We start from the raw sequence: 144179 nt of genomic DNA, 5'->3' as shown, positions 1-144179 counted from the left end.
GAGCACAGAGAGTTTATCAATTAGAGAAATTTCTTACCTTTGTTGTGGTGAAAAGAAAAAAAATGTTATATATATAAGAGAGAGTTTTCTCTTGTACCATGGTGTCCAACTTTCACAGAATTGAAAAAAAAAAAAAAGTCAAAATTATCCCAGACAGCTTGAGTTCATTTCTGGTAATTCATACCCTTAAACATCTAATGTCATATCTGTAGCAGGAACCAGAGAATGACAGTTGCATGTAGAACTAGAATGCTCTCCAGGCCCTTGTGTGTAACTGCAGAGGAGGCAGCTTTGCAAGGGAGCTCTCAGATTCCAGAGCGAGACTATAATTAGCTGTAATAGGACCCAGAGAAACTTCATGGCCATAATTCTCAGCAGGGAAACAATTATACCACTGCCATATAACTAGATAGACATGCTGTAAATACAAAACATTCTCTGGAAATGTATGCTCTGTATTTCTAAATCCATGGAAAATTGAGTCAGACACTTCTTTGCTAATTGTATTTCAATGCAGTATTTATTACTCCCTTTCTTTTCCTTAACATTTTTTTCTTTCTTGCCCAGCTTTAGATATTCCATTTTATCATATATGTGGTTAAGAAAGGCATATCTCACTTAGGATGTATAGTGAAGTAAACAGTGATGAATTGAAAATACGGTATGTTCCAGGGAGGCAACCTGGGGCCAAGGGAGCCCTGGCCGGGAACCTGGGAAATCGGGGTTTGTTTTTCTAATTGAGATATAATTGATATATATCGTTGTAACATTTTGTTTTTTTCTTTTTCAATTTTCATACTTTTATATACCTTCTATAATTTCTTATCACCTTAATACAAATTATCTCCTCTTATAGGTGAGATGATATGGTATTTATTTTTCACTGACTGGCATATTGCACTTAGCATCATATTCTCCAGTTCCATCCATGCTGTTGCAAAAGGTAGGAGTTCCTTCTTTCTTTCTGCTGTGTAGCATTCTATTGTGTAAATGTACCAGCAGGGTATAAGGCTTCTCTTTTCTCCACATTCAGCATTTGTTGTTTCTTATATTTTTGCCAGTAGCCATTCTGACAGGTGTAAGGTGGTATCTCACTGTGGTTTTGATTTGCATTTCCCTGATGATGAGTGAGGTTGAGCATCTTCTCATGTGTCTGCTGGCCACTGGAGAGGCTGGGTTCTTTACCTAATCCTACTCCTAGTTAGGAAACTAGGCCCGTCATTTTATCCCAAAGCCATAATATTGCAGGTTATATCCCAGGTCTAACAAATGAATGACAGAGATCCTTGTTAAAGCCTGTGCAGTAGTTTGTGGGAAAAATCCAATCACTATTTACAAATGAAGGTATTTCCTATAAAAATCAGGATTTGTGGCATCTCATGAAAGGATCAGAAGAAACAGCCCCACTGAGCTCCTTCCTGCAACCGTCAGCAGTTGCTGGGCGGCCGCTGCGTCCCCCGCGAGGGGCAGGAGCTCTCCTGGTCGCCGCAGAGTCCGCCTGTCCATTCGCTCCTTTAGGTTGTCCACTGTGGGACCAGCTTCCTCACCTGTAGAAGGGAGAGCTTGGGATGAGTGTTGCAAGTATGATGACTCAAGTATTTGTTCATCTTTTAAGATCTATGATTCTGTAGCATTATTGACTAAAAGACTGACTTAGAATTATATTAAATGATGTGAGGACCAACAAAAAAATGCCTGTGTTATGTATTTTTTCTCCTTTTAGTTTGTTTTCTTATGTTGCTGATAGTCTGTTCTTACCCCTGGGAGAAAATGATAAATCACAGGTGCCTGCAAACACTGTAGCCTCTCTTTGCATGAGAATTTGCACCATATTAAATGGATAGTTATTTACACATAAAGCTGTTTAAGCATTTGGAAATCTCTGGGTTTAGTGGGGTTATAGCAGAAGCTTGACATAATTTTAACACAGTTTTATTTTCCTGTGACTTCCATGGCTCCAATATAATCCTAAAATCATCGCTATTCCAAAGGAATCATTTCCTCCTGGTTCTGCTCGAAAAAGAATATGCCACAGAGAGCTCCTCAGGCGCCGGCGAGGGAAAGAACGCGTCCCTGAGTCCAGAGGCCCCTGATTCTGTGCCACTCGCAAGGGCCCGGCTCTCACAGTCCCTCCCTGGCCCCCCTCGCGACTCCATGCAGAGAACAGGGACGATGAGGGATGGCACGAGATTTCACTGTCATGAAAGTTACAGTTCCAGGCCTCTGAGAATAGCACTCACTACCCTGGCAGAGCTTGCCTTTAGGGTGGGTAAGGTGCGGGGCTTTCAGGAACCATCAGCAGGTGGGCATCTTTGTTTGAACTATTGAAATGGGATTCCTGGTGTCCAGGCCCCTTTTTCCAGCTGCTTGACTGAAGAGCTGGCCTTCCAGGGTAAGATTCGGATGAAATACATGACTCTTGAATTAATTAAAACAGTTCACCTGTAGATTATTTGGGGTTTTCTCTCTAGGCAGTAATGTTGTTTTCAAGTAACATTTTGTTTTTTTGTCAATTTTCATAGTTTTATATACCTTCTATAATTTTTTATCACCTTGATACAAATGGTAGGATCTCTAGTGCATTTTGAATAGAAATGGTGATGTCTAAAGTATGATCTTAAATGAAACACTTTAATGTTTCACCATTATCTTAAATCTTGGTTGTGAGTTTTTTTGCTTGTTTATTCTTTGATATGTATTATTTCTTAGTATGGAGTAGTATCTCTAATATACTTTTTATATCTTTTATCACCTTAGTAGGGGCAAAATCTCTATTACATTTTGAATGGAATTGATGATGGCTAAGATTCATTATTAAATGAAATACTTTAATATTTTGCCATTACCATAAATCTTTGTTGGTGAGGTTTTATGTTTGCATGTGTGTTTGTGTATGTGTGTGCGTGCGCACATGTATTTTGATACATATTATCAGGCTAAGAAAGTTCCTTTTACGCCTGTATGCTAACAGTGTTTAATGTGGATGAATGTTAAATTTCATTTAATGTTTTTCTCTTGTGTCTATTAAGATTAGTCACATGATTTTTCTCTTTTAATTGGTTAATATAATCAAGTACATTAGTCAAAGTGCTAATGTTAAGTTAACCTTGAGATCCTGACTTAGTCGTGGTTTCTTAATTAAACTAGGTGCCTGATTCCTGTATTTTTAGCCTTTATTTCTAAAATATTCATTTATGGCTAGTTATATATTTTTCTATATATGTCGCTCTCACTATACCCCATAAATTTTGAACTGTAACATTTTAATTAATATTCAGTTTTAAATGTTTTCTTTTTTTGCTGTATAAGTTAGGCTATAGGCCTCTTATTTATATTTTAAATTTTTTCTTGTTATTCCATGACAGCTGTCTCAGTTTTCCCCCCTTTGCCCTCCTCTGCCCAGCCACCCCCCATCCCAGAGTCAACTCCCACGCTGCTGTCCACGCCCACTGGTCATTCACACCTGCTCTTTGGCTAGTCCCTTCTCCTCCTCCCACCATGTCCCCTCCCCGCTCCCCTCTCGCTGCTGTCAGTCTGTTCCATGTTTCCATGCCTGTGGTTCTATTTGTTAGTTTATTTTGTTCATTAGATTCCTCTTCTAGGTGAGATAATATGGTATTTATTTTTCACTGACTGGCATTTTGCACTTAGCATCATATTCTCCAGTTCCATCCATGCTGTTGCAAAAGGTAGGAGTTCCTTCTTTCTTTCTGCTGTGTAGCATTCTATTGTGTAAATGTACCACAGGTTTTCAATCCACACATCTAGTGATGGGCACTTAGGCTGCTTCCAGCTCTTGGCTATTGTAAATAGCTCTGCTATGAACACAGGGGTGTGTAAGTTCTTTTGAATGGGTGATTGGGGATTCTTAGGGTATATTCCCAGCAGCAGAATCGCTGGGTCAAAAGGCAGTTCCATTTTTAGCTTTTGAGAAACTCCATACTGTTTTCCACAGTGGCTGCACCAGTCTGCATTCCCACCAACGGTGCACTAGGGTTCCTTTTTCTCCACAACCTCTCCAGCACTTGTTGTTTGTTGATGTATTAATGATGATCATTCTGACTGGTGTGAGGTGATATCACATTGTGGTTTTAATTTGGATCTCTCTGGTGACTAGTGATGCTGAGCATCTTTTCATATGTCTGTGGGCCATCTGTATGTCCTCCTTGGAGAAATGTCTCTTCAGGTCCTTTGCCCATTTTTTAATTGAATTGTTTGTCTTCCTGGTGTTGAGTCATATGAGTCCTTTATATATTTTGGAGATCAAACCCTTGTCCTATGTATCATTGACAAATATATTCTCCCATATGGTTAGTTCCCTTTTCATTTTGATGATGGTTTCTTTAGCTATACAGAAACTTTTTAATTTGATGTAGTCCCATTTCTTTATTTTTTCCTCTATTTGCCTTGCCCTAGGATATATATTGGCAAAAATATTGCTATGTGATATATCTGAAATTTTACTGCGTATGTTTTCCTCTGGGATTTTTATGATGTTATAACTTATATTTCAGTCTTTTATCCATTTTGAGTTTATTCTGGTGTATGGTATAAGTTCATGGTCTGGTTTCATTTTTTTTGCATGTACCATGCCAGTTCTCCTAACACCATTTATTGAAGAAGCTATTTTTTTACTCCATTGTATGCTCATGCCCCCTTTGTCAAATATTAATTGACCATAGAGACATGGGTTTATTTCTGGGATTTCTATTCTGTTTCATTGGTCTATGTGTCTGTTCTTATGTCAAAACCGGAGTGTTTTGATTACAGTGGCATCGTAGTATAATTTGATATCAGGCATTGTGATCCCTCCTACTTTGTTCTTCTCAAGATTGCTGAGACTATTTGGCAGCCTTTAGGTTCTATGTAAATTTTTGAAATATTTGTTCTAAGTCTGTGAACTATGCCATTGGTATTTTAATAGAAATTGGGTTGAATATATAGATTCCTTTGGGTTGCATGGACATTTTAATACTTCCAATCCATGAACATGGTATATACTCCTATTTATTTGTATCTTCCTTAATTTCTTTCTCCATTGTTCTATAGTTATCCAAGTACATGTCTTTTACCTCCTTGGTTAAATTTATTCCTAGCTACTTTATTTTTCTTGTTGCTATAGTAAGTGGGATTTTTTCCCGTCTAGTTTCTCTTTTTTCTAATTTTGATTATGATTTTGTAAGTGCCATTAATTCTTTAATTTGCTTGTGAATTTTTAAATGTCTAGAAATTTTTTATTTTTCTGTTTTTTGAGATATTTGGAATTCTAACTCAGTTGCATTATGGTGAGAGAATTTTTTGGTAGCTAACCAATACTTTCAATCTGTTGAGACTTGCTTGTTACCTGTGGTTTTTAAATCTAAATTTTTTTTTTTTTTTTTTGGTATGCTTGATTTACCAGTTACAGAGAATGTCCCTTACTGTCATCATAGATTTATCAAAATCTTTTTTTTTTTCTTTCTACATTTTGAAGTTATTAGTTAGGGTCATATCAATTTACAATTGTTATCTGTTTCTGGTAAGTTGAACCATTTATTCTCAGCAACCCTCTTTCTCTTTATTAACCCTTTTGCCTAAAGTCTAATTTGTCTATTATTAATGTAGGTATCATGGTTTCCTTTCATTATTCCTTAATGTATACCTTTTTTATACCCTTTTTATATTTAATTTCTTTTGTGTCATTAGGAATAACTTACTAGAAAGAGATCTGCTACATAGTTGCAAAGAGATCATACAGCAGGGATAACCCTTCAGAGATATTCCAAATTGGGATAAACCCACGATCTTGCATCTCCCAGGCTGTGCCCAAGTGGGGAGTCACATACTTGAGCCAAGGGGGATTCCTGGAAAGGGATGCAGCTCTGAGCTGTCAGAAGGATGCTGATGGATGCTCATGTAGCTGCTGGCCTGGTATTAAGGAGTGACCGTGGCTGTTGCACCACAGCATCTGCTACAGTTAATTGCATGCCCTGTTCAGATGTGCTTTGCCTCAGAAACTTTGGCACCAGTTTCTGCAGGACTCTTTGCTCTTTTTCCTGGAGAAACTTACAAGAGCAAGATTAGTAGTGTGGGCTACAGTTCCTGACCCTTTATCTGGTTTCCAGTCCATAACTGATTCCCTCCCTCCCTTCACTCTCAGCGCCATTCTATTATTCTATCAGGCCAGCATCTTCTAAGAGTAAGGAATATGACAGTACCAGGGTTATTGGCCCACTGCCTTTCTCTCTTGGTCCAGGGAGGTGTTCCATGGGACCCCCTGCTGAGGCATCACACACTCTGTGAGTCCTCACATAGTGGTGCTGGTCGGGGCCCTATAGGAAGGAAAGGCCAATCCACATGGAGTAATTTTCAGTTAACATCAAGGTGAATTGCCGCCCCTTCCAGGAAAGAAAGACTCTACTATAATCAACCTGTCACCAAACAGTTGCCTGGTCTCCTTCAGTGGTAGCTGGATTCAGGGCTCAGCATGGTCTCATGTGCTGGGAGGTGGTACACTTGTTACTGAAAGTAGCTGTCTGCCTTCCTGAGTGGCTCTCCTTACCACTGGGATCATGCCTCCCCTTCTTCAAGCCACCATGGCTATTCCACTTGTGGGCACATTGTGCCAGCACTGGGTGGCCAGTGACAGAGGTTATGTGATGTCAGCTTGCCAAGCCATCCAGTCCATTTGGTTGATAGTGCCTTTTCTGTTGTTGATGATGCTCTCTAGTAGTTATTAACATGTCAGTCAAAGATCTTCACTGTTTGTTCTTACTCCCATAGGTCATCCACATACCTCTTCCTCAGACCTCCTTGCTCCTGACCATCCAGTGTTTTGCTTTCCCGCCACGCTCTTCTCACACAAAGTGATGACTGGCTAAGCGTCACCTTAAGCTCTGCCCGCTGAGGCCATGTCCTCTCATCACTGCTGTTCTGGGACATTCCTGAGTGAGGCGGTAGTACGTTTTCAGTCCACTTTCAGCTGCTATTCACGTGGTGAGCGGTTGTCTGGCTTGCCAACCAAGCTTGACGTTTTTCTCCTCTGCTAGGTCATCACAAGGGGCTTCCGTGCAATGTAGCCATCCATGTGAGCAGATGAAGAAGAAGCGGGGCAATGCATGTGGATGTCATGGGAATCTAAGTCACCAGCTTGTGCTTCTTACTTATGTCCTCTGACCTTCTTACGCTGATCCAACATGTAGTGTTTTCAGCTTAGGATGGCATGTTTCAGGGTCTTCCTGAACTTGGTGGGTCCAAAAGAACCCAGCTCACGATGGAGAGTTCAGTCCCCATGGTCGCTTGATGTCCCATGGTTGGGTGCCCTGTCTCTACCAGGTTCAGTTGCATGTCAGGAGAAGCTTATCTAATGGTATGTAGTTCTCTGCTACAAATGGCCTTGCTCCCTAACCCTGTGTTCATAATGTGATTCTTTTCTAGGACTTATTATAATTCCATGCAGTGTCTTTACCCACTCAAGTCTTTTAACCCTAACACTGCTAGGATATGTGGACTGTAGGTCGGGGCCATTTGCCCCATACCCTGAGCTGGCTGGAGTCCTCACCTTCTCTGAGCCCCACTCAGTGACGGCAGCTTTCCATGTTAACTGATAAATGGTTCAAAGCCGCATTCCTGAATATGACAGTTACCATTTTGCTGCTTCTCAGCTCCAAATCTACCCTCACTAGCCTGCTTATGATACTGGGGCTGTGTCTTATGGAGTTTCTTTTGCCAGCATTGCAGTGGTGATACTTTGCCAGTAGAGGGCACTGGAAGGAATTTTTTCTTATACTTGTGGAGGGCTTTCCTTGTTTCTTGCTCCTGTGGCTGTCAGCGACCGGTGGGCTATCCAAGGCACTCATTGATTTCAGCGGGAATGATGGTATTGAGTACTAGCAGAGGCCAAGTGGCAGCACTTCTAAAAACAAGGTGGCCACACCTGGCTGCCGTAAAGAGCAACAGGAACATATTGGTAATTAGAATGTCTTGGCCTGCAAAGCCCTGTGGCAGTGGTTAACTGATTGTGTTTTCCGAGTAATAAAGTTAATGGACAACCTACTATACTAGTTTATGGCTTAATCCAAATACAGGGGTCCAGCACAAATAACGCCCCCTTTTTATTACAAAATTTTTTATTGCAAAATCATAAGCATGTAATTCTGTAACATAACAATATCACACTCAAGCACACCATATGACACTTCAGGTGAAATGTTCAAATTAAAACTCTTAAATGACTACACTCAAATTATTACTCTACCAACCACACTCAAGCAGGCGTTACTTCTGCCAGACCCTGAATGTAACCCAAGAGCCTTCTAGCTCTGGTGACAGCACATCTGACTCGCGTCACCATGGTGGTCAGGTAGAGCCTCACTTTTGGACCTATGACAATTCACAGGCCTCTACTCCTTTTAAGGGAATTTTGGGTCCCCTTCAAGGAGGACCCTCTAACATCTCCACAAACACATGCTGTGAATCTTCTTCCAGGCCTTCTGCAAGGGATCAGTGGCAACACTAGAGTCACTAAGCATTGGAAGAAAAGGAAATGCGCAGACCTCCCAGAGACTGCCGGACAGGGGGTTTGAATTAATGCAAATTCCTGGGGACACACTCAAAGTAAGAGGCTTACTGCAGTCAAGGAATAGATGAAGTCTTAATTATAGTAGGTTCTGTTCATCCCCAGACTAATTCTGTGGTTATTCGCGCCAGTCCGTCAATGAATAAATTGAAAAGATACACTGGAAAATAGGTGGAATGTCCACACGTCCCTCTGACACGTTGAATAACAGCTGCTATGGTAGGAAGGGCCAAGTGGAAGGCCTGGGAACTTATCTTCACTGCCAAGCTAGTTAGGCAGAAGCAATAGTGCAATAGAAGGAGTTTCATGCATTAGTGACACCATCCAGCATTTGAAGGGCATGGGTATGTGATACATATCACACCTCTGTTTAACCCATAGGTAGACCTATATAAAAGTTGAGTGGGCCTTAGAGGAATACTATGGACTGTCATAAATCTAATCCAGGCGTTAACTCCAACTGCAGCTGCTGCCCCAGATATAGTTTTTTTTACTAAGCAAATTGACAGGGCCCTTGTTATTTGGTATGCAGCTTTCCCCCTGGGAAATGTGTTTTCTGCATACCGATCTTTAAGGACCACGGGCAGCGGCATGTTTCCCTCTGGCAGAACCAGCAGCACACCTTCACATCTTGCCTCCGTGCCAGGTCAGTTCTGGTCTCTACCATGATATAGTCTGCAGTGATCTTCATCGGCGTGACCTTCTACAGAATATCACACTGGTCTACATTGATAATGTTATGCTATTTTTATCGAATGAGCAGAAAGTAGCAAGTATTTGATGCCTTGGAGGAAAAAAAAAACATATGACCTAGAGGGTGGGGAAATATAGCACATAAAATTGCAGGGGCCCACCCCTTCAGCATATCAAGATATCCCCTCCAAGGTGAAATGCAAGTTGCTGAACCTTGTACTACGCACCATGAAGAAAGTGGCACTATGCTCAGTAAAGCTTTCTGGGCTCAGGAGTCAATATATACCACATTTGAGTGTACTTCTTTGACCTATCTACAAAGTCATCTTGTAAGGTTGCCAATTTCAATTGGGGAACAGAGAGAAAAAGGCTCTGGAACAATTCCAGGCTGCATTACAAGCTGCTCCATCTCTTGGGCCTTATGATCGTGCAGGTTCAATGATACTTGAAGTCTCTGTGGCTACTAGGAATGCTGTATAGAGCCTCTGAGAAGCACCAGTAGCTCACAGCATAGACCTGTAGGATGCTGAAGCAAACCTCTTTTGCTGATAACTATTACCATCTTGAGAAACAGCTTCTCTTCTGATTTGCCACTGGGCCTTGATGGAGACTGAATGACTAATCGTGCTACATTACATGACCAGGTGACCCGAGCTTCTCATCATAAACTCGGTGTATCTGACTCACTCAGCCATAAGGTTGGGTGTGCATACCACCAATCTATTATTAGTGGAATGGCATATAAGAAACTGAGCTCAGGCAGGTGTGGAAGGTACTAGTTATGATCAGAAGGCTCTTGCTCCTGCAATAATGATTCCTAGTGTATTGCTTCCTCTCCCACAGCCCATGTCTGTGGCCTTTAGGGGAGTCCTTTATGATCAGCTGACTGAGGAATAAAAAAATATATTGAGCCTGGTTTGCAGATGGATATCGTGATATGCTGGTACCGTCTGAAGTTGGGCAGTTATAGTAATATAGACCCACAAAAGGTGGCCCTGACGGACAGTCGTCAAGGAAAATTCCCCTGTTGGGTGAAACTTCAAGTGGTACATTCAGTTATCTACTTGTCTGGAGTGAGTGGTAGATGAGAAGTATGGATCGACAGTGATTTGTGGGCAGCTCTGCACAGTTTGGCGGAGTGGTCAGGTCTTGAGAGGAACAGCGGTAGAAGGTTGGTAACAAGGTAGACTGGGGGAGGGGTGTGTGGATAAAGCTTTGAGAATGATCAAAGACTTTGAAGATATTTGTGTCTCCTGTGAGTGCCCCACAAAATGTAGTCACTGAAGAGAAGGCTCATGATAACCAGGTGAGCAAAATGACATGCTCTGTGGGTGCCAGTCAGTCTTCTCCAGCTGCTCAAGTGATTGCTCACTGAGCCCGTGAACAGAGTGGCAGGGATGAAGCTACCTGTAGACCCCGCAGCGTGGACTGACCCGGCTAACACCCCTGCTGAGTGCTTGACATGATTGGGCCTTTTCCATATGGAAAGGGCAAAGATTTCTCCTCAGTGGAACATAGACATGTTCTGGATATGGATTTGCCTTCCTCATCCATGTTTCTACCATAACCATCACCTATGGACATACTGAATGCCCTATCCACCCTTATGGCTTCCCACATAGCATTTCTTCTGATAAAGGAACTCATTTTACAGCAAAGAGATTGGATAAAGCTCCTGACCATGGAATTAATCAGTCTCACCACATGGTTCATAACCTGGACGTGACTGGCCTACATGAGAGGCAAGCTCACTGAAGGCTTAGTTACAGCAGTAGTTAGGAGGCACTACCAGGAAAGGTGAGGTTCTGTTTTACAGGGTGCAGTGTATGCTTTGAATCGGGTTCCATCGTGTGGTGTGTTCTGCCCCATAGCCAGAATACGTGGGTTTCCGAAGCAAGTGGGAGTGGCTCCTATCATTACAACACCCAATAACCCACCTGCAGAATATCTTTCATTTTTTATTGTAGTGAAACGCACATAACATAAAATTTGCCATATGAATCATTTTAAGTGTCCTGTTCCGTGGTATTAAAGACATTCACAGCATTGTGCAGCCATCCTCACCGTCCAGCTCTAGAACTCTTTTCATCTTGTAAAACTGAAACTCCATACCCATTAAACACCAGCTCCCCATTCCCTCTCCCGCTCCGCCCCTGGACACCACCATTCTACCTTCTGTCTCTACGACTTTGACTTCTCTAAGTACTTCATAGACGTGGAATCATACGATATCAGTCTTTGTGACTGGCTTTTTTCATTTAACGCAATGTCCCCAAGGATTCCTCTGTGCTGTGGTGTATTGCAAAACCTCCTTCCTTTTTGAAGCTGAATTGAATTGCAAGATGAGATTGCCACCTGGCCTTTGGGGCCCCTGACACTGTTGGACCAATGTGGCTTGAGTGGTTGATTCTGGTCCCCAAGGAGTAATGGGGCTGCTATGTAATGGGGGCAAAGAAGTCTATGAGTATGGATTTTCGAGGGGTGCCTCTTAATGCTTCCCTGCCCAGTTGCAAAGATTAGTGGAAGACTAGAGAACCAAAGAAAGGCAGGATTATTTAGTATTCAAATCCTTCAGAAATAAAGATTTGTTTATTTCATCAGGTAAAAACTCAGACCAGCTGAAGTTTTAGCTGAGGGCCAGCAAATTATTAAATGGGTAGCAGGAGAAGGAAGTCACAGATATGAAATCCAGCCTTGTGACCGCTTCCAGAAACAAAGATTATTTTGCTTTTCTTTTTACATGTTTGTGTTTTTTTGTATATGTGAACCATTTTTCTTTCTCTCTTCTTTCCCTATTACTATTGTCCATCCAAGTTTTTGAGGTCAACTTTACAGTTTAGGTAACAGGATATTCATCAGGACTCAGAATTTGAGGAGTAATTAATATAGTCTGATATATTAATTATATTGATGCACAGATTATGGGACTATGTGTTTGTCCCTCAAGGAAGAGTGAGAACTTCTTCACTTGTACCAAGGATAGCGATATTTTGGAAGGTAAAACATATTTTGTTCAGTGTGTGACAGTTGAAATGTGTTCAGGAAAGTGCATAGAGATGCAGAATATTCAAAGGGGTGGACTGTGCCTGATACCAAGTTACTGCCTCTCAGCTCCAAACCTACTCATCATCACCCTGCTTGTTTGGATGTTGCCAGTGAAGAACATGATGTTCAACTTTGCCAGTAGAGGGCACTGGAGGGTCACTGCAAGGGAAAAAGGCCTCCTTTCCTGATTCTGGTGCACTTGCCTTGTTACTGGCTTCTAGGTCACAGGTTGTGGTGTTGTGGGCACCTAGTGGAGCTCACAGCCAGCACATTCTAGCCAAATCTGAAGGAGCTGCTGGTGAATTCCCCAGGCTCCAGCTGACTTCCCTGTGAGTTCACTAGCAGCCCCTACTGGCAGCTTCTCAGAAGTTTCCTTGGCAGCCCAGGAGACGGTCTTGGTCAGTCTCAGCACACAGCTTCTCAGAGGCGATCTCTGCCACCCAGTGGGTGACAGCCACACCCTCTCCAGGGAGGTCAGAAATGCAGCCTCTTCCCAGTCCTCAGGTACTTGCTTCAGTTCTAGCTGAGCAGTGGCTGCTTCTGTATCTGGGATTCCTGTATTCTTCCAAGTTCTCTTTAGTCAATTCCCCGTTACTAATTCTTTATATTAAACTTAACCTGAATGTTCCCTGATGTCTCAGGTTTAGAATTGATGCCTCCAGAACCTATGTTTTTTCTTCAGTAGTAGAAGGTTCAAGATGAAGGATTTTGTCCCTTACTTTGGAGGGGATATCCTAGAATGCCCCAGGCCACTGGGCCTCTAAAATTTCATCCATACAGTCAGGGACTAGGAAATGTCCAGTTAGGTCTGTGGACCAACTGGATCCCCTGGGAGCCAGACCTGGGCCACTACTCCTTTTAGTACCTGGCCCTCCCCGTGTGCCTCCACTTTGAAAGGCGGGGCATGATGACACTTTCAGTCCCTGGATATCAATGCCAACGCAGTCCCTGAGCAGCCACAGACAATATCTAAATGAGAAAGCATGGCTGTGTTCCAGTAAAGCCTCGTTTATGGACATTGGTTTTGCATCATGTAATGTTCACATGTTATGAAATATTCTTTTTTTTTCCCCCAGCCATTAAAAGTTGTAAAAACCATTCTTAGCTCGTGAATTGACAAAAACAGGTGGTAGGCTGGAATTGACTTGGAGGTCATTGTTTGCTGACCTCTGGTTCAAGTGATGCCCTCATTGGCTGCTCATCTGTCTTGTTACTAGGCAGGCGCTGTTCTTTTAATTGTGTCTGTAACTCTCTGCAGGTCAGGCTTCCCTGGCTGCCATGATAACTGTAATCACAATAAGATGATTGTGCCTTGATTCTTAAGAGTTATACACTGCTGCTTGGGTTTACTCCCAATATTCTATCATCCTCACTGCTGTTAGGGGGCCCAATTTGAAACAGCATTTCCTGTTAATTTGGGTCTAAAAAAGGATAATCACCACAGAGCTTCTCAATGTTTGGTGCCCTGCTCACTGGTGTATTCCCCATTGCATTGCAAAAATATCTTAGCCTCCTTGTTCTCTGTGTCCTCCCATAGAGTATAGCTGGCTGCTGATTTTCAGCCTTACGTACTATATATGCCTCAAGCAGTTCCACTCTTTTGACTTCTCCTTTGGTCATCTGCCATGACAGTTCTTGCTTTTCTGTTTTGCCTAGTTTTGGGGCTGTTGCTTTCTCCAAGCTTTTCATGTTCTCATCATTTCCTTGGGTCTTTGCCGGGATATTCAGTCGTCTATCATGGAAGAGGGCTTCTGTGACAATAAACTCCTCTTTATCCAACTTTATATTCCACCTCCCTTATCAACAACCACAGGATTCATCTCCACATATACTCATTCTCCCAACCCCTGCTGGTACATGTGGGTACACCGTGTTGAAACGATTTCACCACGCTAATATTACTAGTATAGACTGTATCCAGAATCCACATCTTCTCTCAGACTACTGCAATTTTTTTCTACATTTTTCTGGAATAAATTGTTTGTTTCATGTAACTGAGCAAAGATGCAACCTTTTTCTTCCAGGCTTTGTTCCATAGTTGGATTCATCCTCAACAAATTCACATTTATTTACCTTTTTGTTTATTTATGAGTAGACTTGACTTTTTTATTTTAAGTGAATAACAGTTATAGACTGAGGTCTTCAAGGCTGGGATCTTTGTCTTGGTCCTCTGTGCTCACCTTTGGTGTCTAGTAGAGTGCTGTGCACAGCAGGTGATCAACAAATATGGCTTAATTTAACAGCCTGTGATTGTGTGCCTGGCCTAGCCTGGACTCCCAGTGCCTAGTCCAGAGCCTGCCACATAGTAGTTCTCGATATATTTGCGTTAAGTGAAAAGACAGAATTGAATAGTTACTGTGTGCTACACACACTTTTTTCTCACTTAGAACTTACAACAATCCTTTGATGGAGGTATAGTTATTATTTCTACTTTTAGGATGTGGTTTGAAGAGGTTCTATTACTTAAAAGTATCACACAGCTAATAAGTGATGGAGCTAAACTATAAACTCAAGCTGTATGAATTAACAACTGTTTTTATACTGCAGAGCATCTTCAGTTAGTCAAATGGCTATACCAGCGCAAAGACATTTCTTTTCAAAACTTTGAAATGATTCCTTGGCCTGTATTTTCTAGTCATACAAAGTGACTCATTAACAACAAGAGGCCTGTTGTTATGAGGGGGATGAGTTATTGTGATGTAAGGCATTCTTGAAAAACTGAAAATAGTTCTTAAAGCCTTTCAATGAAGAAGAACTTTGGGACAGAATTTAGAGAAATCAAAGTTAACCTTTAATTCTTTCTTTGGTTCTTTGGCCAGGTACCATTTGATTTGGCAGCTGGTGGGAAATTGAAACTACAGCCAGATTGCAGGTCTTCCACTGTGAGTTACCTTGGGCATTGTGGGATGCGACTCTGCCGCAGCTGGAAGTGAGAGAGGGAACTTTTTCATTCCAAATATTGTTTTGAGGATCTAGCTGTGAACAGATACAGTTTGGGGGTGAGCAAAGATTACAGAATGGGATCACATGTAGTCACTGCCTTCCTAGAGTTTGAGATCTTATGGAAAATGCTGGCAGGAACATTCAACGTGAGATGCCGGCTGGCCTTTTCTGAGCACCCTCTGTGTGCAGACACCGTGCGGAGCAGGGACAGGACCAGGGTGAGGCAAGCTAGGGACTCACCAAGGGTGCAGAGTGTGCAGGGGTGCAAAAAACTCAGCATTAAAAAGACACAATATTTTATGTAGTGTTTTAAAAAAATCAAGATAAATGCAAGCAAATCCACAACATAATAATACCAAATGTTAAATAAAGACAGAACCAGTATTACGGGTTTTTCCTTTTGCCTCAGGCTCAGCGTGGCACTGGAGCTGAGCACTTGACGTGCCCATCACATGCATATGTTTCTGCCTTCCCACCCAGTGGCCTCCAGTCAATCTCCCAGGCTGACAACTGGACATTTGGAGCCTTTTTGAATGCAGTGGTTAGTTAAGAGCCCAGGTTTCCAGCTCAGGCACACCTGAGTTCAAAACTCATCTCTGATGCTTATCCCCTATGCTCTTGGGTGAGGGATTTTATCATCCTGGTGCTAATTAGCTTATAGCATTGTTATATTAAATGACCTAATACATGCAAAATGCATAACCAATGTGTTTGACAAATGCTGCCTGTATTATATCGTAAAAGAGAGCATGTAGGAAGCTATAGAGATACGAATACTACGTGTTGAGATTTCAATGTTATGAGCCATTTATACTGTGGTGCTGGGTATTATTAAAGGAATAATAGCGGCAGTTCTCTTTTGCCTCCAGTTTTATTAAAAAATAATTGACATACATCACTGTGTAAGTCTATGCTATACAGCATGATTTACATATATTGTGAAATGATTACCATAATAGGTTTAGTTAACAGCCAACATCTCATATAGATACAATAAAAGGAAAAGAGCAAAAAAAGTCCTCCTTGTGATGAGACCTCTTAGGGTCTACTCTCTATCAACATTTTTATGTATCATTCAGTAGTGTTAACGCTGGTCATCAGGGTGTATGTTACACCCCTATTTGTCTTATAAATCGAGGTTTGTACCTTCTGACCACTTTCCACCAACTTTCCCTCCCTTTGGTAACCACAAATTTGTTCTCCTTTTCTATGACTTAGTGTTTTTTTTTAAAAAAAATGGATTCCACATGTAAGTGAGATCATGCAGTTTTTGTCTTTCTCTGACTTTTTTCACTTAGTAGCATAATGCCTTCAAGGTCCATCCATATTGTTGCAAATGGTCAGGTTTCCTTTTTTCTTTTTTTTTTTTAATGGCTGGCTTTTGTGTTACCTTCACTGGTTAGCCGTTGGGCCTTTCAAAGTCGTGACTGGTTAGCCGTTGGGCCTTTCAAAGTCGTTTTGCGTGTATCAGTGGAGTCAGACTACTACTGTCGGTCAAGGGCCCATTGGCCCTGCCCCCAAAACCTCCTGCTAGTGTAGCTGTGGTTGAAGATAGGTCCGAGATTACAAGCGCAGGCTCTGCAGCAAGGCTTCTGGCTTTCAAACACCAGTCGGGCAACCAGCTAGATGGGAGACTTCGAGAGAGTTCTCTGACCTTGCCAAGCCTCAGTTTCCTCAGGTCCTCGAAGACTGGGGATAATGACTGCCTTGGGGCCTAATTGTGTTATTAAATGGGATCACCCTTGTGAGGCTCTTAGCTCAAATCTGTCACATAGTTAGGATTAAGCAAGTGGAAACTTTTTATAATCAGTATTGATGTGGTAACTCCATGAATTACCATGGGCTTCACCTCCTTTGTTCATTTCTCTGACTCATGAAATGCTAGTGCCTTGAGATATAATTAGGAAGGTTCTCCATACCCCCGCTCCCCACCAAAAAAAAAAAAAAAAGAAAAGAAACCTGAGACTAAATGTGTTTGGCAAATGCCGCTTTAACTTGACTTTTTTCTGATTTCCTGTTTATGCCCTTTGTCCTTTCACATGTTTATGTCTCTTTGGTGTTGATCCACCTGTCCACCACCCTTCCACTAAAGCTTTCGTATGCAGGGGCCTGCTAAGCAGCCTCATCCAGTGTCTGGCCAGGTCTGGCCTTGGCTTGGCAGACTGCACTGGGTGCTCTGGATTTGCTTCGCAGATGCCACACGGCCCGTGACTAGTGTTCTACCCACCATGGCATCTTTCCTGGCCTGACAGACCATGTCGGTTTCACCTGTTCCTCTGCACAGTGAGAGCTTGTTGTAAAATTTCTACTTCTGTTGTTTTAGTAGAAAAGAATAGTTGGACAGAGTCCAAGCAGGGAATTGATACCCCTGGGGGAAAAAAAAGCAGCTCCCCCCCCACTGTTCTTGGCCTGCGAAGTGTCTGCTGCCCACCCTGTTTGCTTATTTCCCCTGCTTTCCACATGGACACTCTTGTGTCGTTGCAATTTTCCAAGGCTAGTGAGTGGTTCATTGAACAGGTGCTTCCCATCACATGTCCTCCTGGCATACATACATACATACATACTTATATACATATTTTATGTTGTTGTAAAATTCATAATGCAAAGCCCCTCTCTCAACCATTTTGTAGTATACAATTAATGGCTTTAGTTTATTCACAGTACTGTGCAACCATCAGCACTATCTAGTTCCCCAGCATTTTCATCAAACCCCAGGAAGACATCGCTTCCCATTCCTCACATCCGCCAGTTTCTCAAAACCTCCAGCATGCCTTTTGTCTCTATGAATTTACCTATTCTGGATATTTTGTGTAAATGCAATTATACACTATGTGACCTTTTGTGTCTGACTTCTTTCACATAGAGTTATGTTTTCAAGGTTCATCCGTGCTGTAGCATCGATAGAACCTGTTTTGGCTGAAAAATATTCCACATTTTGTTTATGTAGTCACCAATAGGTAGACATCTGGGTGGTTTCCACATTTGGGATATTGTGAATAGTGCTGCTATGAATGCTCATGTAAGTGGTTTTGTTCAGTTCGGGGTATATACCTAGGAATGGAATTTCTGGGCCATAGCTCATGATATCTTAATTCAGTATTTTCTAACCACTAATTTTGTGAAATTCACAAAATTCAAATCTTACGGAAGTAATTTAATCCTATGAGATTCCAAAGAGCTAAAAAATGTTTGGTCCCATTGGTATGTTGGCTGTCAAATTTTTGTTCTGGACAAATTTTCTGGGATAAATATTTCACATTGAAGTAATATTTGTGCTGCTTAAAACTACAACAACAACAACAACAAAAGGAATTCCCATAAAGCATGCTTTCCAAAGAAAATAGTGTACTGAGAAAGTATTGGTAGAAAAATCATGCAGCTTTTGAAGTCCAAAAGAAGAGTTCAGTTCTGCCCAGTTTGCCATAGTGTGTGTGTGTGTGTGTGAATATAGGATGCTGAATCCTTTTTGTAATTCTGAACTGGCTGGCACGTCTTCATTTTGTTGTTCTCTCCACCAACAAGCCAGTGAACAGATGAGGAAAGTGGATGGAAATTCGAATTTGACTCACCTAATTGTTTACTCAGATCAAATGGCCACAGTGAGCATACACACATTTTTCTGCAGTAAGTAATCTCCAGAGGATAAAACCCGGTCACCTTTTTCAAGAATTCCCTCGTTTTTCTCCCCAGAAATAAACTGGCACACGGTCATGTACCTCCACCCTTGCATTTTGCTCTTGGTTTCTAAACCCAAGTCGAGCTCTCTCCGTGAAGTTTGACTTCATCTGCTTTGTTGGGATTGAATCTAACAGTCACTGAACACTTGCTGTTGATGAGACTGCATGTAAAGCGCATGGAGGCAAATGCCCGTGCAGAAGGGATGTTTGAGTAGCGGCATGCTGAGTCGTCAGTTCCACTTTAAGACACCGATCGATGTTATCTGTACGATATCTAAACAGCCATTACATATGAACAGAACAGGTCCAGCAAGCGGAAAAATGAGGAGGAAGGTTGTCCTTGACCATGACGTGAAGCTGCTAATGATTTCACATTGGAACATTAACCTATCTGGAAAATTAACTTATTTATTTATTTTTGTCATTGATGAGTCTAAATTAGTTTTGTTTTCATTTTTAGTTTCATTGTTTGCTTTATGTATTTTGTTATTTGAGGAAAACATAAGATGTGTTCCCTGTAGCATTTTTCCTGGGGCTTTATGGGTAATTGCTATTGTTTATATTTTTAAAAATAAGGTTTTTATTTTCAAGTGGTTTTAGGTTTACAGAAAATTTACCAAGCTATTAAAGAGGGTCCCTGAATACATCACACTCAGTTTTTCCTATTAGTAACATCTTAAATTACTGTGGTACAATTGTCAAAATTAATGAATCCATATGGGTACATTATTATTAACTAAAACCCATTTTATTCAGATGTCTTAGTTTTAATCAAGTTTCCTTTTTCTGTTCCACGATTCCATGAGGACACCATATTACATTTAGTCATCATGTCTCCTTAGGTGCCTCTTGGCTGTGATAGCCCCTCAAAAGTTCTGTTTTCATGATTTTGACGGTTTTCTGTAGCGCTGCTCAGGTATTTTGTAGGAAATCTCTCAACTGGGTTTTGTGTGATGTTTCCCTCATCACTGACTGTAGTTACGAGTCCCTGTAGGCTATGGGAAGGCAGGCCACAGAGGCAAAATGCTGTTCTCATCACACGCATGATATCAAGACTACATGCTACTAACATGACATCACTGTGGACGTTAACCTTGATCACCAGTCCAAGGACGGGTTTTTAGCTTTCTCCATGGTGAAGTTCCTCTTTCTTCCCTCTTTACGTACTGTGCTCTTTGGAAGGAAGCACCACGCCCAGCTCACATTTAGGGGATGGAGAGCTATGCCTCGTTTCCTTGAGGGAGGAGTATCTATGTAAGTTATTTGCAGTTCTTCTGTTTGGGAGATTTGTCTCTTATTCCCCCATTTATTTATTTATTCAATCATTTATTTATATCAGTGTGGACACATGAATATTTATTTTATACTTTGGATTGTAGTCAAATTCTACTTCAATTTGTTTTTTAACTTGCTCCTGTTTTGGGCACTGGGAGCTCTTTAGTTGGCTCCTTTGTCCACTTGACATGCATGACAAATTTTTTTTTTTGTATTTTTGTGTGTATTGTATTTTGAGCACTTGCTTACTCTTTAGAACTACAAGATGCTCCAGAATCATTTTGTATATTTCCTGCTGCAGTTCTAGAATCAGCCATTTCTCCCAAGGGGGTGTAGTTTTTTTTGGGGGGAAATGGTATTAGAAATGAAGCTCTGGATGCTAGGTGTACCCATTGTCACTGGTCTGTCATTGCTTTCAGGCCTCTTTAGATAACATAGCAGGGAGGGATCTGTGTGTATGAACCTGTGCATGTTCACATATTTATAATTATTTTGACATGTTTCTTCATCTTTGAAACAGGGAGGGTGATGGCAGCCCGAGGAGAAGGTTCTGTGAATTCAGTGAGCAGCCACATGGAACGTGACATCTGTATTGGTATTAAACTAAACATGGGTTCATACTGATATATCCAACTCTAATCCATTACCACACGGATCATTCTGGTTTTTCTCCTTCTTCTTATTTGAAACTTCCCACTCCAAGTGTGAGAAACCTGGCTCCCACCACCTACCAGTCATTTTGGTTTCATAATTGTTAACTTGTATCCCCCATGAGAAACAACTTCATCAACTAGAGTACAGTTCCTCTTGCCTTTAGACCTACAGACTTCACTCCTACTTATCGTACTTATGTCAGCAGCTTTTTACTCCACTTCCTTCAGTGAGGATGTTTCATACATTTGTAATATAGTTAGATTCTCTTGTCATAGTCTTCCTTCCCGGGAGTGCCCAACCTTTTGAATGATTTTTTGTTTGCATACATCACTCTCTGTGTTGTAATGGTCTATGCGTTTTGACAAACATATAGTGTTATTTATCTACCAATAAAGTATCCTAAAGAATAGTTCCACTACCCTAAAAGTTCCCCTACCAAAGCCCCTGGCGACTGCTGATCTGTTTACGATCTCCATGGTTTTGCCTTTTCCTGAATGTTACTTATATGGACTCACATAGCATGTAGTCCTCTTAAATTCATTTTTTTCCAATTATCAATATGCATCTAAGGTTGTTCTGTGTCTTTGCATGGCTTGATAGTTCATTTCTTCAGATTGTTGAAAACTTCTGTGTTCTACATATTGTATGAGTATGCTACAGTTTGTTTATCCACTTCCCTATCGAGGGGCATCTTGGTTGTTTCCAGTTTTTGGCAATGAATAAAGCTGTGGTAAACATTTGCTTGCAGGTTTTTGTGTGGATATCTCTTCAAATAAATGGGATAATAAATACCTAAAAGAGTACAGTTTCTCACTTCCATGGTAAAACTATGTTTGGATTTTAAAAAACTACCAAACCATCTTCTAAGTGGCTGTACCATTTTGTCTTTCCATTAGCAATGAATGAGCATTCTTGTTATGCAGCATCTTCACCAGTAATTGGTATTATCATTCTTTAAGCTATTTTAGTAGGTGTGTAGTGATTAAATTAGTTTTTAATTTAGTGATCATATTTAATGAAAAAACATCATGCATCAAAAACATATGCAGATTTATATCTGAATTGTTTTTATTGTAAAATTTTTTACATAATACATTTTTTTTTTACCACCAAAACTTGGCATCTGTCACATATTTATTCTAAGGATTATAAATACGGAGTAGTTAATTGGTTGTTTACTTTAACTTTGGGTTGAAGTAAACTGAGGTTTAATCCAGACTCTCCCACTTGTCATCTGGAGCCTGTGGGTCCATTATTAACTTGCCTTGCTGCAGTTTCTTCATCTTTAAAACAGGGAGGGTGATGGCAGCCAGAGGAGAAGGTTCTGTGAATTCAGTGAGCAGCCACATGGAACGTGACAACCACACAATATTACTGTTGTTGCTCTATTGTTGCTGCCACTACTCCTGCTAGGATTACTACTGCTATGGAAGACTCGAGTTATTTCTTGAACACTGTATACTTTCAGCCCTTCACTTTTGAGCTGCACTGATCTTCTTCACCCAAGCTTGCCTCATAAAAATAGAATAAACACATTTCACATTCATTACATTTCTCGCAGCATGATTTTTTTCCTACTCCGAAGAGCATGGTGGAATAGATATTTGCAAAGGTAACCTATGTGTTACAACTCATTGGCTTCTTGTTATTTCTTGTATTGCTAATAAGCTCTCACATTTGCTCAGTGCTTTAGCTTTTACAAGGTGCCAGCTTTACAGATGTTATCTCATTCGCTTCTGAAAACATCTTTCTGAGATAGGCAGGGCATACTTACTAGTCCTCAATTTTGGGAAGGTGAGGAAACTCGCCTGTAGTTGTGTGGTAGGTAAAGGCAGAGCCCGGGGTTGTGCCCAGGTTTTCTGAACCCCAAGTCAGTGTTCTTTCCAGGAAACAGGGCACAAAATGAATCTTCAGGTAAGTGTGCCTCCGACAGTCATCAGCTCTCCTTACTTCTGGCCCGTCTGTGCCGGTGCATGGGTAGCAGGGACCTTTAAAAGGGCCTCAGTCACATTTTACAGTTTAAAACAGCTGCGGTGTCACAAATCCTCATAGTTCCCTGGTGATCTCGGTCCCTTCCACGCAACCTAGGGTATGTATACTGAGGGCATCGATGCCACTCCTTACGGTGATTCACGTTCCGGAGCACAGCAGCTCTTTCTGGGACTTGCCTCGAGCATCCTCTCCCCTTCATATCTCACTCACAGGGCTAAACTCCTGGCAGCTTTGTTGGTGCTGCAGCTACACTGTCCTGGTTGTGTCTGAGTCTGATGGTCGAGGGGCAGACATTTAACCAATGGGATACCCTCTCCTGGTAAAAAGACATGAAGCTTAGGGACAGCAAATTAAGGAGTGCATGTGAAGTGCATGGGATGGGTGTTATCTGCCATAGGAGCAGAGAAGTCTTTTATACCAAGATACGAAGGAAGTAGAAGCATCACAAGGCAGTGGCATGAAAAAATACAAAAAGAGAGACAGAGGGAAAAAAAAGGAATGACGTGTAGCAGGATTCCATTTCCACCTTGTAGCCACTTCCAGAGGCCTTGCTTCGTTACTTTCCAAGCGGTTGAGTCCTTGGATTATTTAATAGCCATTTCTTGTCCTGCCCCCCAAACTAGCTTAGGCTCGTGTCAGTTACTCTGACAAACAGAAGAACTCTATGTAGGGAGTGAAATTCTTCTGATGCAAAATTTACTTGTGAGCTTCAGCCAATGCAGCTTTCAACAGCAGCATTAGCGTTCAAGTTCAAGTGTAATGGGCCACCCCTGAGTCCGTTTGTGGATTCTGCACAGCGAGGGGTACTCAGAATGCTTACTATTTCTACCTTGATGTGAACAACCCTTCACAGCCTCCCAGGATCTCAGCACAAGGGCGTACTTATCAAATCAGCTATTTCAATCTTCCACTCCAATCAGGATCCTGTCCTTCCATCTTCCACCCAGTTTTTGCTTGAAATCTTCCATGGCTGGAAGCAAAGCATAAGAAGTAGACTGTGGAATTAGGAGTAAAACCTGCTTTGGAACGTTCTAGCCTTAAAATCTTGGACAAATTATTAACCCCTGTGTGGGTCTTCCTTTCTTCATTTGCAAAATGGAGATGATTATTTATTTTTTTTACTTCATGGATTTTTAAAATGGAGATTTTATGAAACAAAGAATATAAAACACCTGCTCCAGGGCCTAGTCCATAGTAGATACTCAACAATTTTATCCACTCTCAGCCTTTTCAGGCAATTCATCGATCATTCTTCACACTGAGTAAGGATTCCTAACCGAGGCGGCAGCCTTCCTAATGGAAAGGGAACAGGCAGTCCCGGGGACCGAGTCCAAAAGCCTGAGACCCCGTCCCGGACCTGCAGCGCCCTTGTCCGCCCTGTGATGAGGGAATCTGTGATGACATCCACGGACTCCTTTAAAGTGAGGATTTGCGCAAGTGGACATTTGGGTTCTCTTAGCGGTGTGTAATACTGTGACTCCAATATTCGCGCTTTAGGTTTTGACTTTATACTAAATAAACCATAATACTCTCGACTTTAAAGTTTTGTTGGTTGGTGAACAATAGCACTTCTGCCGTCTTCGTGTTACACTTCTTGTGGCAGAGAAATGACTGCCTCCAAAGGAGTCATTCTGAGGTTTGGAGAGATGTATGTAATTGCCAAGCATCTGCCTCAGTTTAAGTTAGTAATCCTAGTTCTCCCCTCCCCTCGTTCAGCGGCCCTGGGGCTAGGAGGACAGGGGTAAAAGAAGCTGTCTTTTTTTTCATGGCAGGTTTAAACTAACTTGTCTTAGTCATTTCTTCATTTCTTGTCCTCCTGCAACGATCCATGGTAACTATTCAGCTGCTTTCCTTCATACCCAAGTCCCCAAAGTTTGGAATGCTGTGAAATAATAAAGGTGAACTCTATTGGAAAGTAAGATTCTGGCTGATGGTGGAACATTTAGGATGCTTGGTTGTTTTAGAAATGATGTTTTCTGCTCATAGTCCCTTGATTTTACATCAGGGAATTTGAGTTTTGGCTACATGCTTCTTTTTGGCTTAGAATTTTCCTACACTCCGGTTTCTTTTACTTCTTTCCCAGTCTGCTCCCAAGCCCTGGCTTCCATCCATTTATGCATTTTTTGATTGGTTTGTCCCTGGAATACTTACTGAGTTAGTACTACATACAAAACCCTCTGTTAACTTCTGACCTATATGTCAATGATAAGACCAACCTTGACCTCAAGGAATTCACAGTCTAGGAGAAGAGGTAAGATACATATAAGCAACCAAACCCCCACACTGAAAGACTTAATAGCACCACTCAATAGTTTTCAAAGTACAAACTCAGCCCATTAGCAGGTCATGGAATCAGTGAGTCATGACCAGTACTTTTTTTTTTTTAATATAGTAAACTGAATAGGAAATATTGAAGTCAATCACAGATAAGGCTATGTGTTGTTTTGTGGAACTTTTATTGAAGTTATAATTTAGTGTGTGTGTGTGTGTGTGTAGCAATGATGTAATACATACATTTTTATTTTTTACTGTGTATGAGGACACTAGAAAGTTTGATGAACACTAGTTTAGGACAGAAACAGAGAGAAAGGCTCCTGAATCTTGTTCTGATGAGGGGTGCGGTTCGGGCGGTGGGTGAGGCCCCGCAGACTCCGTCTCTGGCAAGCCCCCCTGCGATTCTGCTGCTGCAGGGCCACATCAGGAGACGGCGTGTTTCCCGCGGAAGACCTGAGGAGTCCCCTGAAGCCATTTGTCAGTGACTTCAAGAGTCTCCAAGAACTGAGAACATTTTTCTTTTCCTTTCTGGTTTTTGCTTTTGGTTGATGGATAAAAAAATCCTAACGTGCCCCAGCTTTCTCCAAAGGCTGCTGCTGTCCAACTCCCAGGTGCTGAATATTGAAACCAAGGGACCAGATATGCTTCAGATGAGTGACTGGGAAAAGCACCACCGTTGTCAAGTCCCCATTGTATCTCAGACACACAGAGAGCCCCCTGCAATTAACAGCAGAGTGCTTCCTATAAAGCAGACTTTTAAGAGCAGGGACAGAAGAGTTTCATTTATTTCAGCTTCACCTGCCAACACACTTCATCAGGCTTCCAGCATGGGCATCCGGGTACCTGCCTTCACCTGATGGTTGGCTCTGCCTGCAATTCCTGTCCTCTCCCTCCCCGCTCCTCTCCTGGTTCTAACCCATCCTGTACTGGGACACAGTGATCGCCCTAAAATGAACATTTCATTACTTTTCTTTTACAGCTTAAAACCCTTCCGTGGCTCCCCGTTGTCCAGGCAGGTGCTCTGCCACTGCCAGGTGTTCGCAGCCCCCGCGCCACGTCCTTCTGCATCTTCCATTTTGACCCCTCCCCTCGGTTGATCTCGCTTTTCCAGATACCCGAATCCTGCCTACTTTTTAAGATTTAGCTTAAATTCTGCTTATTTCATGAAGCCTTTGGTGGAAATCCCAGAGGGCATGAGCTTCTCTCCCCCTTTGCCAATGGCTCACCATGATAATGCTGAGCACAATTTGTGTACTGGCCTGTGGCAGAAAAAGCACACCATTGGCAGTAGGAGATCGGAGGGCCCCAAACTGGGTGTGTCTAACCAAACTGGATGTGTGACCTTGGGCGAGCCATTTGTCTTCTTTGGGCTTCGGTTTCCCAATGAAGATAATAAGATTAGAGACGGAATCTCTAAGTGACTGCACAGGGGGCCCAGAGTGAGTTTTGCTAGCTGATAACTTTCCTTAGGAATCGCATTTCCTGTTTTTGAGGTTGAAAAAAAAAATCACATTTCTTGTTAGTCTTGATCTATTACCCATCTTTTGAAGTGCTTCCTAATTTTAAAATTCTCACATGTATTTATTTTGTCTTTCTTACTCCCTTCAGGAAGGAGCCCTATTTGACGGTGGAAGCCAGGAGGCCCAGGGAGGGCCGCCCGAGCGCACGCAGAGCAGAGACGACACCACCACCCTTCTGCAGGGAGGGCCGGGTGATCCAGGACGTTGCCTGGCATCACTCAAAGTGAGTGCTCACTAATTATTTGTCTATCGATTGGAGGTTGTCAGGCCTATCCTGCAAGACAACTCATTTTTCCCTGGAAGGAGGAGCCCCTTGGAGTCCGCTGGTTAACGGGAAAAGTGCTTACTCGGGGAGGAAGGCGGGGCAAGCCGGAACAGGCTCTCGCTGAGAATCTGCATATTCCTTCACCGGGTGTTTCTGAACCCCACTGTACCCTGGGGAGAGGCGAGGGGGTTCAAGGATACTTGGAAGCTGTCCCTTTGGTGGAGACACGTAGCTGCCACAGCCACTGCTCGGGACTGATCCTGCGGAGTGGAGCGCCCCCAACCCCCACCCCGCCTCTCTCAGACTCCCTCCGTTCTGCAAAGGGAGGGGAAGCTGGGGGAGCCTTGCACTCGAGTCCTCCCGGAGCTGCAGACAGCCGCCCTGCGCCCTCCGGAGCGTCTCCGTGGCTTCCCCTCGGCAGCCCGGGGGTGCGGGCTGTCCCCGCCACCCCCTTCCGCGGCTCGCCCTAGCTCCCTCCCTCCGGCCCCGCCGGCCAGAGCGCGCACACGGGGGCTCCGGCACGTGGGCGCGTGGGCGCGCGGGAGGCGGCGGCCGCTCCTGCCGCTGCCGGAGCCCAAGCCCCAGCCAGCGAGATCGCCCTCCATGCTGCGGGCTCTGCGGCCGCCTTCAGCTCAGCGTGTAGCCCAAGCCCAGCCCGGCAAGCCGGTGGAGCAGCGGAGGGGAGGAGGACACTGCCAGGAGGAGGGGCGCGGCAGACGGGGGCCAGCCGGACTCTGAGCAAGGGGCGTCCGCAGTCGGGAGGAGGCAGCCCTGGTCTCTCGCTCGGTCTCTGCTCCAGCCGCTGCCCGAGGTTCCAGGCAGCGCGATGCCCCTGCGCTTCTAGGCGGCAGCCAGCGGAGGCTTCCCGCAGCCGCTTGGCCCACACCGGCTTCAGTTTCGTGGGCAAGTCCCATGTCTATCCCGACGCGCCCGGCCACTCGAGCCTGAGCGAGCGCGAAGTCCAAAGTCCGCCCCCAGCGCCTCCAACTTCCCTGGGAGCCCCTCTCCCCGCAGCAGTCTGCGCCAGCCCTGGGAGCAATGCGCCCCCAGCCGGGCGGTGCGCCCTCTGCCAACTCGCCACCCATGGGATTGACTGCCCTCGGCTGCCCTGCTTGGAGCGCGTAGCCTTCGCCGCGTGGCCAGGGAGAGGAGCAAGACACCCAAGGCGGTTTGAGGATCCCTCGCGGGTCAGTCTGCTGGGGTCCCCTGCAGGGGCAGCATCAATACCCAGGGGTGAGTAGCCCGGTTGTAAAGGGTCCTTTACCCCGCCCTCTCCCAAGCTAGGAGCTTGCAGAGGTGGCTGGGGGACAGGAGAAAGTTGAGTCTCCTTGCACCTATCCTGGGATTTAGCAGCTGCACGTAGCATTTGTTCCCCTAAGCCAGTTGCTTTTGGGGCTTTCCCGAGTGCTTTAATTCCAAACCAAGGACGGCGATCCCTTCCGCTACAGCAGACCACTGACAGTTCCCCACCGACATTGCCATTTGGGGCTTGTCAGCCACCCCCACGTTAAGCAGGCACCCAGCATAAGCGCTTGGAGATCTGCAGCCACCTGGGCGCGCTCGGAGACCGTGGGCAGCCTGGGACCCCAGGGGAGGCTAAGTGCGCTTCATTAAAGAGAAGTGACTGGTGAAATATTAAGGAAGTGTGCATCTGTGTCATTGCGAGCAGGAAAGGGAGCCATAGGAGGCGGCGCGAGTGAAATTTATCTGTTGCTGATGGATCAGGTGCCCTGGGTGCCCAGCTCCAAGGTGCAGGTTTGGGGCGCACGATCTAGGGCTGCAGGACAGAGTCCAACAGGTGGCCTGCTCTGGCTTCCTGTAGCCGGCTTGGGGAGGGGAACCGCGCTCTCTCCGTGGCCCAGGCTGCCGCTGCCTTCTAGGGTCGTATCTGAACACGGGTAAGGAAATGCGCTCTCTGCTCTCAGGCCTGATGTGGGGTGAGTGTGTGAGGCATCCAAATGCCTCCTGTCGCAAAACAGTGGCCTCATTGTGTATCTGACTGAGGTTTCAACTTGCAGGCAACTGAGGGGCCATTCAGCTGCAGCGACGCGGACTTGGCTGGTCCTCAGATGCAAGCTCCAGCCTTCTTCATGGTCCCTGGTGGCGGGTATTCCGGCTCCCTGGGCTAGGCCCCTAGCCAGACCTCAGCATTTTGCCGCTCCGCGTTCCACCAAGGGGAGGGGGAGTGGCTAAAGCGCCAGGCGCTGTGGCCTGAGTTCATGCATCTCTATGTGACTCCTGCACTTTTATCCTGAGACTCAGATGAAGGGCGGTGTGTGGGAAGTGTGTGTCCACGTGGTGTGTGCACTTGAGAGTGGGGACTGGTCGAGTTTGAGAGCCGGATGGAAAGAGACCAGAGAGAGACCAAGTTCTGCACCTGCCTGCAGGGATTCAGATTGGGAGAGGAAGTGGCTGCACTTTGAAAAAGTCTTCTCTGAACTCTCCATCCCGAGGTAGTTTTGAATGTGCAAAATACCCGGGGCCCTCGATGTGGTGGCACTCCCAAGTAGCACCTTCCCAGGTCTGCTGCATAATTTCCCCATCCCTGAGTTTGCCCACCTGTGAACTGGGAACGGTTATCCCTGCTCAGGGCAGAAGCTCCCGTATCTCTGTTAAGAAGTGCTTAGAACTGGGTGTCAGGCTGGAAGATGGAGCAGCCGCTGGGGATGTGTGTGGGGGGAGGGTGTGAGGGGGAGTTATCTGGAGGCTGCATGCATAGAAGACAGTCCGTTTTTACTTAGATGTTGTGTCTCAAGGAAATTTATTGGCTTTGACAAGATTGATGGAGATTTTGAGATGCTGAATCTTCCCCAACACCCCCTTGGCACTGCCACACTGCTGCCTCCCCTTGGTGCAGCGAGCAGTTTGTACTATGGAAACAAAGTGATGGACACTCCAAAATGCAATAGAAGCCTCTACTTGTGGGGCTTGGCCCAGCTGCTTCACCCCTAGGGGAGGCTCTGGGCACTAGAGCTGTTTGGCGTTGCTGTTTCCAATGTGTAATTTGCTGCTGTGTCTTTTCAGCCCGGATTTAGTTTCCTCCCCGCCAGGGACCTGTGTCACTAGGGTCCTCTGGCAGCAGATCGCCAGGAACGTGTGAGCAGAGTGAGCCTCTTGACTTGTAGAGGGCGCTGGCTGATTTAGCACAGGGCACGCACATGCCTGGCCAGAAGCATGCCCCCTGGAGGCTCCTTGTTGGGAGGGAGCCAGGAGCGGGGGCGTCCAGAGGAGAGATGGGCAGCAAGGTCTTGTGGACGAGAGAGACAAAAAGGCAGGGACAGATGGACAAATGCACAGAGTCAGACAGAGAAGAAAATCAGGGAGGGTGGGGTGAGTCATGGAAAGACAGAGAGACACACAGAGTCAGAGCAAGGGGGGAATCAGAGGGACACGTATACACAGAAGCCAAAGGAGGGAGGGAGAGAGTCAAATGAGAGAAGGAAAGCTATAGAGTGGAGGGGAAAAGAATAAGAGGAAGAGGCATGGGAGAGAGAAGTGGAAGGGAGGGAAAAGAAATCTGAAGAAGAGTGAGAGAAGAAAATACAGGGAAAGGAATGGGAACGGGGCAGAGAAGTTGGGGGGGGAGTGGGGGAGGAGGGAAAAGGTGGGAGAACAGAGGAGGCAGAGGAAGTGGAGTGTATTTAATCTTTATAAATTGCATTGCCATTCTGAGGAAGTTGATAGAATCCATATCCTTAGGTAGCCAGCTCCTGGATAGTGTTTGTTTTTCTGGGAAGTCGTGAATTATGCAGAAATTGGATACCCGCTTGGAGCCCAGCTGCATTGGAGATGACAAGAATGTAAGAAGTTTAGATTCTTGGTAAATGCACAGATGTGCAAGTTTATTGCCTTCTCTGTTTCTTTCTGGGTAAACACAAGACCAGAGAATTGTGAGGGAGGGTTGCTTTATTAACCGTATTTGTCAGCAATTCTCTAACCCCTGTTTAGGGACGTATCTGCGGGGTAGCTTCTGAGAAAAGCAAATTACCACACCCACTCCCCAGGGAGTCTCCAATAGGGACAGGAATGTGTCACTTTGAGACTCCCCGTAGATTCTATAGCAGATGCCTCTGAACGGCACTTTGGTACAACCGAATAGACAGTATAACACCCTTCTCTAATTTGTTCCTGTATTTCCCCCTAAGAGATGTAGTTTAACACCTCCTCTGGTATTCTATCCTCCCCAGAAAAGCTCATTTCTTGTGAATTTCTCTTGATAAAAGGGCAAGCCCAACGATTGCTCCGCCAGGGTTACCTTTCTGTGAACCTCATTAATCACAGTAGCTCCAGGGGACCGTGGACAGCTCTTCTGGTTGACCTTGTCGGGGGTGTCCATGACCAACAGGTACTGAGCACTTGGCAGGGCGCTGTCCTGGGCATCCTTTCTTCCTGCGCCTATTTAACACACAAAAACTATGCTGCAGGCACTATTATTCTCATCCGCATTTTATAACTTAGGAAACAGAGACTTAGAGAAACGATGATACTTGTCCCAGAGAAATCGTATTAGTGTTCCATGGCCCAGCAAGCAGGGGAGCTGAAATTCGAACCCAGATTTGGTTGACTCCAACGTCTAAGGTCCTAATTACATGCTATGCTAGCTTCTAGTCCTACCAGTCCACTCTGGACTGACGGAGGCAAAGATCCTTGGAGAGTCTTCCCAGGCACGCTCTCTCCCCACGTTATCAGTTGAGGAGAGCGCGGAGCGTCCGAAGAAACTGAGGAGTGGCTTGCCAGAGGTCCTTCAACCAGTAGGTGCTAGAACTGGGACAAGTGCCCTATTAGCTTAAGTCTCAGTCTTGCCTTGTCCCCACCACACCAGCGATTAGCATGCCTGAGTGACCATCAAGGTCACATGAGCATCTTAGTCAGGTTCCTGGACCCCACTGGAGGCTTACGGAACCTTGGGGCAAAGAGCCCAGAAACCTGTATTTTTAGTCCCTGCCCCGAGTCTACATCTGCACATTATCATTTGCCCCAGTTTTCTGTAGCTCCTGGCATCTGATGCCATGGATCCCTTCCCAACTGCCTCCGGAGAACAACTCCAAGCCCCTCCTGCTTCCAGGAAAATAAACGCACAAAAAGTAGTACACTCTTTATGCTCAGCCCACGCTGATGTAACACAGGTAAGGGAACAAGCTGGTCAACCCAGAGGCAACTCTGGAAGCTCTTTGAGAGGTGTAGTAATCACACTGATGCCTGTTAGACTTGGTTTTTCCTGGGCTGAGTCGGAGAGCATTTGAGGCAACATCAAATGCTCTTTCAGTGCATCCACATCAGTATTTGTACTAATACTTGACACAAAGTGACACCGTGAGCCAGGCCGATGTGCTGGTGTGTCGGAAGTGTCAAGCTCCGTCTCCCAATTTAGTGGATCTAGCTGTGGCGTAAGGAAGACCCCGCTCCTCCCCTCCATTACCACGCTCTGACTCCCTCAGAATACGCCCGCGCCTCCATGCGCAGGTGAGAAGGAGCCATCACTCACACGCTGTCTCTTTCTGGCCCACTTAAATTGTTTTCCCGGTGACTTCAACATCTTTTCCCTTCTATTTCGTTGAATAGTGGCCAAAGGTGCCAGACATCTTGTCCAGCAGACTGTTTTGTCATCTTTGCCTTTTCAGATCCAAATTTATTTTCTGAATCTGTTGCTTTTAACCCTGACCTCTTCATCAAAGATGGTAATTGAGCCTTAGGGTGGCTTTGGTAAGCAACTGTGACAACATGTTTTAAATAATGGCAGTTGTTTAAATTGTGTTTTAAATAATGACAGTCATTTGTGAATAGGTTGCAAACCAAGAATAACTTGCATTTACAATGTCTGCCTCTTTGCTAGGCTGGGAACTTTCTGCCATTTCAGCTGGTTTCCTGGCACGGGGGGCGGTGGTGAAGTGGTTACACTTAGGCTCTGAGTGCAGACAAGTAGGGGTCAATGCCAGCTTCCCCTTTTTAGTCAGTATAACCTGGGTCTGGTTATTGCATGTCCCCGAGTCTCCATTTCTTCCTCCGACGCTGAAGAGAAGAGCAGGGTGCCCCTTCTGTGCGCGCCGACTGAAGTGCAGAGCGCAGTGCGTGCGACGTGGTCAGGACTCTCCGATTCGCTAGTGCAGTGTGTTTGTGAAACATCTCCCCTGTGTTGGGCTCCATCTGACCCAGGATGAAACTGACGTCACGGGAGATAGGGGATTAAGCAGTTTGTTCACCCTGATCGTAAGTAACAGACGGAGCCTTGAGACCCAGATCCGTCCTTTCCATCCCCCCTGACTTACTGTGGTGTTGGTATGAGTCCCTGTTCCTTCGTTATGCTTTAAGACAGACTGTTGAGTATGAAACCTATTCTGGTTTGCATTTTAATTGGACCCATTACTAGTGTGTCAAATAGAATTCTTCTACCTGAGGGGCTTTTGAATTTGGAGGGATAGTTTTTAGTTGGTTAAATCTCCTCCAAATATTTGCTTTTGCTTTTCCAGCAATTGGGAAGTGTTCCTGATCCAGCCCCTGCTGCGTTTGCTTGGTTAGCTGTCCCCTGGTTTTAGGTCTCAGCATAGACATTGCTTCCTGGAAAATCTCCATTGACTCTTCAGGGGCTGAGTTAGGTGTGTTTTTGTGTGTTTCTCCACGTACGCTGTAGTACATAGGTCCATTTACTTCTCTGTATTGGCTGCCCAGTCTGTATATAAAAGCTCTCTGAGTTCAGGGACCTGGTCTTAATGGAAGTTGTCTTTGCAGCACCCAGGATGATGTATGCCAGATGGAAACCCCACAAAACACTTTCGAAGGACTAAGTGAAACTTGGAGCTTGTTCTAGGAGGCCAAGAAAAAGTGGTCATCCGAACCCTGGGACTGAAAACCCTGTGGTCCCCAGAGGTGCTAGTTCTTCATGGGAGAGGAGCCTAGTGGTATCGGCAGTGGTTGATTAACAGCATGGGTAGCTTTGGGCTAGTCCCATTGTGATGCTGCTTAAGCTATAATTAGAAGGGATGTTCTGATGTATAAGTTAATGTGATTTTATCTGTATACTTAATTAGTTGCTCAGAAGGACACTTTTTGTTTCTCAGCCCACAAGTTTTCACAATTAATAGGATTCTGGAGTTAGAACCAAGGTTAGAGATAATGTAGTTCTGCCAGCGTGTTTGAGAGATGAGCAAACTGAGGCTCAGAGCAGGAAAGGGACTTGCCTGAGGTCACCCAGCCGGTTAGTGCCAGAGCCAGTGTGCGAGCCAGAGGTGCCTGGCTGCTAGCCCAGGACTCTTAATGCACAGCTAAGAGTGATTAACACATCCAAGGTGAGCTACTTGTTGCTTTGAAGGCATGTTTACAAGCCTTCTGCATGTGCACAGCCTGGACTCTGCAAAATTCCAAGATAAAGTTCATGGTGAAAAGTAGGGAAGCGAGACTGAAATGATTTGCTGGTAGGGCAGGCGCAAGTGTTAGAGAAGTTGGTGAGAGCATTGGTTGGCAAGGTCTAGTGGGCTCCTGAGGTTCCCAGTCTACTTTTCAAACAAGGAAACATGGCCAGGTAGGTGTCTCCCTTTGATGTTCTTGAGTGTGATATTTCAAGAAGATTTAGAGGTACATAGAAGTTCATTGCCAAGCCCTTGGCACAGGGTTGTTGGCAGAGTAGTGGTTCTGATCACACTTCCCTTCTTTTAAAAAAGATTTATTTATTTATTTTTTGAGAAGGGGAAAGGGAGGGAGAAAAACATCAATGTTAGACACATCGGTCAGTTGCCTCTCGTATGTACCCTGAATGGGGACAGAACCCACAACCCAGACGTGTGCCCTGATTGGGAATTGAACCAGTGAGCTTTTTCTTTGCAGGATGATGCGAAGCCTACTGAGCCACACCGGTCAGGGCAACTCCCCTTTCTCCTTAACACTTTTTCAGATGGGAAGCAGTCTACCTTGGGACCCCTTTCTCTACCTCTGGTGTGCCTTGGAGTCTGACTGAATGGTCCAGCTTAAATACACCTCAGACACTGAAATGTGTGCAGAATACTCTAACATTGTTAACACATAGATTTTTATCACATGGTGTCAATATTATGGAGACAGTAAGATACTAGTGATTGGTACGATATATTGTGGATGATCCTTTGGAAGCATTATAATCAGTGCTGACAAGGCAGCAGAAATATCTCAACACAGCACCTTCCCTGCATCCCAAGAGTGTTGCCAAACCAACCCAGAGGAACAAGACTGCGATTTTTCAAGGAAAGAAGGCACAGATATGAATGCTCTTTGCCTGTCAGCCATAATCAGTCTGAGATTGTTGGTGCTTGCTATTTTTGATTTGGCATGTAAGAGCTGGATGCAAGAGAGAGGCATCTCTCTTTTTGCCCCTACCACCAGGACACGTGGCTCCCTTGCGTAGTTTGTCTGTGTGCCCCAAATCCCTCCATTGAAGAGTAACTCCTTTGGGCTTCATATGATTGGGGCTTTTCTGTAGTCCTCTATGTGAGATGCAAAACTTCCCAAGTAGGATATTGTTTAGCTACTGTAGCTGTCTAGATCTAACATCTCATCCCATACTTTTCATGTTATGGTGACATTTTGGTGCACATCAGGAATGAATACTACCAGCATGACCACCACCATTCCACCTACTACTACTTCTACTGCTAATACTGCCATTTATGGCAGACTTACTATGTGCCAACATGGTTCTCAGTTCTTTATGTGTATTTTCTCACCTCATATGCCCAGTAACCCAATGTTGTAATTAGGGGTTGGGAAATTATGCTGAAAAGTGGGGGCAGGAAAAAGCAGAACAGTAGTAAAAAAAAGAAAAAGTAAGAGCTTGTGCGGGGAAATCATGAGAAGCAATGCAGGAGGTCAGGAGGAAAGATGGCGTCTCCTCCTTTTCCCTTTTCCCGGACAGCCAGGTGTCCAAATAGCATCTTCCGAGAAAGCTAAGGAAACTGAGAAGTGATGGTCCATGGCACTACATCCTCACTGCTGTGCGTGGCAGAGCAGGGCTTGGAATGAAGACTTTTCTTATTTGCCAGCTTCACTAGGTAATACTGTCTCCATTTGACTTGTAAAACCCCACGCTGGGAAGGCCCTTGGAGAACGTCCTGTCCTGTGGCTTTCACGTCACTGAGTGTACATTAAGGAACATCTTTTACCTCCTTATCTCATGCATAGCCACATCCACAATGGACACACAGTTTTCTCCAAAACAACACTTTTGCTCCGGGTTATTTATAAATGTCTCCTATTCTGCTATATTCTGTTACCCACTGTACACAGGTCCCCATATGGATAGAACATATTCACACGTGTAATTGAAAGAAAACTTTTGAAAATAACATTTAACCCTTAATGCAGGTGATGTTGTCTGATATTTTCTCATGGGGCCACTTCCCTTTCCCCAGCCCAGGGGCTTACTCTTAGGTTTAAAGGGCCCTGTTTCCCCACACGGGGTGGATTAGGGACCCTTTCTGGAAGCACAGATGACTGCTGGGACTGGGGGCGGGTGCAGAATTTTCAAAACATGGTAAATTTTAACTTATTTAACACCTCATACGAAGGGTGAGAAGCTAAACAGTACCAGCGGGCAAAAAGCCAGCGCTCTCCCATCCCTGGTCCCAAGTCCCCGGTTTGCCCTTTAGTCGGAGAGCGCTGTTGCCAGGGTCTCCTGCAGTTTTCATGCCATACAGGGGGACAGGAAGCAGATTTCCATACCAGCGACAGCATACGGTATGCCTTGTTTTTTTAAAAATTTAAATGGCATATCTTAGGGATAGTTAATGTAAATTTATATTTAATTGCCTCTTTTCGGAGCTGTGTTAATGGCCCTTATATGGGTATGCTGGGATTGAGGTAGCTGTGGACAAGCGTAGTAAGATTCTGAACTCTGGAACTAACCTGCTTCCAAGTGTGCGCGCACGCCAGGGGGAGAGAGAGAGAGAGAGAGAGAGAGAAACACCTCCCCCCTCCGCCGGCGCTCCCCCCAGGTAAGGTCTCACTGAATTGAGCTGAAATGGTGCAAGCTTTCAATAATTCAGTGTTTACCATTGCATGAACTTTCTTCATGCCATGAAACTATGCACAATTATTTGTTGAGGATCTTTTGTCTTTGTAATCTGGGGAAGATAAAGGGCACACAAAGACAGTGTTTCTTGTTCTTGAGGAACCTGGAGGACACGATTTACCCAGGTTGAGAATGATAAACAATCACATGTTTTTGAGACTTACTGCTGTCATCTCATGCAGAAGAGAGAGCAGGTAGGAAGGCCCTCAAGTGGGACTCTTCGTTTCACATTTGAGAACCAGCAAGGAAGTTAGTGGCGCTTGAAATACAGAAACACAGTAACACATGCTTCCCAGGAAAGAGCTGCTTGTAATAAAAATAAAATATCCCATGTAAGCTGCCTCAGCTAGGGTTCTGTAGAATATTTAAAGAAGGCTATATGGCTGTTTCTAAATTACAAGAAAATAAATTTCGCTTTGCCGAGTTCAGGATTTTTCAGTGACCCTGTCTTGCATGTAATCCTGGTAAAATGAAAGGAAGCATAGATACGTGCCCAGTGTGCAATTGCTCACTTATTTTAGCTGAGCAGTCTTGGCTGCAGTCTTAATTGTTGCAGTAGCTTTAGTTCAATTGTTCAAGAGCACGCACTTGAACAAACGAATGGAGTGGGAAGTGAACTCACTAGTTTGGCTAGTGTGAAACTGATGGAAGAGAAGGAGGCAGCTCCATCCTGAAGGTGGGCAGAAAACTATGGAAAATTTCATAAAGGAGCAAGTTTTAAGTTATCAGCTGGGAAATTCCAAACCAGCCAAAGGAAGAGGATGTTTTACATTGAACTCAAAGATACAGGTTGTTGTTGTTGTTGTTTGCTTGCTTGTTTGTTTGAAAAAGTCAGTTGTTTTGTTGGAAGTAGAATGAAATTAAGCAGTGCGCAGAATTAAAGGTAGTCAATTCTGCCTCCCCACCCTACTTTAAAAAAAGCTGTTGTGTGGTTAGTGTTCTGTCCACAGGCTCAAAGAGAGAAAGGGAGACTGGATCCAAATGCTTGAAATGTATTAATGCATTTTTATTGAATGACACATATTTTTAACAACAAAAGTATCTCTGAATGCATAGCAAGATTTTTATTTTTATGCATCATAGTGGAGAGAGACGTACATCTAGGATTACTTGATTTTGAGAAAATATTTACATTTCCTGCTTTCTGTGCATTCATTTCTGTTAAGAAAAATATATGGCCATGAAAATCATTTTCAGTCTGGGCAGTTGTTTTTCAGATGCAGAATCACTCCAACTGAAATCCTTTTTGTACTCAAATTGGGCCTGCCAGGTTTAAAAGAGGGCGGTTGGGATAATACGATAAACTGGCCCGTGTGTTCAATCTTAGCTCATCAAGGCTGCACCAGGATTGACATTTTCGTACAATATGGCTTGATGCTCTGATTACAAATTGGTTGTGAGTAGCTAGACTCTTCATAATTTTATTCACCAAGGGATAGTGCTTATATTATCAGGTCTGTTTGGTTTCAAAACCTGGAGGAGGAAATATATTTCTGGTTCCCATTTCTTGCTAAAGAATGCGATACAGAGGGAGATTGCTACAGAAACAAATACATTTGATTATATGCAAAATGAAGAGTTTCATCTTCCTTCATCAGTGACGATAGCATTTCCCTCCCACTTCACCTAGAAGTTCTGCGAAAAAGCTTCAATTGTAGTTTTAAGAAGGGTGTTACGTATTTATATTTCTCATTGTTGATTTTACTTGTGATAAATGGATGAATTATTTTGGAAAAGACATGATCTATAATTATATCTCTTTTGGGCTTGTTTTCAAGAATTCTATTTTTAATTCAATTGTATGGACATTTTTACACAGTGAAATTACCAACAATTATATTTTGGTCAAGGACCTTTTATCCTTGGGGTCTTGGGAGAATAGAAGACAAGACAATGCTTCTGTCCTTGGAAAACCTAGGGATAGCATGTTCTTACCCAGAGCAGACTGAGAGGGATAAGCTGTTGCATATAATTGAGACTTAAATCGGATGCTGTAGACAATGAATCCACTAGGACTCAGAGAGAGAAGTAATCAGCTAGAAGCAACATAATTGGGTAATATTTCCAACGTGTCATAGGTTAGAGAACAGTTTTATATGATCCCGATTATATCAACTGAACACTTATTATAATAAATTAAAAATAATTGTTTTATACTTTTACTTGGTGGACTTCCTCAGAAGGCCCGCATGCTAGAAAGCACCGGGGTCACGGATAGACCTGGGTTTCAGCGCATTGCTAGGATTGGAATGAGTAAGGGAAATCTTTAGTTCTCCACGTAGCCATCCACTGCTCCCAAAATAAAACAAAAACAAACCTTACACTGAAACCCAAGTGAGAAGTCGTGAGCGAGGCTCAAGTGGAAAGATCAGAATTGTTCTGGTGCAAGTACACCCAAGGCTCTGTGCCTGAGGGCCAGCCTGGGGTAAGCCGGTTGTAAGCCGGAAGGTGAGGAAGCCGAGCCTGGCTCCTTCATGGTGTCAGGACCCCGGAGGGGGTCCAAGTGGTCCTAGCTTGTAGCCTCCGGTGGCTTCCAGCAAGAGCAACCACAGTTCCCCGTTAGCGGAAAGCATACCCTCGTTGGGACTACAGCAATTCCATAGGTGAAGGTTAAAGAAAAAGATCCCACAGTCAAAAATGATAAAAATACACACAAAAACCAACCATTATCAGTCAGAGATACCAGGAGGAAAATGAAACAGAAAACGGACTTTAGCGCCTGAGATTTTCAAGTATTGGAATGATCACATATAGCATATAAAATTATTTGGTATGAATCTTAAAAGGAATAAAAGGGCAGTTATTTAAAATATGAGCATGCCTCAGAAGACTATAAGAAGTGAGGAAATTTTTACCAGGAACTCAATAGAACTTAAAAAAAAAGAGTTGATAGACTAAACAACTCAATGGGTGGATAAAATGGCATTGCAGGCACAGCTGACAATTGAGGAAGATAGATTTCAAAAGTTGTACCCCAGATGCAGTACCGAGAGACAAGGAGAGGAGAAGCCTGAGAAAGAAGTTAAGAGCTATAAAGGATAAATTGAAAAGCTGAGTTTAATCAGAGCCCCTGAAAGGGAGCAAATGGAGGAGTACAACATTTGAGGCGATAAATAATGTCTGAGGATTTCCTAAAACCGACGGATTAGGTAAATCCATAGGCATAGGAAGCATGAAGATGGCTGCCCCCAGACGTGTTGTGGTGAAACCGCAAATACAGAACCTAGAGAGAAAGAGAAGGTCTCAAAAGCATCTGGAGAGCAGGGACAGATCGCAGTTAATATTGACAGGCTAAGAAGACGAGTGAGTTACCACTACATACACTAACATGGAGGTGAGTATCAAAATGTAGAATAACTAGATTATTTATGGTATGCTACTGTATCGTTTTTGCATTTTGCTTAAAAAAAAAGCAAAGCTAAACTTTTTGTTTACACTCAGGCATATTATTGTTTTTGAAAGGGACAGAAGGTAAACAGAGTATTAAGGTAGTGGGCGACACAGAGTGTCTTCTTGAGAGGGAGGCCGGGGGCAAGGGGGTGGAAAAGGAAAGACGCAGTTAATGGATTTCTGGGACCACCTGATTTTCCAAAGCAGAGGCTTTAGGGACCTAGCTGCCCTTGACCTCGGGGGGGTGGGGGGGACTCAAACTGAGTGGCCGACTTTCAGAAGGAGGGGCTCTCGGTGATTGATTACCTGGCTTCTGGGAGTTCGGGTGCTGGTACAAAACCTCCACCAATCCATTCCTATGGGTTTAAAACCAGTTCCTCCTCACAGTGGCTGCAGAGCAGTCTGTCTTTCCCTTGGGAGGTAAGGGGTCGGGGTCTGTTATTCTCCCTTATGAAGTAAAAGTCTTATCATTTCCATGATAAAGATGAGACAGTTAACTACTTGAGCAAGCACCGACAGCTACAAAATTGTAGAGCTGGGATTTGAACCTTAGCACCCTGGCTTCGCAGTCTACCATTAACATGAGGTCCCTATAGCTGAATTATAGCACGTGTCACATTTCATGGTACAGGGTTATAAGACTGTAACAAGATAATTCTCACCAGAAGTCTCAGTTTCCCCCTAGTTTGCCAACGCCACTCTCTCCACCTCTCGATCTTGGTGATGGCACCAGGTGTGCACGTCAGACACTTGGAGTGACTGGCGACATGTCTAAATATTTCAGCCTTTCTCTAATCAATCAGAGTCTTACATTCCTGAAAATTTTACGGTCTGGCAGTTAGTCTCTGTCTCCACATGGTTGCCAGAAGAACCTTTGAAAAAGGTAAATCCGAACCTGTCACTTTTGACCACCGTAAAATTATCCTGTCATTTTCATTTGGTTTTGGGTTAGAATCCTATCCTTTCCTCACCTCCCTACCTTACCTCACACCATGCTCTACCCGCCCCCCGGTCATGCTGACCTTTGTTTTTTTTCAGACTCTTGTTTCTTCCAGCCACAGGGCCTTTCCACAAGCTGGTTGAGCTGAAGTTCAAACCACACAATTACATTACAAGCCATACTTCCTTGTCACGGTCACCCACAAACTCCCAGCTCATGCCTCCAAAATTCTTGAAGATGTTAGCTCCTGGTTGGTTCTCTCCCTTTCTTCAAAGGTGCTCTAGTCAAAATTTTTGATTAATACACTCTCTCTGCAGATAACTTCTCCAATACCCTGGGCAGTTCCTTGAACTCTCTCCTTCAGTCACCACTACCCTAGATACCTACCTTAAGCTTACGGTTCTCGAATTTTGACATGCATCAGAATTACCTCAAGGACTTTTTAAAATATGGACTGCTGGGTCCCACCCCCAAATTCTAGTCTCAGTAAGTCTGGGGTGGGGCCAGGGAATTTGCATTTCCAACAAGTGCAGAGTGATGCTGATGCTGGTGATCCGAGGACCGCACTTTGGGAATCATGGTGCTGCTCCCTCTTGTCCCCTGCACCATGTCCACGATCTGAGCTGCAAGCGTCTAACTATCTTCTGTGTTCTCACTCTGTAGCTCACTCCCTTACTTCCTGTAGTATCCTCACGCCAGGGATTCTTCGACGACCCTTGTCTCTAATCAGGTGTATGAAAATGGAGAGTCTTGCCGTTATCCTCCTGGTATTATCTAGAATGATCCTTCTGGATAATGCCAGGAAGCCAGAGAGTTAATCACATGCACCATGGTTTATTAGACTCCTACTATGTGCCAGGCACTATAATAGAGTACAAATGGACGTGATAATGAATGTAGAATACTTAGCGTAGTATTAACAGTTAATGATTCAAGTAACTAATAAAGGTTACTCTCATTTTTATTAATACTATGATTATGTTTAATGTGTTACTTAGGCTTGTTACTCCTTAAGAGGTAATTATTATTGTCATTTTTAGAGGAGGTATCTGAAACTTCAGTTGGGTTCTGAGCTTACACAGCTCGCAAACACAGGGTCTCCAGACTTCCGGGCAGTAAGGCCTTCGCTACTCCTTTTCCCATGTGCTGCTTTCTCCCGTGCAGTTTGAGATGAATGTTGAATCAGAGTGTAACCCTTTATTCCCTCTGAAGATTTGTCTGATTTTCTCTCTGTCTTATGATGATGCAGTGGATTTAATTTTAAACTCAGATGCGGACTTACACATTTATCCTTGTCAAGCATTATTTGTGGTATCAGCACTGTATTCTAGCCTACTTAGATCATTTTGAAACTCAGGAATTTCAATCAGTTTATCAAACTTGCGACATGACACATTTGAAAAGCAAGAATGGCTTCTAGGACTTTGTCCTGGTTTTTGATTATAAGATATGTAAAGGGGACACAGAAGAGGGGGAGGTAGCAAAACAGAAAGAGCCTTGGGCACACCTCAGGAGATGCTTTCATTCATTTAACCCCCCCAGTCTTACAGTGACCCTGAATTGGAGTTCTTTGTACACTATATGGTGACCTGGACTGGTATGCATGTACTATCCTAAGTTTATTGTAATCTATCTCATATAATTTCCATCCTGAACATAAGTTTATCAGGAGATATATTGGCAAATTTATTTTTGCCCAAACCAATACATTCTGCAATTATGAAATTCTATCTTTCTGCAAGACTAGTGAGCTTATTTAAAATTCAGATGAGCATGACATGAATTATTTTTGTTGAACGTATAATGACTTGAGTTATCACTGCTTTCTGATATTTTTTCATTCTTGTTGATGTGCGCAACCTAACATTTATTTCACTTAAAGGTTCTGAAGTGATTTGAACTTTTATTAAAGTAGTTTTGGGGAGGAGCAAAGTCCTAAGAATCTAAAAAGCAACTTATGAAAACAAACCATGATTTTTACAATTAGAATCTGGACACTCATAATAATTTTGTTTCATCAAATGCCTTCGAAATGAATGTATAGATGTATCACAAAGAGAAAAGATACTTTACATGATTTAGATACATAACAGTTTTGGTGTGGAAGGGTTTTTCTAAGAATGTACAGAAAATTCATGCATTACTCACTCCTTTGCCTGTTGTCTCTCACAGGACGGGTTTATTTAAACAGAGACCAGAGCTGGCAGATTCTACATATAATTTTCCTATATCTTACAGAGAGTAAAAGGAAGCCACCCTGGAGAGATGCACAAAAAGCCGCATTTAATTGGGAGGAAAAAAATAACCTGTATTTGTCTTTTTAAGTTAGTGTATGAAGAGCCATATTCTCTCAAGAGTCCCTTTCTAGTCTATAATTATAGAAAAGCATCTTAAAAAATGGCGCTTTTCTTAAAGAATCAGAAATTTTAAAAAGCCTTTACATTATAAAATGGATTTTTTAAAAGATACTGCATTTAATAATTTGAGAATAGTGGGGGATCTTTCTCCACAGAAGGACAAACACTGGAGGGATCGAGGGCTAGCTTTGGCCCTTGGCCCATTCCAGGTGAGTCCCTGTGGCCCTTGGCCATAGTTGCGCGTTGCGTAGCCTTTTGAGCGCAAGTGTGTTTGAGTGACACTTGCTTTCCTTGATGTGGGGCTGTGCTTATCAGCTGTTACTCCTCGATGCTGCTGTGTACACTTGCTCTCCAAGCCTGGCATCTGCAAGCATTTGAGGCGAGAGGAAGGAGGGTGGTCTTGTGGACAACGGAAGAAATTTAGGTGAGATGATTATACCTCTTTGAAGTAACTACAAACCCCCTTAGGTTCTGTGTTTATAATTTACTGTTTTTTTTTGTTTTTTTTTCTTACAAAATGTGATTCTTTGATAATTTTAGATCTGCTTAGCACCTATGTATGTAACTAGAAATACAAAGTGTTTTTGATTAAATGTATATAAAATTAAATGATACATGTATTTGCAATGATAATGGTGTTAAGAGAGTGTCATAGAGCATAGCCTTAGGCAAGCGGATGATAAGAATGTTTGCCAACAGGAGTTCTACATTTTTGAGTTTGACAGATTATCAACAGATATGAGGGCACAGGTTTTTTATACTCTTTGATCTGTGCATTTGAGCTCCCTGACAACCTCTTCCTCGAAGTTACCATGCCACTTTGCAATGACTGTATTTGTTTGCGGTAGAGATTTGATGTCAAGTCTCCAAATTTTTTTAAAAAGGAAAACATCCTTTTGCTCAAACAAGAGCCAAGGTTTGACCCTTTTACGTGTAATTTTTTTTTTTTTTAGCTCAATTGGTGCCATCTTTTAAAGAATTCCTACCTTTATTTTGTAGCCTGATTGCCCAAAAGGAGTCTGGCATGATGCTAAGTACTTTAAAGTCAGACCTGTGGCGAGACGTGTCACCTTGGGCAAATCACATGATGCCTCCAAGACTTTGTTTTCTGTAGGCAGAAGAAGACTAGTGGCCTGCCCTACTGAGATTTTATGAGGATTAAATGAGGTAAAGATGCAGTACCTGTAACAGTAATAATAACAATGGTTATTTATCTAACATCTACTGAGTGCCATTCTCCTACTTTCCTCCACCTCACTGCCAAATCCTTGGCTTCAGTGACCATTTGGATCTTATCTGGTGGAACATAATATCCATTTAACTGCCCCCGGGCATCGTCTTGTTTCTCCATATGGCATCCAGCTGGAGTGATACGTTTAAAAAGCAAATAGGATCCGATCAGTCCATGCTAAAGCTCCTCAAAAGGCTTCCACCGCTCTTCGAGCGTGGTAGACGAATTTCTTCACTGTGCGCAGATTTCTTCATGGTGTGGCCCCGGTCGCCTCGGCCCCGTCACAGCCATGCTCCCCACAGCTCTCCTCACTCGAGGCATCCTGCCTTTCTTACCATTTCTTGCCCGTGTCCTGCTGTACCTCACTGTCCCCTTTCCTGCGGGACACTTACTCAAGCCCGTCTTCCCACTCAAGGTTTTTTTCCCCCTGTTACTTGCATTTCTTTTGCATTGCGCACATACCTCTTTCTCATTGCAACACGTGCGGGGGAGCACGAGGAGCTGCCAGGAAGACTCCTTCCTCTGCGCGGAGCAGGAGTTGATGAGAGGCTTCGCCGTAGACTGAGAGGCTCTCAAGACTGAGGACCACATTTCCCTTTGTGAACTTGCTTCTGAGTCACAGAGGGATATGGTTCCCAGGTGTTGTCCTTGGGGGTAGGGGTTCTGTTGGTCCTTGGACACACATTGACAAATATGTATACTGCAGGGGTTGCCACTGCCAGCCCAGTATCCACATTTACGGCCTCCCCGTCCTGTCCTCAAATGTTTGTTTGTTTTTTTGCCCATATCACATTTAAAATTGTTGTGAATCGACATGGTTTTAGGCAGAGTTCCCCCTAAAAGCCTAGCACTTTGCCGCCATTCCCATCATCCCCTGTTGTCTTGCCCTGACTTGACTCACTCAAGGATCGTACTTATTGACCTGTTTTGAGTTTGCAAACTGGGATGGATTACCAGGGGAAAATCCTTCTTGAACTGGGAAGCCAGCAACATACTCTGCAAAAAGGACTGAACTAGCCCTTGAAGTCCTGAGTTGGCTCTTGACCTGATGGGACCCATGACCTTGAGTGCTTCTTTGACCCTCTGTTTCCTCATCTGTGCACTAAGAATAGTAATCCCTGCCCTGTCCCTTTCTTAGAGGTACTGTGAAAATCAAATGAGGTAATGGGTGTGAGAATTTTTAGAAAATGGAGAGCTGTTGAAGTAGAAGGGACTATAATTAAGAGTGAGCTTGGCTTCGGAGAGCAAGCTGGCCATGAACAGCCTGCCGTATAATTTCTGACACCTGCCACCACAGAAAGAGAAGACTAATTAAAAGGGCAAGAGTTACAGAGTCAGGACACAGAGGCACGGGGGGAGAAGGTCCCTGCTCACCATCAGGAACAGGAGCGAGTAGGAGAATAGAGACAGCATTAGTTTGAATGGAGTCCCCGAGAGCCGTACAACAGTTATGCAAGAGACTACACATTACATTATTGTACAGCACGGGGCTGCAGCCATGTTAGGCATCAATTACAAAGTGGAACATTACACATCCTATTTTTAAACCACTTCATAGTGTTAAAAACTTCATTCATCAGGAGGGAGGAAATATAGTTTTTCCAGCCTTATATATAATTGAAAGTTTATCGATAATACATTTTATTTCATAAGGCTTAATTTCATGCTTAGTAGTTGCTGAGTTGTCTGGTGATGACTTATTCATTTGTAATTGTTTCTAACCACTACTTGTAATTCCTCCTCAACTTTCTGTATATGATGTATTCCCAGATACAATTTTCAGCTTAGAGTCAACGCAGTGGTACAGCCACGAAAGCTGGGTAGAATCCAGAGAAGTGGGTGACATACAGCTGCGACCTGTGACCTGTGATGAGAACACACATTAACCTGTGTCTCATTCTCGTCAAGAGACCGCCGGGGTACACGAGGCCCCTGTGGCTGCATCTCCATGCAATGTGGTGCCTTTTCTTTGTGATTCACCGTAAGATGTTATCATAGCTCATGGAGAAATGTTACAACTTTAATTGAACAAAATTGAGTGCTCTATGAGATCCCGAATCAAGCTGCTTTCTCTGAGTTGGTAAACACGTTTATTAAAAGGAGCAGGTTACTGACTTACTGTGTCCTACCTGGGCTGATTCACATAAACCATGACAATAACATTCTTATTACGCAGGTCTTGATGATGTTTTACTTTGTTTCGGTTGTTTTGTACTGTTCTGAGACCTGTGCTATGAGACTAACAGAACTATCAGACCTCCCACGTCTAACATCACGAAATGATGTATCGTGGAATCATTTACTTTGCGGGGAAAACCTGCTCGGCCCTTCAGTGTGAATCGGGGTCGTGCAGCACGTTGTCACAGCTGAGGGTTCCAGCGTATGCACAGCGAAGGGCGAATTCAAAAGCCCTGTTTCTCAGGATTCCCCCTTTCACGGTGAGAATTGCACTGTACTCTTTTACCTCCAAGGCTTCTGGGCGCGCCCATGGGTAGGCCAGGCCCTTCTGTGGCCTCGTATCCCTGACACTATCTCTGAGAACACGCCTGTTCCATTTCACACTTCTCCATTTGTTCACAGAGATTTGTCTCTAAGCCGGGAGTTACTCAGGAGCCAACACACTCTGTTTGTTGGTGTGTACGGCCCTCACGTGAGCGGCATGATGGGCGTGTGGTAGCTGTGCAATTGCTGGTGGTTAAACACATGGATGATTTTTGGTTTTTCCCTCTTCAAAGTCACAGGGGAGAAAACAGAACTACAGTTTGGTGACTTACATTTAGGAATGAATACCTTTCATCCCCTGGCAGGTATCGGTTTGTTGAAGTACCAAGTGTGTACATCATGGCTAAGAGCTTGGGCTCCGGACTCTACCACTCCTGGGTTCAGGGGCTGCTTCTGGCGCGTAGCTGCTGAGCGACCTTGTGAACGTAACTGCCTCAGTCTTCTTATCTACAAAGTTGGGTAGCAATAATAGAGGAAGCTGATCTCATTTATGTAAAACAGCCTTGATCAATCTGAGATCAACAGGCAGATGTGTAAGTGGATTGAGAAACGTAGGGCACTGTTTCAGACATGCACGGAAGTTACTCGGAGGTCCAGGACTGGGGCCCGGGAGGAATGTAGGTTTTGCTTGTAATGAGATATATTTTCATTATAAAAAGCTGTCTGCCTTGCTGCTGAATGAGTCTTTTCTTGCACAGGTTGATCTTTTCCTCCTCTTCTCATGTTCTCCTCTGTCCCCCTACTCTCTAAAATGATGGCCAATAAATGAGATACACTCTGACTGTCCCACGACTGTGTCAGTCTGACTGTATGGACTGAGTGCAGCTTTGCTTGAGTGTGTTCAGCACGGCTACTGGCATACAGCTGACCTTTCAGTAAGTGTTAGCTAACGCTCATGTCGCGGTTGCCCAGCCACAATTGCAATTGTATGTCACTACAGTTGGTATAAAAACATTGCTGCTTTATGAGAAATGCAGAGCATTTCTTAGCTGTGGTGCATTAGCATGAAACACATTCTTGAGCAGCTGTCCAAGGAATGGCATTCACCTTCACCGCACATGGCAACTGGAAGGTTAGCTGAGGTGGGCAGGAATTGTACACGCCCGTGTGGAGGAGATGTCAACTGCAGATGACACGGGTTTAGTATCACACTGACCCTTTCTCAGCGCATCTCAGACCTGAGTTATGTCTCAGGCTCCTGGGGTAAAAGCCAGAGCTGGAAGTGTGTCTTTGTCAGTTGTCTGCCCGGTAAGTGGCGCTTGATCGCAGAGCTGTCAGCTGTGGACCACAGGCTGGGATGGAAGGCTGTCTGTCTGTGGGGAGAGGCAGGGAGCTGCTGCTTTGCTCTTCGCCGGAGCTCCTGCCTAGGGCTGGGTATTCTGGGCCCATTACTGAGCAGGGTGGTAGCAGACATGTGGGCTGGAAGACAGGACACCTACGTTTTAGTTTGTTAGAAGAGAAAGCAGTTATAGAATCATGGCTTAGAGCTGGAGGGGACCGCAGGCCTTATCTTGTCTATAATAACAATGAGCTAGTGTTTATTGAGTACATACTATATGGCAGGTGCTGCACTAGGTGATTTTCATATATTATAACTTACTTAATTCTTGCAACAGTCCTGCCAGTTAAGCAATATTTTACCCATCTGCATATGCACCAGATGCATGCCAAGGGTTTTGCATATATCACTTCATTTAATCTTTATTAACTGTCAATGGTACTGGTGATAATTATGCCTGGAAATAGAAAGAATGAACCTTGGAGAGCTTAAGTGACTTGTTCAGCCACAAATAGTGACTAAGTGGCAGCGTCAGGTGGCAGACCCAAGTGTTTCTGAGAACAAAACACAAACAGCCCAGTACTGCCCTCTCTTGCCCCATCTTCTGCTTACCGTGGTCGGCCTGAGAGCCATAAGGGATGTGCCCCAGAATGGTTAGCACGTTGGGGGGCGGGGGCCTCCTTCAGTATCAGAGCTCTTTGCAGGCTCTTAAACTCACTGCGTGGGCTTGCATGACCTCGAGTCCCTCCAGCTCTGGTCTGGTGCTGCGTGTCTGCTCTCGATCCAGCCTGTTCAGTCTCCTAAGTGAACACTTTGAATTGAAGTTCTTCATAATGTTTAATTTTGTCTGAGTTAGGAGCTGAGCCACGATATAAGACCTGTGACACAACGACTTCCCTGATGGCTGGCTACCTCCACGGGTGGGCGTTCAGCTCTGCTGCCACTGTTTCCTTAAGGTATTGCAAGGGAAGGACATTTCCTTTATTCAAGTTGTTGATAATTGAAGTCACTGAGAGTTTTATCATTACATGAGAGAAAGAAATTTGCCAACAGATAACTTGCAAGTGTAGTTTCTCATTTCATGAGGCTTAGGTGGATTGTGGTTTTCTCTCCCTTTTGTTATGGATATGATCAGTTCTGGAAGGTTAACAGCCATCGAGTTTATGCCTTCATTGTCTTCAGGGCGCTTGGCGGTCCATTTACTGTGGTATTTGATCATGGAACTGGTTTATTTTCCTTTTGTTGAAAACTTTTTCAAGACCTGATGAAATCTTCAATTTGTCCAAAACTTTCTTGTACTGAATTTGCCTTGTACTCTTTAGATGTTAGCCTTGGTTGAGAAAATATTTTCAGGATCATAACGAAGGGACTGTTCGTTATGCAATTAATATTTTAGTTACCTGTAATGTAGAACATTATTGTGCTACAAGTGAATTGTATTCTCTGTCTTCTGTCTCCTGACTCTTTTCCTCTTTATTTCCTTTCTATGGATTGTTTGTTTTACTTTTCTCATCTTCCTTCCACCATTCAACACATTATTCACAAGTTACAATAATGTGCAGTAACCATTTTTATTTATTAATTATTTAGGACTTTCAGAGTATCAGTGCTTGTGTATGAGAGGGCACGCGGACAGACAGTGGCGTCATGTCCTTTGAATCCGTAAGTCAGCAGTGTGCGTATTTCAAGTACAAATACAGTGAGATGTGTACCATCAGGAAGTAAATGACCAGATTTATTATTGATTAGGGACGTGCTGTATTTTTACATACACACTTTTCTTTCTTGTCCTAAACCCAAGGAAGAAGTCATCTGGTGTCAGCTCCTAGCTCTTTATTGATCTCCAACTGGTAGTTGCTGTCAGCCTCTCGTCAGCTGCTCAAATTCGTTCGGTCAAATAGCTTCTAAGCCATTCGCCCTGCTGCCAGGCCCAAGGAAACTTCTCCATGAGGTAACTCCTGTCGTTTCTCTGCACGTACGTTGCATCAGGCTTCCTTAAGTCAGAGCACCTTCCGGGGGCCGACAAGCAGTTGCTCTCATCCTCAGCATCACGCTGCCCATCACCCCCCTCGTCGTCGTCATCATCCCTGCCAGTTCCTGAACTCTGCCTGCCGCACGTGGTGCCAGGCACTTTTCCTAACTATCTCACGTCAACCCAAGAGGTAGGTATCAGTATCCCTACTTTACCGATGAGATGCCTGAGTCTCAGGAAAGTGAAACTACTTGAGTGCATTCAAACACCCACTAAATGGCTGAGCCTGGAAGGTACATCTCTTGTGTTTGGGTCTGAAGCCTGTGTCGGGTGTGTTTTATATCGTACTCTACCTGGCAGCCCCGACCTTTTCCTGGGCACACCCAGGCTTATTTGGGGAGGGACAGAACAAATACAAGGCCTGGCAGGTTCTGAAAGGATGCTGTCTAGTTAAGCGCTGACCAGCTGGTGATATGGTGCAAGTCACATCTGAAGTGTGCCTGTCTGTAACTAAAGGACAGCTGAATGAAATGGTGCTTAATGTCCCTTCTAGCAAAAATTCCTCTTATTTCTTCTGACCACTCTGGTAACCACTAAGAAAAAGAGAAACAGCATCTTTGATTTTTATAAAATTGCCCTCTGATAATAATAATATCTGTGGTGCTTTATAGTTTGCGTTGTACCTTTGCATATCTTAATCATAGTGATAATCATAGCTCTTGCTCATTGTATCTCCATAGTGGTCCTAAAGCTTTGCCTTTACCTGTATTACTTTCTTGAAACATAAACAAGTCATCGTATTACATTTCATTGTCTTACAGCAATTTTCCCCAGTACTTAGTTCTTAATTTCTTGTATTTCCAACGTGGCAGTGGCAGTGAGTTTTAACTAAGGGTGAGGAGTATCCCAAGTAGGCGAATTAGATCCATATTGTCAGGAGCACAACAAAACCAAAAGACATTGCTCTTTTGTAGTTTTTCCTTTCTCCACCTTCCTGCAGACAGGACTGGTAGGTAAGTTAAACCAGCGCCCTGGGCTGGGTACTTGCTGCTGAAGATAAGGTACTGGGAGCCGAAGTCTCCTGTTACTGAGCAGTGCCCTGTGTTTCTTTCAGAATAGGATAATTGATTCTTGTTCTTTTCCTTGAGTTGTGTTTGTGGTCATTTGATTCTTCAATTAGACTCCTTGTTATTGGAATTAAAATCATTGTAACTTGCTCCAGTTTTTGATCATCTTGCTCTTTGAAGACAGGATAATACTGAACCTTCTCACCTCAGGGCTGAAGGAATTGCAGTGCAACCTAATGTCTTAGACCAGCGATTCCCAATCAGGGAGGCTGGCCTCTTAGAGGATGTGCTCTCAGAACCTTGAGGCAGAAGGTGAGAGGAAAGAGGGGCTGCCAGTTGATGAAAAAATCATATTCAGTATTCTAAAATAATAGTATAATTAAGAAATGAAAAACAATATTGTTTTATTAACAAAGCTATAAAGAGTTAAGCTTATAAAACCTTCTTGACGGGAAGAGCATACAAGTAGGTCCTCCCAACAAGATGAGTGTTTCTTTCTCCAGGTCATAGTGTTTCATGATGTCAGTGATGGGGGGGGCTTTGTTCAAGAGAAACACACAAGGTTGCTCTCAGAAGCATCATTTGTAAGAGCAAAACCAAACAGAACTGGAAAACAACTAAGGCCTAGCAAGGGGAGAGTGGCTGAGTAAAGCCCTGTGGTGCAGTGGGGTGTTACCGAGCCACAGATGTGAAGGAACAGATGTGCTGATACGGGAAGATCTGCAACACATTTCAAGTTAAAACAGCAGCAGCAACAACACGAAAGGCATAATGAATAGTGTAATCCCTTTCGTATAACAACAGCTCCCAGACCCTAAAAAAATTATAAACATCTCTCTCTAGCTCTGCTCCCCGCCCCTCCCCCACCCTCCCTTGTGCTGTACACCTTCCAGACTTTCTTCTTCTAGAAGGATGCATAAGAATTATGCTAAAAGGGTTGCTACCTTTGCGGAGCAGGACTGCAAGGAGGTAAAATTAACATTTTCACTTTGTACATCTTTGCTTTTTAAAATTGATTAACCAATCATTCAATAATTTATTCAGCAAATATTTGTTGAATGGCTACTATGTGCCAGGCAATCTAATCCTCTCTCTAATGGTGGCAGGATCCCAACTTTCAGAAAGCTAAGTCTAGGCCGTAATAAGAAAACATGGAAAAGGCAATTTGAGAGAGTTTTAAGAGCTAAGAACACTAGAAAGCTCATTAAAGATTAACAGTGGAGAGATCACTTTAGATAGCATAGCAGCATTGCCCCTTGCATGCTCCATAAAACAAAGGAAATGAAACAAAATACCCTCAAATGCACTGCCTTACAACAAGTCTCTGTCCTCTTGCTCAGTCCTGCAGGTCAGCTGTAGCTCGACTCATCTTGGCTGGGAAGCTGTGGGGCATCTGGGTTTGCAGGTTGCAGGCTCAGCTCAACGTCTTCTCCGTATTTGTCTATCCTCGTGTCCAGGTTGAAAGCACAGCAGCCACTTAGGAGGCTCTTCTCAAGACAGATCACTAGAGTGTGAAAGAGCCAAGCCAGATTGCAGAAGCCCTTTGAAGGCCTTTGTCTGCTGATGTCTGATTGGCCAGAGCAAGTCACATGGCCAAGCCCAGGGACAGCAGAGTGGGGAATTATGCTCCACTGATGGGGGTGTTGCATGGAAGTGAGTATTTGCTGCAAAATAATGGACACTATCTGTCAAGGCCCTTCTGATAGTTGATCCAGAAGCTGAACAGCAGTGAGCCAGTCATGTAAGACCATGCTGGGACCTGGGGGTGAGGGCGAGGAGTCTTCCCAGCCAGAGAAAACAGTGGGTGTATAGAATGATCATCTAGATTGTCAACTAGAATTGGTTGATCGACTTGTAGACCATTTTTTCATTTAACTTTTATGTCCCAATAATCCCTTATAAATATTCTTTCAAAATAAGTAGAACGGTTAAAAAAAACTCTAGAAAATACTGACTGAATCTGGAGCCCTCTGGCGAATAGAATTTTCGACACAGATTTATGATCGTTAATGTAACAGGACGTGAAATTCAACAATTCTGAGGCACTAAGATGCAACAGATGCTGTGTTCCAAAGGAGGTGCTTGGCCATATGCAGTATTTCAAAGTAGATAACCAAGAATCAGTTGGATGGCCATTAAACCCTCACTCATGTGGAGGGTTAACTTAGGGGAAAAAACAATGAGAAGTTGGTTTTGTAAGGATTTCCTTGAAAATCCTGAGCTGAGATTCCCAGCTCCTCCCCATCACCAAGGCCAGGCTGTAGAGAAAGCTTTTCCCCCCACCCCCACCTCAAGTGGGAGGGTCATCAGTGATAAGATCTGGGGAGAAGTTGAAGGTCGTGCTTGTCTGGGGCTGGACTCACACCTGAGAAAACTCAGCAGCCTAGAAAGAAGTAGATTTCACCTGGTGGTGACTGCATTCTTGTCTCATGGGGTCAAAAATGTGTGAGACCTGGGGTCAGATATTGAACCTGTGCTCTGCCTATCAGCCAGGAAGGATGTGTGCTGGGGGGCGGGCTCCCCTGCCACAGGAGGCCAGGCTGTCCCCCTGGAGGTGGCAGCTGTGGGAGGAATGCTCAGCTGGTCCAAGCAAGCTGTAGTGTAGGCGTGTGGCAAGGAGAGCCCAGAACCACGCCAGGTAAGGGAGCAGGAAGCCATTGGAGGTCAGTGTCATCCATGCACGAGTTTTGATTTCTTACAAGGGTCAGAGTCTCTCTGACCTTTGTCACATAGACTTGAATGGGTCACACACAGCCGCTACCTAGAGGACAAGGAGATAAGCCAGAGAGAAAAAAGCAAAGATACCCATACACTTTCCGCGGTGGCAGATGGTCCGGGGACAGCTGTCTGTATAGGTGCTGGGAAGAGGGAGAGACCTTATCTTTAATAGGAGATTGAAGTGTGTCTTTACCTAGTAGATTAGACTTTCTAATTTCTCAGTCAAGATTGATACGGAGTCAGAGTGATGATAAAGCTTTCTAAGAGCCCTGGCCAGTTGGTTGGAGCATCACCCTGTGCACCAGAAGGTTGTGGGTTTGATTCCAGGTCAGGTCACAATCTAGGTTGCAGGTTTGAGACCTGGTGGGGAGTGTGTGGGAAGTAACTATTCAATGTTTCTCTCTCTCTTCCTTCTTCTCTCTCCAAAATCAATAAAAAAAAAAAAAATATCGTCAGGTGAGGGTTAAAAAAATGCTTTCTAAGAGTGATCAGAAATGTTATTGAACTGCTTATGTTTTTATCCCAGGTAATATTTCTGCTGAAACCCAGAGGGTAATTGAAAATAAATTTGCATGTAGGATTACACCCCTTGAATCTTGTCTAGCCTACTAGATACATTAAGATTTATTAAAAGATAATAATTGAAACATTGTGTTAAGGGTGGCCTAGATATTATCCAAGTCCCAAGAAAGTATAAGGTGATCACTGTTATCCCCATGTTGCCTGCGAACACATTGAAGCCAAGGGAGGTTAAGTGGTCGACTGAGGCCCTAGAACAGGGAATATCAAAGCTGGCTTTCAAAACGTACCCAAGTCCACGTGACTCCAGAGTCTTTGTTTCTAGTGGATCTGCTTCCTTTTCATCAGAGCAGCTCCTGCCGTGTTTGTTGGGAGTGGCCCTGCTCTCCCCCAGCTCCCTCTCCGTTTCAGCCGGGCCTGGCATGACCCGTACTGGCCATTCCCCTGACCTTGTTCCCGCCACTCATGTGTGGTCCCTGTGCACATGGGAATGCTAAAAGTGACGTTTGGTTGGGTAAGCATGTGACTTAGCAATCACTTGCAAACCTGTCAGGAGTCCCATGGAGGTGGATTGGGACCCATGGGCCCTCTTCTCCCGCTGTGGTTTGCACCGGGGTGCTGAGGGGCACCCTCCCTGTGGCCTCCTGGGGAAGGTGCGCTATCGCCTCTTCTCTCCCCAGGGCCCACTCTGCTCCTATGCACAGAGAAGTTATCGCGTCTGCTTCTCACCCAGCGGGGCTTGTATTGGCAGTGGCACCTTGTTAAAATGAAGGGCTGTCTATTGCATTATAGATAGTGCGAGACAAACTGCATTTTCTGCTTCCTGACAATACCGTTTGCTGAAGATAAGGTCCAGGGAGAGTTCTTGGTAGGTTTACCCTGATTTGAATCCTGTTTTTCAGGAACAGCAGTTGTAAAGATTGCTTCTAGGAAGGGAAGGGGCAGGAGCGGTTGCTTTCTTTTTCTTTTTCTTTTTTTGGCATGAAATACATTGGATCAAGTGCAAATTGCTAGACACATGTGAAGACTGTTGACAGACTATAAGGTTCTCCTTATACTTTGCGTCCTTCTGGAGCTGATACTGTAGTTATTAACTGTTCGTTTGGTTCATACTTTAAGGCAGTCTTGCTAATCCACGTGGCAATTTCCCAAATATCAGACATTCAAGTCCTACCTTCATAATTAATACCATTTCTCTGTACCACCTGCACTGTTATTTAACACTTCCCGTTAGCTGACTTTTTACCTAATCTAAGGAGTAACACCTGTGACATCATGGTGGGGATGCGGGGGTCCTGAGTGTCATGTGGGACCCTTTGCGTAGGGAGAGCTCTGTGTAGGTAGAGTATTATGTACAGTGGGAAGGGGGGCCATAGCCCTATTAAAATCCTCCGGGGTATCGCCAGGTGACATTCACCGGGTTCCATTCGCAGGAGCAAGCCCAGGGGACAGTGGGGGAGGGAGTGAAGATGGGTGGAGGGGGGGAATGACACTTGTTTTAGGCGTCTTTTATAGGGAGCTCCGGATGAGATGAAACGAGAATTTGATAGTGGCAAAACATTAAAAAAAAAAAAAATCTGTCTCTCAAAAAACTTTCTGGTAAAACTGGAGGTGGTTTATGTTGTCTGGCCTCGGCGGCCTCGGCGGCCTCGGCGCATCTGTGTGTTGGCCCAGGCGGCCGCTCACGCAAGGGCTTGCCGGGAGTCTCTCTGCGGCGCTCGCTGCCGTCCGGGAGGCGTGGGGGGGCTCCCCGCCCTGGGGCGCTCAGAGCCCCCGCTGGGGAATGGGTAGGTAAAGCCCCTGCCGCGCCCTGCGGGGGAGGGCCCCCAGCTGCGGTGGGAACCAGGGGCTGCGGGAGCCGCGGAGGGAGGGCGCCGAGAGCGTCCCGGGGCGTCAGGCTGGGTTCGTCACGGTGCTGGGTCTAACCTTGAAAACGGAAAAGCAAACCCCAAACCGCGGGGATCCTTCATTTCAAGGTCTGCCTCTATCTTACAGAAAGCCATGTATCTCTTGAAGGGCCAGAGGAGATGAATGTTGCCTTTCATGGAGAAAGACCGATTTGACCTTGAAGTGAATGACCTTAGAAATGCCTCGATTTGCTTGTTGTCCTTTTTATAAGGAGAGATGTGTCTGGGCCAGAGGGTATGTGTGTCCCTGTGCCCCTTCTCAGCCCTGCTCATTCCGCTCTTTTGCCCCGGGAAAGGTTGGGGCATGTCCTGCCTCTGCCATGCGTTTGAACGATAACCAACAAGCCGCATGAAGATCTATGTTCAAGGATGTTCATCAAGGGTTTTTTTTTACATTAACAAGAGTGGGAAATAGGTTAAATATCCATTTATCCTAATAGGTTAAATATCAAAGGGGGATTGATTAATACATTATTGAGCATGGCTCAGTGTAATACCAAACTGTCCTTTAAAAAGGGAAGAAAGATCTGTATGTATTAACCAGAAAGAGTTTTCATGATACATAAAGTAAAGGTAAAAATAAAAAGCAGCTTGTAGAACTGCATGTGTAATATTATGTTGTTTGTTTTCTAAAAAATGTGAGTTAAGATAGGTGTAAAAAGTCTGCCGGGATGTTTTCCAAACCGTGAAGGGAGGCTATTGTGGGGGAGGCGGCATGTGAAGTACCTGGAAGGAGCTTCACTTTTCTCTTTAAGCACCTCTGTATTTCGTACATGTTTTATTGCTTTATAAACAGCCTGAAAACTAAGGGCATATTCAATTATAGGAAAGAAAAAAAAAAGGAAACTTGGGAAGGGAGACTTGCATAGCAGAAGCAGAACGTGACTGCAGGCGACACGCTCTCAGAGTCTGGGTCTTCTTCAGTTTGGTTTTAAATGCCTGGTTCGCCACCCGGCTTGGGCCGGGTCTCCCTTCCCCACCCCAGGCCTTCCCTCCGGGCGTGGTCTCCAGCTCCCATCCTTGCTGTAGCCCTGGGACAACCTTCTTTTCCGGAGTCTCTCACCTCCCACACCCAACCGATTGCAAAGTGTCTCCCCTGCATTCTCACTCTTTCCTTTGACCCTCGCCCCTTTGGAGTTCCTTTGCCTGGCCTGTTGGCGTGACCGTCTTCCTAGTCTCCATCTGTTTGTACTGGTAGCAGAGCAGTCCTACGGCACAGAGAGAATGACTTTACTCTCTGGGTCAGAAAGTTTAAATGAGTCCCGTCGGCTCGGCTCGTGGTATAAATGCAGATTCCCTTGTTTAGCCCTCAGGGCCCTGCATGGTTGTTTCTCAACCAATTGTGTCCTTTTATATGCTTTACAGGAAATTTCCTTCACTCCTAGGACCTTGCTTTGCTTTTTTTCTGTCATGTTTTTGTTTGTAACATTTGCGTCTAAATTTTTTTCCCTACTGTGTAAGCACTCAACATATACTGCCTGATGTTGCAGCTATAGTAGTTACATGAATCTCCTTTTTTCATTCATCCATTCAGTAATTTTCATAGTGCAACTTCTGTGTACTTGGTATTGTGCTGGATGCTGGAGACGCAGCGGAGGCGAATGCAGCAGAACACTGTGTCCCTGCCCCTCCCCAGACCCAAGCAAAGCCCAAGGAAACAAGCAAAAAACATAGTTACAATTTGGGAGAAGCACCGAGAAGAGAACTCACAGGGAACTGAGAGAATCATGAGGATGGCAGTGGGGTTGGGGGAGGAAGGCGGATGCTATTTGGAAAAGTCTGGCCAAGGAGGTTGCATTGAAGGCAGACAGAAGAACAGGAAGGAGCTTGTCGGCTGGCGTGAGTCGGGGTAGAACATTTGGGCAGATGGAATCTCCAGTCGGAGTGATTCACAGACCCTGAAGCAAGAACATGCTTGACGGAACAAGGACCTGAAAGCGGGCTTTGGCTGGAAGAAGGCGAGTGAGGGGGAGGGGAGCAGATGATGTGGGGGCCCTCAGGGTCGTGCAGCGGGTTTGGATATTAGCCTGGGTGTCACGGCGTGCTGTTGGAGGGTGTTAGGCAGGAGGTGAGATGAGAACCTGCTTCATTCCTGTGTTCCCCTTTTAGCGCCTGTCCCAGGGCCCCGCCTAGGGTTGTTGCTCAGTGAGTACTTGTTGCGTTATTGAGCGCTGTGGCTATGATTGATTATAGAATTAGTCACACTTCAGCAGGGGATGAATTCAGTCGTCTTCCTCAGTTTTTATCCAGCAAGCTAGATAAATTCATAAAAAGGTAACTTTCCTGGTAATCTCCTATTTTCAGTTCATTAATTACATACGGAATGATGGCTCAGGTTTTGCTTTAGAAAACTCAGAAATGCTCTCCATACCATTCTGGATATTTGAACTATAATTTAAATCCCATTGAGAGGTTCTTTATTTTTTTCTTTTCCAAAAGGAGCTTACATTTTTCACATCAGAAATCATGAAAGTGCTGCTGTAACCTGAACCACAAAATAGATGTTTTTTTAAGTGGCTTAGAGCATGGAGGACCCTGGCAATTTGTAGATGAGAAAAATGGGGCGCAGAGAGAAGTTTCTTCGTCCCAGCTCTCCAGCTAACGCTCAGGTTCCTTGGTTCTCACCTGCCCCCCATGTTTGCCTTGTTGCTACTTATAGAGATGTGTCCCTTTCTCTAGATTGCCTCTTAATGCAGGGTAATGTTGGAAAACAGAATGCCAGATAAATATTTGCATTTCCAAAAAAATAGCTCATAAAAGTTACTCATTTAACTTTTGTGAAGAAGTGATTGAGAAATTTCCTTTTTGGTTAACACCAGGGGTTAGTCAGGAATCTCTGTGTTAAAAGTGACAGAAACCAAATTCAAAACAGGAAATATATTGGTGTCCATGGGCAATCCCTAGGAGGCAGAGATCTGGCCTCGGGTACTGCAGGGCCCCGGCACTTCAAAGCCTGCCCCCAGGGCTCTTGCTTCTGCCTGGAAAACGGTGGCCCCTTCGGTTTGTTTGGATCGGTGGATATGGGTGGGGGTAGCCGCTCACTGCCACAGAAGAGGGTGCTGCTTCCAGGAGGAAGAGACACTGGTGGACAAAACAATAAATGTCTACATCATTCTGTAAATACCATCCATTTGGACTAGCACTCAGAATAGCCGATAGGTATATACCACTTTGATACTTTCAAATGCTTTCATATATATTGTTTCACTGTATCTTCACAAAACCCACTGAGTTGCAGGAGGGACAAGAGGGACAGCAGTTTGGCTGGAGACAAGTGAATAAGGGAAAGAGCAGTAGGAGATAAAGCCAGAAGGACACAGGCAGAAGGGCCAGAGCACAGAGGCAGGGACAGCGGCAACCGAGGCCCAGGTCTCTTGCAGTCCACAGTGCATGCTTTTATTCACGTACTATTTTGCAGGTCCTCTGTGCAGCTGCTGTTTTTTTTTGTTTGTTTGTTTGTTTGTTTTGCAAATGTATATTGGATTTTTAGAAAAAAGTAGTTTTTGGAGCCAGGTCTTCAAATACAGTAGATAACCGAGAGAGGTAGCACGTTATTGATGCTGGTTTTCTGATGTGGCAGCATTAATGCATTGATTTCTTTAATGAGCATTTTTAATGCCTGTTATGTTCCAGGCATGGTACTGAGCATGCAGGATTCAGAGAAGGATAAGGCTTAGTAATTGTGCGGAGAGAACTCAGGTAGCTGGGGAGACAGAGGTCTAAACACATAATTATGACAATGGGCTAACTGCTACTGAAACTCTGTTTGAGGCGGCCTGGGCTGCAAAAGCGGGGAGCTCGTCTAGGGATAATCAAAGAAAACCTGCCGATGGACACAGCGTTTGGGTTGAGTGTTGAGGAATTTAAGATTCACTGGCTTTTTTCCTGGGTCTTTGTGTTGCCAGGTTGAAGAAGGATGCTGGCATGCAGGGGAACAGCACGTGCAAAGGCCGGTGGCAGGAGTGGTGCTTTGTGGCCAGGGAAGGGGAGGTGGAGGAGAGGTGATGGCGGCATGAGGTGCTGTTAGGGCGAGTGTGCACCTGCCTCTTCTCTCCAGTCTGCTTTTAAAATTACCACATGCATTTGGATGTTTGAGTTCTAGAATGCTTGATAAAAACTAGGCTCACTCCTTTAGAATTACGCCTCACCTCTCCAGATCTCACCTTATGTTTAGGATGAATTATGCTGTAAAATAAACAGATATGAATGAGGAACTTTTCTTAAACTCCAGAATACTGGGTTTTAACTTTGCTCAGAATCCAGGGTCACTTCAAGATACTTCGTGTTTTTGCAACTTTAGCCTTCTAGCTTTACCTCAGGATTATTAGGACAGACAGCTTTTTTCACAATTTTCAGGCACTTCTATCCATCTGTAAATGAACTCTCAGTTGGGGGTCATTGGGTGCTTTGGTAACATTCTTTCTCATTAGAAATCCTTTTCCTCTTTCTCTGTTTTAGTCACCAAAAACAAGGGTTTAACAACACAAATTTATTCTCCTGCTGTTCTGGAGGTCAGGAGTCCAAAGTCAATTTAATTGAGCAAAGTCAAGGTGTCCTTCTTGACTTTGAAGGTGCCCTTTTTGACAGCAGGTCTGGCTCGTTCTACGCACTCAAAGGGGAGAATTCGTTTCCACATCTTTTCCAGCTTCTAGTGTCCACCTGTTTTCCTTGGCTTGCGGCCCCTCCCTTCATTCTCTGCTTCCATCGCCCTGTGTCCCTCTCCTCTGACTCCTGTGTGCCTCTTGCAAGGATCCCTTTAGTTACATCAGGTCCACCTAGATGGTCCAGGATGATCTCCACATCTCAAAATCTGTAACTTGATCACATCTGCAAAATCCCTGTTGCCATACAGGGTAGCATGCACAAGTTCCAGAGATTAGGTTGCGGATAGCTTTGGAAGCCGATGTTCAGCCTGCCACAGTCTCTTACCAGCACATGAATCCTTTGATGGTAGTTGTTCTTCTGATGACACACATCTTTCTGTGGTTGAAGGTTTGTAGACATATTTTTTATAATATGCATCTAAGTACTTTTGAATTTACCCTAAAGAATGATGCAAACAAGAAATTCAGTGATCTAAACTTAATATCATTATTAGTAAGAGTTTCTTAGGACTTGCTTGACAAGGACAATGATGCTTAGCGTGAAGACACCTTATTAACTTTAGAGAAAGAAAATGTTTATCTTAAAGAACTAGAGTGATCTGGTCTCAAGTGATCTCCTGTGATGTCTAATGCCACTTTATACCAATTCTGTCGTATATTTAAGTTGTTTATATACATGATTTAGCTTCTTACTAGGCTGTAAGCTTCTTGGGGAACAGAACCTTTTCTGACTTATCAGTGTGTCTAGCAGAGCACATAACATACCTGAAATATAAACCAGTGTTTTACCTGTACTAACTTTCTGGATGCTCAAAAGACCTGAGGCAGAGGCTCAGAGAAGATAGCTAATAAGGTCCAGTGCTGATACTCAAACTCACTCTGACTCCGGCATCTAAGCTTTTATCAGCCCCCTCATGCCCACCTTTACTGCTGCAATAAAGTATGTACTGAGTGAATAATAATTATTATTTTAGACCTTCACATACATTATCTCATGAGGTCCCCATAAAAACTGCAGGCAACCGTTAGCTATGTCTCTACCTTAGAGATGAGCAAACAGGCTCAGAGTGGTCAACTGTGCTCATTGATTCATGCATTTGCCTGTCAGTCATTGTACAGACATTCTCAGAACCTCCATGAGGTGTCGAGCCTGGGCTGGGCCTTGGGAAGCAGCGGCAAGCAGAGAGAAAGGTCTGCTTCCTTATGGAGCTTAGGGTGCTGTGGGGAACACAGCGCTACCTGGGCCGTGACCGCTACAAGGGAGAGTATTTTGTAGGAACAGACAGTAGGGGACTGTTGAAGTTTGGGGCATCACCAAAAGCTTCTCTGGCCTTGGTGTATTAATCAACATACTTTGGGTTTCCAGTAACAGAAACTCTATTTAAAATAGCTAAAACTTTCAAGTGTCTGTTGGCTAACATTGCTGTAAAACAAAAACAAAAACAAAACAGAACAAACCCAAACTTGTGCATGTTACTCAGCTTCTAGACTAGATGCAGAAGTTCATAGGATGTTATTAGAACCCTGTGTTGGATTTATTCTTCATAGGTTGTCATCTCTGGTTATAAAGAAGACTGCAAGGCAGTGAGATGTTTTTATTTTTCTTACTATTAGAGACCTAGGAGAAAAGTGGACAGTTCTTTACTCGTAGCTCCAGGAACTGTAGTTCTGTATAAGGGCTGAGTTTGGCTCTGTTTGGACCAACATATCCAAATATAACTGTGGCCAGGATTCAGGGTGCTGTGACGGGCTAGATGGGGTCACGTGGCTCCTCTCCCCTCTGTACAGGAAGCAGACTTTGTGTTCAGTGGGACAGTTTTCTGAAAGACACATTTGCTGAGTAGATCATATTGACAGATATTCCCTACAGGGTTGCATAGTTAGCACACTCAGTCAACATGTCTGTAAAAATCACCCCAGTATGCAAATTCATGCAATAAAAATCACAGGGCTTTTGGGAAACATGGGGTTAGAGGCATTGCAATCAAGCTTCATTCACGACACATAAATCAAGAGGTAGGAACTTAATGAATAACGGCTTTGTCCATAATTAAAGGTGGGAATTTACCTCGAGGAAGATCTGAAGTTTGCTTTAGGAGATGACCAAGAGTAGGCTTCCTGCTCATGCATCACTGGAAAGTAGGGTTATAAAAATTTGCTATCTTTTGCAGCCCACAGTTGTGGAGTGTGTTTTTCTGCCTTTGAAAATAGGTCCTTTGAGACATGTGTTTATTATCAATACTTACTTTATCAAAGTTGAAAATTTGATCCAATGTATAGCCTTTTTCAATTACTTTCAACAGCACTGCTAGAAATTCTTTTACAGCTTTCTCATCTGTACTTGTGGCTTCGCCCAACAGCTGAAGGCTCTGGAAATTTATAGAGATGTTTGAAACCGCCAACCCTGCCACTACTAGGACTAAAAGAAGCCGCTAATGCAGGATTTGGCAGGTCTTCTTATATACATCATGCTTCCTCTTTGATCATGAGAAAGGTTGTTTCTAACTTACTTTGCTGTTTGCTATTAAATTTATATGCTCAATGATCTTTCCACTTATTCTATTTCTTTAGTATGTGTTCTTATTGAATTCATAACAGTTGAAGTTGTTTCAGCCATAGACATTTCTCTTATTCTCATACATTGCTTTTGATTGTCTGCAGCGTTGGTTTCTTTTTGTCCATTACCTAGGAGAGGGTCATGTTCTCTAGTTTCTTTCCAAATGCTTATTTCAAGCTTTTTGTCAAGACTTAAAACTTTCCTTTTGCATTCATTTCTTGACACTTTAAAATCTGGATACGTCAACATAAATAGGATGTTGAATGTTGTTTTCATACAGGCAAGTTTATAAATGTGAAAGTATAGCAGAACATGACATTGTTGGACAATGCCCATGGTGAGCTGGTTGCTGGTAGATGTGTGAGGTGCGTGTGTGTTGTATCTTCCCACGTGGCTGGGTTCCCGTGGATGCAGGGTTTGGGTTCACCTAGTGTGGTGTTTTTGGTGGACAGAATTGTGCATATGCAAATGACAAGTTTATGTCATGAAATGTTATACGTTGTTTCCTAATATGTCAGTTGCATTATAATACCTCTACTCCTTCAAAACAAGCATTATAAAGGACTGACTGTAATTGGAAGGGAAGAGAATAAAACCCAGACCCCCTCTGACTTTGCCACATTTCATCCTACACAGCAGCACTAACAAGGCGAGCAGTTATGGGAACACTCTAAAGTGTTTAAAATATAAAGAAATGTATTTTTAACACCAAAATGCCAGAGCCTAACCATCTAATCTTGTTACCTGGGGAGGTTATAAGGCTATACATATATTTTTAGGCTATTGCAGCCATTGTTTAAAATGTATTTGGAACAGTTTGGTTTGGTTGATAGATCTATTTTCATTGCATATTTAAAAATCACTTTCACTGTTTTATAACCAATTCTCTTAGCAGGTTTTCCTCCCTGATCATTACTTCTTTTAAAAAAACTCTATTTGATCCTAAAACACATTGCCAAGAGAGCTAAAATTTGTCAACATGCTTTATAACCCCTAAAGAATTACACTAATAGAAGTTGTTAATTTAGACTTTGGCAATAGTCACTCAAAGTGAACCACATATTTTAAATATAAACTCTGCTGCTATTGAGAATTTCCAAAATAAAGTGCCAAAGAGTCTGAAGGCAGTTCTAAAAGAAGAGCTCTTAAAACAAATTGAACATTTTTGGGGGAAAAGTTGTATGGCAAGCTTTGTTGGAACACACTTCTGTATGTTTATTCTCACCATTTTATCATCTTCACATATATTTCCAAGACTTTATTCCTGCATGATAAAACAAAAGTGGTAAAACTTGAGTGGTGGTTTCATATTTTAATCTTTTTTTTTTTTTTTACATTTAGTCATGTCCAGCCTGGTGTTTGGCATGCAGAGAGTACTTGACTGATGATTTGATGATTGCTTGGTTGGAAGGTTTTTGTTGCCTTCCTAGCGGTACTTAGAAGTTGCTCAGTAGAGATTCGATGCTATGAACCCTTTCTTTTTTTTTTACCTTTATTGTTGAATATTTATTTATTGTTAAATATGGTATTTTGCAAGTAGGTAGAATTCTATTTCAGTGAAGCAGTCCTTACTGGTATAAGATACCTTTTTTATTAAAAAAATTTTTTTTTCTTTTGAATCTTGGTTGCAGAAATGTGGGCCTTAGCGCATTTTTCAGCACATGGCCAATTTCCATGACTGATCCCATCAACTCCTGCTTCTTGTTTTCTTTTTATCTCCAAATCCCAGAATATTTCCACTCCCACCAAAGATACTCTAAAATTCCTTCCATGTGTCTTTACATTTGCATGTATTCTTATAAAATAAATAGTGCTAGTTTTGAGGATATGGGTTTTAATTTACATAAAATAATTTTCTATTATTTATCCTGTTTTTGTTTTTTTATTCTTTTAATCAACACGGATTTTGAGATCTGCCCATGTTCTTGTTATAAACCTGGTGTCTGGTACCTGAACTGTTCTCCATAATAAGCATGCTGTATTTTTTCTTACCGATAGACATCTAGGTGGTCTTCAAATCACCACTGCCACAAAAATGCTGTCTTTGTCGACTGCCCTTGTACATGTCCCCTTATAAACCTGCTGTGAACCTATGTGAGAGATTCTATGGGCCGGATAATCAGATGCGAGACTTTTGGGTCAGAATGAATGTTCACATCGCTTTATAAAGTGGCCAGATTAACTTTTGGAATAACTGTACCGGTTTATACTCCCATGCTCAGTGCTGTCCTCTCACATGTTTGCCAGCACTAGGTATCATGGGATTTTCCATTTTTGCCTTTACGGTGGGTATGAAGAAGGGTTACTTTAATATTATTTTAACTTTTTTTTTTTTTTTCTGGCTAATAGCAAGTCTGAGTGCTTTCCCATATTTAATGGACACCAAAGGTTTCCCCTTTTCTGAATTACCTATTCATATACTTATAGTCAATTTTTAAGAATTCTTAAAGGACACGTGAATTCACTGGGGAAGAAAAGCTATTCCTAGACTTGGAGGAATTCAGACACTAAAATAAATGTAGGTAATCTCTTGGGTCATTATGTCTAATTTTCTGTGCAGCAGCGATGTAGAAAAGGTTCTGGACTCTGTGTTTCTCCATGCGATTATAGCGTGGACGATTATCTCATCGCACGCACCCAATTCTTTCTCCTAAACCACTGGACACTGTCCCTTATTGGAAAGACACTTGAGAAGCTTTGCGGCGTTCATAGTCATATTGTATTGTCTACATAGCTGAGTAAACTTTATGCATTATGGCAGGATTTGGTTTCAAATGCTTGAAAATGCCCTCTTTGTGGAGCCAATTAAAATAATGACATGGGTAGTGTATTAGTTTTCTTCTTTGGTACTGGAACTACTGTCAGAGTTCTTTTATCTTAATTGGCTCTATTTGAAAGAAAATTTTGAAATCGCCCACTGCAGAATAAATGTACTTCTCTGTCCCTTAAATTTCCATCTGGTGCCTTTGCCATGATTGCTGAGAATTACTTGTCCTGCTGCTCTTTGGGAAATGAGGTGCAGTGGCATTTGAGTTGATGAGAGCAGTACCACTTCAGATGAGGTGGCATTTTATAATGATGGGAGGTGTAATGTAGTTCCATCAGGTGCAAAGGTGCAAACATGATTTCTAGAAATGCACAGATCAGTGTGAATGGTTTCCTCATTAACACTGATTTATAGCAGCGATTCTTAAACTTCCTGTGTTCACAAGACGCTTGGTAATATAGAAATTATTTTTTGATCTCTTATTTGAAGGCATTAAAAGACCCCAAGTGACTCTGAGCAAGATAACACTACATGCTGTAATCAGTCTGACTCAGGAAAATGGCTCAGAGACTTGGTAACGGCACCTGTGATTATCACACAGCTAACTTCATCATTCTTTAGCCCAGTGCTGTAGTCAGAGTGTTAAGGTCGCCGTTATGTCTCGTCTTCCAGTCTATGTATTTAACATAAAATCATGGTAGACTTTTAGCTTTTATTTTGTATTTAGCTTCCTTGAGAGGTAATAACACTTTCCATTCAGTTAAATGATGGCATGTTGGGCTTAGAAATGGACCTAAATAGTATCTAGCTTGATCTTGTTAGAGACGAGGAAACACTCAGAAAAACCAGGTTTCCTAAAAGCCAAGAATCAGTTTTGATCAGTTTCTTAAGTTTTAGGAAACTCTCAGATGAGACTGTCTTTCTGATATAAATACGTTATCGAGTCATATGGGTCTTCTTTTTATTTTTTTTAAAGTTTTTATTGAATTTATTGGGGTGACATTGGTTAGTAAATTGAATGGGTACAGGTTTCAGGTGTACAGTTCTGTAATACATCATCTATATATTGTATTGTGTGTTCACCACCCAAATAGGTCTTCTTTTATTAGGTTTTTTCCCATCTATCACACAGCCCAGCAAGCCTGCAAATGAAAGGACACGGAGAGAAGTAGCTTTTTGGTGTGATTCTTAGTCTATGCCCAGATATTTTATAAAACAAATTACAAACTAATAGATATTCTCAATGAATTATTCTAAATGTTTGTCTTCCTTAGACTACTTGATCGTCTAAGATCGAGGCCTGAGCAGCACATCATCCTAAATAATGAAGGACCAATAGGTAATATAGTTAGTGGCTTATATTTGCATACCACGGTGTCCTGAGATGCCCTAATGGCTCACCTGAAATTGAGGTACTGTGGAGAGGAAGGGCCAAGTGGATAGGCAGGTAGGGGTCTGAAAGCAGTAATTCTAGATTGTCCACATTTGTTTGAATCAGAGCCACACGTTTTTACCTTTTTTTCCCCAAGATGCATTTGAATTTCATGAAAGATTTCATTGTACAAAGAGTTTGGCTGCCACAAAAAGTTTGAAAACCCACTGCTAACTCTCATGGAGGGAGAAGGCCAGTTGAACAAGTAGAGACTGTCCATGACTAGTAGTGGTTTTAGCAACTGCCTCAGAGTTGTGAGAGTGGACCTCTTACACAAGAGTGGTTATAAGTAAGAATATCTTGCCCCTAAATACGCGACGGATTTGAAGAAGACCTTAAGTTTCACTTTTTTGGAGAAATGGTGCTCAGGGGATTGCATGCCATCGCCCTGCAAGTAAGATTTGTCTGACGCCAGAGGATTCAGCTCAGAGCAAGAAAAGGAGGTCAGGGGAGGGAGAAGGAGAAAGACCTTAATACCTCTCTGAGCTTCAGTTTTGTCATCTGAAAATTAGGATATGACTATCTCTGGTGTATTTCTCTGAGGCATTTTGAAGATTAAGTGGTTCAGTATATGTAAGTCATGTATCTGAGGCCCCCTTGGTGCGAAACTCAAAGTACAACTCCCCACTCTATTAAAGCATGAAGAGGCAAAGTAGGACAAATGAAAGGAATTTCAACACAATTTAAAGAACTTCTGATGTTTAGAGTGACTCAAAATGTAAATAAGTTGAAGAGTGGGTTGACTTGACTTCACAGATGATCCCTCCGTGTTGAGCTGTTACGTAGACCTAGAACCACCCACCCCCCTCCGGTGACCTTTGGGGCAGATCTTGAGGACAGATAATCCAGGTGCTTGGTCACTGATTTGGACTAGGACTGGATCCCTGTATTCTTACAAGTTAGGATCTAGAAAAGATTTTTCTTTTCGTAGTCTCTGGAAACACAGCCACTGTGAAAATATTCTGTGTCACAGTGGGAATTAACAGAACATGATGAAACGCAGCAACCTAGAATAAGACAGATTAATTTTTTCAGATTAAAAATAATAACACTTGTTCATTGTAGAATTAATTCATGCTGAAAATAACATTGCAGCCATATCAAATGGTTCCCTCTCTAGACCTCAGATTTCAGGAAAGTAAAAGCTAAAATAAAACATTCTGTCCCTTGTGTGGAAATGAAGAGTATTAGTTGTAATATTTTGAACAAAATGTATGGTAGTGGCAAAGCTACAGGAATCATCTATAGCCATTGATGTGATATAGACAGAAGGAACAAGAAAAATAGACCACGAAAGAGAGAGAATTGATTTAGCGTCATCTTTTGGTCTTGCCTCCTCATGATGTCCTGTGGCTGAAGGCCACGCTATGACACACTATAGATCCTTGAGATACCTGCTGATCGTGAGTATGGGCCACTGTGCTAGGGACACCAGCCTCATTCCCTGCTCTGGAAAGAGCCCCCAGTCCGGTGGGGGAAATGAATGACGACAAGGCAGCATGCCATGCAGGGCCGGGGGCCATGCGTGCGGAGGTGCGGGGTGCGCTGGGAGCCTTTGACACCGCCAGACCTTGGGAGTTGTACTAGGATTCCTGTAGGGAGTCGCATCTCAGCTGTTACCTCAAAAAGGAATAGGAGTTAGTTCAGAGCAAGTGGGGGGTTGGGTGTGGACAGGGCAACATTTCCAGGCATGTCTGGAGACCTGGGGTAGGAAAGGAGAGGGAAGAACTAAAACCTATGGCCGTGCGTTGCAGGGCCAGGTGCAAGAGAAGTGGCAAAGGTAAGCACGGTGGGCTGACAGTATTGCTAATGTTACAGTGTTTTGGATTTGAGGGAGTAGTCGCCAAGGTGTTTGAGACATGAGGGGGTCGCGATCAGTCTGGATTTTAGAAGGACCATTAGGGCTGCAGGCGGGAGAGACCAAGTAGAAGACGGTCGTGGTAGTCTGGGTCAGGGGCGTGGTGTGGCAAAGCTTCGAGAGGGCAGCGTTTTTCCTGGCCATACAATTGGATGTAAGGGCCCATTTTCTCCCCTTCCCTCCTCTTTCCTGACCCCTTGCCTCTGGTACCTCGTCAAAGAGTTTTGTGTTAAAAGTGCTCTGACAATTAGAAAGATACACACAAATATCAGCTATTAAGAAGACAGCGGATGAAATGAGTCAAATTATACATGTTACTTTTTAGTCAGGTATTTTTAGTTCTTTCACCATTGTAAGATTTTTCACATGAATTTATTTTTTAATTAATATAGGATTCTATTTTTCTGAATAACATTAAAGAGATTTAAGTTGCTGATGGGAAGGTGAATGGGTATATCCACTTTGGAGACCAATTTATTAGGACACAGTGAACTTGATGCCATGTACACATCCCATGCCCCCTATGTCTCCTTCTGGCCACATTCCTCAGAGAAGTTCTCACATGGTTTGCCTAAGGGAGGTGTATAATACTGGGGTGTTCATACTAATACTGTTTGTGGTAATGAATGAAAGATTAATGAGTGGAAACCGTCTAGCAGGCCTTTATACAGAAACGAATAAATTGTGATTTAGTCCCACAATAAAATACCAAAGGAATCTTGAAATGAATGAAATATAAGGTATAGATGTCTAGCCATGTGAACAAGTTAAAAAAACATAAATTTAGTCCAAAAGGGAATTCTCAAAAGAATATGCTATAACACTATGAATGTAAATTTTCAATCATATATACCAATGTACTTCATTACTTCTGCAGGCAAGCCTATGGAAAAAGTGCACACATGAGTGGGAATAACAGACCAATTTCTTGACCAGTCTCTTTAAAAATATATTGATCTATATAGAGAGAGATAAATTCTACCAGAGGATCAATAGAGCTGTAAATTTAGACTTTTTCAGTGTAAATAAGCCATATGTTGCAGATATTACTGTGACTGCTGCTAGTTTCCATCTATTTAGTGCTTACCATCTACTTCCCATTTATGTGCTGGGCTGGCCCTCAGGGAGTTAGCAAATGTTACCTCGGGGTACATGAAAGTTATATTCGCCATTGATGGAAACATGTGTTTGGAATATGTGATCATAGTTTCTCTTTCTCTAGAACTGCACTACTTAGGAAATGTTCAATAAAGGAAAAGGAGTGCGACTAGTGTTGCTTTTCTGAACAAAATGCAGTGTTCCATTTGCAGTAATGTCTCTTTTTAGTCTGGGCTCATTCGGTTGCAGGTGACAGAAACTGGAGTCCCACTAGCTTAAGACAAAATGCGGATTTTCTGGCGTGGCTCCTGAAGCTTGGATGACGTTGTGTTAGGCATGGCTAGCCCCAGACCCTGACGTTCCGTGGTTAGCTCTGTCTCCCGTCTCCTTTCATCCCAGGCGGAACCAGCCCCAGACCAACTTAGCCACCCAAGCAGCCAGAGGCTGTGTCTCTTGCATGAAAGTCCCCGGCAGGCTTTGGATTGGGTTGCCTTGGGTCCCAAGCCTGTTCCTGAAACAGCCCCTATAGTGTCGAGGTTAGCTGGGGTACTTCGTCAGGAAAAGGAGGTTTAAATGAGGGAGGAACATTCTATTAAAGGGGAAATGGAGTGTTGTTAGCAGGGGCCCGGTCAAGGGGGTGCACAGAAATTGTAGCTGCCCCAGAGCACCATCTCTTCTGTTACTGCCTTTCTCCTGCACACATTTAGAGAGCGTAAGGAAGAGGCCATGCATGCTTTCCGCATTCCCGAGTCCGGCTGAAGCATAATTGACTCCTAGAAATGAATGACCTGTCCCCAGGGGAGACTCTTCTTTCCCACACTAATATTCATCACCAGTAGCATTTGGCTGAATGAGAATTAGGGATGCCCCTCTAAGAAATGTACCTGAAATTGGCTTGTTCAATGACAGACTGAAAGACAAAACCTGTGCTCTCCCACTTGGAGGACATTAGCGATCTGGGCTAGTTCATTAGCTGCCTTAATTTGCACAGACACTGATGGAAGACGGAAGGACCCATTGTCATCAGAGATGCTGCCACCGCAGTGCGAGCCCAGTGCGTGTGGGCTTAGCTGTTTGAATCCCCGTAACAACTTGTGTTGGTGTATGCAGGTTTGCATTGCTTGGGTTATTCTGTGCCTGGCTCTTGACAATGCCTGGATAACATTTAAATCAGGCACTAAGTGTAATTAAGTACTATCCTCAGCACATCTCTCCTTTTAGGACATCTTTATTCACCGTGATTTAGAGCATGACAATTGGGTGCGATTAAAGCAACAAATTGTGCCTATAAAACAAATCCCTGAAAATAGCAAGGGACTATAAAATTTTATAAAGGGAATATTGCACATGCCTCCAATCCGATAAAACTTTTGTGAGCTGAGAGATGAACTGTGAAATAAAAGTAAGCCAATACAGTATGTGCCACATCCAGACTATAAATTGCATATTATTGTTTAGTATGCCTTTTATGTCCCCGCCCCCCAAATGGCTCCTTAGCATCTTGAGAATACCCATGCAGCTCACAATTAATTAGCCTTCAGGGGAGTCCGCTCAGGAGACTCCGGACCACGCTGTGTAAGGAATTTGGGCGACAGTATTGTAATATCATAGCATTAGGTCTTTGAGGGAGTTCTGTGGTTCTTGCAGCAGCTACTTCAGTTTCCTTATTTACTTGGTTCATGTTTATGTCCTGTCCGTTGTGAAGGATGAAACCGATTTCCAAGGCTCTTGAAAGCTATCTGCTTTTTGCTTCAAGTTTCAGGGTTTTATAGCTACATGGCACTATAACGTACATCTAGCCCAGGACCTCCTTTTAAAAATAAGGCAGCTGAGGTTGTAAGCGTTAAGTGGCTTGCTTGGACTCACTTAGTAAAGTCGGAGTGCTCTGGGTTCCCCATCTGGGCTGAGCACGCCTCATTTGTCCTTTTGCTTGAAATTTTTAACATTCCTTTTCCTGTTAAAACTGAAACAGTATATAGGTGTTTTCCCTGATTATAGTAACAAAAGATGCTCTTACAGAACATTTAGGAAATTCAAAAAAACATTTTGAATTAAATTTAAAAAAATTACCTACACTCTCACCAACCAAAGATAAATACTTTTAACATTATATATGTGTACATATACATATACATGTACATATACATATTCCTCTAGCCTTTTACCTTCATTTATGAAGAAAGGAATGTAGATAGAACTATTTGCTCTGAAAAATAAATAGTGTTCTGTTTTATTCATTTAATGTATTGGTTGTGAAGGGTTTTTTTTTTACATGATGAAATACTTTCTCAACAGCATGATTTTTAATAATTTTATGTTTGTTCAAAATAGTATGGCTCTTTAATAATTTAATTATTTCATTATTGTTTTATTACTGGCTGCTTTTGTCCCTGGCCTATATACTTAAGACTATTAAAAGTAAAAAATGACTTGGAGAAACATGAGAAATGACAGAATATTGATGGAACATAAATCTTTTTAACGTTTAATATCCAGGCTTGTTTTATGTGAACAATTGAATCAAGTTTTATGTGATAATATCCAAGTTTCTCACATTAGATAAGGTTTGATAATATTATTTCTATGCCAGTGTGGATTTATAAGTTAAATAGATTTCTTTATGATTTGAATTTGCTCTCCTGGTAAATGTATGCTAGCTTATAGGTAATCAGTCCGCATCACTTTAAAAGAGTGTCCATCACTAGGTCTTCTATAGCATTCATTCATTCATTCACTTATCTCTTCTTTCATTCAAATCCTTACCTTCTAAGCATATGCCAAGCACCACAGTGCTGAGAGAATAGAAGGATGAATATGACATTGTCTTTCCCTTCCAGGGGGCTTAGCACTGTAATGGAAGAGGCAGGTAAGTGAGCCTTTCACCCATTCTAAGGCAGAACGTCCTGTGGAAACATGGGAAGGCATGGTTTCAGAGCCTGACGATGAAAGGGCATTTATAATTTTTTATTTAACTTATTGGGGTGCTGTTGGTTAATGCAGTTCTATTGGGTGCTATTGCTTAATACAATTATATAGGTTTCACCTACACAACTCTGTGATGCGTGACCTGTATATCGTGTTGTACGCGCACCAGGCAGTGTCACATCTTTCGTCAGCACGCATCTGCCCCCCCCCCCCCTTATTATCCCCGTCACCTACCTTTCCCTCTGGCAACTGCCAGGCTGTTGTCCGTCTATGAGTTTTTGCTTGTCTTCTCTGTTCATTTTTTGCTTTTAGTTTTATATCCCACATAGGAGTGAAATCATATGAAATCGTATGGTTCATTTGTCGTAGTTAAAGAGAGAAATATTTTTTTTCACTGATTCTGCAGCTGTCAGTAATTCAGTTGGGCAACTAGAGATTACCAAGGCTTTACAATGGCTGGAGACGAGGGAGTTTTCAGTTCTGGTCGCTTCATGTTACTTAATGTTATATAATAATGTTTCTTGATCTTTGTTTTTTGAATGTAGGCTATTTCTCAAAGGGGAAATGAAAATAATAGAATAAAAAATGGGGCATGTGTACAGTAGTGAGATATTGCTGCTGAAGAGTGTTAGTGCCCGTTGGAGTTTATTTTGAATTCATTTTGTAATTTTAGGTTTTCTTCCCTCACATTTAGACAGCATAAAATTTAGAGTAATACTTAAGTTAGTTAGATTAATAGAGATTCTCTGGAATTATTATTGAAAGAAAAATGTAGCTTTATTACTTTCACACACATAATTTGAATTATGCTAATAATAAAGGGTTGCCTAATAAGCGCCCTGATGAACCTGCTTTAATAAATACATGAAAATAATTTGTAATTAGAATAATAATTTTATGCAAATGAAAGCTGACAGAGTTTTCAAGTGCCTGAAGATAGTTTGTTTTCTGGATGAAAATGCCTGTTAAAATTAGTTATACAAATACTGATTCTTGCATTTGCATAGTGCTTTCTCATTTTTCAAAGTATAATTCTTTAGAAAACATGTCATTTGATCCTCACACTATCCTTATGAAGTATGTTAGGATTTTCTAGTCCCACTTTACATATAACAAATCAAAGCTACATAGAAGTTCAGTGATTTGCTGTAGTCACAAAATTAGGTCCCTTGATTATTAGTCTATTGTTCTATGTCCAAGTGTGTGCAATCAATTCTTAGTATTTCTTCTTTTTCCCATTAGTTGTACTATAAGTGACCTTTAGTACCATGTGTTTTGGACTTTGAATAAATCTAGGGAGCAATAAAGAACAAGGAAACAATTATATTTCTGAAACCAACATTACATTATGATTGCCTCAACAAACGCACAAAAGGCAAATGCCAAAAATATAGCTTTATTATGTTTCTAGGATTACAGAGAAATTGTCCAGTTTTAGAAGGTATCACCATAGGTAGTTATTAGCAAGATGGGTTAATTACAGAAAGAAGACCATATCATTTAAAAATTTGGGAAGTCTTCCAAAATAATTGTTTGCTAAGAATACACACCAGAAAGAAAGAGATGATTTTATATTCTTACTCTTCATTGGCAGCTTTCATAAATGAATGTGGAAAAGTTAAACTTTCAGTGGATTGCAATAATTTTTGGCTCTTTGTTAGACACTAGCATGGAGGTTTTGACCAGATCCATTATTGCAAGGTTCCATATGAAGATGTAGGAAGAGACTCTTAAAATTGCTGTTTTTACATTTAATTCTTTTTAAATTCAAATCCATTTGTCCCCATTTTCCAGCCACCACTTTCCCCTGCCCCACCTTCAGTCCTTCCCCACTTTGGCTTTGTCCAAAGGTCTTTAAACATGTTCCTTGATTTGACCTTTCTCCTTATTTTTCCTGTTACCCTCCTTCACCCCTCCCCTCTAGTTACTGCTGGTTTGTTTTTTCTTTCAATGTTACTGGTTATATTTCTCTTGCTTGTTTGTTTTGTTGATTAAGTTCCACTTACGAGTGAGATCATGTGGTATTTGTCTTTCACCCCCTGGCTTATTTCACTTAGCACAATGCTCTCCAGTTCCATCCATGATGTCACAAAGGGTGGGAGCTCCTTCCTCCTGTCTGCTGTGTAGGATTCCATTGTGTAAATGTACCACAGTTTTTTGATCTACTCATTTATTGATGGGCACTTAGGTTGCTTCCAGCACTTAGCTATTGTAAATTGTGCTGCTATGAACATTGGGGTGCATAGGTTCTTTTGAATTGGTGGTTCGGTGTTCTTAGGGTATAATCCCAGCAGTTCCACTTTTTAGCTTTTTGAGGAAATTCCAAACTGTTTTCCACAGTGGCTGCACCAGTCTGCATTCCCACCAACAGTGTACTAGGGTTCCCTTTTCTCCACAGCCTCGCCAGCTAGCTGTTGTTGTTAGTTGATTTGTATATGATGGCCATTCTGACCAGTTTGAAGTGGTATCTCATTGTAGTTTTAATTTGCATTTCTCTGATGGTTAGTGATGCTGAGCATCCTTTCATATGTTTCTGGGCCCTGAGTATTTCCTCCTTGAAGAAGTGTCTGTTCAGAATCTTTGCCTATTTTTTAATTGCTATTTTTAAATAATTTTTATAAATATGGCACATATGCATATTTCAGGAAAAATGTGTCTTATTCTGAATATATAGATCTGAAAAAAGAAAAAGAAAAACAAGGAAACTCCAAACCCTAAGACCATGAGCAGCCCGGAACATCATTCTATGATTTCGCTATCACATTATGGAATTGGTGTGAAGGCCCTCTGTCTTCAGTTCTGTCCATCAAGATTCCTTGCTGGCAATAATAGGTATACTCTCTTGTTTCTCTGTGTTTTTGTAATAAAAACCTGTGACATGCATACTCCGTGCAATATCACATTTAGGCTGCAATACACTGATTCTACAGCATTGTAAGTAGTGTTAGAAATTCCTTTGCACTGCACAGAGCTCTTCCCAGCACCTGATAGAAGACATGCCCATCGATCTGTCTTTCCTGACAACTTTTGAAGGAACTGATGGCACTTCCCACATTGTACAATGAACAAAAATATAATGAGCGTTCTAGATAGGATGGAGGGACTTGTGGTAGAATAATGCTCCTGTAGAGAAAAACTAGAAAAATAGGAGAATCATTTAAAAAGTTCTGTTGAAGGGCGTCAGGAGTTGTTGATGTAATGAGAACTAGACTAGTTAAAATTTCAGGGACTGGAAATCCCCTGGAAAGCTGCACTGAAGATTGATTTCTTTTTTCTTTCCCCCCCTTGGGAAATTTGCTACTTGTGGGCGTGTGTAGAAAGCAGAGAGTGGGGCACTGCCCAAGTAGAGGGTTGCTGTTAAGAGAAAGAGAAACCTACACAACATTTGGGGGTCAGAGGACTGAAAAAAATTGTGACTTGAACAACCTCAGAACACAGGTTGTTCTTTTGTCAAGACATTTTCTGAATTTTTATGTGAATGAAGTTGGGGGGGGGGGGAGAAAGAAAAAGCCAAGTTAAAACTTCCAGAAGGTAGTGCTGAAGAAGCAAAGATTAGTGTTCAAGAACTGCTAGGATAATGAGCCTGGTGATTGTACCGGACACTGAGTGGGAAGCTGTACGAGACGCCTTCCCCGGGGGGTTGACTTCTAGAGGTGGACTGGGCCTCCCTAGAACGGCAGTGCAGCCTCCAAGCAGATGAGCGTTTGCTTGGGTCAGGGGGTCAACTCTGACTCATTCTGCCCGGCAGGAAAAGAGGTTAAAGTGCTTTGGAGGAAGGAAATATATTCTGGAACCTCTACAATTTTTTACACAATATCTGGTATTAGATTAAATGTTACTGTGGAAAAACAAGAGGGAAAAACTCAGTAGACTCAATTCACAGGTAATCTGGAAATTGGTGTTAAAAGACGACGATTTTTTAAATGGCTATGACTTAAGAAAATAGAGTTACTGAATAGCAGTGGATAAGGCATGGATATCCCACCATGGAAGGAAAATCTGTAATAAGGATCAAATGGAAATCAGAGAACCAAACAATACAGTATCTTAAGTTAATTACTCAGTAAATATGCTTGACAGCAGAAGTCAGAACCAGTCAACTAACTGGTAGCTCAATGGAACCTGTCCAGCTGGAGCACAGAGAGGAAATGGAAGAAGGTAAAATAGATAAAGGAGGATAAGAAATTTGGAATATAATGTAAATGTCTAACATACAGGTAACTGGAGTATCAGAAGAAAAACAGAGTTTGTGGAAGAACTGATATTCAAAGAAATAATAGCTATGAATATTCTAAATATAAAAAAATATATCAACCCACAAAATCCATAAGCTCTGTGAATAACAAATAGAATAATTATAGAGAAAATAAAGCTTAGGCACATCAGAGTAAAACGTATGAGAACTAAAGACAAGAAAATTTTAAAAGTAGCTGGAGGTGGGGCAAAAATCAGACTGCGAAAAATAAGACTTATTTTAAAAGTAGCAACAACAATATAGCTGACTTCCTAATAAGAACAATAGAAGCCAGAAGGTAATAGAATTATCTTAAAAGTGAATGAAGGAAAGTAACTGCCAACATGGAATTCTTCACCCAGTGAAAATGAAGGTGAAATAAGACTTCTTTCCAAAAGGAATAAATAAACCTTCCTTTTCTTGCAAGTGACACAGTGATTTATATAAAAAAAGGGGGACATTTTAGAGAAAGAAAAACTGAAAGACTACATCACGGGCACACTGTACTAAAAATAATCTCAAGTGTGTGCTCTTCATAATAGACTCATTTTAAGTGTTCAAATACAGAGGCATTAACAGCAAAAGGATGGAAAATGATACCATGCATACAGTGAGCAAAATAAAGCTGCTAGAGTTTTTTCGTAACCAGAAAAGTAGATTCTAAGGCAAGAGGCATACTCAGATAAAGAGGAATGATACATAAGTATAAAGAAGATTTCAGAGTCCTAAATGTGAATACACCTGGCACCATTGTTTTAAAATACTTAATGCAATCACTAACAAAAACAAAAACAAAGACAAAATCATAATAATAGCAAGTCACTTGAACATGCCTCTAAAACTGATAGAACAGGTGTTCTCAAATCAATACAGATAAGGAAAATCTGAACAACATATTTAACAAATGTGAATTAATTAATAGATGTAGGGCACTGCACTCAACCATGACAGAAATCATACTTTCCTAAGTGCATGTGAATCATTATGAAAACTGACCTTAGGTGGGTTTATAAGATCTCATCAAATATCAAAAGATTTAAATCATTTATATTATGTTATCTGATTATTAAGAATTAGGCACAGCCCTGGCTGGTGTGGCTCAGTAAAGTGAGCGCCGGCCTACGAACTGAAAGGTCACAGATTCGATTTCCTGTCAGGGCATAGGCCTGGGTTATGGGCTGGGTACCCGTTTGGAGTGAACAAGAGACAGCCAATTAATATTTCTCTCCCTCTCTTTCATCCTCCCTTCTCCTCTGAAAATTTAAAAAAAAAAAATTAGGGACAAATAAAAACCCAAAAGATAACTACAAAAACACAAATTGCTTATAAATTAATATTCTCTAGAAAATCTCTGTGTCTGAGAAGATGTATCAGTGGTAATTCAGAAGCTTTTGATCTGAATTTTAATGAAGTTATGACTTAATCAAAATTTCTTTTTCTGTTATCTTAATCAAATATAGGTGACTACTATTAAATGCTCACAAAATATACAGTCCCAAGAAAATGCATTGTTTTCTTCATTATAACCATAGAATTGCTTCCTTTCTGCTTCTTTCTTACTTCCCACAGAGGACAATAAGGGTAGGCTGCTTTTATTTTGCCACCTCCGTCTGCCTTCCATACCCACAACAAGTCTTTTCAAATGCTTTCATCTTCTCCTTATTTCTCTCTCCTATTTCTGTGTTTTTCCTGAGGTTGTTTAAGAAAATGTATCTCCTCTATTGGTGCTTGCTGTGCTTCGGCTAGGCAATATATTATTGCCTTTTCTCTGTTTCTTGTACTCCTTTTGTATTATGTTGAGTTTGTCATCTTAGTCTCTTAGTGTTTTCCTTTGTAATTTCTATGCTTTCTTTTTTTTTTTTCATGCTTTGAGATATTTCCTATATTTGATCTTTCAGGTCACTAACTGTGATCTTAACCATCAATTCATTCTCATTTTTAAATGCACTTAGTGAGTTTTATAGTTCAAAAATCGTATCTTTAAGTTCCAGAAGTGGTCTGAGCATCGCTTTTGTAATTTTGTCATTCAGACGCTCGCTTCTTCCTTCCAGGAGTGCGGGTGTTCCTGGCCCACTTTTCTGGCTGCTTCGCTTCCCAAGAAGGGAAGGTATTTTTCTCTGATGACTCAGTGGGACTCCAGTTTAGTTGTTGGAATATCCTTAATTAAAGAAGTCCTATAGTTGATGAAAGACAAAGAGATTTCTCACATTGTTTGTTTGGAACCTAAGACAGGCTGTTAAACCTTTTCCCCCAGAGTAATAGCAAGCTTCTTTACAATTGCGTCTCCCTCTACGCTCCAAACCAGGGGAGCAGAGAAGACGTAACATTCATTCAGCTTCCTCCTAGACAGTTAGAACTCAGGGAGACTCAGCATTCTCAAAGAGAATTGAGTTGAATTCCTCTTCACCTACTCTGCTGGGCTCTATAGATCTGGAATTACCACACCTCATATACAGTTCAAACTCTATGGCCCTTGTACAGAGCTTATTTTAAGTTCTCTCCACATGAACTTGAATAGATTCTGAGTCCCACTAGACATCACATAGCGGCTGTCAACTTTAGAGAGGCAGATGGCTGAGCTGACAAAGAGGACAAACATTATAGGTCATGTTTTTAGAAAACTTTCTCAGTTCCTTTATAATAATTATATCAGCACCAGCAGTAGTAGGGATAGTAATAATATTTAATTGGCTGTAAGTTACCACATTTTGCCTGCAGCAGATTCCATTACTTGGGTGGTAACTTAGAAGTGAGGAGAAAGAATTCTGGAGGCTTGGATTAAGTAGTGCCTCTGATATGTTAACACTGAGATATTGAACAGGTGATTTAACCCCTCTTATGCCTGTTCCTTGTCTATAAAATCAGAATAATTGTAATATCCCCTTCTGGAAACACTTTACCAAGAAGTCTGGTTGAGGCATTCTTGCTTGTACTATTTGACCTTGTTTCCCTAGGTACAAGGGACCTGGTGGGCACAGGAGTAGATAGGCAACCCAAGCTGGGTCAGATGCAAGGGCTTTGCTCAGAATTGGGGATTTAGAGACTCTTTTCAGGCCCAGCAGGCTACCTGAACTAAGCACAGGCTCATGTAGGTGCCGAGAATCAACCGCGGGGCAGTCAGCTACATCAGCCTTATGCGAAGAGAAGCCAGAGTGTCCGTTGACACAGAGAAGAGATGAGTCTCAGATAGAGTGATGTAGGGAGAGAAATTCCCTGGGCTTCTGACAGTTTCCCAGTTCCTGGCTTTAGTCTCCCTCCATAGATTTGACTGAATTTTCTCTCCTTGGGATTCAGAAGTTTGCTTCTAGATTAGTAACAACTTTTGCCTCTTTCTCCTGTGCTTCAGTTAGTTTGGGTCAGTTTCTGTCGCAAACTGGAGGATTCCTAAGACAATTATCTTTAATGCTAGTTAAGTGAGTATATACAGAAAATGAGGATGGAAAAATGTCTTGGAAAATGAAGAGAACCATACAGACAGAGCTTCATGTTGCTTTGCTGGCCAAAGACATATACATGTATATCTTTAATTTAGGTGTATTCTTTGTGTGTATTGAATGAATGAATGAAATTGTCGGTGCATGTATTTTAACAGCTTCTATACTTGAAACCAGGGCTCTTACTCTTGTATGTAAGACATTCTAGTCAAAAGGTAGAATATTTTTAAGCAAGTAATTGAGATGGACTTTGGCTACATTTTGGAATTAGCCTATTTCTTTCCTGTATTTCTAGACTTAGAGCTAAGATGAGGGAATGGTGTGTTTTTCCATAAAGGCAAGAATGTCAACAGAAATAAGTAGTTACAGCTTTGACAGTTTCTTCTAAACTCATAACCTAGGAAAGCAAACATCACAAAATTTGTTTCCTCAAAAGTTGCTCCATTAGGGCCCACAGGCAATAAAAAAGCCAGAAATAATCCCTTCTTCTTGCTACTCTTTTCAGTCATTCGTCCAAGACGAAGACAGGGAAAATCATCATCTCTCAAGTTGTGCCTGTCAGTGTCCCATCAGGAAAATAGAAACTGCTCGATGTATTTCAACAGGAGGGGTTTAGTGATACAGAGAACTCACTACGTAGGTGACAGAAAAGCCGACAGAGCAACCAGAGGTATGAGGCCACCGAGGGATTGATAGGAATTGTGGGGAGACAGCAGGAGGGTGTTGTCATGTTCCGGAGGCCAGAGTCCGTCACACAGGATCAGAGGGTGGGCCGGGCTGCGGGGTGGGAGTTTGGACTGAGGAGGGAAGGGCTCTGCCGTCTGTGAAGGACAAGTGCCTCTGCCAGAGAAGAGACACTACACAAGGCAGAGTGAGGGTGACATGAGCACCCTGGCTCCCCCCCCCCCCCCCCGTTTCCTGCACACCAGTGCCTCTCACTGAAGAAGCCCGAAGGCAGGTGGCAAAGGAGCCTGGGAGATGTAATTCCCTGAGACGCAGAGCAGGGCAAGGGTGGGAAATGGCTCTGAGAGCTGGCAGGCCGACTCCACCGTACAGCTCACGGAATTTCTGAACTCTCCATCGCGTCCGAGCATTCCTAGTTACGTGTTCTCCAACTCAAATCCGGGAGGAACATTTCAGCTTGGGCAGTGGTTTTTAGCAGGCAGGGGGGACAAGGAAAATACGAAGGTCTGTCCAGAAAGTATCCAGCTGTGTACTATGAAAAACAGACGTGTTTATTGACAAATACATGTTTCTTTTCTCCCTCCCGCCCCCCCCCCACCCCCGCCCCGAGACTTAAGGGTTTATTGGAATGGAAAACAGCTTTCCCTAACTTATTTTCTGTCAGTTGTCCTTTGGTCCTGGTGGTTTGGCTCTTAATTATATTCTACCTTGTCCACTTAAACCCCTACACAAGGACACCAGAGACAGTGTATGTTAGTACATATGACACTGTGTGTGGGGTCATTATGTCCTTTAGTCGGCTTTGTTGCCCCGGCAAGACAGCAAGTCCCTTGAAGGCAGGGTCAGTCTTCTGTGAGCTTTCTAGAAAAGTAGTTGGATCCACTCACATTTTAATTCCTCTAATGCTCCAGCTGCGGTTGTATGCTTGAATCTTGGGTCAGCCGGTAGGTTTTGTGCATAAAAATTAAAAGAAACCCAAATTGCCAACCTGGCAGTGAATTGTGTTTCTTGTAATAGAACTATTATCCATTGCTTGAGATAAATCCATACATCCCATAGAAGACTCCTTTTGAATTTCTTAGATTATTTTTCCAAGTACAGCCTATAAAATATTTCTTGGTCATTTCAAACATTTTTTTTTTCCAAAACAAAGTTTCCATTGTTCTATGATACAAAGCATTTGGTGTATTTCTGTGGAAGTCAGTTTCTTGTCTATTTGTTTGTAGTGGAAGATGTTGTTTTAGAACCTTTGGAATACCACATGCCACTCCAAAAGACCCTGTTAATGGAGAGAAGATAGCTTTCTTTTCTCTCCTCTTAGGGTTATCTTGGGGTTGGTGTGGGGAGGGTATCATGTGGCAGAGCTAGGTAATTAGGAAAAGAAGCCGCACTTATTATTAGAGACAAAAATAATTATCTTGTAGCAGTAAGTTGGCTCTTTGGAAGTATATTAATGGAACTTGCTATGTCAGCAACCTGATAAAAAACAAACTTCAGATGAAGTGAACCTGCCTTTGGCACTTGGGGCGCCCTCAGGAATGCTGAGGGTGCTGTCCTGCTTTATCCTTCTATTTTCTTGCCTTGTTTAGTCAGACCACATCACCCACGGGCTTCATTGTTTCCGTTCCGAGTGAGGACTACCTATTGGCATTTTGGCTTTGTGAATTATCCTCTTTTTTTTTGCCTTGTTTTGGCTTTTAAAATTTTTTTAGTTTTATTTCTTTACAGTTCTAGAGGCTGGGAAATTGGAGATCCAGGCGCTGTGAGAGTGATGTCTGGTGAGGGCCCGCTCCTGGCTCATAGACCACAGTCCGCTCCCAGGGCCTCCCCGTGGCAGGGGTATGAGAAGCCCCAGGCGGCTCCCGCGCGGGCGCTGGTCCCACTCCTGAGGGCTCTCCCTCATGACCTAGCTATCTCCTGAAGGCGGCCACCTGCAATTCACCGTGGGAATTAGGTTAAAATGACTGTTTGGGGAACAAGCATTTGGTCTGTAGCATACTGTTAACTCTAAGAAGGCAAGGACAGAAACTCTCCTGGTTGTGTGTTGAAAATTAATTGCAGTGAGCCAAGAGATGATCAATGTAGCGAGTTAATAAGGAAGTAAGTCTGTCTGGAGATGTCCCTCACGAAGCTCTGAGGTCACCAGCCTTTTCAACAAGAATCTTAGTATTACCGATTCTTGGAGTAAGTGAACAGTCGCGCTGACTTTCTCACCTCCCTGCTGCCTGTGTGTGTGATCCTGAGGCTAGACTGACAGACAGCGAGAAGGAAAGAAAACAGGGAGGGGTGGGAGAAAGCAGGGCACAGAGGCGGGAGAAGAAAAGTGGAGAGAGAGGAAGGAGGACGGTGGGGAAAAGGACCCACCGCCTTTGGGAAGGATAAGCATCTTGTGGAGGATAAGCAAGAGGTTAGAGAAATGAATGGAAGTCTTGGGCTGAATGAACATCAAGTATGCGTAAACATGGTAACCAGTATTTACCATCACTTCATGAAAACATTGTCTTTAATTCCTGAAGACTTAATAAATGAAAACATAATTCTGTAATAGTCATCTGATGGCAGGCTCTCTGGGCTGGTGATCGGGGCGAGTCAGAGGACATCTTTAGGCCTTGGTTGTCTTTTCTGTAAAAACAAAAGAAGGCAGTGAAATGAACCTCATTCTCCAGTGCTGAAATTCTCTTCTCATTTGTTTTCTTCCTATTGGCTTAAAGGTCGGTCATTTATTGCTGTAACAATAATTTATCCAGGCTTATTACTTTCACTAGATGTAATTAACAAAAAGTGCATATGCTTTGCTGTTTTTGTTTTCACTAAATATAGTGGGAATGTTAATTTAAGATTGTATATCTCCAATAGAATAAGCCATTAAACTTTTAATGTTGCTCTAAACTAAACCATGTCTATCCGTACTTTTTTGGGGGGAGTCAGATGATCTTTCCTCATATCCCTTTATCCCTATGTAGAATCCAGCACACCTTTTAATAGCTTGGCTTTCATTTTGCTCTTTAAAAATAAAAGAGAAGTTTTGCAAGATATTTTGCTTTTAGAAGGTTGGATATGTTATTTCAGTATTGTTTCTCCTTTTTCTAAATGTCACACCTGTTTATTAGAGCTACTTAAAGGGTTATAGATTTTGTTTATATTTTATTTAATAATAGCATAAGCATCTTCATTTGATTGCATCAATTTGTTAGTTGTTAAAATTAATCTTCCTAAGTTAAAGATAAAATTAAGAATTAAATGTTGATAAAATCCATCAAAAATGTTTTGTGGGGAAACATTCACCTGATAACAGTAGATATTTGAAAATTTTGCAGTAAAGACTAGATAAAACAGATCTGGCTTAAAAAAATATCAATCGTGATTTCGTGGGGCTGAGAGGTTTTCTCTGAGTAATTTTCCTTTAATGTCTGCTCTTTACTGATAAACTCCATTCACTGCTAGCTCACAGTTCCCAGGCAACTACCAATAAATCATTATGTTTTCCAAAAATCCTCTTTCCTGTTTGTCACTTAAGTGATGCTGGATACGATCATCATACATAAAATTAGGGCTTAGCTTAGGATGTCTAATTCACAGAGCTGAGAAACAATGTTGGGGTTTTTAAACCCGCACCTAGTTTCATGCCTGGAAATTTGCACACGCTTAAAATGTATTTGTGGTGTACACCTGGATTCTTATGAAGAAACCTGTTCCTTAGAGAATAAATTAGACCAAGAAAGGAGTACTAACTAATCCATGGTCTGTTGTTCCCAGCCCTGGACCAGTTTCAGTCTGACCTCAACATAATAATTTCTTAAGCTGAGGTGAGTGTCCTAGGCTGTGAAAGACCAAACGAACCACCACACATTTACATTCCAACGTTACTCTCATTTCTGAATTTCCTCAGAAAGCTTCCAGTCAGAGAAAGCAGTTATGTAACTGAGTTCTGCCTTTAGCGTGTTGATAGAGAAATATGATTAGTTAGAAGAGCAGTATATTTGAAATAGAAGGATTCCACCTCCAGGCTGCTGACCAGTGATTTTCAAAGTACCACCTTTGAACCATGTAAATCAGAACGAGGTGTGATGCTAATTATAAATGCAGTTGCCCAGGCCCCAGCAACTGTTCCAACACAGTGTTGAGGAGCACGCTTAGAAATGTGCATTATTGACTGGTTCTCCCAGGACGTCTGCAGTTGCGTGAAGTTAAATAACGATCCCCGTCTCCTGCTGTTGCTGAGGTTCTGGTTGTGCAGCCATCCTGGGAACGAACCACGCACCATCGCAGTTGCATTCTGTGCAAGAAAGGAATTCTTTCAGTGGGAGAACATGGAACATTTTCCTGAAACTTCCATGATTCCTGTGTCTTCAGGCATCTTGAGTTTAGTTGTAGAGGTAGCTGATGTAGGATGAAAAGCAAAAGGAAGGAAAAAGGAATAGTTGAGTACATGAAACTCATCTTTGTCATTGCACCTAACAAGCAAAGCAGGGGCCTGATCACAGTGAAGATCTGCAGTAGACATAGGGGTGCGTATATTCTTTCCAGTTAGTGTTTGGGTTTCTTCAAATATATTCCCAGAAGTGGAATCTCTGAGTCCTTCTTATAAGGCAGTTCCATGTTTAATTTTTTGAGAAAACTCCATATTGCTTTCTACAGTGACTGTACCAATCTGCATTCCCATTGATAGTGCATGAGGGTTCCCTTTTCTCCACATCCTCACCTCCACTTGTTGTCTGTTCATTTATTGATAATAGCCATTCTGACAGGTATGAGATTATATCTCATTATAGTTTTAATTTGCATTTCTCTGGTGATTAGTGACTTTGAGCATCTTTTCATGTCTATGGGCCATCTGTATGTCCTCTTTGGAGAAGTGCCTATTCCGGTCCTTTGCCCATTTTTTAATTGGGTTGTTTGGGTTTTATTTATTTATTTTTTGGTGTTGAGTTTTATAACTTCTTTATCAATTTTGGATATTAACCTCTTATCAGATGTCTGTAGTTCATTCTCCAGGCAGTTGTGAGCCAGTGAAGGGGGCACAGGGGAGTAAGATGATCAGAGCTTGTTTTCAAAAGGGAAAGAAAGAAAAGGAAAGCCATCATGTGAATTATAAAGGAGAGGGTAATATGTTTGAAACCGCAAGAGATTTTTGTTTGCAAGCTTCAAAAGAAAAGGCTTGTGCATGCCCGAATTCAACCCAGAGCAAAGGGCTAGCTAGAGAATTAAAAACAAAACACCCCCTGATGAGAAAAGACCCCATGAGTACATCCTAATCAAAGACCTAAATTTCATCGCTTCACATCACACTTCTAGGTCACTGTTGGAGGACAGCCCTTTTCTTCCAGGTACTTTCTGTGTAGTCGAGCTAGCATGTGCTTGGGATTCTTTTGAAGGCTTGTTAGTTGACTCTGTAACCTCAGAACACTTGCTTGTGATTTGATAGTTTTCCAGGGAGACTGTGTTGCGATCATGCCTGGCCAGACTTCTGCTTTGATTATGGAAAAGCTCACTTGTCTGGTAGCCTCTTGATATGTTCCTTTGGATATCAGTTGGATATCAGTTGCAACATACATATTTTCAAATGCCACTGTAAAAATAGGTAGCAAAGTAGTAGTGTCTGGAATTTTCTTTGTCCTATCCCATTTGATCCAGAGTCCTCAGTAACTCAAGATCTCTCACTCTCTCTTTTTGATGGAGTGGTGAAGGATGATTTATTCATTCTTTCCTCAGTCATCCAACACACACTGAGCCCTCATTATGTGTCAGATGCTCCGCAAGATGTTGGAACTATGGGATGAAGAAACAAGAACACTCACTCTCAAATGTGGGGGGACAGGCGTCTGCGTGGCTCTTTAATGGTTACCTTTGCTCTTAGGATAAAAGCACGGTCTGTCCTCTGCCCTCTCAGGTCCCATGCTCTGGCCTTGCCATCTTTTGCAGCCACGTCTCACTTCACTCTTCATGTTCAACGTGCCAGCCCCACTGCTTTTGTTTCTAACCACACGCCGCGCGTCCCGAGATCCTCCCCATCTCAAGGGGTTTTTGTGTTCATTCTTTCTGCTTCTAGGAATAGCCTTCTGTCTCCTATTTGTCTGGCTAGCTCCCACTGATTGTTTACCATTTGCCTTAAATTCTCACTTCTTTTAGGACGCCGCCTTTGTCTTCTGAGACTAGATTTTTCCCTCTTGCTATCTATTTTCACCGCTCCCTGTGTTTTTCCCTTCATAGAACTTACCAGCAGTATAATTGATTATTTTCATAATTGTTGCTTAACATCTATTTCTAGACCCTAAGCTGCATGGGAGTAGGGATGGAGGCTGAGTCATTCATTGTAACCAAAACACACCATCCAGCCCACAAATGGTACTCAGTACACACGTGTTTGGATAGTTGAATGAGTGAATACGAGCTGGTACGTGCAGTAATTGAGCGCATGGAACGTAGGAGGGGCGGACCAAACTCAATTTGGAACTATCAGGGAAGGTCCTGATAGCAGTGCCTTAAATCTAGTATCTACCCACTGCACAAAATAATGCCCTAGATCCCTTTGCAGTCCTAAGTCATCAACCACAAACTAAACCCTGTTGCTTATATTTATGAAGATGATAAAAGCGGCTACTATTTTAGAAAGAGTGTCAGTGAAAGTTAATGGTTTTGTCTTTAAATCTGAGAAGAAAGTAAAATAGCAAAAGGTTTTCAATCAATGGACATTTTCCTAGAGAGGTCAACAAAATAATCAATGAATATTTTTTTTGCCTCATCAGTTTACATAGTATCCTTTTTGATATTAAGTAAACCTTCTACTACCCAGTTTAATAACTTTAACACATATCTTAGGGACTAGTGTTATTATTTGCTTTGTTTAGTCTTAATTGTGTATTACTACACCTGCTATAAGTTATCTCGCCTACTTTTATTTATTTTAAACATATCAGTGTTATTGTCCATTAACTCAAATCATATTCTAACCAGACCGTATATTTAAGGCTTTTATGTTCTCTTAACCTTGATGATGATATTTGTTATTTTTATTTACCAGTTTTTGCTTATTATATGTTCTTTAAGATAGTTCACAGAGAAAATAATAATAATCCAAATTCATGAAGTTGAGATATATCTGCTACACTCAACATAAAGTTAGAATCCAAAAAATCTATATAGATTGTTAGTTGGGCAATGTATAAAACTATATACATGGTACATAGTAAAAGCAAATTCATCTGAACAGTACTCCAGGTTATCAGAGATATGCTGGTAATTAATAAAAAAATTGGTAGTAAATAAAGACTGGGAAGCAAAAGGACAAGTCAAATGTAGACAGGTGTAGCACCTGAGAAACATTATTGGTGGTTGTATTTACAAGCAAAGTAATTAGATATTTTGAAGTTCGAACATTTAGGGTTTAGTCCATTGAGCAAATTTGCTGAGTATTCCCTATGTGAAACCTTTGTGTTATGTTCAACTGGAAATGGTGGAAGAAGAAGGCTTGGTCTTTTGAGAATTTGAAATTTAGAAAGATAAAAACATGCATAATCTAGGAATGAAGAATACTTAGAATGATGTGTTAACTAATAGACCTAATTAGTCATCCAACAGATGGTGAATAAATGAGTCTGTGAGAATCACTGAAGGGGAGCCTTCTAGAGGAGGTGAGTTTTGAGCAAAATCTTGAAAATGTAAGAGCTTACGGATTTGTAAGGACAAGGCAGGGTTGTGACTTACTTGAACTTACTTTTAATTGAATGAGTAAGTCATATATGGGTCCCAAAAACATAATAGGTTAGCAAATGAGGTAACAGTCAATGTACGCTGAGAAATTATGTGGTCTCATGAGCAAGCGGCTGATGTGAAAATAGGATCAGTCCCTTATTAACTTGATGCCTGAACACAACTACTGCCCAACTGTTCTTGTTTTTATATATTGCTCTCCAAATCTTCACTGCTTATGTATGTTTTACATTGTTGCAATCAGTGTATGTAGCATTTTGTATTTTGCATTTCTCATTTAACTGTACATCATAAACATTTTCTACATTTCTATATAGTAGTCACAATAATTTTAACAGTATAAAATTCCATCATGTTGATACATTGCAATTTACTAAATCATTGCCTTATTGCTGTATATTTAGATTACTTCCTAGTTTTATTTTATTCTTAGTAATGCTGCAATAAATACTGTGTACATATACTATTTTCCTTCCATTCAATTATTTTTAGAGTACACATTCACAAAAATAAATTTATTGGATCTAAGGGTTAGAACATTTTTATAGTTCTTGCTGTTTGCCATTCTCATTATGGAAGGGTTCTGCCAATTTTAGTCTGCCAGTAGCAATGTATATGATAGTTGCTTTTCTCATAACTGTGCCAACAATAGGTTTAATCATTAGAATTTTTTTGTTAATTTTATAGGCTTGGAATGACACTAAGATTGATTTAATTAGGGCTTCCTTCTTCTTTGCAAGGATGATAATTTCCTTAATTTGTTTGCTTATTATTTGCGTTCTCACTCATGTAAATTATGTAGTCTTATCATTCGGCTTTTTAGCCTAATAAATCTTTTCTTCCCAAAAATAATAATTAATTAAAGGGTGTGAAATTTTATGTAGGGCCCAAGGAAATTATTAGCTGAGAGCAAAACGGGAGAACTTTCTTGCTTTTCCCAGGTGAAACCTGAGTATCATTTAATACATAAAAAAATAGATAAGTGTGCTATTGCCATGTCTGGTTGAAATGGCAGGTAGAGTGAGCCCACCTTCTTGGACCCCTCACTCTCCTGTTTGCTCCTAAAGTGGACACTCTTCCAGCTGAATCAGCGTAACAGTAGGGGACAGTTTGGATTTCAGCCCCCCGTCACTCTCTCAGCCTGGCCTGTTCACGCTGGATTCCACCTGCTCAAGTTCACTCAGGGATCCTGAAAATACCCTTGAAATATCCTGAAATTGAGTATGAAGCACACTAAATAAGATTCGTTGTCTATATGCCAGACAATGATTATTTTGCACAGTGAGGTTTGAGGAGTACTGAACTAGATTAAATAATGGAACACAAGGAAAATTTATAGGCAGTTGTCAGGATAATCCCTGGCATGGAGGGAGAGATGGGCGGAGAATTCTGAAGTGTCTGCTCCATGCCTGGCTTTCTCCATTGTGTTTGACTATTGTCTCTGTAACTTGGATGCACATGGATAGTTTTATTTGTTCTTATGAGCATTGCCTAAGATAATTCATAGGAAAGCACCTAGCCCAGGGACTGGCCTATAGTAGATATTTACTACTATTAATTGATCCATAGCTCAGCCTTGCTCGATCCTATCCACATGGACATTGTGCTTGGGAGAGTTACAGCCAAGTGCTCCCCTCCTGTGTCCTGTCTTTCCTCATTGAAGTGCTGCTAAGTAACTCGGAGTAGCTATCACTCCCAAGTGCCTGGCCATCTGTCTCCTCTTGGGAATCAGCCTATGAGCCTAATGGCGTGTGATGTGGCTTCACTGGGAGACAACGCATGTTAGCACAGGTTTCTGGACAAAGCTGTAAGGTGCCCAGAGGAGAGGCAGACTCGCTTCTGGGAGCTAGCTGCACATTCGGGGGGTTTTGTTTTGTTTTTCGCTGTAAATGAAAAAATGTAAGCGATCGTGGTACACACTGGCTTCGGTGTTTAAAGCCAGAGAGCCTTTCCTGACCCTTTGTTTCTGAGGGTGCCACCGTTTCTAGCTCGCCTGCACCTGACCCCTTCCTCCTGGGGCCCAGGGCTCTGCAGCTGCAAATCCCTATTTGACAGTTCTGTTCTAGTCCCGATTACCGCACCTGGACCGCTGGAACAGACTGCAAGAGGGGAACTCGTAGGGGGAAGGAAAGTGTTAGCCTGTCAGGAGTCACCAGGACCTGATGGAAAGTCAGATTGGGGGGGGCTTAAACCGACCCAGAGAGCCCGTGTTCATCGTAAATATTTCCACTCTGCTGCACTTGCCTGGAAGGATTTAATGTTCATCGGAGACAGGCATCCCCTCTCCAAGAAATGATACCTTTCTGTAAAAGGAATAATGAATCGTGAGAGAATTGATTTTTCAGGATGGACGATAGCCCTGCATAGTCATGAAGTGTGTGGAGGGTGAGCAGGGCTGTCTGGGTTCACAGCCCAGCGTTTCAGCGAGGTCGCCTCACCTCTCCGTGCCCTTGTTTCCTCATCTGTGAAAACAGGGGCTATACTAATGCCTGCTTCCTGAGCTTTTGTTGTTTTTGTTTTGTTCTGAGCGTTAACGAGCTAGTACTTAAGACTGAATCTAGCAAAGGCTAAGCACTCAATAATTGTGTGATACTATTGTTTGCGTCATTATTCTGATGACAGATAAAGTTGGTGGGTGTTGGTATACCTAAGCATTATTCTGTCTCCTATTATTAAAATCTTTTTATTATTAAATATTTGAGAAAATACTTATCCTTAAAAGGCAAGTTGCTTATAAGAAAAGTGATTTTATTTTATATGTACCATAGTTCAAAATTTAATTCATTATAAATTTTTAAAATTTATAATGATTTCTCATAAAACCTAACAGTCCATAGAATGCCTTCACATGCATTGCTATCTCCAAGACCCATGGGGAAGGGGAAGCTGATGCCCTGGGGGATTAGGTTACTTAATCTAGGTTCTCTGAACTGGTGAGCGGTTGAGTTCAGACTCTGAGTTCAGACTTTGAGTTGTCTTCTGGCGCTGCGTTCATCATCCAGCTGTTAGGCTGAGTGGAGGGGAGCCCGATGTGGTGAGATTGCACAGGCTTCAGAGTTGCTAGGATCTTGATTTGAATTGCAGTACTGCTGCTCACTGTATGTCATGGTTGACAAAGTATCTGGTATCACTAAGCCTGAGTTTCCTTATCTGTGAAAGTTAGAGGATAGTACCTTCTCTAGACTTGTTGTGCAGGTGAAAACCAGTCAGATCACAGGTAGGGAAAGGGCCGTGATAGCCCAGCTCCACATTCATGGCTGCTACTCAGCTAAAAATAGTTTCTTCTTTCATTTCTTTAGCATTTATAACATGACTGGTATAGTGCCAAATTCATTTTTTTTTTTTTTTTTTTTTTTTTTTACCAAACAAGTATTTCTTCAATGAAAGCCAGTATCAGAGTTTGATTCCAGTTGCACCAAGGCCTCCTGTAATCCACGTCATTCCATTCCCAGCCTCTCTGGATGATTAATGCACTTCTAGGAAGAAGGAGAAGAGACAAGGAAAGGAATGACAGTCGGGAAGAGTATGGAAAGAAAGCCAATATCCTCCAGACTTAGAGAACTTGTCGACTTCCTTAGCAGCTGAACAGCAAGGGGAAAGGTTCCCAAACAATAACTTCATCTGTTTGCTCCTGTGAAGTAGGTGTTCCAGACATAAAAATAGAGGGAAGGTGAGAACATGTGCTCCGTGGGTAAATGGTGATGTTTTCTAATTTATTCAGCATTAACATTTTGATTGTGAAACAACTACTTGGTCTAGGGGGCCTTTGGATTAGACTGTGCTCCCAGTGCTTCACTAACATATGGTGCTGGGATTTGAAGGTGAAATGATGAAAAAGGCAGGAGAATGTTTAAGTTGCTAGAAAAATGTCAGAGAGGTGCAAGAATTTCATCTCTTCGTACAGTGGGGATTATTTTGTGCATTGATGTGTGTGTGTGTAGAGATATATATATATATATATATATCTATATATATATATATATTTTTTTTTTTTTGGTAAGTCCAGGATCAAGGAATGGAAGTAAGATATTTCTCAGACCCTTGACTTTTAAAATAACATAGTGACTTTTAAAGGGAGCTTCATGGAAAAGGTGAATCCTATTGCTGATATAAGATGCAATCTTATTAGGAAGTCAAGTGCCTCTAACGTACGAGGTCTATCCAGAAAACGTCCAGTCATTGTTAATATAAAGAGAACTATTTGCACAACATCGATGGAACCTGGCAGCCAGGGAGAGTGAACTGGAATGCACATGGATGAACAATGACAGCTTCACTGTACTCATCAGTGGATGCAGTAGATGTTGTTGAGTGAGCATGTGTACTTTTTGGCCATTACATTCAAAATGACTGAGTAGAACAACGAATCTGCATCAGATTTTGTATTAAGCTTGATGGAAACTACTCAGATGATTCAGAAGGATTTTGGGGATGATGCAATGAATGTAGCACAAATAAAGGTGGGGCAGAAACGCTTCCAAAATGGTCGAGAATCTGTTGAAAGTTATCCATATTCTGGAAGGCCTGCAACAAGCAGAACACCTGATAATGTTGAACGTGTACAGGCTGCAATCAACAGATCGGCTACCGACAGTGGAAGAACTAGGAGCTGATCTGGGGGTTCCAAAAACTACAGTGTCTGAGATTTTGATGCAGGATCTTGGCATGAGATGTGTTGTGGCAAAATTTGTTCCATGCAGAGCAGAAGGAACATCGTGCTGCAATTGCTAATGATTTGAGTCAAACCGCTACCTATGAAGCACATTCCCTCAAGAAAGCCGTAACCGGAGCTGGATTGTGGATCTATGGCTCTGATCTGGAAATGAAGGCCGAGTCGCCCCAATGGAAGTCGCCTGCTTCTCCATGCCCAAAGAAGGTGGGGCAAGATTGCAGCAAAATCAAGACCATGTTGACTGTGTTTTGGGACTGGGAAGGTGCTGTCCATCATTGCCCCTCCAGGCCAAACAGTAAATAAAGTATACTACCTCCATGTTCTCTGTCTGTTGAGAGATGCAATAGGATGAAAATGGCCGTAGCTATGGGCCACTGGTGACTGGCAGCATCATCATGACAACATGCCCGCTCCTGCGTCACAGTCTCATGCAGTTTTTTGGCAAAATACCAAATCACCCAGGTGACTCAGCCCCCTTACCGCTCAAATTTGACACCCTGTGACTTCTTGCTTATCTATCCTAAAACTAAAATCACCTTTGAAAGGGAAGAGATTATAGACTGTCGATGAGATTCAGGAAAATTTCATAGGGCAGCTGATGGGGGTTCCAATGAAGGATTTCGCAGAGTGTTCTGAACAGTGGAAGAGAAGCTGGGAGAACTGTGTGAGGTCCCAAGGTGCCTACTTTGAAGGGGACTGAAGCATCGTTTTCCTATGTAGAGTGCTCCTCACGTCTTGTATCATCTTCAGTGAATGTCTCTCGTTTTCGTAGTACATGGCTGGATGCTTGCCAGACACACCCCAAACCTGCCTGTTGCTCTTCAGGTGCAAGGCCACCACTCCAGGCCAGGAAAGAGTGGTCTCCCTGCATCCACTCTTGCACCTTGTTACCTGTTTTCTCCTCAGCAGCTTGGGTAATCTTTTAAAAGCATAATTCAGATCTCCTCTGCTTAGAATCTTTCAGTGGCTTCCTATTTTACCTACTGCACTTACAATAAAACCTAAATTTACTATCACGGTCTACGCGGGGCCTGACCCCTCTATTTCTCCAACTTCTCTCTTACCATTTCCACCCTTGCTCCATATATTCTCCTTGCTTTTAGCTTTCTTTGATCCTTGAATTGGCCAGACTTCCTTAAGGTTCACGTCTTTGCATTCGCTATTCTCCCTGCCTAACGCAAAACATAACGCTAAATGCAACCCTAACCCGAAAAACCTAACCCTGAGCAAACAGACTTCTGGTGTGGAGGAGCTCTCCCTGCCAAGAATTCTCCTGTTAGTTTGGCAGTTTTGCCTTTTTTTTTTTTTTTTTTTTTTTTTTTTTTTTGGCTCTATCTCCAGTGAGGAGCTGAAAGACCTGGCTACAATTTTTGAAATCTCACTTGAAGGTAATGGTCAAGATCTTTCTCACACTTTTCTTTGACAAAGTAATTTAGAGGTGAAAAAAGTCTCCTTTGAATTGTTGAGAGGATACGCAAATTCCCTAGTACCAGGGGTAGGATAAACAGCACACCTCCCTTGGCATTGGCAGTGAACGTCTAGGTAGCTCATTACATTGGCATCTGGTCTCTGAGCCTGCAGCCCAGCAAACAGTCCCCACATTGCTCCACGTTCAGGGGGTTATTTTCTTTATTAGAAAACTCATGAATTTTAAAAATACATCCTTTTCTGAAATCTTTTGTAGGCATTATTCTCACTAGTAATATGTTGTAGGTGGCTGATGTCTGACTCCCATGATTAACAGTAGACTTTTCTCTCATTCCAAAGCCTTTATAAGGGGTTGTTGCCCTGGACACATTGACTTCTTTTTTAGAGAGCAACGGCTGTGTTTATCAGTATTTCCAGGGAAGAAAGGATAAAAAGAAAGCACAGAGAATATTTGCCACACCCTCAGGCCTTGAGGGAGGCTGGTGAGAGCCAAGTTCAGGACACCTGGGCTTTGAATGATAACTCATCTCCACTTTGGAGAGAATTGAATAGCCAATCAGGAAACAGAGTAGCCATTCCTTTATCTTTACATTGATCATCATTTTCTTTTTTAAAAACATTTTTGGTGTGGGAAAAATGTGGATGATATGTAATTTAAAGAGTACAGTTTCATATACAAAATATTAGAGGATGTGTGGGACAAGCTCTGGAATGGAGTCTCAGATCATATTATTGACTCAGGATCATAGAAATCATATTTAAAGTTGACCCTAATCAGAAGCCTCCAGTGTGCCTGACATTGTGCTAAGATCTTTAAATAGTCTCTCAAGTCACTCTCCAAGTACTCAGAATAATGATGGTGACAGTGACATCATCTCTATTCATAGATGGAGGAAACGGAGGCCCAAAGTGGCTTGATATTTTCCCCCAAGTCATCACTAGCAAGTGGTCAGGATCAGATTTATATCCACTGTTGTCTGCCAGAGAATTGCAGTGTGTGAATCTGCTAGGACTGCTGTAACAAAAGGTCACAGAAATTAATTTTCTCACAGTCCTGGAGGCTGGGAGCCCAAGATCAAGGTGCTGGCTGAGCGAGTTTCTCCGGAGACCTTGCCCCTTGACTTGCACGTGGCCGCCTTCTCTCTGCGTCCTCGGGCTCTCTTTACTCTGCGCCTGTTACCCCTGGTGTCTCTCTTTTTGTAAGAACAGCAACGCTGTTGGATTAGAACATCACTGTTATGACCTCTTTTAACCTTAATCACATCCTTAATGGCCCTGCCTCCAAACACGGCTACACTGGGCGGCTGGGGCTTCAACATATGGATTGGGGTGGGAGGGACACAATTCAGTCTATTACCGAAACCAGTGCACTTAACCAGTGTGCTCAGCTCGTGCTCTGATATTAAGACTTTGATTAAAATCACTGTAACTTCTCTGGCCCTAAGTCTCTCATGGAAAAAAAAATTAAATTACTTTATTGAGGTATTATTGATATACAGTAAAACCCACACTGATTGGTTTTAAAGACCCCTCTCACTCCAGAAAACCTTATGACTATGAAACAGAGACTGCATCGTTCACACACACGTTTACGTTTTATGGGTCTGTAATTAAAACGGGGGCACCCAAATGCTGCCTCCTGTGGGCGTCCTCTGGGGGGCCACAGCGGCCCTGTGCTTTGTAGTCGCCACTTCCCCAGGGTGTTATTGGCAACGCTTTTTTCCAAACACAAAAGAATACAGTTTTTCTTCTCGCTTCTTTACGACTTTACCCAACAATTACTGCTTATTTGATGTATGCCAGGCATTTATTTTTCAAGCTTAAGTGCTTGTTATGTGTGAGACACTCTCTGAAGGCCATACGTTCGGCACATCTGATTCAGCCCTTCAGTAAGACATAGGGGGGTGCAGATTGGAAAATTGAACCGTTCTGGGGTTAAATAATTTGCCAGAGGTCAACCAGCTGGTCTTTGACGTCAGGTCTGTCTGATTCCTAAGCCTGGGTCCTTGGTCCTTAAGCCACTGAGATAAACTGTTACTTTGGCTCTTGCAAAGACTCTCTTGCCGTCATCTGCTCTTGTCATTTCGATGTTTGCTTCCATTGGCTGCCTCTCCTCGGTCTCTATTCCCCTCCTTTTCCCCTCACTTCCCCCTCCTAGTTCATTTCATCTTATGCGATACACACATTATGAAAGAGGGTCTGTTTTCACTCTGAAGTTTAATTGCACTGCCTCCTTTAACCTCTTGCTGATGAAATAGTGGCAAATGTAGAAATTATTGTCAGATGGATAGGAGTAAACAGGTTGAGGAGGGCATGTGCTTATTGAAGGATGCTTTCCTCTTTTACTGACATTACCTGGACTTCTGTATGCCATTGCTTTGTGCCTTTCATTATTTTTAATTCCAGTTTACAATTAGACCTTGCAAATTGAATTGCTTTCTCTGAGGAGCTATGGTTTCTCTATTTGGCAAGTACTACTGCCGCCCTTCCCGCCCTGCTCGGCAGAAATTAACATGGTTGATTTTGTTCCCTTGTACCGCAAACTTGCCTGATCGGTGGAATCATGGCCACACTTAGTAATTGCTTCTGTGGAGTCTGTAGGGAGAGAGGATGTGATAGTGCTCTGCCTCATGAGGAGAATGCAGATTCTCCAGGGAAGGACACAGGAGCTTAGGCAATGACCTTGGGGATTGAAGAGCCTGCCCTCTTCACTTGCTCTCAGAAGCCTTGGGATGTGTACAGAAGCCATTAAGGGCCCTGCTGTTGGAAGTGTCCTCTTTGGAGTCAGGATAAATTCGAGAGCTGGCTTATTTGTTTTAGCTCATAGATGCTGCAAAGGGGACCTTATTAACCCTGGGTATTCTAGCCCAACACTTGCTCTGTTTTGCTTATTTTTAGCAGTGAGAACCTTCATACCTAGTCAGTTCTTCAGGACTGCAGTTCCAAGTTTCATCTCAAAAAACTGAGTGGATTTTAGTTTTACAAATGAAAGAGGGAATAGTCTCAGGTGGCGAGGCCCCTGGGGTGCAGGGTGAGAGCTTGCACAGCTGCATGATGTCAGGTGTCAGGTGTCAGGTCCCCAGACACGTGCAGGAATCCAGACCTCACACCCTTTCTGTTCCCGAAGTGCACGACCCACCTCCACTCCCAGCCTCACCGCTCAGGATGCCCCGCGTGGGAGTGCCCTTCCCCTTTGTAATGTTTCCGAACCTGGCAGTCCCGCAATATCCCAGTTGCTTGTATGTCTCTTGGCCTTTGCATCTTCTCTTCTCTATTCCTGGAAAACTTTTCTCTGGTCTTCTCCCTGATTGATCCCTCGCCCGTCTTCAGGATACAACCCAGGCATCAACTACTTTTCTGTGTAGCAGTCCCTATCCCAAATCTTGAGTTAGAGGCTCTACTCTGCTCCCAGCACTTCCTTTTAGAGAAGTACCTGTCACACAGCATCGTAACTGTTGGCTGCCTGTCCTTTTTTCCTTGTGTGAGGTCCATGCCAATGACATTTTTTATTTTTACATGTAGAGGATGTAAATCCCATGTAGAGGACATTGTTGAATAGCTCAAGGAAACAAAATAGCACTCAATTAATTTTGTATCTAGAGCTGTAGATTTTAAAAGATACTAGTTTGATCAGTGTTTAAAATTTCAGTAAGATTTTTTTTTTTTTTTAGCTCTACAATAAGTACCTAGTTTTTTTCTTTTATGTACTTTCTCAGCTATGCTCTTTCTAGGAATCATACTTACTTTTCATGGACTATTACCAATGAACATGTATGTTGGTTTTTAAGAAAGGCAGTATTGCACTAAAGTTTATAGTTAATATAAAAAGGAATGATTATTCAGCGCTTATTTTTGTAGAAAATACAATGGATAGGAAAATCTGTTATATGAATGGTTTGTTGAATCCTACAGAGCAACTACCCCTTTTATTTATAAATTCTAAAGGTTTTTCTGGTAGTAATGGGTATTCAAGAAACCTCCTTTTCAGTGGAGGGTGCTGCTACTCCACCAGCTATGCTGGACCCCAACAGATGAAGACATCAAAAGATTTGTTCTAAATGCATCCCAGCTGGCTACTTGCAATTATGATTTATGTTCCGCTGGAGCTCAATTTGAAGACTCTTAAACCACAGGGGAAACAGTCTGCCAGACTTGTTACATGCTATGTGTCAGCACTTTTCAGGCTAACTGGGTCTCACGGAGCTATGTGCAGGGAGCCTCCCACGTTGCCCACACATGGGGTATGAGTGCCTTTGCCTTGCAAGGAAGCCTCATGCGCTAAGTGTGTTTCTATTTCACTTTCCCTTTCTAATAATTTTAGACTAGGTCTACCTACTTGGCCTCTAGCTATACGAGAGAAGTGAGTGTGGAATGTAAAATGATTAAGTGTTTCAGTGAATGGTCTAGAGAAAGTGCTTTCTTAGGGACCTGATGCTGAGGTGTGGAAGGAGCTCAGCCTCCTTTTCAGGCTTCGTGGCCTGTGTTCACAGCCTTCTCCTAGCCTTGACTGCCCTTGCCATTTCTCAGCCTATTAAACCCGCATCGTTATCTAAAAGTCAGCCCAGACAGCCATGCAGAAATAATACTCATTCCCATTTGCTCCCCCAGCTACTCTCTTAATTATTAATGACGCTTGCTTTATTTTGTCTAATATCACTATTACCTTTTTACGTATTTGTCCACCCTCAAAGACTGAAAATACTCCAGGGCAGAAACTGGGTCCTATTTGTCTTTATACTCATATATGTCAACGAATAGACTGCATATAAAACGTGCCCAATAAACATTTATTGATTTGAAATGAGTGCTTCTGAGAATTGTACTACATGTAAATATTGAACCTAGAGTAACTAAACAATTATAGCTAAATGGACCCTTTAGAAATGTAGTTGTCTCTATGTGTTGAAAGATTAACAAGGATAAAAAGTGTCTGATGGCTGAAATCTGACTTTTGTGGCGGGCATAGAGGCTGTGCTGCAGGTTAGGAGACGGTGTTTTGCTCACTTTGCCATCCGGTGGCACTCAGAGGTTTTACGGTTAATATTTTTTCCTTCTTGATGAGACATTAGATGGTTGCAGGAAGGGTAGTGCCATGTTTTGTTCCCTATCTGGCTTATGTCAGGTGTCTTGGACAATTCTTTTTTGTTTTTTCACAGTGACATCTTTTCTCTTTGCGACAAGGTCCAGAGGGTTTGGTTTCTGATGAGAACTCTCTTTCTGGCAGGCAGCTGCCTTCTCTCTGCATCCTCACAAGGCCTTTCCCTCAAGGGCACGGAGTGAGGGAACTCTGGTGTCTCTTACTATATACAGTTACTAAATATTGAACCTACTGGACCAGGACCCCACCCTTACAACCACAAATAATATTACCTCCCTCTAGGCCCTGTTTCCAAATGCAGTCATATTGTGGTTATGCTTTCAATGTAAGAAGTTTGGGAGGGCAGAGTTCTTTCCATAGCACTTTGTTTGGAACACATGACAGATGTCTTTTATATTAGAATATCAACCCTTTATTACAGATGTTTTAATACTTTTAATATGTCACTTGATGGAAAAATATTTATGGTACCATTCCTTATATAGAATTTTTAAATATATAATTTCTAATTTGGCAGGGACATCATAAAACACATGTGTAACTAAGTGCTTCCCAAAACTGACACAGAGGGTCAGTGGTCATGGCACCCAGCACCGTGCTCTCTGCATGCGTCTCTCACACCCACTGCGCCCGCGCCTGCGTTGCAGTGAGGAGCAGAAAGGCTCAGAAGGCTGACTCTCATAGAAACAACCAGAATAAAAGCTCCTCTCGCATAATTCAGCCTGCTTTCCTTATGCAGGAATCAGCAAAAAGCCTTTTAAGTCGTTTCTGAGTTGATGGCTATGCTGTTTGGTGTGGAAACTGCTTCAGCTTTTGTTCAGGCTGCTTTTGGGGACCTCAGAAAGGTGTTAGGCCTGTCAGGCACCAAAGTTCTAGTGGACACATCTGGAGACTTCTTGTTTGGTTTTCTTCTTTTCTTATTATGAAAAAATTGAAATATATGCAAAATTAGAGAAAATAGTGCTATGAAATCTGTGAACTCATCGCCCGCACTCTTACCTATGTTCTTTCCTCTGTCCCAGTGGACTATTTTGAAGCAAGTCCTGAATATTGTACCATTTTATTGGTAATTATTTCAGCAACTATCTCTAAAATACAAGCATTTTTGGCAAATGTAACGAGAATGTCAATATCCTACTTACAGATTTTAACCATTCTTATCTATTATCAAATATTTTGTTTACATTTAATCTATTGTCTCATAAATCCCTTTTAAAAAATTGTTCAAATCAGAGAGCTTCGCATTGCATTTGGTAGCTATGCCTCTTAACTTTCTTTTAGTTTATAATTTTTTCTATCTTCTCTTTTATTATTATTTATTTATTGAAGAGACATTGTCATTGTCCTGTAGTTTCCCATATTCTATATTTTGCTGATAATCTCCCCATGGTGTCAATTAATGTGTCCACTCTTTGTCCTGTAAAGCTCTGTGGGCTCTGACAAATGGATGCTGTGCAGCCAGCCTCCCAGTATGACACAGAGTAGTTTCACTGCCCTCAGGTAGGTCCCCTGTGCCTCACTTGCTCAGCATTTTCCTGCCTCCTGTTTAACAGACACAGAGTTTGCAAATATTTTCTCCAAGCCTGTGATCTGACCTTGAGTTTTTAAGTTTCTTTCAAAGGGAATACTTTAATTTTAGTAAACTCTAAGCTATCAATTTTCTTCTTTTGTGGATTATGGTTTTTGCTGTAGTAAAGAACCTATTGCCAAACCTAAGATCACATAGAATTTCCCCTATATTTTCTTCTAGAAGTTTTATAGTATTGCATTTTATATTTAGGTCTGTGATTCGTTTTGAGTTAATCATTTGTGAAAGGTTTAAGGCCCTAGTATAGATTCAGATTTTCACATTTTTGTATGTGCACATCCAGTTGTTCCAGCACGGTGGGAAAGGCTGTTATGTTGTCTTTGCTCCTTTGTCAAAGATCACCTGCCTCTATTTGTGTGTCTATTTTTGGACTCCATTTTCTTTCTTTCTTTCTTTCTTTCTTTCTTTCTTTCTTTCTTTCTTTCTTTCTTTCTTTCTTTCTTTCTTCTTTTCTTTCTTTCTTTTTTTTTTTTTTTTTTACAGATTTTATTTATTTATTTTTAGAGAGGGGGAAAAGAAGGAGAAAGAGAGGGAGAGAAACATCAGTATGTGGCTGCCTCTTGCATACCCCGCACTGGGAATCTGGGCCACCACCCAGGCATGTGCCCTGACTAGGAATTGAACCAGTGACCCTTGCGTTCACACGTTGGCACTCTGTCCACTGAGCAACACCAGCCAGGGCATCTGAGCTTCCTTTTCTGTTCCATTAGTGTATGTGTCTATTCATGCATCAATACCATGCTGTCTTGATTACTGTAGTTTTGTAGTAAGTTTTCAAGCTGGGTAATGTCAGTCTTCTGACTTTGTGTTATCCATTCTGGGCCTTTGCCTTTCCATCTCAACTTTAGAATCAATTTATTGATACTTACAAAACAGCTTATAATTAAAAAATGATAATTTTGTAAAACATTTTATGTATTTCAAATGTCAAATCCACAAAACATTCACTTTGGTCTCCTCCATTTTTTTTTCCTCTATGCCTTGAGAAGATATATTCAAACACACATACACACACATGCATAATATTCTGTTATGGCAGCCCGCAGTGACTCAGACAAATGATATGAGTGGGTTGAACTCTGGGACGCTCTCCTTCAGCCCCGCGTGAGGGCAGAAGGGAGCAGGAGGCATGATTTCTGACTGCGAATTAAGAAGGCGGACATTGAGTGGGGCGCTACAGCGCGGACATGATATAACCCTAGGGCTCGGCCTGCACATTGACTCGGTGGCTTTCCAAATCTTCGTCGCTGCCTCTCACAAAGAACAGAAACACTTCTTTTGACTTAGTCCCACCGGACAGCTGTATATTCTTCTAGCAAATCTGGCATCCTGACCCTCTCCCCTATGTACAGTATGTGCCAAGATAACTTGAAATGAGTTTCTGTTAACACCCAAAAGACCTTGATTAATGTACTGCTTTACTTTGAACAAACAAAGCTGAGTATTCTTATAGTGATATCTTTTAGTAGAACTGATTTTGAAACTCAAGATTAATTTTCTCTTCCATTTAGAATAAATGTCAACATTGTAAGGGGAAATAAAAACACAGCCAGCTTATGAGGGTTTTGCATTTACCTTGGGTTTGCATTGTTCCTCTTGAGTTTGCATTCCTTCTTTGCACATAGCCCTGTTATATTTCCCCTCTTCATTGCAAATGCTCCATTTTCCTTAATTAAGTTTCTCCACTTAGTGAGTAAAAACTAATCTTAAGCAAGTTTGGTAATTGCCAGAGGGTGTTGCTAAGGCTTAATGCGTGGTTTCATTTTTATAGACAAGGCTGCGTGTAGAACATCTTAGAAGAATGTCGTGACTGAGGGATACTGAAAAGAGGCGTGATTCATTAATGAACACCTCTTACTGTGGTGGAAGGGGAGTAGATTCAATAGCAAATAGGGGAGCGAGAAGGAAATGACCTTACAGCATTGCCATCTTACTTGCTTTCTACCAGGGCTTAAGTGGGGAAGGTTGGTGCCCTCATCCTCACGTGTAATGCTGACAGGCGTACCAGGACGTGAAGAGCAGTGGCTCACCCAAGTTCACGCGTTCAGTTAAAAACAGCATCATATGGAGCACTTTTGTTTATTTCTAGGAGTATTACAGGAATGGGTAATTCCTATCATCTATGCCAGTTAATGTCTGGATGACATTAGTTACTTTATTTTTCTGTGTTTCTCTCATCTTTAAGATGGGACGAATTGCCCTGGCTGGTGTGGCTCAGGGGACTGAGCGCCAGCCTGGGAGCCAAAGGGTCGCTGGTTTGATTCCCAGTGAGGGCGCACACCTGGGTTGCGATCTGGGTCCCCAGTTGGGGGGAGGGGTGCAAGAGGCAACTGATCAATGTATCTCTCACACATTGATGTTTCTCTCCCTTTCTTTCTCCTTCCCTTCCCTTCTTTTTAAAAACAAATAAAATCTTTTAAAAAACAAAAATAAATGGGACTACTTTGCCTTGACTTCAGTGAGGTGATGCATATGAAATGCCTTGCATAGTCTCATTTCAATTTGTAATAACTTTTACCATGTTTTAATCCACAAATCCCACATAGCTGCTTCCTTTCTTGTCATCTCTGTGGCTTAGCAGTTCTATGGTTGTTATGGTAGAAAACTGTAAGTTATGTGCCTTCTTGTCAATGGATTTTGAACAAAAATTAAGGGGTCAAGTTATAAGGCCCATGACCGGTTTTACAAATTACCAATGAACGATTTTATTACAGCCCCTTTTCTTCATAAATGTGTAACCTTCTCTCTCCACTTACCCGTCAGCTGGGACATAGAGCTTTAGAAGTATTTCATGGTTGTAACCACAGGGGTGATAAGAGGGGACACTTTTAGGAAGATAGCAAATGGATTTTTGTATTTCTTATAACCTTATAGGAGGCAGAGGCTAGGAGTACCTGCCAAAGCTAATTCGTTATCTTCAAACACATTTTTCATGCCAACCTGGGGTTCACAGAGGACCAGGAAAGACTCCCGCCTGAATTCTGCTGACTCTTTGGGACATTGCTCTCTCTTATCTTTGATGTCCTTTTACCTTGCGTGCACGCTTTTCTTGGCCTCTTGCCTGCGTGTTTTGGTCTGAATAGGTTTGCTTTTGCCTTTTTATTTTTTTTTTAATTTCACATATAATCCTGAGAAGAGTGGAACTTGGAGTTTCTTGGTTGGCAAAGTAAATTAACTCCGCTGCCGCCCATGAAAGATAATTTATGCCTGTGGGTGAAACCAGCATGTTGGGGTCCTCTCCAGCAAGAAGTAATAACTAGAACTTTGAAAACTCCCTTGAAAAACTTATTGAAGATAACTTTTAATAACTTGAGAAAAACATGGAGTATCATATTTGATAATTGTATCATGGCATTTTTCCTGAAGGTAGGAATTTAATGTTAGTATCCTTATCATTTCTAACTCAATTACATACTAGATAACCTATTGACCTGTATTGTCCACATACCCCATGTCAATGTAGAAATCATTCAGTTTGTAGTGGTTTCATTTAGATTTTTTATAAATAGATAAAATAATGCAGATTTTAAGAAGTTAGTAAAATTTTAAAATGAAGGACATACTCTTTTCTCCCCCTTTGCGTTAATAGGTTGGGGAAAACTCTTTCTGCCCCTGCCTTCTCTGTGAGTCCCCCGTCCTCGTTGCTTGTGATTAGTGAAGGACTTTCATCCATGTTATGTTCTGAGTCCCTCTACAACTTGAAGGTGATTCTTACAAGCCATTGGTCTGATCCACCAGATATCTCTTTGGGTCTAAGAGTTTACACTAATTTTGCCCTCAACCCACCACTGCCACCTAATCATGCCATTTCTTTATCTCTAAGGAAACTCACTCAGAATTCTCTGTGTAACACAGTAAAAAGATAAGGAAAATAATATTCTAATGCTACTGCCTGCTTAGAGATCTATTTTATTTTACTTTTTTATATTTTAAAATACTTATTTATATTTTGAGAAAGGGACAGAAAGAGAGGGAAAGAAACATCAATTTGTGGTTGCCCCTTGAGTGCCCCCAACTGGGGAACCTGCCTGCAATCCAGGCATGTGCTGTGACTGGGAATCAAACCAGCAACCCTTTGATTCTCAGGCCGGTGCTCAATCCCCTGAGCCACACCAGCCAGAGCTATAGTTTACTTTTTTAGCACCCTATCTTGTAGACTACTCATAATTTTTTTGTGTGTCATTTTTTTTCTTTTGACGCTCTCCACTTCTCTTTCTTGTGCTACTGCTAACCAGGTTTGATTTTTTCCCCCCCTAAAATTTTCATGGTTTTCAGTCATCTTTGTAGATGGGATTATGTACTTGAAAATCTGAAGTATAAATTTATGGACACATAAAATTATGGAAAAAGTTGTATTTACTTTACTTGTAGTATTCTTAAAGAAAACAGCAACTAACGTTCCTTCAGCGTTTAGCATGTCCCAGTGTTCGGGCCAAAGGGGTGATGTATGGGTGTGCGCACTGCCGTGTTGGGGGGGTGTGCGTGTTTGTTCACAAGTGAATCTTTGTGTGTGGGAGGGAAAGCCCATTTAATTCTAAACCAGCTCTATAGAGTTGAATATAATTATTATCCTCTTTTACATATGAAAAAACAATAATTCAGAGTGGTTAAGAAACTTATCCAGTGATACATACCTACTATGCAATGGAATCAGGACTCAAAATCATGCCTGTCAGATGTCAGCCAAGTCTTGCTTTTGATGACGGTACTGCTGTCCTACTGGTTCTTTTCATTTTGCCTCATGGCAGTTATTTGGGGACAGGTTTAGCTTTCTCTAGTGGATTAAAGGCGCTGCAAATTCTTCGACAGTCTCCCCCTTGAGGGGGGTCCTGTTTCTCCTTTTCCCGACCCTGGACTTGCCTGTGACGGCTTTGACACACACGCTGTGATGAAGGTGACGCTGGAGCAGTTTTAGGACTCACCTTTAAGAGGACTGACAGCTTCCACTTTGACCTCCAGGAGCTCTGAGCCTGCGGGTCCTTGTTGAGAGGAGGCTCAGACTAGCCCCGTGGAAAGGCCATGTGGAGGGAGAGAAGGCTGCCCAGCTGGTCCTCAGCTGTCCAGACCCCAGCTGCACATACCATTTTAGCTTAGACCCTAGTCTTCACAGAGTGGAAGTGAGCTTGCCCTGCTGTGGTCTGTTCTAATTCGTGACCAGTAGACTCATCAAATTCAATAATAAATCCTTGTATCAAACCACTAAGTTTTGGAGTAAATTGTTAGAAATAGATCACGAAACTTTGTGAATATAATCTTTAAAAACAGGATTTTTGTTCCTTTCCCATTCATCTTTATACTTTTTAAAAAAAGATTTTATTTATTTTTTAGAGTGAAGGGAAGGGAGGGAGAAAGAGAGGGAAAGAAACATCAATGTGTGGTTGCCTCTCATGCGCCCCCTACCAGGGACCTGGCCTACAATTCAGGCATGTGCCCTGACTAGGAATTGAACTGGCGACCCTCAGGTTCACAAGTCAGGATGCAATCCACATAGCCACACCATCCAGGGCTCATCTTTATATTTCTAATTCCTAACACAGTATCATTCATGTAGTTGCAGTCCAAACCTTAGTTGATTGAATGAGTAAATGAATGAATAGATGGAATAAAGCTACTAGGAAGACAAGTACACCATCTCACAGGGCATCTGTTCTAGCTTGTGGGCGATACAGACAATAAATTCTTTCAGGTGTTGGTGAGGGCTATGAAGGGGAATAAGGTAGGACAGGAGGACCTTTGTCCAGAGAACGAAGCAGGTAGCTAGGTCATGCCGTCAGTACTGGTGTGCTACCTGGACTGTGACTTTGTTGCTTAAAAACCAAGCCTTTGCCATCTTTGTTCCCCATTTCCATACATCCCAGATCAATTGCAGTGTCACATCTCAGGGCGTGAAAAGGGGATGGTGCCCAAGTGAGAAGGAAGTCTGGGTCAAAAAGGCCTTGATTAGGATATCATTCAACAGAAACTGCTCCCTGAACATGTTCACCGTTGGCCTTCCAGCCCCCAGCAAGTGCTGTGCCCTCTGCACTGAACGTTGTTTGCTCCTGAAAGTCCACTTGTCTTTTTCTTGTCAAGCTAAATGTTCCGTTCCCAGACATAGAAATCCCTTCCTGTACTGTGCTACAGCTCTTTGCTTTAAAAGCACCTTTCTTTAAGGCTTGCTCATTCTCTCCAATTATAGCGTTCCCTCAGCTCTTTGCGAAATCAGTGAGAGTCGCGGATGTGTGTCTTACTGTCATATTCCTGTAGAATTTACTGTAGTGTTTGGCAGTAGATGTTCAATACATGTTTGTTCAAAGGAAGAAGCAGAGGAAAGAAATCAGGAAGGAAAAGAGCACGCCTCTTCCACAACTTTATGTACTTCTGGCACATAGGACATATATGATAAATAGTTGATGAATGAGTGAATGAGTGTGTGAATGAATCAATTACCGCATGACTAACATTGCACCATTCAGTATTTTTAATCTTGAACAAGTTCATTTTTTATTATAAAATCTCCCTTATTAAATTCCTAAGGGCAGATATATTTCTACAAGTAGTGAGTGGACCCCATTAAAAATCTGGGCATCATATTTTTCATAATGTATGAAAAAGACCAGATTACCCAATGTTGTAAAAAAAAAAAATGGTCACTAGAGCATATCCGCAAGTTCTGTACACTTAATTAATGTCGTAATACAAATCAGATTCTCCCAGTGTGACGGTTGCTCCTGGGAAGTAACTTAGAGATTATTAGAAGCTAATATTCTCTCTCTCTCTCTCACCCTCCCTCCCTCCCTCCCTCTTTTTCTCCCACCATCAAGACATAACCTATAACCATTTAATCTATTGACTAAAATATTACTGAGTTAAGAATGATAATTTTTAACCCTGAAAGTGCCCAATTTACATCTGGGAAAGAATTTATGCAATGAGATGCCTTAATGTGACTCTTTCTCTCTTTCTTTCTCATGTCTGTCTGCCTGTATATCTGTGTGTCTGTCTGTCTATCCTATTTAGATACAATACAAATCAAGAATTGCAAAAATACATTTCTATTACATGTGTCTGAAGGCTCTTCATAGCTAACACCTGTACTTAAAACTTTGCTTGCTCACATAAATTTCTGGAAAGTTATTGATTAATTAGGACAAGATAATGACGCTGACTGTAATTCTCATTTGAGTAGCGATTTGGGTTACAGAGCGTGAGGTGTGAAGTGTGTTAAGAAGGCATCAGATATGGTGCCGTTGCCCTAAAATGGAAATAGATTCTGTTTATGTCATTCTATTATGTCAGCATTGAGTAGTTTAGATATTAATAGACATCCCAAATGCCACCTGTCCCTTTTAAATATCATAACTGGCAGAAGTACAAATGTTAGTGAAGGTACAAAGCTGATTTCTGATTCAGTGCAAGAAATTGCATTGACCTTGAATGAATTGACACAGTTCAAAAAATTTAATGATTCTGATTCAGTACAATTGAAGAATTAAGTCAAAGACTTTAAACTGGGACATTAGAGTGAATGACCATATGATTTGCTATATAAATATCAGAAATTGAATGCTTGTTTGTTATTTGCTGTTTAATTGGTTGGTTTCTGGCTGTAAAGAGAACATTAGGCTCAGCCTAATTGATTAAGTACCTTGTTTCCCCATATTCTTTAATTTTGGATTCAAGGCTTGTCTGTAATCCATCTGATGGTTTTATTTGCTTTTTTTCTGTCGTGCCACTTTGCTGACTAGGAATTGGTTTACTCTTTCACGTCCGAACGCTCTGATAAATTGAGGCGCTGCAGACGGCTTTTACCCGGGGTCCTCACTGGGCTGGTCATATGCTGAAACCTGCCTAGACTAAAACCAAAGGGGGCTCAGGAAGGGATAAGAGTCCTGCAGGGAGGGAGAAACAAGGGAAATTTTTTGCAGTGACCTCAAGGAAAAAAATGAATTCACTCACGCAGAAGCCTGTGCCAAAATAAGTAGGCTGGTTCTGCTTCAGCTGATGAAAGGATGGTGAATTGAAGAAATGATCAAAAGTGACATTGTGGGCCAACTAAGAAATAGCCAAGGAGACTGTACTGCCAGTCAGTCACGGATTTCAGTGTCCACTGGGGAGCAGCTCCACAAATGTTTGCTGAGCGGCTATGTAGAAACTGTAGTAGGTGGTGTGGCAGGGGTAGCGATAATGCTCGTTCGGTAGGTACATCTTCCCCCTGCTGTTCTCTTGCCTTTTCTCTTGACCTTGCTCTTCTCCTTCCTTCCACCTGGATGGAGTTATGCAAGCACCTTTTCGGGGATACAAAGATACATGAGACACAGTTCCTGCCTTCAAGGAAGCTTTGATCTAATGGGATTCTGAGACAGAAGTAGAACTGAAGATGTTTATCTGTAATTTTTACTTTGCTTGAAAGCCAGTTCTTATTAAATTGCAGGAAATCACTGGGATAGGGAAGTCTTGTTACATTAATGCATGAGCTGTGATTTTTATTATTGTCAAAGGATATCTATTATATCACATTTCTTCTATTTTTAAAGTGCCAGTTCATTTGAAGCTTTACTAATTACTTTTCCAAGTGGCTGGTATCTTTCTCTTTCTGAGAAATTCATTTTTCTTTGGGTATTTTGACTGTTTAGTCACACATATGGACTTAAGAATTTGACTTACAAAGCTGACACGGATCTGGCAAAACACAGCATGTTCTTTGGGATTAATCTGTAATATTTTCAAGATCCACATCAGTGGAATGGTGTGAGCTTATGAAAAGACTGTATCTTCCAGCTTTCTAGAGGAACACAAGAGTACTTGGAGGTTCATTGCATCCTTGAATGAGAGAGAAAAGAGCTTGTTGTGGGGAAGAACAAAGGCAGTTTCAATTGTGAATTTACATATTGTTTTTTCCTGGCTACTTTGAGCAATTCATCATTAAAAGGTCCAGCTATGTTTCTGGTCCTTCATGTGTCAAGACACATCCACTAGTGGAGGGACGCAATGTTAATGACCAAGGGTGATGGTCAATGGTGACTTCTGAAGTTGCGGGGTGCTGGTGCCGGCAGCCTCCCTGCCTGTGGAGAGAGGACCAGTGCTACTGTTGCACAAGCAGCAATTCATTATAAAGTGCTATCCCTTTGGTCGGCAAGCACTTCCCCATGTTTTCCATCTGAATAAATCCTTGTGGCCTCTTGTGCATCTGCAGATTTTGCCTGCCTCTAATCCACCCCTCCTTCTGGCACCACCATCTTGATTTTGTTTTGAAGAGCCACTCCTTCCTCAACGCGAATCTATGGGAGACAGTGTCACTTAGTATTGAACTAGGTTGTGTCTAGAGCCAGACTTCCTGGGTTTCAGTCCTAGGTCCACCAGTGCTACTTCCATTGCATCCTGTACACACGCTCATCAGCAGCAGTGATCACAGTCATTGGACTTCTTTATCTTCCTTACACCTAAACATAATCCTATTATTTCTCAAGCTGCTTTTTCCTTGTAATTTCTATCCCCCCGCCCCTATTATGCTATATAACATGGTGTTCAGATCATTGAATGAATGGAGAGTATTTAAGGTCATTCAGTCCTTTGAAAATTATTAATGAACTTGAAACTGTGCTGATACTTCCTTATTATTACTAATTTAATTTTTTATTCAGTGTTGATAAGGTCTTTTTTGACAAGTTGAAAACTTGGGAACTTATACACTTAATTTTTTTTGGCATATGCACTTGTGATGGGACATCTTGAAGGTAATAGCATAACTTTATCATTTCTTTTCTCTTGTAAATAAGATTCGTTAAAGAAGAATTATTTTCCTTTCTCAATAAAGTACTAATGTCAAAGAGAATGGAAGAAGAATGGAATGAACTTGGATAGGAATTTTTCCTTCAGTAGACAAGTTAAAATATAGTTCATTAAAAGCTGACCCAATCAAATGAAATGAATATTGAGTTTGAGTTAAAAAAAAAACAACAACAACAGTGAAGGAAGAAGGAATTTAGAAAAATTAAAGTCCACCCCTTTAAGATGGTGGGTTAATAAACTTTCTGCATACTTCTTTTCATTGTTTACATGTCTCATGTGCCAGTGTCTTACATAACAGACACTAAGTCACATCTCAGTGCATTTTTAAGTACTAGAGGCCAGGTTGTCCACACAACAGAGGAAAATTGACAGCTCACAGGGTCTGGATCTCGATTTCAGAATGACAGTTTTCTGCTTGCTCTTACTTATGTTTTGTGTGAATTGACATATGCACGTAATAATTCTTTCTTCTCTGATTTGAGTCTGTTGATTTCATTTTGGATTTGGATATACTAAATGTTCAACCCTTAAGACTGGAAGGATTCCAGTTACAGTATAATGGATAGAAGCATCAGGGAAATGAATACAATATTAATGCTCTTATTTAAGAGTTGATTATTAGCATGCATTAATAGATATTTAATAAACTGAAAACTCAGTGCTTAGATGCTTGGATCTCATCTTATTTAGCTTGTTTAGAGAAGAAAATGTGTTTTGAGCTCTTCAGTCTTGCTACAACTGTGCTGTAACAAAGCAATTTTAGTAGAAAAAATGGATTTGGATCACAGTTTCTTGTTGAGTTTTGTAGAATTTGTTGGTTAGAGAAAAAAATTGCCTTGCTGAAAATGTGTTTTGCTTTTCTGCTTACAAGTTCTAATCTTGGTTCTGATGTTATTTGAACAATTGTCGACATGCTTCTTTACTTTCCAATAGTTAGAGTAAAAACATTCATGCTCAATTTTTGTTTTGTCCCTGTGCCTTTAAAACTTGATTAAAAGTCATCAGGCTGCTCAGAGTTCTATGTGAATAGACATTGTCATTAGCGCTTTGATAATGTACTCTGTGTTCTATAAACCAAGTAATCAAGTTTAGCTTGTACTTGTTGTATCAGAGTTCCCAGAGGGTTTACTAATGAAAACAAAAAGGCAATATATGTCATTGTAATAAACCAGCATTTTGCTTAAAATAATTTGAAAATGAAAATTTTAGCCCCATGTGCCACAGTTCTGACCTTAGCATCCCTGGGTCCCTCTCTGTCATCATTTCAGCGATTACACGTCAGGGTGAATTAACCAAGGTCATGTCTATACCAACATTTTAATTACCTGGCTTTGTTGATGGCTTGTTGAAATTGCTTTCATCTGGCAGGTTGAAACACAGCCGATCTGCGGAAGGGATAGCTACCCAGCATTCAAACGCTTCTTGATGTGCTCTTCTTGTTATGTGCACTTTCTTCTAACATTTAAAAAATATTATGTGATAAAAAAAAAGACACATGCACATCGGAAGAAGTTTTTATTGTTTAGAGACCCCAGTGGTGAATGGCACCAGAACATACAGTCTAACTGAGGGTTCCTCAGGCGTAGGGGCTGTTGTGTGCATTATAGGACGTTTAGCAGCACCGGTAGTCTTTACTCACTAGATGGTAGGAGCGCCTGCCATCCCCCAAGTTGTGACCATCAAAAATGTCTCCAGACATTGCAGATGTCCCCTGGGCAGGAGGGAAGAGAATCATCCTGCATTGGTAACTGCGGCTCAGAGTTACTATTTTATTAAGATTTTATTTTATTGTTTTCTTCAAGTTTTGTTTCCTTTGGTGTGTTTTTGTGACATAGACCATCACTTTTCCCCCTAGGAAGTTATTCTTTCTCTTGGATACAAAAATAATTTTAATCTCTACTGGTAGTTTGCCTACTAGCCCAGCTTGCTGTATTTTATTTAAGATGGTTTGATACAGGCATGTTATGCTGATTCAACTTTTTGGACAGATTGTTTCAGCTATTAAGAACAAAGTCATAAATTCTTTCTATGTACTGAAAATTTCTGTGTAGCATGTTTGGTACTGTTAGAATTGGGTCCCAGAATAAAGGTGCTTGAGTGAGGTCTCTCCCATATTGATGTACCCCTATCTCCTAATATGAATATTATGCATCATAAAAATTCCACAGTCTTAAAGATAGTAATAATATAAATAATTATAATGATGGCTGATATTCACCAAGTACTGATTGTGCCAGGCAATGTAGCAAAGCTTTACTCACATAGAATCATTTAATGCTTCTGAGTGCCTTGAGGCAAGTGCTGCTGCTGTCATTACTTTATATGGAGAGAATAAAGAAGCTTTGGAAAGGTTTAATCCCTTGCCCCAGACCCACTGCTGTTCAAAGTTGCCCCTAGGACTTTAACCAAGGGGCTCTAATTCTTAAAGATACTCGATGTATCTACTGTATGACTTAGTCATTCAACTTTCTTGTGTTTACTCAATAAAAAACGTATGTTCACACAAATGGCTGTACACAGACGTTCATGGCAGCTCTGATTTTACAGACAAAAATGGAAAACAACTCAGATGTTCATCAGCAGATGATTAGGTTAACAAAGTGCGGTGTACCTAGGCACTGGAATACCGATCGGGAACAAAAGGAATGACCTATTAGAAAACATAGAGCAATCGAAGTGGTTAAGCTAAGTGAAAGAAGTCAGAGAAACAGAATATGTACTTGATGATTTTATTTATTAAAAAAACTTGGAAAATGCCATCTGTAGTGCCTGACAGCAACCCCCTGGATTGCTAGGAAGTGGAAGAGGCGGGGAGGGGCCCAGGAGGTGGAGGCAGCAGGGAGAGGTTACAAAGGGACACAGGAGACCTTGGAGTGTGACGGACAGGTTCATCCTGCTGGTTGTGGTGATGGTTTCGTGCATCATATGTCAAACTTATCAACTTGTGCTGTTTAAGTAGCTGTAGTTTATTTTACGTTAATTATACCTCACTAAATCTGTTTTAAAATACATTTTGAAGCAGTCTTTGTGCAGAAACCTAAATTTATACAATCTTTTGCAGTCATCTCGTCTATGTCAAATTCAGCGTACCGATTTTATAAACTTACCTTGATTGAGTTGTTACAAAATATTCAACTTAGTTTTCTGCAAATCAACTCCTTTTCACACTCAAAAATACAGTGTTTCGTGTAATATTTATTTGAATTATGTAATTAATATGGCAAGCAAAATTTCAGATATGCCAGCAAAGCTGGCATACTCTGCGCTGGGAGCAAACACAATCGCTCTATGGGAAACAGTCAAGCTTCTGATGGAGGAAGAGCCGTGGGTCTAACCGAGCCTGGTCCAGTGTCTGCCTGTGGACCAGCACATCAGCACCCCCTGGGAACTTTTTAGAGATTCAGAATCTTAGGCCCCACCCCAGACCCACAGAATCAAGTTCCTGAGCTGATCCCTAGGCACACGGAAGTGAGAAGTGTTGCATTGAGAATAACTTACTAGCTTTGAGAACTTACATGTTAGGATCCACCAAGCAACACTTTTTTTTTTTCTCATGGAAATGAAGAATTTTAAGTTTCAGTTAAATAGGAAGTTCTTCACTCATTTTCTACTGTTACAATTTTTTTTTCAGATTATGCCTTATTGAGGTATAATTTATATTTTTTAATAGCCACTGGTTATATGTGTAGCAGTCAGTGATTTCTGAAAAATATTGATAGCATCCTGTAACTGCCATTTTCATAAACAGGATTAGAGTATTTCTACCTCCTCACGGTGTTCTCTTGTGCCCCTTTGAAGCCAGTCCCCTTCCTCCTAATCTCTGGTCTTTTTAAAAAACTCATTAAAAAAGATTTTATTTTATTTTTAGAGAGAGGGGAAGGGAGAGAGAAAAAGAGGGAGAGAAACATTGATGTGAGAGAGAAACATTGATTCGTTGCCTTCCATATGTACCCCAACCAGGAACCCAGCCTGCAACCCAGGCATGTGCCCTGACTGGGAATCCAACTGGTGATCTTTTACTTCATGGAATCATGCCCAATTAGCTGAGACACACTGGCTGGGACTCTTTGGTCTTTTCAATCACTGATCTGCCTCCCACCACCATAGTTTGTTTTGCTTTTTCTAGAATTTCATATAAATGGAATTACCTAATATATGGTATATATTACTTAGCCCATGCTTTTGAGATTCATCTGTGCTGTGGGGCCAGTAGTTTGTGCCTTTTACTGCTAAGCAGTCTTCCATTGGCTGTACCTTAGAATTGGTGGGGGGTAGGCAGGCGCGCACCTAGTGTTCAGGGCAGCCAGCTATCACCCTGAGACCCTGTGTTGCGGCAGAGGCTATCTCGGCTGTGACCTTAAAATGAGCCAGAATATTGGAAATGGGGATTCAGTGGTGGATGTAAACATTTGCCCCTATGCGCAAAATCCAGGTGATAGTCACACTTGAGGACAGCGCACTGACCAAGTCATTCATTTTCCCCAGGGCCTTGAAAATCTAGATGGTTCCTTGAAATTTTCAAAATCCCCTTTCTGCTGGCCATGAGGTCACTGGAGGCTCTGTTCCTCCTGCCATCCACGCAGCGCCCTTTGGAGAGGAACATGGGGAGGGAGAGACAGGCACGTTATTTGAAGTGCTGAGTATTTCTCCAGAAGTCTTTTATTATTACTGCATGGGGCAAAAACATTATTTCCCTTCTCCCTAGCACCTTGTGTGTTGAGGAAGATCAGGCCCATCAGTGGAAAAGTTTTTTAAAAGGTAGCATTTTCTAAGGAACCTTGTCACACAATGTAAATTTTGAACCAATTTGCTTCTAACAGAACTTACTTGAGAAGGTTACCTCAAACCTCCAAATGGCTATTTCCTGCTTTTAACTGACAATCCTGACATTTAAATTTTTGAACCTGTTGGTACATTTCATCATTTTAGAAAGGTTGCGTCTTGGTTTTATCATGATTTTTCATTAAGAACCTGAGCTAAACCTTAATTCAGGTTTGACTACAGTCTTATTTATAGTTACTTTGCCTAAATACTCTCTTGCAGTGATTGTAATTAGCCACTGGACAACCATCTCAGAACTGAGAGAGGATGAAAATATCAGGATTTGCATGTGATTAAGATACTGAATTTCAGATGTATCTTTGAAAGGTTCATTCCCTTTCTGCAAGCTGTTAAAAATCTCATTTCACTTGATACCTTGCAAAGTATTCTTAATGAAATGCCAGCTTCATGGGAAACACTTTCCCCTGTATTTGGGTATATGTACTTGGAGGCTCTCAGGAGAGTCACTTAAAATTTTCCAGATTTCTGCATTAGATGTTTTTAAAAAGTAAAATAAAATCCAGGGAATATAGCTTTTGAAGTGGAAAGTCTGAAACAAAAACATTTAATGACTGTCACAGACAAAGCAGCTAGAGCCCTGAATTATGTAATTCAAGGTTTTTATAAACTCCAAGTTGCAGGTTATTTTTCAGCAAATAAAAAATGATTTATGAGTCTCAAAGTGGTTTAATTTGAAAACTTAAATTGAGGAAAAGAGAATCTGAAGGTGGAGAATAGCTAACATAGGTGTAGGTTTTTCAGTGTACACGTGCTCACACACGTGACCCATACAGCAGTCCCCACTTAGCTGTAGTTTCGCTTTCCATGGTTTCAGTTACCGGAGGTCACCTGCAGTCTGAAAAAATTAAATGAAAACTTTCAGAAATAAACAATTTACATTTGGAATTGTATGTTGCGCTGAGTAATACGGTGAAATCTCGCGACATCCCGCTGTGTCCCGGGGTCTCGCCTTATATAAGCTCCCCGCCCACCCCAGTCCAGAGGAGCCATCTTGGTTATCAGGTGACTGGTGTGGTGTCTGGTGCTTCCTTTCCGTCGCTCTTACAGTCCCCTAGCGCAGCGTCCCAATGCCTACGTGAGCCGCCTCCCTCCAGCTCTTCGCTCCTCCCATCGGGTCGGCATTTTGTCGTCTCCCACCGTCACCGGAAGGGTGAGTGCAGCCCAATGACATACGTTGAAAGGAGAGACCACATTCACATGACTTTTACTACAGTATATTGTTATAATGGTTCCCTTTTATTATTGGTTATTGTGGTTAATCTCTTACTGTGCCTCATTTCTAAATAAACTTTATCAGAGGTATGTATAGGAAAACATCAGTATATATAGGGTTCAGTACTGTCTACAGTCTCGGGCATCCGCTGGGGGCCTGGGAATGAACGTCCTGTGCGTAAGGGTCCCGGCTGTGCGTAGCCCCCTCTGTAAATGCCCACACTCTGGCACACGGGCCCGCGTGTGCACGTGGCCGGCCCTGCCCGCGTGTGCTGGGTTGCAGCCCTTTTTCCGGATGCATCCTTTCGGTGATGGAAGAAGAAAGAGAAAGCTCATTTATCATTTATCCGACCAGTAATTACCGAACACCTGCAGTGTGCCAAACCTAGGCCTTCCCCTTACTGAACTTAGAGTGTAGTGGGGAAGACTTACACTAAACATGTAATTAAAACAAGCATGGTAAGTATTATGATTGGGAGTGTGGCATGCTGGTACAGGAACTTGTATCAGGAAGAAGTAGTTTTGTTTAGGGGTCAAAGAAGAGCCCCTGGAGAAATGTAGTTAAAATATATTATTCCTGCACCATATCGTCCTCTTTTTTTAACTTCTAGCCCCTTGAACAGCAGTGCGGCGGGTGGTACAGGGCTCTGTTTTCTGGTCTTGTAGAATCTGTAGGCCACGTGGAAGTCACAAGCCTTCTCTATGTCTGGGCCTTTCTGGATTACTTCAAATTCTGTGCGAAAAGATATGAGAACCAGAGGCTTTTACCAGCAGGCAGGGGTATCTTGTTTATCCCTGACAGAAGCCATGGTATCTTCCTCGTTCCCGGATGTCTCCTGTTCACTGTTTTCCCACCTGTCAAGAGTCGCTTTCAGGCTCCCACCGATCCCATGAGTCCTAAGGCTCCCCCACAGCTCTGTGCTACACAGTGACGTGACCAGAAGCAATAATTAATAACCACGGCCAACGCAAACAGCGTGTTTGTCCCTCCGCGGTGTGATTCACAAAACAGCCCTGCCCCATACGCCTTTAACGGCCTGTACTTGCTGCTCTGTCCCCTCCCCTGTCCCGAAAAGGAGATGAGAGAAATAAAAAGGTAAGCAGCCTGGGTGATGTGCTAGCCGGACCTCTCAGTGAGCCTTGGCCTAAGAGGTGCATGTCTTAAGAGACTTGACACACTTCTTGTGGCACTTGTATAGTCCAGGCATCTCACTGAGAACTGTGTGTGTGATTACTAGGGTGCAAAATGGTAGTTTGACTCCATGTAAGTTTTTACTTCATCAACTAACTATTGAACACAACCTTTCATGGTCACATTTTGTGTACCTAACTTATCTCCGTTAATTCTTCCAGCAGTTCTATAAGACAGAGACACGTACGGACTTTCTTTGAAGGACCAGAGAGCTCAAATGACTTCTTGGTTACCTAATGGGTGGCAGAGGGAAGATTTACGGCCCCTGGATCCCAGGGGTGTGCTCCAGCTGACACTGCCTTCTTGCTGTTAGCAGTTGGTTAGGCACTGGAGATTTCTGGTTGGAACCCTCATACTTCTTTTCACACTAGCGGAGAGAGAAAATCCAGAGGGGATATGCCCACTGGTACCATTTCAGAATATATCATCAGAGAAGCAAGGTTCAAACTCTGTGAAAGAAAGTTTCAAGACAAGTTTAGAGAGCTAACTCTGTTTGAAATGGACAGTTCAGATGCTCTGGCTTGACTGAACCTGAGAGTTGTCAGCAGGGGAAGCCAGAAGCCAGATACCTTGTTTAGGTTCTGAGTGGAGTCCTTCCCCCAGGGCATGGAGGCTAGGTCCAGGTGCAGAAACCTTGTATGCCTCACCACCCCTCCCCCCGCCCCCAACCTTGCAGCCTGGCTTCCCACCTGGCTGCAGTTTGAGGCAGCAGGTTCTCATTATGCTTTAGTCTTTTTTTTTTTTTTTTAATGTGTTCTTGAAACGGAATTAAATTTGCCTCCATCCTGGTGTGTGTTGATTTTTAAATGACTTCATGGTGGGTTTTCTTCAAGATCTTTAGCCACAATGCAGTGGCTCTCAGGGTAAAATGAGGGATTCAACCCTAAGAGAAAACAGTGCATTATTTTCTTACCTTCAGGTTTAACTGGAAGATGCTGTGTTTTGACCAGTCACGGTCTTTATTTCCCCAAGTGATTTTGTTTTCCCTGCTGGGATGGTCTGACTCAATTACCCTCCTTTCGCTGGGCAGTTGTTAGTCTTCATCCCCTGAACAAAAAATTTCATACTCTCCTGCAACAGAATTGCCAGTCTGCTTCATACTATTGCACTTTCCATGGATACTGTAATGCACTCTCCATGGGAGATTTGGAGATGAGGGTTAGGATCCCCTATGAATGTATCCCAGGATGGTGGTCAGAAAAATAACCTTCTTCCCATAAGTTCTTGAGAAGGAATCTGAAATGGTAAGGTATTAGTTCATTTGTTTATTCACTTATTTCTCAATGTATATGGCACTTTCTATGTATCAGGCACATAATAGAATAAACAGACAAAAATCCTGCTTTCACTGGAATTGCAGTTCAGTGGGAGAGAGACAACAAAAAATACTCAGGAAGTATGTTAGATAGTGGTAATTGCTAAACACAGTATGTGGAGAGGGAATGGGGATGCATATGAGTCAGGGTCGGGGTCAGGTGGTATGTGGGTGCGTGGGAAAGTGGGTTACATAGGTTTCCAGGGAAAGTTTTCCACCTGATTCTGAAAGAAATGAGGGCTTCCTTGTGAAAGGTTTTTCAGAGATAAGAACCAATACAAAAGTGTCGGTGTGTTCCGGAGAATAGTATGGAGACCAGGTGGCCGGAGAGAGTGACCAAGAGGGAGAGCAGTAGGAGGTGAGTTCAGAGGTGATAGGCGCCTGATGCAGAGGTCTGGGCCCGGGGCACCAGCTCTGCTGTGGGCTGGGTACCAAGTCCTAGGAAGGTTTGGAGCAGGATAGAGCCATGATGTCATTTGTGTTTCAGTGGGATGCCTCTGGCTGCTGTGTCAAGAATAGGCTGGAGGGCGGCAAGGGTTGAAGCAGGGAGGTTGTTCAGGACACACTTGAAATAATCTAGGCAAGAGATGGTATTGGCTTTAGATTGACGATACGAGAAAGTGATCTCCAGGCCTGGTTTATTGGAGAGATTTAAAGTATTAATCTTTGAAGTTAAATGTCTCAGTATTCGAAATTTACTGTTGCAGCCTTGACAACTGAAGTTTTTAAAAATGGAATTTTTTTCCGGATTGAACTACATAAAACACTAATTAAGCACCTACCAAATACCCAGCTAAATGGGGAGATTTTCGACCTTCCCCTGAACAAGTTATTTTAATCTCATTGGATAAAGTACAAAAATAACTACATACATGCACACAGCATATACACATTAATTTAGAAAACACAAACATATAATGGGCTACAGATTATGCTTAAATGCTTGTAAAAAACCTAATATGTCCTGAGCAGTGAAGTTCATGCTGGGCATCTTACGTGAGGAAGTGCTTTAACCTTCACAACAACTCTGTGTCAGCTGCTTCCGTAATTTTTGGTTTTAGGAATCCTTTAGACTTAGAAAAACCAAAGTGCTTTTGCTTATGTGGGTTGTGTATATTAATATTTGCCATATTAAGAATTAAAACTAAAACACTTAAAATTGACTAATTTATTTAAAATAATAATTAGACCATCATATGTTAAAATAACATTTTATGAAAATTCTATAATTTAAAAAATTTTCAAATGCAGTAAGAGCAGCGCTGATTTACATTTTTGCAAATCTCTTTAATGCCTGGCTTAATGGTGACATCTGCATTCTCATAGTTGCTTCTGCATTCAGTCTGCCGTGATGTATTGTTGTGGCTCAAGTATATGCAGAAAATCTGACCTTGTACAGATGTGTAGTAGAAAAGGTAATGTCCTGTTCAAATAATTGTGGTTATTGTTCTTTGATACTAAACTAAAACCCAACAAGTAGAGATTTCTAGAAAGTTAGTTGTAATATGGAATCTGAGATACATTGATGAACTTTTTACTCGATTAATTTAAACTCCATTGATCACATTGCACGTTACCCGTGTTGTAACATCATGTGTTGGTCATTAGGATAATATTAGCTCTTTGAATTATACAGATCTCCATATGTTGAAACATCTCATGAAATAGTATTTTATATTTTAAAAAGTGTTTTACATGTGTTATTATCACCACCAATCTCTTCGGAAATTCCTTTTTGTGTTAGGAAGGTATCAAGCTCACAGTGGCAGATACAAGTCTTCTAAAATTCTAATTTCTACTTGCTAGATCAAATTTTATCATTGGTAATGAATGTTGTCAATTGTTTTCCTTGAAGTGACAGGCTTGCTTCTTTCATTTTCAAGAGGCTGTCTACCAAATGTCCAAATCCCAATAACCGTAGTTTCCCTCAGTTGCTTTTTCAAGTAAAAAATGGCATTCCATGAAAAAGGCTGTTACTTCAGTTCACACCTCAGACAATTGCACAGATGCTTTTCCTGGAGACAGCCATCACGTTCAGTGAGCAGAAGTGCTTTATGTGTACCTCCTGTACGCACGAAGGGTCAAGGGTCAAGATTTATTACTGATCATATTTACTGCTTCAGTCCTTACGTGATACAGAACTTTGTCTCTTCACCCTCCCTGCCAGCACTGAGCGGAGAAGGGCTCAGCGGTTACTAACTAGTATAGTTGGGTGTCACTGCCTAGATTCATGCAGGGGCACCAGCAGTTTTCCCCTCTGCTGACTGGCACCATCAGTGCAGATGTCAGCACAGTGACAGAGGCAGGCGACATCTTAGTGTTGTTACTAAATATTTTTGTCATTGCAGACTCTGTGGTAGGATCTGAGGCTGCTGTGTGCACGTTTGCCCACCAGCCTCCTGGGTCCTTAGGCCACTGAGAACTGATGCTCTGCAAAATGTGTTTTGCGAATGAAGACACTGAGCCTTAGAGAGATCAGGCCACTTGTCTAAGGTCACGTGGCTGCAAGAAGCTAAGTCAGGACTCTAACCGAGGTCTGTCAGACCCAAAGTTAGCCCGGAATGTTGGTCTCCCGTTTCCTGCCCCCTTTACACACATGCAGCGGTGGACTTTACGTAGACTCTTGAAGGAAGTGTGACCTTGACTGTTAAAAAGGACATGGGGATCTGGAAGAGAAAAATAAAATAAGCTCAACTGTGAGGACCAAATGGTCACAGTGGATATGAGGGACAAAGAAAAGACAGATGAAATGGGGTAACCATTCGACCATTTCTGGAGACAACATTGGACAAGCAATGTGAGGTGGCTGGGGACTTGAATGTCAGATCGAGGATACTGACCTTAATTCAAAAAGAAACTTTTGAGTTATTAATCAAAACACAGGTGATAAAAGTAGCATTAAAGTGGCATTGGTGGTGGCTGTATCAACAAGAAACAGGATCAGAGAAAGTCTTGCAGGTCATTGTAGTTATTGTAGTAACTGCTTGGGCCACAGAGAAAGAGAGAGAAAAATCAGAAGAACAAAGTGAAGTCGAAGTACCCAAAGTGTGGCAGTTGGTGATGGGGAAATTCAAAGGGAATTATCCCACAGGACCCCCAGCTTTCAGGAGTGAGAATCCAAGGGAGACATGGTATTTTTCAGAGATTTGTGGTACCTGGGAGAGAATATGCTGATGGTTATAGTGAACTGGTGGTAATGGCAACGTAGGCAACTGAAGATGTTCGGCTAACAGTTTAATGTAGCATTGTGTGGAGGTTCCAGTAGATGTTAGAGGTGGATTTCCTTGAGAGTGGGTGGCTGGGGGTTTATCACGGCAGCTGTCTACTGTTAGGATGGAATGAGGAAGCAGAACCAATTTAGGGCCAAGGGGGGTGATTTAAGAGGTGGATGTGCATCAGTAGTATCAGCACTTGTAGCTGTGGTCATCATGATAGCAGCAGCTATAGTAACGATGAAAATGGCTGATACTTATTGAGATCTTATATGCCGTGCTTGCATGCAATATGTCATTGAATTCTCAGAGCAATTTTATTAATGAGAACAGCTTTCAGTCCCAGTGTTTAGAAAAATTAAATAATTGTTGCAACATCTTACAGTTAGGAGTTGGTGGAGTCAGTCCTGGACCCTCAGGATCTCTGACTCTAGCACCCATCCTCTATGTTAATGAAAATTTGGGGAAAAGGAGTGCAAAGCGTTCACAAAGGTTTTTTTTTTTGTAAAGTTCACAAGTGAAAAAGGAGATTATGTGAAATGGAGAAGACCATCTTGGCAGGATTTCATGTGAGGTCTCCTCTGGGTGATGGTGTCGGAAGCAGGTGGCAAAACGTGGTGCCTGAACCTAAGGAAATGAAGGGACATAGCAAAAATGTACAGACTAAGAGGAGGGGACCTCAAATAGCTTAAAGTGGGCATGGATGTTAACAAGTGGTTTAGCGTTAGGTAAGAGGAGTCTTGAGTTAGTTGAAAGTAGGTAGAAATTGTGTGTCAGTGACAGGAGAGGGAATAATAGACACACTGGTGTGATGCGTGATGGATGTGGAAGAAGCGGGTGGGGGAAAGAGCATCCAGAAGGGCAGGTTGTAGGGGCGACTTGGGTGTAAGACGGCTCTTCTACTGAAGGAACACGGAGAGTGAAGAATGATTATTTACACATGAATTTGCTAAAAATAGACAGAAAAGTAGCTGGTAACCCCAGGCTGGTAGTCTTAGTGAGTTAAGGAAAGATGGGGGTTATCTACGGGTATGAGGCTAAAATTTAAGTTGCAGAAACTCAAGAGTTGAGAGGATTCTGGATGTCAATACTTTGTTATTCCACTATATTGTAATTAATTTCATCATACATTTTAAGGGATCTTCTAGTTAATAGACCTGACTTTCATATCTCTCTCTTCTCTTTCTCTTTTATTTTGTTTGTTTGTTTGCCAGTGGGAACACCATGTGAAGGCAAGGATTTACTGATTGCTTCTGGCCACTATTGGGTGTTCAAGGCAGCCTGATAGGTAGTAAGGGCTCAAACATAGTTGTTGCATGAGAATGAATGGAGGTTATGTAACTTAGTCATTGGATCTTGCTTTCCTTTCAGTATCCCACTCTTTCCACATTTGTATAAAGTTTTACAATTTGTAAAGTGATTTCAATTTTTCCAGTCATTACAATGACTCTGTGAGTTAGGAACACGGTCATTATACCCATTTTATAGATGTGGATACTGACTCTCTCACCTAAAGCACAATGTAGTTGTTTAGAGCTTGGACTTTGTAGTCAGGTAGACCTGGTCTGAGCATAGCTCTACCATTTACAAGCTGTTCTTTTCTCAGTTTCTTTAGCTCTCCTAGCCTTAGTGTTCTCATCAGTAAAAGAGAGACATAAAACTATCTTGCACAGTGATTGAAGGGTTTAAATAATATAATGGTTATAAACTACATAACACAAAACGGGACACAACTTATAAAGTCAGGGAGAGTGTGTGGAATGGGTAGAGCATAGACTCTAGAACTAGGCAGCCTGGGTTCGAGCCTTAGCTCTTCCACTTCTGTGTGAACTGGGGCAAACTACTAACCTTTCTGTGCCTCAGTTTCCTCATCTGTAAAATGTGGGTGATAATAGCATTTACCTACACAGTTGTTAGGAAGATTAAATTAGCATCTGTAAAATTTTCATACCAGTGCCTGGTCTATGGAAGTGCTACAGTGTTTATTCATAAATGATATGTGTTGCTACTCTTAGAATCCACACTATCAGTGAATGGCCTCCTTTATTTCTCCTTGAACAGCATTGATGAATCACCAGTTAACTGCCCCTCATCTTACTTACATTATTTACTTTTGCCTCATCCTTCACCAGTTAAAGGAATCAGTTACTTAGTAAGCATGACTTGCCTGTCCCTTTCTTGCTTTATCTTTGTTTACCAGGAGGAGTCCCCAAATGTCTAGTCATGGGCAGAATAAGAGAAGAATCAAGGACTTTTAATATTCTGATGATTATATCATCTGTCCATCCTTATAAAGGATCCCTTGAAATAAATATCCCTGATGTATTAGTTCCAGATGTACAGCATAGTGGTTAGAAAATCATGTACTTTACAGAGTGGTTCCCCTGTGTTTCAATCCAGAATAATATGGAATGTGAACTGTAATCAGAAACTACAGATATTACATTAGTAAACCAAAAGAGCCAAAAAATATGAATATTTCCCTTAAAGAGTGCTGCTGCAGACTCCGCTTCTGCCTACTCCCAATAAGAAACCTTCCATGCAGACATGCTGCTTCCATGCCAAAAACAAAACAAAGGTGGTTTTAGAGTAGATGTGAAAGTGCCCTGTTGAAATGCCCTCAAGGTGATTCCTTTTTGCAGGTGACCCTTGTTCCATCCCTGCTGTTGGACTCAGAGGTCACGGCACTCGATCATTTTAGCTTCTCACTAACAACATAATAAACAGAGCCCATTTTCACAATTGTTGCTTTCCAAACAAATTATTCAGGATGAAAATCTGTGCAGGGTCAGAAAATAGATAAATATTCTCAGCAGGGAATACAGGAGGGGATAGGTATACTGTACTGTTGATTTAGCTTTGTTTGCACTTCTCTGGTGGAGCTTCGAAGGAGGAGTCTGGAGTCAGGGAGAGGACCCCGCAGGGCCATTTGTTGTAAACTCTGGCTGTCTGGCATGAGGGAGGGGCTCTGCCTGACACCTCCCTTTATATTTGGGGCCCTCGTTTACAGAATTATAACATTTTGAAGCAAAAAGACTGCAATGTAGTGAGTCCTCCCAGTGTTGCTGCGATGCCCATTGTGTAAAACCGTAGCTGAGATTGCTGGGCTCTACAGGTACTTCCAGGATGTGATCCACAAGCCCTGGGGCCTGCCTCCATCTATGATTTTAGGATGTGCTTCCTCTCTGCCCAAAGTACTTATTTATTCAGAAAACCTTTATTAAGGTCTGTGATAGGCTAGACATTATACCAGGCAACGGGATGATCAGAAATGCCTGGGTGGGGATTTCTGTCCATCTGGGGAGCCGGGTGAGTGAACAGCCGTGATTAAAAGGTATGTCAGTGCCATGAACAAAGTGCTGTAGAACCACAGCAAGTAAAGTAAAAAAAGAAAAAGAGGACTTGCTATTTTTTGAGCATCTGCAGTGAGCCAGGCCCTGTGCTACAAATTGGGCAACTGAGAGAGAAGGGAGAAAGAAGGGCATTGAACATTTGGCAGGTGGTTTATGATGGAAGTTTCACATCTGGAAGTGAACATGTTTAAAGAAGGGCTGCTCTGAGCAAAAACTGCTGAGGGTGTAGCAAAGGTGTGGAGGTGAAGCTGAAATGAATGGTCATTATTCAGCTCCTAAGTGGGAACCACGCAAGTCTCAAATGCAGAAATATGTCACTAGATTTGTGATGTTAAAACTCGGAGGGCAGCGTGGAGGATGAGGCGCAGAGGGGAAGCAGGAAGGTTAGAAAGTCTCATTAGGAGAAAACGACAGTTGCCAAAGCAAGAAATAATGAGAGCCTGACAGTTGTGTTAGAGGATGGAAGGGGTGGTCGGTGGACAGTTGACTGAAGCAACGGGACTGGATAACAGCATCACAGTAGCTGCTGGGGCGGGGCGGGGGGGGTGGCAGTCCACCATTTCCAGCCCCCACAGTATCGTGCATGTAGTGATGCAGCTACCTAAGAATGACGAGGCCAGGGAAGGAGGGGGGAGGTTAATGAGCTGCTCTTTCCTGCAGCCGTGGTGCCCATCCATTCAAGAATGAGAATCTCTTCAGTCAGGGTGGTTGTGAGGATTACATGAGACAATTTATATGAAATCTCCAGCATAATACCCTGGACTTAACACCTCATGATAATATTGTCTTCTCTTCATATACACACAACACAGACAACTCTGTAGCCTATTGACATCTTTAAAATCCTGTCCCAAATTTAATCATATTTTTAATGAGAGGAACATAATTGTAAAAATCCGATAATGCTGCTGTTAAAATAGAGAGGCAGCCAACAGACAAATGAATTTCAATAAAATTCTTTCCCAGAATTGTGGGTGAAAGTTAAAGGATGCTATGCCTTTGTAAGGAAATGGTATGCACATTGTGGACGTTTCCTTTGCCACTATTGAGTAGTTTGGTGATCCTCCTGTTCCAAGTTTTTATTAAGTACTTCTCTGAGGACCATGTAATGCCAGATGCAGAAGCAGGAGAATTCGCTGCCATGGCTGTGAAATCCTTTTCCTGGTCTGGTAGTGGGGCTGCCATCGACATGGAAAACATGGCAGGTTTGGTGTGGGCAAGATTGAGATTTATGGCGTAGCCCAGGAAAATTCGGAGATCCAGCATTTGTTGTTACTTGTTCTTACAAATGAAGTAACAAATCTGTGTCCATGTGTTATGGGTACAAAAAGAAATCTGTCAAAAGAGCTTGGACAGCTTTTTCAAAACAAAGTAGATAGTCCCCTTCTAAGAAGCCAGTCTCTGGGCAGATCTCCAAGAGCTTGTAGCTTCATCAGAGCGTGTCCCCGGACAAGGGGACAATGTACTGAATACTTTAGGTGCCTGAGCAAAGGCTACAGTGCCTCTTGGGCACCTTCTGAGGTTGCAGCCATCGGAGGTTGGGCCCTTTCTTCCCAAAAGAATTCTGTGCTTCACTTGGTTGCTGTCCAAGCCAGTTAGCACCATTCCAGCATGCCTCAGTTAGCCAAGATTTCCATTAGCAATCTTGTTTTTCCACTCTTCCCTTGGGACTGCTCTCTCAGCACCCCATATTGTCTGGGTAAGCAGGCTTTTGTGGAAATGAAACTTGGAGTGATATAGTGGTAAAAAATGCTTTAAAAGTCATAAACCTGAATTCTAATGAGATTTACTAGCTCTATGACCTTGAGAAAGGCAAACTCCTCAGAGTCTCAGTTTTATTACCTCTGTGATGTGGATGATGATGCCTGGTGCTTAAGGATGTTGGAGAATTTAAATGAGATACTCTACCTGGGACTCCTAGAACAATGCCTTGCACATGTAGTTTCTGAACCAATGTTGGTTCACAGGGTTTTAAAAATCCCTGTCTGAGGATTGCATGTTGGAGAATCAAGGTGAAAATCCTTTCTGAGCCTTCCATGTTATGAGTGTCATATGTCTTTAGAAAGAAGCCTGACTTCAGAGTTAACTGAGCATTTGAGTTGGAGACTTGGAAATATCCATTCATTGTTGCCCTGTGGGCTTCCAGAATTTTAGCTTCGCAAAATGCCATGCTAGTGAGGCAGAATACCTTATTATGGCAACAAATGCGGTGATGGCAATACCTTGCTGATTTTTGGCAGTTTATCCATCAATAAATGCTCTTAAAAATAACATGCACAAGAGTTAGAGCAGCTGCCAGTTTTGAGAGCTTAATTTGCTCCAGGCATGGGGCTAAACTCTTTGTGTACAACTTCTCACTGCTCTCTGCAACACTGTGAGGTGCGTGTCCCTCTCCCAGTTTTACGTATAAGGAGGCTGAGGCTCAGTGAGACTGAGTAAATTACTCAAGGTCATACCAATCACAAAAGTGAGACTTGAACATCGAAATGTGTGGTTGTTTCCCACCTGTTGAAACTCTGTGTTGTACCCAAAGCCATAGGGAGAGGTACCCACAGGACAAGGGATACTCAGAACGCGGTGTCAGCATGGGTAAGGTTGCAGATGCTGTTGGGGTCCGGGGAGTGACTTTGTGGAGCGAGCTGCTATAAGGGGTTTGGGAAGGATAGCCAAGTAAAAGACACCTCTGGGTAGCAGTGCCCCCAGGCCCCTGTGGAGCCTGTGCGTAAGTTCTGCCCAGGGGCATCCGCCTGAGGGGGTGGGCGGGGTTGAGTCCTGCCCTTACTCTGCTCACTCACTGAGCACCTGCAGGGCTGTGACCGCCTTGGGGATGGGCCCCATTTTCTAATTTGCGTAGAAGCTGACAACAGCTCAGCATTATCTCGTTTCTCAGCCCCGCCAGCCCAGCTCCATCAGACAAAGAACCTGTAATCACAGTGGGTGGGAGGGAAGAATCTGGGAATGAAATCTTAGAACCTTCTTTAGCAAGCGCAGTTGAAAGGAAGGTCACAATAAAACAAAATATTTAGGAAGGAAGAATTAAAGGCAATTAGGTGCCTTTAAGGACAAAAAAATCCACCAAATAGGATATTGATCTATTTGAAAGGGCCATGACAAAACTAGGGAGAAATTGCCCCTTACTGTAGAAACATGCTTAGATACCCAGTAAGCAACCAGCAGCATAAGAGAAACTGTAAATATTAATGAACTGACAGGACAGGCATTTTAAAAGGAGCTTTTTACTCTGAGTATCTTTTGTAGAGGTGAAAAAAATCTTTAAACTTTGAAAGGATGTATTTTCTCCACCATATACCGGATTTTTTTTAAAGCACTGCCTCCTGCCAGACTCTCTACAGTGGACTTTATGTGCTTTGGAGAGAGAGAGGCCTGTGAGCGTCTGTGGAGGCAGGTCAGGCCTAAGGTGTTATGAATTTATAATAACAAAGGAAAGAAAGAAAGGCAGAGACAACCTGAGACAATAGAAGAAGATGAATGCAGACTACCTAATTTTCTGACATGATAGAATTATCAGGAAAAAAATGGAAGAGTAGAGAGCCGACCGAGCTATGGAATGTAAAGTATGAGCTTATAAATGAAGGGATACTTAAAATGAAACTGTGAATATGTGTTTGGCCTCTAATGCTTGTTAAAAATAATCTGCCCACCAGTGATTTTTGACTCTTTAAAATTAATTTTTAAGAAAACATTCTAGATAATGGCTCAGTAAATACTTAGAGCTTTATATATTTCTATATATCTTTGAAAAATATTTATGCCTCTTGACATTTGTTTTGGCCTCCACATGACTTATTCATAATTATGCAATTACCCAGAAATTAACTTGTAGTATAAATGCATGATTTCCTTATGTTTGTTGATGAAATACTGAATATAATGTCCAAGTTTTGGAGCTTCAGAAAATAATTTTTCAAACAAAAATATTAAATGACAACAATTATATAATAATGTAGGCCTGCTTTCACTTTGGAGTTTTGGTGAGATCAAATAGCATCATAAACTCTTGACATTTTAGAGCTGGAACAGACCTTTTTGTTTTAAGTTGCAAGTGTGCCACAAACATGAGCTACAACAGGTCTTCGGATAATTTTGTTTTGTTCACTCATTTTGTTTTAACATTGATGAGCTGCTCTAGAAACTTAACTCTGGTTTATTTCAATTATAGTATGATAAAATTAGTTTCATTATATGTCATCTTGCATATGAAGTCAAAGAACCTGTTAAGGACTTTGAGGACTTACTGCAATTGTACTTATTTCTGTCTCTCTGCACGGCCGTGCTTTTACATGTCAGCAAATCAAAGTAAGAAGCCGTCAGTGGTTTTCAGCCAGGGCTCACCCAGCCATGAAGAAATCGACACTTGTTTCTGGGCTTCTCTCTTTGGACATTTCCTGGTAAGTGGTTCTTTTACAAAACTTATCACTTGAAGATGATTGAAAGCAGGCAAGTCTACCTGATAATATAGGTCCCAATTGGGGGACAAAAAAACCCAAACACTTCCTGCTAAGAATGTTTGATTACTTTAAAATATATAGAAGGGATTAAGATATAATTCACAAAGCTAATGCAATTTATTGTTTAAAAAGGGTATAATTCATTGGTATTTAGTATATTCACAGTTGTACAGCCATCACCACAATTAATTTTACATTTTTAACACCCCCAAAAGAAATCCCATATTCATTAAAAGTCACTCCCATCCCTCCTCCTCTCAGCCCCTGCCAGCCACCAATATACTTTAGGTCTCTATGGATTTGCCTAGTCTGGACATTTTTTACAAATGGAATCATATAATACGTGGTCTTTTGTGAGTAGCTTCTTTGACTTACCATGATGTATGTTTTAATAGTTATCTATTTCATTCATTTCCATGGCTTAATAATATTCAGTTGTATAGATATACCACATTTTATTTATCCACTCATGAGTTGATTGACTTTTGAGTTGTTTCCATTTTTTGCCTACTGTGAATAAAGCTGTTATGGATATTTATTTACAAGTTTTTGTGTGGACCTAAGTTTTCATTTCTCTTGGGTGAATACCTTGTAGTGTAGTTGCAGGGTCATATAAGTCTGTGTTCGAGTTTTTAAGGAATTGCCATACTGTTTTAAAAAGTGTCTGCATACCATGCTGTTTTCTCACCAGGAGTATCGGGTCCCATTTTCCACATCCCTGCCAATGCTTGTTGTTATTATGTTTATTTGTTTGTTTGTTTTAAACATAGCCACCCTAGTGAATGTGAAGTAGTATCTCCTTGTTGCTTTGTTTGCATTTCTGTGGTGACTAATGTTGTTGAACATATTTTCATGTGCTTATTGGCCATTGAGTAGCTTTTAAGTTTTCATAGCTTGGTAGAAGGATATCAGAAGTTTTCAGAAGTGTATTTGTAGTTTGTTAAGACTTGCTGAAAAAAATGACAGAAAGGTTGAGAAAGAGAATCAGGGGAGTAAGATTCTGGCACAGATACGGAAGCGGTCATTAATGCAGTAGCAAGTCAGGAAGGACAGAGAAGAGTTATGTTCCTCTCTTTGAGAATACAGGAAGTGTGTCTGTAAGGGTTCATTTAGCTGCAAATAAAAGAAAACCTGACACACAGTGAAATAAACTTTTGAGGTTTTTTTTTTGGTCGTATTAGAAACATGTAGAGGGGCAGATAGTGGTGGCCATTGGCTTAGTTGCTTGTCAGAGCCACCAGATGGCTGCTGCGTTGCCACACATTATGCATGGTTTCAAAGTAGAAAAAACGGAGACAGGATGAAGGACTGTCCTAGTTGGATGTATTTTATTTTTATTTGGAAAGTAAAAGCTTTTCTCAGAGTGCTAGCGGAGACTTCTACTTACATCTTACTAGCTACAGCTGTTTCCCGTGATCTCATGGAGTCCATAGGAAAAAAAGGCTTTATGTGGATTTAACATTTATAGTTGGAACTAAGACATGATATGACATATAAGCCATTTGAGACCATTAATAGGATACTAGGTCTTTCTTTTAAGAATCTTTATTGAGGCATAATTGATATACAACAACAAAATATACATATTTAAGGTGAATAATTGGGTAAATTCTGATATACATCTATATGTACTCATGAAACCATCATCACAATCAAACTAATAGACATAGCTCTTACCCCCCAAGGCTTCCCATGTTCCTTAGTAATCCCCTCTCCTGAATAACTACGTAATCAAGTCTGGTAGATTTTTTTTTTTTTTTTCCTGTAGATTCCATAGGATTTTCTGGGTAGATGGTTATGTCATCTGAACCTGAAGATTGCATTGCTTCTTTCTAATGTACATGCCTTCAATTTATTTTTCATGCATTATTGAACTTGCTGGAATCTCAATGACAATGTTAAATAGACATTTATATTACCTTGTTTAGTATCTTTAGAATTTGTTGTGATGTCACTTCTCTCATTTATGAAATTTGTAGTTTGTTACTCCTCCCTTTTTTACTGATTAGTCAGACTGTAGAGATTTTTAATTTCATTCATCTTCTTAACTACCGGGTTATGATTTTATTGTTTTTCTCTATTTCCTTTGTTTTCTGCGCTATTAATTTCTGCCCTTTTAAAATTTATTTTTTTTCCTTCTGCTTCCATTACATATTATTAGCTCTTTTTTTTTTTTTTTTTTTTTAGTTCATTATGATGGAAGCTGAGGTCATTGACTTGAGACATTTCTTGTTTTCTAATATAGGTGTTTGGTGCTAAGGATTTCTCAATGTTGCTTTAGATGCTTCCCACAAATTTTGATATATGTGTTTTCACTTTCATCCAGCTAAAATTACTTATTTTTTGATTTCTTCATTTAAGCAGAAGTCATTAAGAAGTATATTATTTAGTTTCCAAATATTTAGGGGAATTTCCAGTATCTTTCTGTTACTAATTTATGAATGAATAATGTATTAGTCAGAAAATATACTCTATATGACTTGAATCCCTTTATGTTTATTTAGACTTTTATAGCTCACGCATATATAGGCTATCTTAATGCATATTTTGTGTGCACTTGAGAATATATATTCACCTATTTTTGGATGGATTTTATTTTGGATGGAGTATTCTATAAATATCAGTTAGGACAGATTGGTTGATAGTGTTATTCATGTCTTCTACAGTATTACTGATTTTCTACATACCTGTTATTAAGAGAGGAATATTAATTCTCTGGCTGTAACTGTGGAATGAACAACAGAGTTCTTAAGGTTCACATAATATTCATTTATTCATTTTTCCATAGCACTAATTGCATGATGCAACAAAGAGTAAGGGAAATGTGGCTCCTGTAATCATGAAGCATAGAGTAACTGTTCAAATAACTCTGATTCACCTTTTAAAAAATTCCCACTGGTCGTCCCTAATTTGGGCTCCCCCCATTCTATACCCAAGTTTTTGCAAATATGTTTTTGCTTGATTCCTCTCACTCACTGAGCTTTTCTTTATACTACTGTCTAGCTAGTCATCTGAGGACAATTTTTATTACATTCCTTCATGCTTGTCCATCCAGGCTGTAGCACATGGTTCATGGAGTCATTGTGCTTAGTTGTCACGGACACCTTGCATCTCATAAAAGATTAGATTTCTGTATTTGGTTTCTTTCTCTTCTTATTGTACTTCCTGTCCAAGCTTCTTTTAGTTACTTTTGAGATAATCTGTAGACTAGGCATGCTGTATTAACCCTAACGTTCCACCAGTTCTTGATATAAATGATGAGTCTATTCCCTCAAGGTGCAGACTGTCTCTTCATTTCCTGACCTTCACATTAGGTATAGTTATATGAGGCTAAACATATTGTCAACTAACAGGCCACTTGTAAGAAGTGAGTATTTTTAAGGGCAGAGATCATTTGTTGTTTTTATTTCCTCATCATTTGGTTATACACATGGTAGGAAGCCAGTAACCTCTTTCATTGAATTTAGTTAAAATAGTATTCTTATTTTTAAATCACATACCATCATTTCTCTCTGACAAGTCATTACTAAAAGAATATACACATAATATTTATATTTCAGTAAGAGAATAAAGTTAAAAAGTTAAAAAAAACACATTGTTCTGCAGTTATAATTTTATGACTTACCAGGGGAAAAAGGACTTCTAAAAGGAAGGAAAGAAGCAACTCATCCTAAGCTTTAAATTATTTAGTCTTCAGAAGCTTTAACATGGCATTTATTTTTAATCTTTAAAATCTTCCTTCTTTTTAACCAGGATCAATTTTTATAAAGTCCCAAAACACTACAAGGAAACAGTTCACTATACCTTGTATCAGTGATTTTCAACTGGTGTGCTACAAGAATGTTATAAACATGCAGCCCCTGCCTGTTCAGGCAGGGGCACTGACCTCTTTACCCTTAGATTGTCAACTAAAAAAATGACAGCGACACAACAGCCATCCAGTGTGAATGAATCAAAATTACACCCTGTTTTTGGTGTCAGAGCAGCAAAAAATATATTTGTGTGTGTGCCACCGAATATTAGTAATCAGTTGATATGTGCCATGAGATAAAAAAGTTTGAAAATCACTGCCTGAGACTTCTTTGAACATTTACACCATTGCTCATATCAGCAGGAGTCTTTTTGGAATTGGACAGCAGTTTTTAGGGCCATACATGTCTTGCACAATGTTGCACATTTTTTCTTCTTATCCTGAGTTAGTTCTTCGAAAGAAGGGGGTAAGAGCGCTCCTCATCTCATAAAAAATGAACATCGCCCTGTGGCCCAACTTGGTCGTAGGGAACACATTTTCACACAGAAATGAAAGAAAGCAAAGTGCATTTTTTACAATTTCTCACAGTGTGAGTATAGATATATGTTAAAAATAATAGCAACAACAAAGACTAGAAAAAACTTTGAGTTTTGAGAACGCAAAGACTTTGAGTTCTAGAAAGTTCTTAAAAAATAGGAGAAAAAACTTAGTAATTTGGCTTTGTCAAAGATTTTTCTATGACAAACAGTTAAGAAAATGAAATGCAGGGAGAAAATATTTGCAAAACAGATATCAAATGAAGGGCTTCTATCTGGACTCTATAATGAACTTACATAATTCAGTAATAAGAAGGGAAACAACCCATTGAAAATGAGGCAAAGATTTAAACAAACGTTTCAACAAAGAACATACACAACTGGAAAATAAACACAAGAAAAAATGCTCAGCATCATTCATTAGTCATTGGGGAAGTGCACATTTAAATCACATTTAAATCACTTTGACAGACCGTTGGTCCAGCTAAAGTTAAATTTAAAAGCCTGAAAATACCAGGTGTTTCTGAGTATGTGGTACAACTGGAAGTCTCATATTTAACTGGTGGGCATGCAAAATGGTACTGCTGCTTTGGAAAATAGTTTAATAGTGTCCAAAGAAGTTAAACATACATTTGTTTAACATATGGCCCAGCCATTGTACCTCCTAGGTATTTAGCCAAGAGTAAAGGAAACATGTCCTCTCAGAAAAATGATACGTGAATGTTTACTGGAGCTTTCTTTGTAATAGCCCAAAACTCCAAACAACAAAAATGTCCAGCAACAAATGAATGGGTAAACAAACTGTGATATATCCATACAATGGAAAACTACTTGGTGATAAAACAAACTATTGATGCATGTAGCACCATGGATGAATCCCGCAATGATTGTGCTGAGCGAAAGAAGCTAGACAAAAAATGAATAGACTGTATGATTTCTATTTCTGTAAAATCCCAGAAAATGCGAGCTATCTCTGGCAACCTGTAATTCACGTCAGTGGTTTGCCTGAATTGGCAGGGGGTGATTGAAGAACCATCGGAGAGAGAGCTTATGGCGTGATAGGAGGAAAATACGTTTTTCAACCTCATTGTGGAGATAGTTCCATTGGTGTGAGCATATGCCAAAATTTATCAAACCATGCCCTTGAAATGCATGCAGTTAAATATATGTCAAGAGAAACTCAGTAGATCTTCTAAAAAATAATGTACATAAGGATACAGAAATAATCATTTTGCAGGGCATTTTATTTGAGAAACATATCAAAGTTAACAACCTGGTACATTTGCTCTAAAGGACTCTTGCAAAACTTGTGATATTTCTCTAGGTCTCTAGCTGTCTTCTACCAACCTCTGACAATTTAAAGGCATTTCTAAATTCTCAGAAACCAATGTATTGTTTTTAAATAATTCAGATTTTCAAGATGACTTCACTCTTTAAAAAGTTGTTATGGATTTTTTACCTTCCCTTCAAAGTAATGGCCCCTGCCCAGTGCAGAGGCAGAGACGTCCAGTGGCCCTGTGACAGTTTTGTCAGAGCCTTCAGAGGAGCGCGCAGGGCCTCCTAACGCCCACTTCTGTGAGCAGCGTTTCTATTATAAATTGAGGACATGTTGTGGGGTGGGGTGGCGGTGGGGAAGCTGCTAGGGTTGTAGAAACAGAGCTGTGAAAGGACGCCCATCATTACAGTGTTTCAGGGAACGGAGAACAAATGTGAAGACATATGGAACATCATATGCAAATTGGATCTGACACCTCTGCTCTTTCCGCAGCCTCCAGGTTAATTTTCAGAGACATTTTGAGGCTTGCGTGGCTATGAACACTCTTCTTCCCTCTGTATTTGGAATGACATCAACACAAGAACATCTGTATATCTTTCGATTTTAGGAACATTATCATACTTTTTAAACTTAAAAAAAACATTGAAAAGTACCACATGTAGGTGATGATGGTATATTTATGTACAATTTACAACCTCCCCCCCCCCCAAGCGCCTAATATAACGCCCATGTGAAGGAGAACACTGGACTTTAATTTGAAAAGTTACAACTTTCTCAGGCCAGATCTTTTGATCGGAGAAGCTAATTTATATATTGGTTTTTAACAGTTAAAATTATAGTTTCTTCACCTAAAACTTTGCTGTCTTTCATCCCTCATGACCTCTACTTGTGATGATACGAGCACTTGGGCAGCGCCCCTCTTTAATGGTCGTGGCATTTGGCTCTGGAGGTTTACTTATGTTATTAAAGTGACATTCCATCACTCGGTTGCCAGTCAAGTGACAAGAGGCTATTAAAACTATGTTATGGCATTATAAGGACACAGATATTTTACCTTTATTCTATAACCTTTACTGTGCTTAAATAAGATGTACTTCCACAGAATAATAGGTGAAAATGCTAGGTAAAGGATGAGCTAATTAGACTGATAAAACCATAACACATAGAAACAACTGACAAATACTTATTTTTATGCCCACTATATATATATTCAGGATTTTGGAATACATTCCCCATCTTCAAGAAACTAGTGGTTCCCTTGAGATGCTTAGAAAACTTTTAAACTTCAACTATCTTGTCTTTTATTTATGAAAGATCTGCCAAGCAAGGTCTTATGGGCTGTTAAAAAAAAGAAAAAAAGTTAAAGCTTAAACAGTCCTAAAGGATTTCTACAAATGCAAATGCTGTTTAGAGTGGGGCTGCGGCTATTTGTGCCAGGATTAAATTAAATCCAACTGTATCTTTAATTAGAAGTGTATCCAGATCCTATCAATACTGTCACATCCTGAAGCCATGAGCCCAGGTTTTAAGATGCTAGTTGACACTGAATTCCCACGTAGTATTCTGATAGGGTTTGCCAAGTTACTTATGATCAATTTCAGTCAGGCGCAAGGAATGCATGTCTAGCAATAGATTTTGGCTCTTAGCTTTAAGTGTAAGATAAAGTTCCTCCTTTTCAGAGCTGTGAAGAGTGTGAGTGATGTAAGTCATAGTATAATAGGAAGGGCCTGTTGTTTTCTTGTTCCTCATTTTCCTTGTGCTTTAAATGAGGTCATTATAGGATCTACAATTGATGAGTTAAAGTGGTTCTAACAGTCCCCAGTCCAGAGTAAGTTTTCAATAATTGTTAGTTATTCTCATTTTAAAACATACTGCTATAAATAGGTGAGCTTTAATGGTGACGTTTCTTCAATATGTTTTGTTCCATTGTGCGTAACTAAAAATTCTTAGTGTAAATTAATGCTTGTTACTGTGTGTTGTGAAGGGCATCTGTCCTCTGGATCAGTTACTATGTTTTATGTGAAAAAAGGGGTTCTGTGATTAAATGTGGTTGGGAAACAAACCTCTGATTAACTGCAGTAAAGTTAATTAGGTTGTATTGCTGCAAGACTTCTTAGAGCCTTGGATACAATGATATGCAATATAACTGTACAACAGGGTTATTAAGTAGATCTTATGTGTTAAAGTCAAGCTCTTTTCGATGCCATTTGTGTTTTCTAATATTTTAAGGAGACATCATCTTTTATTTATCAGACACGGTAAAATTGCTAAAAACACCATATCTCCTATGACCCAATTCCCCCAACCCCTCACCCCCAACTATCTAATATAGAGGAAGCCATTAGTATGGGTGAATCTGAATTATTTTAAGACTATATATGTCCATCACTGGCTTATGGCAGAATTGAAATTTTTAGTGTGGGATTCAAGTTCGTAATAGTTTAGGTGCTTATAGCTGTAAGTAACAGAAAAAAATGTAAAAAGGGACAACTGCAAAAATATGTCATTTTATCAGACCTCTAGAGATAGATTCCAAAGTGGGTTTAATCCATTGATTAGGTGACTTGTCGCAGAGCCCCCTTCTTTCCACTTTTCCTCTCTACAAGCCTTTGCATGTTGGCTTGTTCTCTTGTGTCAGCTACGAAGTTCAAAGCAATTCAAAGCGTTATACCCCCCAAACAGTAGACAATTAGAAAATTGGAGCATCCGGTATTTTTCCTTTATTCAGAATAGGAAGATATTTCCAGCAGTTCCCATACAAATGTTGCTTTCTATTTTATTGGTCAAAATTGGGCCATAAGCCCATGCCTACAGCCTTTCTTTGCAAAGAGAAAAAACTCTGATTGGCTTGGAATAATCAAGATTCCTGTGCACCCTCCCCCAGAGCCGCTACCCCACCCCAGCAGCTGAGGAGTGGTCCAGCCTCCCTGGAGGACGTCCCCATCTAGGGGAGGGGAAACAAACTGGGGTTCTTTTAGCAGGAAAAAAGGGAGAAATCGCTGTTAAATATGTCAGCCAGTGGTGTCTGTTACAGTGTCACATTGGACTCAGATTTTGTTAACCCACAGAACATTGTGGGTGCTGTTTCCCAATCCCATAAAATGAAAATTGTCACCCGAGTATAACTGACACCGGACTCTCACTTTTGGGGAAACAAGAAGCAAGTTCAGTACTGAGCCTCATCTGTTACTTTAAACTGAAGCACATGTTACTTTTAGCAGATTTGACTTGGTTTTGATGTATTAGTGACCACTAACCTGAGTTTGCATTTTTATGAGGTAAATTTAAGATTTGTAAGTTTTGCATTTAACACCAGAAAGCCGTACTCAGTCACTGCTCAAAAGGAAAATAGCTGTGAGCAGGCACTACATTTGTAAAACTGTGAAAAAGTATTTGGGACAGGCAGCGAGACATTGAAATTACTCATCTTTTCCCCCTGCTCTACAAATTACCTGGCATTAGCCAAAACCGTACACTTTTCATTTTAAGCATCGCCTGTCCTATTATGTGTAAACCTCAGAGTTAAAACTCATGGAAGTGATACGTATTTAAGTCAATATATAAAACAGCAAACTATATTTGTGAAGCTGTAAACAGCTCATTTTGTACACCAGTGATTTCTCTTTTCCTGTAGTCAGATTCTTCAGGCTTCTCGGCGGCGGAGTGGGTGCTAATGCTCACCACTTTGTGAGTTTGGCATTGCTGGCTGTCAGTGTCAGGGGCAAAATGAAGTCGATGGAAAACGTTCTTGACAGCTTCTGCTGATAGTGTGGTTCTCTCCAATTTTACCCCTCAGAGCTTGGTGATTGGAACGATTGGGCTATCATAGAATTTCCTTTGGATGCAAATATTCCTCCTTGCAAAAAATAATCTTGCAAGCTGCTTACGTCTCTTATCATATGAGATACAGTTTTGAAGGAAGATGCTTTTTTGATAAGATGTAGGAAGTAAAAGAATTTTTCCCCTTCTTAACTACTGCATTTTATCTCATTATATTCAAACGATGAAAACAAATTATATATAGCTTCTCAATTTTACAAAGAATATTCACATTGAAAAAAATGTCATCTTCACCAAAACTCTAAAATGAAGCAGTTGTTTTAATGGATAGATCAGAAAATGCAGACATGAAAATGGAAAGTGGTTTCCCTCTACTTTCAGAGGCATTGCATAGTTGGATTTAATTTAAATGTTTATATTTTATGTTGTCCTTTAGAGTGAGAAAGACAAGGGATTTTATTGTTCTCATTGTTTCCATGTTGTAGCTGGAAAAGGTGGATCGGGGAATTTCGTAGTAACTCATCCATTTTGTGTAGCAACTAAATAGCACCAGTACAGGAACTCCTAGTAACTGCAGGGCAGAACACTAGCAGCTCCAGAACAACAGCCCTGCAGGATTTAGGAGTTTTGAGATTAGCCACACCTTGATCCAAAAGCCAGCCCTGCTGCTGAACCTGTGTGTGGCCTGGAACAAAGAATTTAACCTCTAGGTTTCATTTTTCCCTCCTTAAACATGTCTCCCCTCTAGATGGTTGTGAAGATTTAATGAAGTCATGCCTAAAATGCTTAGCATGTTGCATGGCCCTTGAAAATCTCCATAAATACCAGGTACCTCAGACATTTCCAGTGATACTATTACTTTTAAAATGTTTAGAAAGATTACTCTTGAAATCAGAATTGTCTTAGCTGTATCTGGTAGTCTGACTTCAACCCTGAATGGATAGAGTTTTGCACAGATGTGAAGATGGTGTCATGTGCTAAAATCAAATTTTGCTACTTAATAGGCTTGTTTGAAAATTCACTTTGATCCTTTAACACATACCTCCCTTGGTGTGTGGTGTCACTGAGCACTGCCAAAACCTGTCAGTCAGAGATATCTAGGTGTGCTTTAAGCACATTTGCACGTGTGCATACGCAGTTCAAGGCACTGTGTAATGGGAGAGGAGATGGCGGGATAAAGAAATGCTGTGATTTTCGTTACCATCATGCCTGAGCTTGCATCCACGCAGTTTTACCAGCCTTTCTGACCTTGCTGTTCGACGCAACTGGACTTCAGCCAGCGAACCTGCATTTGCATTTATATTCTCACTAGGAAAGTTTTGGAAATGTTCTTTCTGTTTCTGCCTTTAAAAATCCAGCTCGTACATTTCCCCTGTGGCTGAAGACATAGATTTGTTAGTATTGTCAGAACCTGATCTATCCTGCTGTTTTTATTTCAGAATTTTACTTGCATTTGACTCCTGGGTGAGCAGGAAAGATTCTTTCCTCATAGAGGCAAAATGATCACTCACTTTATTTCCTAAAGTTAATATTGTGAGATTAAGGAAATACAGATTCAAAGGCCTGTATAGCTAAATGAGGCTCTGGAGACCATTTCATCAAATGTCTTTATTTTAGAGACAGGGAAATTGAGGCTTAGAGAGGGAAAGGGGATTTCTCAACTGGGCAGACTAGTACCCAGGCCTCCTGACTGCCAATTTTTCACAATTTCCACAAGTAGCATGCTTCCACTTGTAATCAATACCAATTTAAAAAATTAAGAACTAAAGTGCTCATCAGCCAGCCATTTATTTGATAAACAGGGAGATGAAGGCTCAGAGTACTTCAGCGAGATCCTGCAAGGATAGACAATGGCAGAAGTAGGAGGAGAATTCAGATTTCTGGACTCCAAATTCAGTGCTCTCTCCAATCTCATTGCTTATGCAAAGATGCCTATAAAGGGAATTCACTTTCATCCATAGTTTTTGGATGTTGTTATTGCCCTATTCTTCTTGGATTCTTCCTTTTGTATTTCTGACATAAGCCATCCTGCACACAACTTAATGCTTCTGTTACGACCCAGGGGACACCTAAAGATGACAAATCCTTTACCAAGGTGATTCATAGCACTCTCATGTGAGATGTGGGAACTGGAGAGACTCTGCTTTCGTTTACTTTCGAGCCACTTGTTTGTCTTCCTGTGTGTCTAGAAGAGCCAACAGCAATCACTCCGCTGATGTATGATCTGATTAGTGGCGCTGGGGCCGCTGCTCCCCGCAGGAACAGTAAACCCCACGCTGGGCCTGCCCCATTCTCTGCCGCGATGCTTGGGGGCCTTCCGATTTACCTTTCCACAGTAAATCTGGCTCATCGTCAAGCTTTCAACTACTATAGAAACTCTTTCACCATTATTTAAGGGCTTTTCTTAAGACAAGTTACTTAGAACTGCTGAAATTTTACAGTATATGCCTGTGTCCAAGTAAGGGTGCTCAGGTTGAAACCCTCTGAGATCTATCAAGAGTTTTCTTTTCCTCCTCAACTTGTTGTTCTTTTTTCCTCTGTACTCTTAGTACCCTCATAACTGATGAAGCT

This window comes from Pteronotus mesoamericanus, unplaced genomic scaffold, assembly GCF_021234165.1.
Source record: "Pteronotus mesoamericanus isolate MK-2021 breed Mesoamerican mustached bat unplaced genomic scaffold, CSHL_Meso_final contig_2, whole genome shotgun sequence".
NCBI classification, from domain to species: Eukaryota; Metazoa; Chordata; class Mammalia; order Chiroptera; family Mormoopidae; genus Pteronotus; species Pteronotus mesoamericanus.
The sequence above is the reverse complement of the archived record's forward strand: the minus strand, read 5'-3'. Positions refer to the sequence as shown.